Consider the following 144,179-nt stretch of genomic DNA (forward strand, 5'->3'; position numbering starts at 1 on the left):
TGGGATGGAGAACATCTTCTTGACCAAAAGGGGGAAATGAAAAGAAATGAAATAAGCTTCAGTGGCAGAGAGATTCCAAAAGGAGCCGAGAGGTCACTCTGGTGGGCACTCTTAAGCATAATATAGACAACCCTTCTTAGGTTCTAATGAATTGGGGTAGCTGGTGGTAGATACCTGAAACTATCAAACTACAACCCAGAACCCATGAATCTTGAAGACGATTGTATAAAAATGTAGCTTATGAGAGGTGACAATGGGATTGGGAAAGCCATAAGGACCACACTCCCCTTTGTCTAGTTTATGGATGGATGAGTAGAAAAATGGGGGAAGGAAACAAACAAACAAACAGACAGACAATGGCACCCAGTGTTCTTTTTTACTTTAATTGCTATTTTTCACTTTAATTATTATTCTTGTTATTTTTGTGTGTGTGGTAATGAAGGTGTCAGGGATTGATTTAGGTGATGAATGTACAACTATGTAATGGTACTGTGAACAATAAAATGTACGATTTGTTTTGTATGACTGCATGGTATGTGAATGTATCTCAATAAAATGAATATATAAAAAAATAAGTTGGTCATAAACGTTTAAGGGTTAATCTCTGAACTCTCAATTCAATTCCATTGGTCTAGATGTCTGCCCTTGTGCTAGTATCATGCTGTTTTGATTGCTGTGGCTTTGTAATAAGTTTTAAGATTGGTGACTGTGGATCCTCCAAATTTGTTCTTATTTTTCCAGATGGCTTTGGCTATTTGCCGCCCTTTACCGTTCCACATAATTTTGATGATTGGCTTTTCCATTTCTGCAAGTTACTTTTGGTAGAATTCACATCTTAACAATATTTAGTCTTCCAATCCTCGAACACAGAAGGTCTTATCATTTATTTAGATCTTTGATTTCTTTTAGAAATGTTTTGCAGTTTTCTGAGTACAAGTCCTTTACATCCTTGGTTAGATTTATTCCTAGCTATTTGATTCTTTTAGTTACTACTGTAAATGGATTTTTTTTCCTAATTTCTTCTTCCAATTGTTTATTCCAAGTGAATAGAAATACAACTGATTTTTGGATGTTGATTTTGTACCCTGCCACTTTGCTGAATTCATTTATTAGCTCTAGGAGCTTTGTTGTGGATTTTTTCAGGATTTTCTGTATATAGGATCATATCATCTGCAAATAGGGAAAGTTTTACTTCTTCCATTCCAATTTGGTTGCCTTCTGCTTCTTTTTCCTGCCTGATTGCTCTAGCTAGAACTTCCAGTACAATGTTGAATAACAGTGGAGACAGAGGGCATCCTTACCTTGTTTCTAATCTTATAGGGAAAGCTTTTCAGTCTTTCAACATTGGGTATGATGTTAGCTGTGGGTTTTTCATATATGCCTTTATCATGTTGAGGAAGTTTCCTTCTTTTCCTAGTTTTCTAAATATTTTTATCAAGAAGGCTTGCTGGATTTTGTCTCACTAAGACAGGGCTTCCTCCCATAAGCCCTCCTGGGTAGGCTGTCCTCTTGCGGATTTCACTGCATTGATTCCAGGGTCTGTGGTGGCAATGATGATGAAGAGGAGGATAGCAGGCCTAATATTCCCCTCAAACCATGAGCTTCATGAGAGCTGGCACAGAGGTGCTCAAAAGATATCTGTTGAATGAATGAATAAACGAATGGCCTTCAAAGGACAAGAAATTCATTTGTTTCTTCACTCAGTCACTTATTAGCAATAGGACCCAAAGCTTCACTGGGCCTTTAATTTTCACATCTAGCAGATGAGGCTCACAATACCTGTGTGTCCCACTTCTAACTCACAGAGATTTCTAAACTACAATGCTCTAACTCTGCCATGATGTCACAATGTTACGAGGTGGTGTAGTGGGATGTATAGTGTCCCCCAAACTCATGTCCGCCCAGAACCTCAGAATGTGGCCTTGTTTGGAAAAGAGATCTTTGCAGATGTAATTAAATTAATTAATTCAATGTGTTCTTTTAAGAGAGAGAAAAGGACACACAGAGAGACACAGGGAAAAAGGTTTTGTGAACACAGAGACATAGATTGGAGTGATACATCCACAAGCCAAGGAACACCAGGAGACAATGAAGCTGGAGGAAGAAGGGAACATTCTCCCCGAGGACTTCGGAGGAAGCAAGGCCCTGTCAACACCTTGATTTCAGATTTCTGGCTGCCCGAACAGCAAGAGAATATATTTCTGTTAAAAAAAAAAAAAAAGAGGAAGGGGTGCTGGATTTTGTCAAAAGCCATTTCTGTATCAATTGAGGGGATCATGAGGTTTTTTCCCTTAGTTCTGTTAATATGATGTATTACATGAATTGATTTTCTTATGTTGAATCACCTTTGTATAACCAGCATAAATCCCACTTGATCATAGTGTATAATTCTTATAATGTGCTGTTGGATTCAGTTTGATAGTATTTTATTGAGGATTTTTATATCTATGTTCATAAGAGATTTTGGTCTGCAATTTTCTTTTCTTGGGGTGTCTTTATCTGGCTTTGGTATGAGGGTGGATGAGGGTGATGTTGGCATGGTAAAATGAATTAGGAAGTGTTTTCTCCTCTTCAATTTTTTTGGAAGAGTTTGAGCAGGATTGGTGTTAATTCTTCTTGGAATGTTTGTTACATTCCCCTGCAACCCCATCTGGTCCTGAGCTTTTCTATTTCTTCTTGAATCAGTGTGGGTAGTTTGTGTGTTTCTAGGAATTTGTCCATTTCACCTAGGTTATCAAATATGTTGGCTTACAGTTAGTTGTTCACGGTATCCTCTTAAAAGCTTTTTATTTCTGTGAGGCCAGTAGTAACAGCCCCCTTTCCATTTCTGATTTTGTGTCCTCTCTTTGTCAATCTAGCTAAAAATTTGTCAATTTTATTGATTTTTTTGAAAGAACCAATTTTGGTTTGTGTTGAGTCTCCTCATTTTATTTTTTTTATTGTCTGTTTCCCTTATCTCCACTCTAATCTTTGTTATTTCCTTCTTTCTGCTTACCTTGGGTTTATTTTGCTTTTATTTTCCTAGTTCTCCCAGTTATGAGGTTAAGTCTCTGATTTGAGAGATGTTTTTCAGTGCCTTTTTAATGTAAATATTTAGAGCTATAAATTTCCTTTCAGCACTGCCTTTGCTGTTTTGGTATGCTGTGTTTTCCTTTTCATTAACGTCAAGATATTCCTAATTTCTTTTGTGATTTCTTCTTTGACTCATTGGTTGTTTAAGGGTATGTTGCTTAACTTCCACGTATTTGTGAATTTTGTCTTTGAATTCACTGATTCTTTCTTCTGCCAGCTCCAACCTGCTGTTGAAACCCTCCTGGGAATTTTTCATTTCAGTTATTCAGGTCTTCAAGTCCAGCAGTTTCTTCAAGGACCAGTAGTTTGGTCCTTTTCAAAATTTCTGTCTCTTTATTAATATTCTCATTGTACATTCAATGTTTTCCTCATATCCTTCAGTTCTTTCTTGTGTTTTCCTTCATCTCCTTAAGCATATAGATCTTTTTTTTTTTTTTTAAGTCTTGTCTGATATGTTCATAGTCTGGTCTTCTTCATTGATGCTTTCTGGATTTTTATCCTTTTTCTTTGGATGGGCCATCATTTCCTGCTTCTTTGTCTTGTAATCTTTTGTTACACACTGTACATTTTAATATTTTAAAGTGTGAACTCGGGGATTTAGCTCCTGAGCTATCTATTTCTTGAGTTTTTGTCTAACTAATTTTATGTCACAGATGTTTTTGAGTGCCAGGAGCAAACAAATCAATGTAAAAAAAATTATCTTTCATGACCACAAAATTGAGTTTGTGTTGGCGGATGTTCTTCTGCAGTATTCAGCCTCCATCAAGAAAGTCAGACTAAGGTGAATGCAAAGTGCAGGGGCCTCCTATCTTTTCTGGGTCTGGGTCTTGTATGGGTTTATGCTTGCTTGTGACCTTGGGAATTTGAATGTCCATTCTACTCCCTGGGAAACATACCTTCTTCCTCTCCTGGATCCTCTACCCCAGACTTAAAGCAGGTAAGCCTTTGCCCCAGGCATCCCAACTCAGAATTGTTTCTTACACAGCTTTTGGTATCTCAAGCTGCTTTTGCCCGGGCAGCAAATTCTTGCTAAGTCAGTCTTTCCCAGCTAGAAGGAGGCCAGAGAACCACAAAGGGAGTGGCTGAGGGAAGGGTCAGGAAGGGTTCCCAGAGCTTCTCCTATCTTTGAAGCTGCATTTCCTTGATTTGAAACTTGCCTGTAGCTGCAGTCTTTCAACTGTTTTCCACAGTTTTGAGGTAGGGTCTTTAAGGCTCTTTTGCTGCTTTTTCCTGAGACAGACTGGAACAATGGTCACCCTCAGAATGGGTACCCCAGTGATCTGAAGTACCTAATGAAAAGCGGTGATCAGATTCCTGACCACACATCCCCGATCTTTGGGAACTGGGTCTTTATATTTTACCCTGCCATGAGCAAGCCAAGTAAGCTGCACCAAAGGTAGGGGTTGAATCTCTCACTGCTGCTTGCTGTGGGGCTGGGGAATGGATGGCGGTAACTGCTGCCGAGAGAGTGCAGTTCATTGATAGTTACCACAGTTTACCAGCCTCTTCCTCCTGCTCTTCCCTGCAAGGTGGTGTTTCACAATAGTTGATTCCAACAGTTCCTGCCTGCTTAGTGGTTGTTCTGGTTGGAGGGACGACTTCCTGGAGCTCCCAATTCTGCCATCTTCCCCCAATCCTATCCTGGTGTTTTGTTTTGTTTTGAAATATAATGTTGTACATTGTGTATAAAAGACCAGAGAGGCTAAATATTACATTATCTCCCACCAGAGAGGGCTCTCTCTCTTTTTTGTTAGGCAGATAGGTTGTGCAGCTGATCATCCCAGTGTAATCTGAGATTGACCATGATTGGGCTGGGTTGCAATTTAAATAAGAAAATCTATGTCTGTGTCACCCTGTTCCTTGGATGTGGTCCTCATGGGCCTTTGATTAAGAGATTGTCAGGCATCCATCTCCTCAGTTCTGAAAGATTAAGGGAGATCTTGCTCTTAGTTTGAGTTCCCTACCCCAGTTCTTCCACCTCTGATCCCATACAATTTCAAAATCTGGCAGATGAATAAGAGAAGGACCATCACTGCCATGCTGTGAAACATTTCACACTGCTTTTACATGACGACAGTCTAGTTCCCCAGCTTCCCATGTACTCCTGGAACTTAGCAAATGTCCTGTTGGGAAAATCAGTCATGTGTTTGAGACCCTCTCAGGTTTCTTATTTTCCCCCTAGACTTGCATAATCAATAAAATCTTTGCTGTTTTACCCTGCTGCCTGGGCCAAGCTCAATATTCAGCCCATGTTGAGACTCAGCAAATGCCCCCAAGGGAAAAAATGGCTGGTGATCATCAGCTCAGTTCCGAACGGTCGCGCCTATCAGGAATTTTGAGTCATGTTGTCCTATTATTCACAACTCCCTGATGCTTTTAAAAATAAGACTTTTGTAATTCATCGACATTTTTATTTGTTGTGGCAGGAGCACTGACCTGCCATAAGTTATTACATCCCATGTGGAAGCTGACTTGTGCAAAGAATCTCTGAATCATATTCTCATTTTAATTGGCTACATTTTATTCTGTATAAGACTTCAATGAAATTAATAAGGTCTACAATACTGTACTATTTAAATTTCACAAAATAATAAAAAGAATAAATTAGATACAAATTTAACAAATTTTGTCTCATAAAAATATTTGTAGAAGAAAGGTACTCTGAATGGAGGTACTAATGTAGAATACAATTTTTAAGTCTTTTTGTAAGCCACTTCAAACATTTTTTGAAAACTATTTTTAAGAAAGGAAAAGGGGGGGAAGGAGGAGGGAAAAGATAATTTTTGCATAAAGCCTGAACCTCTCCCTATGCACTAACGATATGGATTAAATGCCAATAATTGACTCTGAGCATATAACCTAAAGACTGTGTGTGCATGTGATGGGGGGAGGAGGGCTGTTCTCGTCATAGTCTTATCCAAGTAACTGGAGACAGTGCTAGTGAGCCCCAGCTGATGTTTCATGTCAGTTTCTGATCAACAAACACAAGCTTCTTTGTTTTTCATGACCCCAATAAATTTCCACATGTTGATATAAGAAGCATTTAGTCTCTTTTGATGCAGTTTGTATGCATTAGCATCAAAACTGTGGCAGAATTTATCCCACCCCCCCACACAGATATTTATCATGTTAGATTACCCACATGCTGCTGCTCGTGGAACTTTGAGCTAGCTAGAAAAACAAAGTCTATTAGATAAACAACCACTGTGTTCATTGCCCTACACACTGGGTAGCTGGGAGGATTTTTAAAGAAGGAAATGCAGAATTTAATTTTTTTTTTGTTTAGGTTATTCAAAATCCAACCACACAATGCAGAAATTCCCATAACATCCATATCAGGGGTTCATCCAATTTTAGCCTGAAGTCCTGTATCTATTGTGGAATGACACCAATTGTTAGGGCAAAAAATATCCTTATGTTAAACTGAAGTCTGTTTCACTGGAACAGCATCCATTGTGACTAGGTCCACCTTATGGAGACACCTTGCCTCCATTGTCCAAATGACAGTGTTTCAAATGCCTGGCCATAATTATCACACTATCTTACCTGCTATCTTAATTCCAGCCCCCTTACCAAATATTTTCCTTTCCAGGCTAATCATCCCCGAGTCATTAAAATGTTTCTGTGGATGTGTTTAACATAGTTCTGGAAACAAACTTGGCACTCAATAAATGAAAATTTTGTTTTTATTATTGTTATCAATGCCCAATCTTTTACCACTATCTGCCCTCTGATGGAAATTTTTCCAGATCATTGATGTTACTCAAATGGTATGTAAATAAATGGTATTCATTTATTACTGATAATAATATTTCAGAGCTAATATTTTTTTAAAAGTTTACAATGTGCCAAGCACTTTTCTAAGTGTTACAGATATTCTCAATTAATACTCAACACAAAATTAAGGTACTGTTCTGGTTTCCTAAAGCTGCTGGAATGCAAAATACCAGAAATGGATTGGCTTTCATAAATGGGATTTTTAGGTTACAAATGTTCAGTTTTAGGGCCATAAAAGTGTCCAAACTAAGGCATCAACAGGAGGATAGCTTCACTGAAGAAAGGCTGATGGCATTCGGAACACCTCTGTCAGCTGGGAAAGCATGTGGTCTGACGGTCCTTTGCTCCTGGGTTTCACTGCTTTCAGCTTCTGATTCCAGTGAACTTCTCTCTAAGCATCTGTGGGTTCTCTCTTAGCACCTCTGGGGCAAACTCTGGGCTTCATCTCTTTTTTTTTTTTTTTTTTTAATAAAAGGGGGTTTATTTGGTTACACACTTACAGTCTTAAGGCCATAAAGTGTCCATCAACCAAGGGTATCTTCACTGGAGAAAGGCCATTGGCATCTGGAAAACCTCTATTAGCTGGAAGGCACTTGGCTGGTGTCTGCTTGTTCCTAGGTTGTGTTTCAAAATGGCGTTCTCCAAAATGTCTGCATCAGTTTCCAACAGCAGTCTTCAAAATGTCTGTCTCAGCTCCAGCTAGCTGTGAGCTCCTTCAGTCTGAGCTTATGTAGTGCTCACTAAACAAGGCCCATGCTGAATGGGCTGGGCCATGCCTCCAAGGAAATTATCCAATCAGAGTTATCACCTACAGTTGGGTGGGTCACATCTCCATGGACACTGAACAAATAGATTCCAACCCAGTCCACACTAATACGTCTGCCCCCTCAAGAATGCATTAAAAAATATGGCTTTTTCTGGGGGACATAAATATATAAACCGGCACACATGTATTAAGTGCCTTCTGTGTGCCAGGCTGGTCAGGTACCAAGGATACAAAGAAGGATGTGGTGGTGAGGTACTCAAGGAACTCCTCAAGGAATTTAGTGTAGGATATGTATATATAAATTGAAAACGATGGTATAGGGTGCTATCCACTGTGATCAGTCTAAATCAAGAGTACTATGGGAACAGAGAGGGAGAGAGGCCATCCTGGGGCAGACAAGAAGGTCCAGGTGACTGAGCTGAAGTCTTAAGTAAATGGATTCTGGACTTAGTCATGTAGACAATGAGGGGCCATTGGAGGGCTTGAAGCTCTTTGTTCATAATTCTCTTGTTGTACTTATTACATCAAACTGTGATTATTTGTTCCCTTGCTTTTTTTTTTTTTTTTTTTTGAAGTGGTGTGATATATTTATTTATTTTTCTTTTTCTTTTTTTTTAATCTTCATTTTATTGAGATATATTCACATACCACGCAGTCATACAAAACAAATCGTACTTTCAATTTTTACAGTACCATTACATAGTGGTACATTCATCACCCAAATCAATCCCTGACACCTTCATTAGCACACACACAAAAATAACAAGAATAATAATTAGAGTGAAAAAGAGCAATTGAAGTAAAAAAGAACACTGGGTACCTTTGTCTGTTTGTTTCCTTCCCCTATTTTTCTACTCATCCATCCATAAACTAGACAAAGTGGAGTGTGGTCCTTATGGCTTTCCCAATCCCATTGTCACCTCTCATAAGCTACATTTTTATACAACTGTCTTCGAGATTCATGGGTTCTGGGTTGTAGTTTGATAGTTTCAGGTATCCACCACCAGCTACCCCAATTCTTTAGAACCTAAAAAGGGTTGTCTAAAGTGTGCGTAAGAGTGCCCACCAGAGTGACCTCTCGGTTCCTTTTGGAATCTCTCTGCCACTGAAGCTTATTTCATTTCCTTTCACATCCCCCTTTTGGTCAAGAAGATGTTCTCCGTCCCATGATGCCAGGTCTACATTCCTCCCCGGGAGTCATATTCCACGTTGCCAGGGAGATTGACTCCCCTGGGTGTCTGATCCCACGTAGGGGGGAGGGCAGTGATTTCACCTTTCAAGTTGGCTTAGCTGGAGAGAGAGGGCCACATCTGAGCAACAAAGAGGCATTCGGGAGGAGGCTCTTAGGCACAACCATAGGGAGGCCTAGCCTCTCCTTCACAGCAACCGTCTTCCCAAGGGTAAAACCTGTGGTAGAGGGCCCAAACCATCAAACCACCAGTCCCCTATGTCTGTGGTCATGTTAGCAACCATGGAGGTGGGGTAGGCGAATACCCCTGCATTCTCCACAGGCTCCTCAAGGGGGCACTACATCTTTTTTTTTTCCTTGTTTTTCTTTTTCTTTTTTTTTTTTAACTTTCCCTTCTTTTTTAAATCAACTGTATGAAAAAAAAAGTTAAAAAGAAAACAAACATACAATAAAAGAACATTTCAAAGAGACCATAACAAGGGAGTAAGAAAAAGACAACTAACCTAAGATAACTGCTTAACTTCCAACATGTTCCTACTTTACCCCAAGAAAGTTACCTAATATAGCAACATTTCTGTGAACTTGCTCCTACTATATCCATCAGAAATTAACAGACCATAGTCATTCCTGGGCATCCCCAAAACGTTAAATAGCTTATCTGTTCTTCTTGGATTATTGTTCCCCCTTCCTTAATTGCTCTCTATTGCTAGTTCCCTTACATTCTACATTATAAGCCATTTGTTTTACATTTTTCAAAGTTCACATTAGTGGTAGCATATAATATTTCTCTTTTTGTGCCTGGCTTATTTCGCTCAGCATTATGTCTTCAAGGTTCTTCCATGTTGTCATATGTTTCATGAGATCGTTCCTTCTTACTGCTGCGTAGTATTCCGTCGTGTGTATATACCACATTTTATTTATCCACTCATCTGTTGAAGGACATTTGGGTTGTTTCCATCTCTTGGCAATTGTGAATAATGTTGCTATGAACATTGGCGTGCAGATATCTGTTCGTGTCACTGCTTTCCGATCTTCCGGGTATATACCGAGAAGTGCAATCGCTGGATCGAATGGTAGCTCTATATCTAGTTTTCTAAGGAACTGCCAGACTGACTTCCAGAGTGGCTGAACCATTATACAGTCCCACCAACAATGAATAAGAGTTCCAATTTCTCCACATCCCCTCCAGCATTTGTAGTTTCCTGTTTGTTTAATGGCAGCCATTCTAACCGGTGTTAGATGGTATCTCATTGTGGTCTTAATTTGCATCTCTCTAATAGCTAGTGAAGCTGAACATTTTTTCATGTGTTTCTTGGCCATTTGTATTTCCTCTTCAGAGAACTGTCTTTTCATATCTTTTGCCCATTTTATAATTGGGCCGTCTGTACTACTGTCATTGAGTTGTAGGATTTCTTTATATATGCAAGATATCAGTCTTTTGTCAGATACATGGTTTCCAAAAATTTTTTCCCATTGAGTTGGCTGCCTCTTTACCTTTTTGAGAAATTCCTTTGAGGTGCAGAAACTTCTAAGCTTGAGGAGTTCCCATTTATCTATTTTTTCTTTTGTTGCTTGTGCTTTGGGTGTAAAGTCTAGGAAGATGGCCGCCTAATACAAGGACTTGAAGATGTTTTCCTACATTATCTTCTAGGAGTTTTATGGTACTTTCTTTTATATTGAGATCTTTGGTCCATTTTGAGTTAATTTTTGTGTAGGGGGTGAGGTAGGGGTCCTCTTTCATTCTTTTGGATATGGATATCCAACTCTCCCAGCCCCATTTGTTGAAAAGACCATTATGACTCAGTTCAGTGACTTTGGGGGCCTTATCAAAGATCAGTCGGCCATAGATCTGAGGGTCTATCTCTGAATTCTCAATTCGCTTCCATTGATCTCTATGTCTATCTTTGTGCCAGTACCATGCTGTTTTGGCAACTGTGGCTTTATAATAAGCTTCAAAGTCAGGGAGTGTAAGTCCTCCCACTTCGTTTTTCTTTTTTAGAGTGTCTTTAGCAATTCGAGGCATCTTTCCTTTCCAAATAAATTTAATAACTAGCTTTTCCAAGTCTGCAAAGTAGGTTGTTGGAATTTTGATTGGGATTGCATTGAATCTGTAGATGAGTTTGGGTAGAATTGACATCTTACTGACATTTAGCCTTCCTATCCATGAACATGGAATATTTTTCCATCTTTTAAGGTCCCTTTCTATTTCTTTTAGTAGAGTTATGTAGTTTTCTTTGTATAGGTCTTTTACATCTTTGGTTAAGTTGATTCCTAGGTACTTGATTTTTTTAGTTGCTATTGAAAATGGTATCTTTTTCTTGAGTGTCTCTTCAGTTTGTTCATTTCTAGCATATAGAAACATTACTGACTTATGTGCATTAATCTTGTATCCCGCTACTTTGCTAAATTTGTTTATTAGCTCTAGTAGGTGTATCGTCGATTTCTCAGGGTTTTCTAGATATAAGATCATATCATCTGCAAACAATGACAGTTTTACTTCTTCTTTTCCAATTTGGATGCCTTTTATTTCTTTGTCTTGCCAGATTGCCCTGGCTAGCACTTCCAGCACAATGTTGAATAACAGTGGTGATAGCGGGCATCCTTGTCTTGTTCCTGATCTTAGAGGGAAGGCTTTCAGTCTCTCACCATTGAGTACTATGCTGGCTGTGGGTTTTTCATATATGCTCTTTATCATGTTGAGGAAGTTTGCTTCAATTCCTACCTTTTGAAGTGTTTTTATCAAAAAGGGATGTTGGATTTTGTCAAATGCTTTTTCAGCATCTATTGAGATGATCAATTGATTTTTCCCTTTTGACTTGTTAATGTGTTGTAATACATTGATTGATTTTCTTATGTTGAACCATCCTTGCATGCCTGGAATAAACCCCACTTGGTCATGGTGTATGATTTTTTTAATGTGTCTTTGGATTTGATTTGCAAGTATTTTGTTGAGGATTTTTGCATCTATATTCATTAGGGAGATTGGCCGGTAGTTTTCCTTTTTTGTAGCATCTTTGCCTGGTTTTGGTATTAGATTGATGTTAGCTTCATAAAATGAGTTAGGTAGTGTTCCATTTTCTTCAATGTTTTGAAAGAGTTTGAGTAAGATTGGTGTCAGTTCTTTCTGGAAAGTTTGGTAGAATTCCCCTGTGAAGCCATCTGGCCCTGGGCATTTATTTGTGGGAAGATTTTTGATGACTGATTGGATCTCTTTGCTTGTGATGGGTTAGTTGAGGTCTTCTATTTCTTCTCTGGTCAGTCTAGGTTGTTCATATGTTTCCAGGAATTTGTCCATTTCCTCTACATTATCCAGTTTGTTGCCATACAGTTGTTCATAGTATCCTCTTATAATTTTTTTAATTTCTTCAGGATCTGCAGTTATGTCACCTTTTTCATTCATTATTTTGTTTATATGGGTCTTCTCTCTTTTTGATTTTGTCAGTCTAGCTAGGGGCTCGTCAATCTTGTTGATCTTCTCAAAGAACCAACTTTTGGTGATATTTATCCTCTCTATTGTTTTTTTGTTCTCTATGCCATTTATTTCTGCTTTAATCCTTGTTATTTCTTTTCTTCTACTTGGTTTAGGATTGGTTTGTTGTTCATTTTCTAGCTTCTTCAGTTGATCCGTTAGTTCTTTGATTTTGGCTCTTTCTTCCTTTTTAATATATGCGTTTAGTGCTGTAAATTTCCCCCTTAGCACTGCTTTTGCTGCATCCCAGAGGTTTTGGTATGTTGTGTTCTCATTTTCATTCATCTCTATATATTTAGCAATTTCTCTTGCTATTTCTTCTTTAACCCACTGATTGTTTAGGAGTGTGTTGTTTAACCTCCAGGTATTGGTGAATTTTCTAAGTCTCTGATGGTTATTGACTTCTAATTGTATTCCATTGTGGTCAGAGAATGTGCTTTGAATAATTTCAATCTTTTTAAATTTATTGAGGCTTGTTTTATGTCCCAGCATATGATCTATTCTGGAGAAAGTTCCGTGAGCACTAGAAAAGTATGTGTATCCTGGTGATTTGGGATGTAATGTCCTGTAGATGTCTGTTAAATCTAATTCATTTATCAGATTGTTTAGGTTTTCAATTTCCTTATTGGTCTTCTGTCTGGTTGATCTATCTATAGGAGAGAGTGATGTGTTGAAGTCTCCCACAATTATTGTGGAAACATCAATTGCTTCCTTTAGTTTTGCCAGTGTTTCTCTCATGTATTTTGTGGCACCTTGATTGGGTGCATAGACATTTACGATTGTTATTTCTTCTTGCTGAATTGCCCCTTTTATTAGTATGTAGTGGCCTTCTTTGTCTCTGAAAACATCCCTGCATTTGAAGTCTATTTTATCTGAGATTAATATTGCTACAACTGCTTTCTTTTGGCTGTAGCTTGCATGAAATATTTTTTTCCATCCTTTCACTTTCAGTTTCTTTGTGTCCCTGTGTCTAAGATGAGTCTCTTGTATGCAACATATTGATGGTTCATTTTTTTTGATCCATTCTGCGAATCTATATCTTTTAATTGGGGAGTTTAATCCATTTACATTCAACGTTATAACCGTGAAGGCATTTCTTGAATCAGCCATCTTATCCTTTGGTTTATGTTTGTCATATTTTTCCCCTCTGTCTATTAATATCCTTTATTGTACCCATACCGAATCTCTTTAGTACTGAACCTTTCTCCAAGTCTCTCTGTCCTTTCTTTGTTTCTCTGTCTGTAGGGCTTCCTTGAGTATCTCCAGTAGGGCAGGTCTCTTGTTAGCAAATTCTCTCAGCATTTGTTTGTCTGTGAAAAATTTAAGCTCTCCCTCAAATTTGAAGGAGAGCTTTGCTGGATAAAGTATTCTTGGCTGGAAATTTTTCTCACTCAGAATTTTAAATATATCGTGCCACTGCCTTCTCGCCTCCATGGTGGCTGCTGAGTAGTCACTACTTAGCCTTATGCTGTTTCCTTTGTATGTGGTGAATTGCTTTTCTCTTGCTGCTTTCAGAACTTGCTCCTTCTCTTCTGTGTTTGACAGTGTGATCAGTATATGTCTCGGAGTGGGTTTATTTGGATTTATTCTATTTGGAGTTCGCTGAGCATTTATGATTTGTGTATTTATGTTGTTTAGAAGATTTGGGAAGTTTTCCCCAACAATTTCTTTGAATACTCTTCCTAGACCTTTACCCTTTTCTTCCCCTTCTGGGACACCAATGACTCTTATATTCGGACATTTCATATTATCTGTCATATCCCTGAGGTCCATTTCGATTTTTTCAATTTTTTTCCCCATTCTTTCTTTTATGCTTTCATTTTCCATTCTGTCATCTTCCAGGTCACTGATTCGTTGTTCAACTTCCTCTAGTCTTGTACTATGAGTGTCCAGAATCTTTTTAATTTCGTCAACAGTTTCTTTAATTTCCATAAGATCATCCATTTTTTTTAATTTAGTCTTGCAATGTCTTCTTTATGCTCTTCAAGGGTCTTCTTGATTTCCTTTGTATCCTGTACTAGGGTCTCATTGTTCATCTTTAGTTCTTTGAGTAGCTGCTCTAGGTGCTGTGTCTCTTCTGATCTTTTGATTTGGGTGCTTGGGCTTGGGTTATCCATATCGTCTGGTTTTTTCATATGCTTTATAATTTTCTGTTGTTTTTGGCCTCGTGGCATTTGCTGAACTTGATAGGGTTCTTTTAGGATTTGTAGACCAATTGAAGTCCTTATCTCTGATTTATCAGATCTACAGCTTCGTTGAGTACACTTTCTCTAACTAACTAGCAGGTGGCGTCCACGAGCCACTTGTTCTCCACAAGCCAGTTCTCCCCTGCTTAGCCTTTTTGGTGAGTGGTGGGGGGGTGAGTCTTGTGGGGTCCAATTGGTGTACCAAGCTTGCGTGTGTAGTTGGTGTTGCCTGCCCTGTATATGGGGTGTGTTTCTGGGCAGTCAGGGATGGGTGGTGGCTCTAACAATCAAATCTCCCTGGTGATCCTAGAGTTTTAAAGCTGCTGCAATAGTCTAATCCTTCAGTTCAGTCCTGCCACAGTTTGTCTCTGCCACTGACCCACAAGTCCTTGGTATTGGCGTATGGCTCCTGAGACTTGCAAGTGGGCCCCTCTTCCAGGCTGTGCACCCCGGGTCCTCTGTTGAGGGATGGCTGTGCTATGTCACAGGTGAGTGCCGTCCCCCCAGGGCAGTTCTGGGCTGCTGGGCTGTGTAGGGAGGCTCCCAGTCTGCTGAAATGATGGCTGAATGGGGCTTTGTTAATTCACACTGCTCTACCTTCCCAACTCTGGGACAATCAGCTGAGGTTGCAGGGAAGGCTAATGTCCACGCCCAGTTTTGTGGTGTGTGCCTGTTATTTGAAGCACTTCCGTCACACTGGGTTGTCTGGGGCAGCTCTGAGTTATGGGGCTGGCAATGGGCAGGAGTGTTTCCTGTCCACCAGGATGATGGCTGTGAGCGGACACCCCCCTTTTCTTGGGAAGTTGTGGTGTTTAGTGAATTTTCTCAGCCACTGGATTATTGCGTTTTGTCTCAGAGCTCTCTTAGTTCTGCTCTTGACTTGACCTGCCCAAATTGCAAGTCTTTGAAGCTTTCTGTATTGGGCTTCTTAGAGTAATTGTTTTAGAAAAAGAAAAAAGGATTAAAAAAAAAAAAAAAAAAGGGCCCTCCTCAGAGATCTAATGGGTTATTGAAATGCTAAGAGACAAAGCAACCAGGGCCATTAAGGAAAGGTCCACAGGGCAGAGAGATCAGCTTTTCTTCGGGATTTGCATATGCGCCTCAGGGCCTGAGCTCAGGCCTGAGCTCTGCCCTTCCCCTTTCTATGTTCACCAGAAGTCCAAAAATCCTCCGCTTTTATTTTGGAGTTTTTTGTGTTGTTTTTTTTCTCTATGCCTGTCTCCTCTCTGCTGGGCTGGCTGCTCTCAGATTCTCTGGTGTCTGGTCTCAGTCTATCTATGGTTGGAGTTTGGATCAGTAGAATGAGTTTCCGATAAGGGCTGCCACTGAAGTTCTCCCTTCTCCTTCCCGGAGCTGACAGCCCCTCCTCCCACGGGACTGAGCCTGGCAGGGAGGGGCGCGGTTCCCCTGGCCACAAAAACTTACAGATTTTGCTGATCTCAGCAGTTCCACGTTTTCATGAGTTTTGGATGAAGTATGCCCAAAGTCAGATTGCTCTGTGGTGTCCAGTCCATGCTGTTCCTGGCTTTCTACCTACTTTCCTGGAGGAGTAACTAAAACATACAGCTCACCAGTCTGCCATCTTGCCCCCTGGGCTTCATCTCTTAGCTTAGCATCTCCAAATGTCTTTCCGTCTGCATCTCTAAACACCTGGGTCTGTGTCGGCCCCTGAGCCTAAGGACTCCAGTAAACTAGTTAAGATCCCCCTTGAATGGGTGGGGTCACATCTCCATGGAAAGAATCTAATCAAAAGTTCCCACTCATAATAAATCTGGACCCACAAGATTGGATTAAAAACATGGCTTTTGTGGGGGACATAATAGATTCAAACCAGCACAGGTACTGCTATGGTAATCCCTATTTTATAGATGAGGAAACAACACTAAGAATTGTTAAGACACCCCTTCCAGGTGATACAGCTTGGGGAGAGGTAGATGGAACATAGTCCTCCACATTTTATCCCATGCCTTCTCTATGGGAGAACATATGTTACATTGCTATCCTATAATTTTTCCCTTGGTTCTTATCTAAGTTGTGGTTTTTATGAACTCTTTCCCTCTTTCTCTCTCCTCCTGGCAGTTTTATGTTAAAACTTACAGCAGAGTGATCTCATCAACATGGCAACATAAACAGCTACTGAAAACTCCTCTCCAGAGATTCAGTGAAAAAAAGGACAATTCTGAATTGTTTGGAACTCTAAAGGAAGCTATAGACTGGAGAAGGATCCTGCAAAAGCTGAATTGAAGAAAGAGAAGAAATATCAGATAGGAGTCAGACCAGCTTGTCCTCTCCCCTTCCCCTGACTTGGGCTCAGTTTGGGAAAGGCACAGAATAAGCAGAACAGAACCCTCCCACCAGGGACACTGATTTTAAAGTCTCTCACATACTCCCACTGTTTGAAGTCCCAGGGAACAGGGGAGGACATTTCAAGGCCCAGGTCAGTGAGGGACAAAGAGACTGAGAAAACATGGAGAGAGACTGTGTTTCCAGCCCCGGGTCTGAAAGCCCTTCCCCCACCCTTGAGGGAAGTATCAGCCAGTGGCCATTTTCTTGCCTTGGGGATGGCTGGGGTACTGGGTCAGCTAAGGGAGTACTTTGCCACAGGTGGAGCACCACATTGAGCCAGATTTTGGCTGGCAAAGTGAGGGCATAGCAATCATGCAGTTTCAGTTCACCTCGGTAGATGCAACCTGTGCTTGGAGACAAAGCAGCATCCGAGGACCATTAAGTTACCAAACAGCATTATCTGTCCTGAAAATGCAAGGGAATAGAAGCCCTTTTAAAAAGATGCTTCAGACCCTTCATTAGGACCACAGGAGTTGGTCTACACATCCTGCATAGAAACCAAGCCTAGTTTTGGCTGAGAGCTACAGACAACCCAACTGTCAAAGCAGGGCTTTAAAATAAATCCAGGTTTTGCTGACCAATGGAAAACAGAGAACCACTGGAAGCCAGCAGATCTATACTACCATACACAGTGAACTTGCTGGGATTTCCAGAGCCTACCTCCCATCCCTGTGGCAGGTCATAGTGGGTGCCTGATGTGGGGGGAAGACTGGGGTAGAGCCAATCTGACAACTGGCCAGCAAGAGAACCAAAGAAATATAGAGATCAAAGAAAACCAACAAGAAAACCCAAGGCAAAAGAGAGAAAACACCTCAGGAATAAACTATTCAAGAAAATCAGGTGCCTAGACAGCAAAAAAAAAAAAAAAAAAAATAATGAACCACACCAGGAAACTTGAAGATATGACCCAGTCAAAGGAACAAACTAACACCTCAACTGAGGTTCAAGAGTTGAAACAACTAATTAAAGATGTTCACAGAAATCTTCTAAATCAAATCAATGAGTTGAAAGAAAATGCAGCAAAAGAGATGAAGGATATAAAGAGGACATTGGGTGACCATAAGGAAAAATTTGAAAGCTTGAAAACACAAATGGCAGAACTTGTGGGAATAAAGGCACAATGGAAGAGATGAAAAACACAATGGAGACATACAACAGGAGACTTGGAGAGGCAGAAGAAAGGATTTCTGAACTAGAGGACAGAACATCTGAATCCTATACACAGAAAAACAGATAGGGAAAACAGTAGAAAAATATGAGCAGGGGTTCAGGAAACTGAATGACAACATGAAGTGCATGAATATACATGTTATAGGTGTCTTAGAAGGAGAAGGGAAGGGAAAAGTGGCAGAAAGAATAATAGAGGAAATAATCAATGAAAATTTCCCAACTCTTATGAAAGACATACAATTACATGTCAAAGAAGTACAGCATACCCCAAACAGAATTGATCAAAATAGATCTACTCCAAGGCACTTACTAATCAGATTGTCAAATGTCAAAGACAGAGATAATTCTGAAAGCAGCAAGAGAAAAGTAATCCGTCACATACAAGGGAAGCTCAATAAGACTAAGTGTGGATTTCTCAGTAGAAAGCACGGAGGTGAGAAGGTAGTGGTATGATATATTCAAGATACTGAAAGAGAAAAACTGCCAACCAAGAACTCTATATCTGGCAAATTTGTCCTTCAAAAATGAGGGAGAGTTTAAAATATTTACAGATAAACAGGCACTGAGAGAGTTCATGAATAGGAGACCTCCTCTATGAGAAATATTAAAGGAAGTGCTACATACAGATAGGAAAAGACAGGAGAGAGAGGTTTAAAAAGAGTAGAAATGAAGATACCAGGAGATAGAAAAAGGGTAAAGATTGGGCATTTGATGCTGAAGGAGTATAGAATGTTCAACAGGATTGATTGTATAGATCCAGAAATGGATAGCACAATATTGGTTGATGGTAGCACAATATCGTAGGTATGCTGAACAAAGATGACTGTGAATACAGTTGAAAGAGGAAGGTTAGGGGCATGTAGAACACCAGAAGGAAAGATAGAAGATAAAGACTGGGATGGTATAACTTAGTGAAACTTGGGGTGCTCAATGATTGTGATTGAATGTAAAAATACAAGAATGTTTTTACATGAGGGAGAACAAATGAATGTCAACTTTGCAAGGTGTTAAAATAGGTTGATATTTGGGGAACAATACAATCAATGCAAACTAGAATCTATAGTTAACAGTAACACTGTTAATATGCTTCCATTAATTGTAACAAAGGCAATATACCAAAGCTAAATGTCTATAAGAGGGAGATATATGTGAAGGGTATGACATTCTTGGTTTTGCTGGTGGTGTTTGACTTTTTAATTGCATTTTACTTTAATTATATTTATTCCTTTTTGCTTTTTAGGTATCTTTTTTTTTTTTTTTTTTTTTTTTTTTTTTGCCTTTTCCTCTTTCTTTGTGGAAGAAATAGAAATATCCTTATATAGATAGTGGTGGTGAATGCATAACTGGGACTAAGGTAAATAAGACTAAAGAGCAAAGAATAATACTGATGGTGTTTTGAAACTTCAAGTTCTGTGTGAGACCAAAGGAAGAGATGTTTATTAGGTGCAAAATCTATATTTTTTGTAGCATACTATATAATTTAACTTGTATGGTCAGTTTATTCAAATAACTTAATTACATGGAATGTTGAATAGACAGTGAAATCTGGTTGGTTTGTACAGGTTAGTGTGAAGCCCCAATACATCCCAGAGTAATCTGGACAGAGAAAGCACTGTGTTTGCAAAGCCCCCTTGAGGGACTGGGAGAAAACATGAAAATACTGTATTTCCCCACCTGGGGAATTAATGATATTCTCACAAGCATTGTGGTCTACCAATCTAGAAGGCCAAGCCCTTGATCTTGGGAGTTGCACTTATGAAATTTGTTACTGCAAAAGAGGGGCTAAGCCTACTTAAAGTCATGCCTAAGAGTCAGCCCCAGGGAACCTCTTTAATTTCACAAATGTTGCCTCTGTCTCTAAGCCAACTCTGCAGGTAAACTCATTGCCCTCCCCCCTAGGTGGGACATGACTCCCTGGGTGTAAATTTCCTGGCAACATGGGACATGACTCACAGGGATGAGCTTAGCCCTGGCATTGTGGGATTGAGAAAGCCTTCTTAGACCAAAAAGCAGAAGAGAAATGAAACAAAATAAAGTTTCAGTGGCTGAGAGATCTCGAATAGCATCGAGAGTTCATTCTGGAGGGTGTTCTTATGCATTACATAGATATCTCTTTCTAGTTTTTAGTATATTGGAATAGCTAGAAGGAAATACCTGAAACTGTTGAATTGCAACCCAGTACCTTGATTCTTGAAGACAGTTGTGTAACTATATAGCTTATACTGTGTGACCGTGTGATTGTGAAAACTGTGACTCCCACTCCCTTTATACAGTGTATGGACAGATGAGTAGAAAAATGGGGACAAAAAGCAAATGAATAATAGGGAGGGATAGAGGGTATGTGATGTTTTTGGTGTTCTTTTTTACGTTAACTTTTATTCTTATTCTTTTTTGTGTGTGATAATGAAAATGTTAAAAAAATGATTTGGTGATGAACACACAACTATATGATGCTACTGTGAATAGTTGATTGTACACTGTGGATGACTGTATGGCTTGTGAATATATCTCAATAAAATTGAATTATTATAAAACAAGCAAACAAACCAACAAAAAAACCTTAAAGCCATGACCACAAAGGTAAATGTGTTAGGAGACTTTTTTAAAATGATATTTAGTTATTTGGTTGACAACTTTCTTGGAACCTAACTTTTGCTAAGCACTATAAAAAGTTGTATATACTCTTTTCATTTCTCTTTTATTTGCCAATTAACATTTCAACACTTCTTTCTTATGCAAGCCCTTCCATGACTGGCTTCCGTGAAATCACCTCTCCTGTTTTCTTCCTACCACTCTAACAACTCCTCTGTTTCCTCTTCCCTCACTCTTAGTTGTTTTCCACAGGGTTTCATCCTATGTTCTTTTTTTAAAAAAAAAATTTATACTTTCTCTAGTGTAGGTATCTTCCCTTACTCCTCCCATGTAGTTAAAGATAATGATAATTCAAGAATCAGGTGCAAATGGAGGATAATAAAGGAATCCAGGAAATTTAAGCATAGTTATCACAATTTAAAACTCATACAAAAGGCCAAAGAACAGCATGGGCATGGCAGAAGGTCCATGTTTGGTAGACATTCCATAAGGATGTCTATAAGGAATTCTAGGGTAGCTTTATATATTTTAATAGGAATTTTAGGAAGAGCAAATAGAGCAGCCAGAAAAGAAGTAATAATCAGAGATATAGGAGAAAATTTTCCTCTGTTGGACAAAAACTTGAACCATCAGTTTGAAGTACAATCAGAAACTGGCCAGAAATATGTAAAGAAAACATACCTGGGCACATCCTGGTGAAATCTAGAACTCCAAGGATAAAGAGAAAAGTCTAAATGTTTCCAGACAGAAAAATGAAAGAATAAGGATCAAACTGGTATATATTTTCTCATTTGCAAGACTAAGTGCTAGAATATGGAGCCCATAACCAGCTAAGTTACTATTTACATAAGAGAGCAAAACAAAGATGAAGATATTTGCAGATATTTATGGACTCAAAACAGGTACTACATGAGTACTTTTAAAAAAAATGTACTCATGGGCATATTCTAACAGGATGAAAAATAAAGTAAGATAAGGATTTCAAAAAGAGGGGGAAATATTGGGATTCAAGATATACTGGTGAGCAAAGAAACCAGAGTAGTAAATTTCAATAATTGTTGACAATTAATATAATGTATATTTTATTGCACACATATAATGTTAATAAAATTCATTCCTAGGAGAGGATTCCTAAAACAGAAGAAAATAATGGGAAAAAAGTAATAAGGAAATAAAACTGCTGCCTAGTTCAACAAAATGAGAGGCCGAGAGAAATAAATGCATGGTAATATTTTATCTTGCTAGGAGGTGGGGATATAAATACTAACCAATTATTAATGATAGAAAAATATAGATTTGTATATATTTATTAAATATTTAATGTGTATTCATTAATAGAAAAGATTAAGTTTGAGATTTTAGCCCTGTCTTTATGGGCTTTATGGGTTTTATGACATATTGGCAGTGAGAGAAAGGACTTGGCAGTAGAAAAACTGACTTCTGGCTAACCTGTTCATGGATGTGACATTTGGTCTCTCCACCAGAAAGAAATTAAAATACTTTAGTGAGCTGGAAAGAGACCAACATGAGAATGTTAAGAGGCCAAGTTAATTGGAATAAAAGGAAACATGATAGTCCTTCTGACAAATTCTACTTGTGTTTTAAGCAATGTTTGCTTTGTGACTGTAGTTGCTATGTTCTTAGATGCATAAAGTTTTGCGATTAGTACATCTTTCAAGCAGACTGAACATACCTTTTATCATTGTGCCTTCTCTCACTAAAACCACATAAGAAGGGTAAAAGTGAGAATTAGGCATTATGCTGGAAATGTTGACACCAGGAAGACTCCGAGTATCTTGAATATTTGATATAAGTTTGAGGCTTTGGAGTCATTGCAGGGGCTCACTGTGGTGTCACCATGGAAGTTTAACCTTGATCACAAAATCATGTGACGGTAATAATAGCCCCTGAATACTGAACTTGATTCAGAAGTAATTTGGCAGAGGAGAGAGGATGGACCCCTCACCACTTTCCAAAGGAAAAGTGAAAACAATTGTTTAAAATGATAACACTGATGTTGGGAGTATGATATTTATGCTTGCTGCCAACATTAAACAACATGGTGTAAATTGAGTTTCAGGTACCCAAGTTTCCTCTCCACTCAAGGGAACAGGAATAGGAGACTTCAAAGGACCTTTACTGAAATATATGTATAGTTAGTCCATATTAGTGAGGCGTTATAATGTTTGTCTTTTCATTTCTGGAGTACTTCAACTCAAAATGCTGCTCTCAAAGTCCATTCACCTACTTGCATGTCTCACGTCTCACAACTTCATTCCTTCTTGAAGTTGCTCAATTTTCTGTTGTATGTTTACCCCACAGTTCACCATTCTGTTCATTTTTTGATGTACTCTTAGGCCACCTCCATCCATTGCAAAGCGTAAATACTGCGACCATAAACACCAGTGTAATGCTACACTGTTTAAATCTATATAATTCTTGAAATCAGGGTTTTAGCTCTCCAACTTGGTTTTCTTTTTCAAAGTTGTTTGCCTATTCTAAGTCCTTTGGAATCATATAAATTTTAGAATCAGCTACTTCTCTCTTCGAATTCAGAAAGAATTCAGTCCATCAAGGGTTTCTTGCATACAGCATTCTTTGCTACCCTCATAGAAAATTTTCATTTCATCCATGGTTTTCTTGGTGTTACCATGGAATTAAAGGCAATTCATATCTCTTTTGCATCCTTATCAAGAGAAGAAGTCTCAAAGGCCAGTATTTTCTTGATAAATATCTTCTAGTTGCCTGGCAGTCTGAAGCTGAAAGACAGATGGGACACAGGTCCAGGCCCACCAGGAGATAAGACCTTGAACAGCATACCAACCTTGGATTTCTAAAGACAGACATGTGACCAGACAAGCATTTTACATAAATGCTAAGGAAGAAGAAACATTCCTACAAAGAAGGAAGAAGGAAAAAAGAGAATATGAAGTGAGATGTTCAACTCTTGGCAACTTCATATTCTCTTCTGCGCTTGCTAAAAAAGATGAATGTAATATGGTTTAATTTTGCCAAGTGAAATAAATAAGAATTTAGGCAACCCCATTTTTATTTTTGATCCTTCTTTAGTTCCAAACAGCTTCCCAGTTTACTATGTCTACATAAAGGTCCGCAACTATTCAATGCTAATCAAGTATATGTGGAGAATGATAAGCAGGATTGTCTAATGAATGACCCTGTCAGGTCAGGTTGCCTAGAAATGAGCTAGCTGGCATGAGAACTCTTCCTCACAGTGGGAAAGGCTATGCACAATCTTACTTCCCCCAGCTTTCCTAGTGCTCCCCAGAACAGTTGGGTCCATGTTCATAGCGCTTGGCTTTGAACCCACATGTTTATTTTCATCACCAATCCCATCCCCACACCCCCACCTCAAGGCCACTCTTATTCTTCTAATGGGGATGCAAGCCCTCTACTGGAGAACTGTTCTGTGTTACATCTAGCTTGACCCCAGCCTAAGCATGCCTCCCTGCACTTGCTGTCTTTCATGCCTATGAGTGCCAGTGTTTACCTAGTGACACTTGCTGGTGTTTACCTAAATTAACTAATTTGCTAGGTGATCTTGGGAAAAATCACTTCCTTTCGTTCTGAGCCTCAGTTTCTCCATCTGCAAAATAGGCTAGAGAGTCTCAAAATCTCTTTCAACTCTGAACTTTATCAAACCCTCATTGAGTCCCTAATAATGTGTGATCATAATTATAATATAAATTGCTATCATTTATTTAGCTCCTAATATGTGTCAAAACATTCTTTCTCTTCCCCACCCCCCACTACCTTTCATCTAATAATCTCTTCAGGTCTTTGTCAGTTTGATTTTCTAGTTCAGCTGAAGCTTTCTCAAACTCCCCCTATCCTGGGTTATATGCCCCCGCTGTTCTCATAGTTTCCTGTATTTCCCAATTGCACCACATATCACACTATGCTGGAACTGTCTGTTTAATCATTGTTCTCCCCAACGGAAGTATAAGCTCCACAAGAAGAGGGAGATCAATTACTTTGTTGATCTTTAAATTGCTAGCACCTAGCATAGTGCCCGGCACATCCTGGGCACTCAATAAAGATTAGCTGTATTAATTAATTAATGCTAGGCACTGCATGTTATAGAATAGGAAAAAACTAGTCTCATGAAACAAAGATCAATGTTTCCTACAGCAGTCAAGTTCACACTTCCTTTCTGAAATGTGGCTATAAAAAGGAGCAAGAAAGCTCAAGTGAAACTGCCTCTTAACTAGAAGAGTACTGTTCTTGCTTACAGAAGATTAGACCGTGGAAGAAAATGGCTCAGCACAGCCTATGGATCCTCCTTCTTTGCCTGCAAACCTGTGAGTCCTGACCTTTGCTGACTCCCTCCTAGTTTTCCACAAAGCTTGAGAAATTTCTCTTACAGAAGACATTGAAGTGCCTTTTTGATATGTATTTTTAACAGAAACACCCTAGCTCAGTATATTCTATTCTGAAAAGGGATCCAGCTGGCTGGGGAGAGACTTAAGATCCAAACCTAAATGTTTTTCAACTTTAAACCTGGTATTTCTGAACTTTTCCTGTGTGCGATCTTTAAAGGTTTGAGACAAATCCCTCTGTTGGAGAGAGTCAGCCTTTGGTAGACCCACTCACAAAGCCCAGAAAAAGCATAGATAATTAAGAACTTTGAATAATTTAAAAGCAATTTCTCTCTGGCATTAGAATGTTATATGAGTTTTGACAGAGGTATACCTTTCCAAATTACATTTCATTGCTCTATAAGATTAGAGTGATGTATGACTCATTATTGTAAAAACCTGATCTCTATAAGTTCCTTTTTTCGAAGCATGTTCAGAGCAATTACTCTGCTTTTATCCTTCAAGATCTTTCAAAAATAAATGATGAGCTCATTATTCCTATTTTATAATAAATTAGGTCTCAAAGAAAAAGGTGGGGAACTTGGAACTAAAAACCCTGTTTTTCTCAATTATGGCTTGATGGTAAACTATAAACGACAAAACAAATATTGGTTGTTATTATAAAGAAAACTATGTAATATTAACATAGGTCTGAAAGTGTTTTGTCATTTCACATATATTATCTCATTAAATCCAAACAATTGTGCTTTTTATATAAGAATTGACTATTTTTGACATTTCTAAATCTTTGTTTCTGGTATCTTTTACCAACTCTGGAAATGCATTAATAAATTCCTGGCGTGAGTTAGAACCCAGGGAACCTAATGGGTTAGGATTTCCTTAAAAGAGAGAAGCAATGCACCTTGGTCTCTCTGGTTCCTTTGACCACTTAAAACTATGGTTCCTTTAATTTGAGCTTTGTGGAGATTGCAACCCCTTGACAGATCTAGTTTGGGGAGCCTATGTTGGTCACTGTGGCACAGAAAACAGAAAACGCATGTAGAGGGGGAAAAGAGTTGACTAGAACCTAAGTAGAAATCTAGGGCTGTCCCCAGTCTTCCAGAGAAGGGCTGGACAAGCAGACATTTAATATCACTTAATTTGCAAAGTATTCCACAATTTTTATGCCTGTATCATACTAAAACCATTGAAATGACAAGATAATATTACTAATCCCATTATGCAAAATAAAAGTAAACTAATATTCAGAGATTAAGCAATTCACTTGAAGTTTTAGAATGTGAAATTGGTAGAGCTGGAAATGGACACTAGTTCTGATTCCAAGCTTAGAGGCCTTTCTGCTCCAAGTGACCTCCTTACTCATTAACTTTTCAAATCCTTGATTTTCTTCAAAGGGCTAATACTAAATAAATGGCAGCTCTGGTAGACACTTGTCTCATTTACTGAAACTGATATCAAAGTGGTCAAATCAACCAGGAAAGTAGTAAATCATTTCCCTATTAGCTGTGTGACTCTGGGCAAGTTATATAACCTCTCTGAGCCTGTATCTTCAACTTCAAAATTGGGAAATTGTTAGTACCTATCCATTAGTGTTGTTTCAAGAATCAAAATAATGCATGTACAATACTTGAAACAATAGCTGGGATATAGTAAATGCTCTGCAAATACTAGTTCATGCCGTTGTTTTTCACACTTGCTTGAAACACAGTATTGGAAAGAGCAAGGGCTTTATTGCACAGAGATCCTGGACAGGTCTCCTCTGTTTAGGATGGTGCAAGAAACATGGGCAGGAGAAAAGGTGCTGGGAGTTTTAGCTTAGGTGTGGGCTGTCAGGACTCTGGAAAAGGAAATCAGGGATGAGATATTTATTTTGTCAGGAGCACATGAAATGGGACAGTGGGGACTTGTTTTTATAGTAAAGCCAGAAGTGTTTTCACATACTATTCATCTTTGCTGAATGCATTTGTTTGCCTCTTAAAGATTATTCCACAAACATTTCCTAAATGTGGAAATCTACCCCAAATTCCTCCTGCTGCCATTCCTGGCTGGTTATATTCAGCATTTGGCTTAGGCGTCAACACTGATTTTGTGCTCTTCCCTGGAGTTATGAGGAGTTAAAGCAGCTAAGAAGCAGTGGAGACATGACATTAGAAACCCCCTTTCTCCCCATGAAATCACTGAAATAAGAGAACTCTGAATGAACAGACTCATGACTGCTCCATGTTGGAAATATTTTCTCTAAGAATCAAGACTCACAGTCTCATGCCTTGATTTCAACTTTCTCATCGTGACTTCGGGAACATCGTGACTCTGACTCTCCTGTAATATCCCCACCAGCCACTCAGCCTCTGGGGTGAAGAACAAAAGAGTCCACCACTTTTGTTACATAAACCTTTTCCCTCTAACATGTTTTCTCTCACACTCTTTTATATCCTCCTTTTTAAAAATCCTTTCTTCAACTCCTCCTCTTGCCCCTTTTCCTATCTCCCATCAAGAATAGTAATAACCATTTATGGATCCATCACTATATGTCTGGCATTACTCTAAGTATTCTACATTCATTACTTTGATCAATCCTTGCAGTAATATCCCCTCTTTATAGATGAAAATATTGAGACAGAAAGTTGATGGTCATTTAGCCAAAAGACGTAGGAAGAAACATTTCATCTCCAGTCAGAAGAGTCCCTATAAAGAAAAGTGATGCCCCTTTTTATCTCAAGGTGATTTTTCAAGAGTCCTCTGCAAATATCACTTTACTTTTCCAGAGAGGGTCACCTCTGGGGGAGAGCTCAGCCACCAACAGCTGGGCATCCACAGGAACCATGGCTCAGGGCCAAGAGCAGAATAATGAATTATCCACTTGAAAATGCAAGGGTAATTTTGAGGACCTGAATTTTTTTCTGGGGCCCTTGATAAGCATTCTAATTTTTGTAAAAAATTACTGATCTTTAGAAAAACCCAAGCATGTTTTAAATCCAGGTTACTTTCAGAAAATCTTAGTTTATACTGAACATTATCCAAGAGCTTTGATTGTCAACTCTATCAACTCTATCAGCTGTATCAGCTTGTTTCTTGTTTCTTGTGAAAACAGCTATCCCTTCTCTCCATACCCAGGCTTAGGGTAGAATCAGAAAATCTTTCTGCCCATTATCACTTCTCATCATTTATCAGCTTATTTGGGGGAAAATGTGTCCCCAAAGATAAGAGTAACAGTCTGGCAGGAACTGACTGGATATGTCATTCATACGTTGTAAAACCATATTCAATAAAATTGATCTAATATGGAAAACAAACACGTAGGAAGTAGGATTTGAACTTTTCCAGTGTCCATAGACTTAGCCACTGAGCAATGCTCCCTCCACCCACTTTGATGATGAAGTGGAGTAAAATACTATCCCCAATATTGATGGCTATTGCATTTTAGAATTTTTCAGTGAAGAGTGGAGAGTTATTTATTCCAAGCAAGGCAGGATTTTTCAGGCAGAGGCTGGCTCTGTCTCTGTACCCACCTGTAGAGGGATGTGGCTGTTGGGAAGGCCCTTGTCAAGAGTAGAATCTTAAGTAGGCCAGCAGGGCAGAATATACAAGGAAAGAAACATCTCCACACCAGGTACCAGGGTTCGTATATTATTCACTACAGTATGATTTGGGCTAACTTGAATTAGCTTCTTCAAGACAAACAAGGGTCCAATTCAGCTTTATGTCCTGTCGGATGTAGAATACAGTTGTGGGGCATTCCAGAAGTAGACTCTTACAAGTCCAGGAGGTGAGTGGGCCCATCTGGGTATATATCCATGGATAAATAGACCCCAACCATCATCCTGGGGATCAAAGACAGGATTTCATGCCTGGGGAAGTGTTCTGGCCAGAGTCAGCCAGAAGTCCTTGTACAGAGGGGCCTTCAGGAAAAAGACAAGGCCTCTGTTCTGGAAAGAGATTTGAGCACACTACTACCACAGACATTCAGAATGGGCAGAAAAGCAGAAGCCCAGTTATAGAAATGGGGATATATTAAATTTGGGGAAAACTGGACATTAAGAAATCAACTCAAAATCTCGGTTTCCAAATAGAGGCTGGGAAACTGCATCTCTGTGATTACATGGGACTCTGAAGGGAGGGTTTAGAGAAATCCTCATCAGCGTGATCTGATGAAGAGGTCCTGGAGATCAATAGGGTGACAAATGAAGCACCAAGAGTGACTTCACAGCAAGAGTCCAAATCAGTGCTAGGCCATTTAGGCTCAAGTCTCTCCTGTTCAAGCCTTTCCTGTCTTGGACCTTGGAAAGGAATGAATCTGCAAGTTTGGAAGTAACTAGGTTCAGCTATGTGGAAGCTGAAAAAGAAAGGTATGAGCAATCAATTCAGGGGGCCATCAGTGAAGTTGTCTAGGTACCATATCCTTTGTTATACTCAATTTTTGATTGTACGCTAATAGAGGGAAGCAGTAATAAAACAATGGATGGCCTCTACCCCATATCTGTTTTGAGAATGTATGTGTATACTCATTTGTCTGTTTGTTTTCAAGAAGCTGATTCAGGTCAACCCAAATCTCAGTAAATACATTAATTAAAGGTTCCAGGAGGAAATAGTTTGCTATTGTATGGGGGTCATAGGTTCCTTTTTTTCTTAACACCCCATAACCAAAGACTTTCCGTCTGTTTGGAAAGTGACACAAAACTGGCTGTCCAACCCCTTGCTTCCTTTTTGCCGTCTACTTCCTCTACTCTATAACCAACTCTCCTTTAGGCGCCATGGTGCATCCACTTCTGGTCCCTCTCCCAGGGCTGCCATTATCAGAGTGGTTCCACTCCCACTTCCTCCCCTTCCCCAGTCCCTTATTGGAGCAACTGGATTCTACCAAGGATTTAGGGCAGGGTTTACCCTGTACATGTGCTGAATCATACAGTTGCATCAAATGGCAATTTTATAAATGACTCCACAGTCTAATTCTTACGATGGCTTTGAAACAGGTATTACAACTGAATAAGAGAGAGAACACTATCATTTGAAGCAGGCACTCGATAATTAAAGATAAAACGGAGACCCACAGTTTATGTTTATGTTGTGTTTCTCACACATAGCCTAGCCAGTGCCCGCAGGAGTAGGTAGGTTTTCAGTAGAGTTTGTTGAATGAACAAATTATTTCTATATGAAAGGAACTCATATTTACCTTTGGCCAAAGATGCCACAGTACTTTAGTGTTTCTAAGAAGATGGGAGATTCATGGACCAGAAACAAGTTTAATTTCACAGAAAGAAATGGAGATGACTGTTGATTCTCTCAGCCTCAGACCTTTTCTGTGCCTCAAACTCTCCTTCATATGTCTGACTTACTTTCCTGAATAGGTTAAATTGACTATACTTTTGAAGTATCATCAAGTCCCTGAGAAACCACCCTCAGTGCCACTCAACCTCCCTACAAAGAATTAGGCCAAGGCTCCTCTTTCTTCTGCTCCTCTGGAAAGTCCCTTTAAGAGGCTGGCTTGGCAAAGGTCTGGGAGGATCTTGATTAATTCCTTTCCTGACTTTTCCCAGTCCACAACCATCCTCTGGCTGGCAGAGTTCCCTGAAGCTACTCACTGACCCTCAGGGGTCTTGCTTGGCCATTAGTGCTGCCCCTACCTGGGTTCCTAGGATACTAAAGTTGCATTATTTCTAAGCCATATCATTTGATTCCCTGTGACTAAGATGCTGTTCTGGAGTTTATTCAAATTTTATTTTCCCTTCTGCTTTATGGAGGCAATTATGAGGAAGTTGCTCCTATGCTATCATGGATTGATCCAAGAAGTGAGAGCAGAGGCCTGTGTCTGAACCGCACACATGGCACATGGGGTACACCAGTTACAGGGGGTGGCAAAGCAGATTTTCCTCTTTGGGCCTTATGACTCCAGCCACCCCGGGGGAGAGGCATGCCCTCGAGTCCAGACAGCTGACATGACCTCAAGCCCTGTATCAGGCAGTGCCCAGATACGCCTACTTACTGACTCTGCAAAACAGTGGATAGGAGGAGAGGAGGGAAAGGTTAGCTAGTGCCAAAAAAGGAATCAGAAATGCTTATTTGAAGGATCCTAAAGATGCAAGGCGTGGCGGTGGTGTCTGTTAAGCAACAGTACAATGTTCCCCATTTCCATTCTCATTAATAGCTACATGTTGACCTTTTCTAACATTTCCCTAATATTCCTAATACCCCATTCCTTCTTTTCCCATTCTTAGTTGCCTGTGGTGTTATTTTAATCTTTGTGACAATGCTTATTTATTTTCCATATCAAATACATATAGCACTTAGTATATGCCAAGCACTGTTATAAGAGGTTTATAAATATTAATTCATTTAACCCTCGTGACACTGCTATGAGGTAAATGCTATTAGCTTGATTTTAAAATTGAGGAAATTGAGGCACAGAGAGGTGGCTAGTAACTGACAGAGCCAGGATCAAAACCTGGGTCTCAATCACTAAGTCACAGGCCTCTTATTGGGGGTGGGCAGAGCATGCTCTTCATGGCAGGACTCCCGTTGAGGTCTCTAGAGCCTTCTCCATTCCTATACATACTTCGGAGCACCCGCATGCCTTCTAATTGTCATAATTCCTCATAGTGGTGGGGAAGATCTTTTTATGTCATTTACCACCTGCAACCCTGACACCTAAGATAGGTGACTTATTTTTGGTCTTTTAGTTAGTTGGCATCAGAGCCTTGACTAGACCAGGATTTTTTTGTTTTTGTTTATTTTAATTTGAGAAGTTGTAAGCTTATAGAAAAATTAGGCAGAAAATATATATACCTACCCTCACACTCACAGTATTCCCTATTATAACACTTTGTGTTAGTGTGGTACGTTGTTAAAAATGGTGGAAGAATACTGTACTCTTAACTATAGTCCACAGTTTATATTAGAGTTCAATGTTTGTGTTGTGCAGACCTGTGGGGTTTTTTAAATTTTTTTATTCTAATAAATATATACAACCTAAATTTTCCCCTTTTAACAACATTCAAATATATAATTCAATAGCATTAATTACATTTACAATGCTGTGCTACTGTCATCAACATCCATTACCAAAATTTTTCCTTCAGCCCAAACAGAAATTCTGTACCAATTAAGCATTAACTCCCCATTCCTACCCCCATCCTGTCCCTGGTAATCTGTGTTATAGTTTCTGACTCTATGAATTTGCTTATTCTAATTATTGCATGTAACTGAGATCATGCACTATTTGTCTTTTGTGCCTGGCTTATTTCACTCAACATGATGACTTTGAGGTTAATGCATGTTGTCACATGTGTCAGAACTTCACTCCTTTTTATGGCTGAATTCTGTTCTGTTGAATGTATATACCACATTTTGTTTATCCATTCATTTGTTGATGTACACTAGGATTGCTTCCATATTTTGGCAGTTGTGAATAATGCCACTATCAACATCGGTGTGCATGTATCTGTCTTCTACCATTTTTAAAGCTGACTTTTCTTGATTCAGCACTCACCCAGTTACTGCAGACCTTCAACCATTTTCCAGAGTTTTGAGGAAGATGTCCCTGCCAGTTTTTGCTAGTTGCTCAAAGATTCTGTGGGGAAATAGCACCCTGGAAATCTTACACAGCCATTTAGGTTGACCAGAAGCCTCCTTAAACTATGTTTTTTGATCCCTACTTTAGGACATTTTTACTAACTTTGACATGGACACCCTCTGTGAGCACCTGTAGAAATTTTCTTTGCAAACCTATAAGAATATTGGGGCAGAAAGAAGTTACAGTTAAACAATTGCTCCTTCTCTTAATCAGTTTATACCCTTGAGTTACCATGTGAAGACCCAGATACTAATACCATCTTTTTTTTGCCCTGGATTCTTCTACCTTGTTTTTATATAGCTGAAAGAATATAGTTGAGTCAGTAGCAAAAAAGTATTTGTTCATTCTTTAACAAATGTTTAATAAGGATTCACTTAATAAAGTTGAGAAAACAGTAAGATCAAAATCAAAACTCTGCATTCATGGTATTCACATTCTAGCAGGGAAGTGTGGCAGTCAGTACATAAATAAGTGCATCCAACACTTTAGTAGTGATATTGTCTGTGAAGGAAAATAAAGCCAGGCAAGGCAATAGAGTATTGAGGTGGGGGCTGTTATTTAAAGTTTGGTGATGGAGAAAGCCCTCTCTTTTAAGATGATGTTAGAGCAGAGACTTAAAGAGAGGAAGTACTGAAGAGTACTGTAGTAAAGGAGAACAGCAGGTGCACAAGAACTATGGAGACTACAGCAAGGAAGGCAGAGTGGTTGGAGAAAGTGAGGGGTAGAAGGATAGAAGATGAGGGTGAAAGGGAGCCAGGGTCAGATAAAGCAAGACCTAGTAGATGATTGCAAAGTGTATGAAAAGGAGACTAGAGAGCCTCCCCAGACCAAAACCCCAAGAGTACACTGTATTTTTTCTTTTTAATAGATTCTAAGGAGAACTGTCCAACTTTAGGTCTAAATGACCTCACCATTGCATTTAATATTTAATATTTCAAAATTTCTTTGGGAGGATTGTGGGAAAATGGTAGTGTAGGAAGCTCCTTCTCCAGAACAACTATTAAACAAACAAACGGTCTGAATCAACTATTTTGAAACTCCAGAGTCCAGTAGAACACTGTGCAGTATCCAAGGAAGAACAGGAGGAAGAGGCTGGTAACTTATAGTAAAGACCAGTAAATTGCTCTCTCCATTAAGTGATTACTGGTTTTCATCCTCTGCCCTCACAGCAGGCTCACCCAGGCCCATGGTGTCACTTGCTGGTGCCAAAAACTTCAGGCAGGGTATGGGCCAATCACAGATCATGGCTTTTGATTAACAACTTCAGATTGCTAGGGCCCTGGCTCTGATTGTGGCCATTATTCCAACCCATCCCTGGCAAAGGCAGTGGAGGAGACTTAAAGACAGTCAGCTTCCTCAGAGCTGTGGAGGACAGTTGAAGGGCTGCATTTTCTGGGCAGGTCAAGAAAGCACAGCTTAGGGGAACCATGGAAGAATCTCCAGGCACCCTTCCTAGCTCCTCCATCAGACCCCTTCCCAGGGCAGTTTGGAGACAGCTGGAGCTCCCTTTGTGGGTAACTGGCCTTGTTCCAGCTGGGAAGGACTGACTTGGGAAACTCCTCTTTGGTGTGTCCCTACTCCCAGAATTTGCCCTCCAGGTAAAAGCAGCTTGAGACAATGAAAGCAGTGTAAGGAGCAGTTGAGATGGATGGCCTGTTTAAAGCCCAGCAGTGAAATACCTGGGAGGGGGAAAAGGTCTGTCTCCTGGGAGTAGAGGGGGCTTTCAAACTCCTGTAAACAGAGGACCTCCTAAGACTTAAAGTGCTGATGGAAAACAATTGCCAACCAAAAATTTTATATCCTGCCAGACTTTCTTTCAAAAATGAGAAAGAGGTTAAGAAATTCCCAGACAAACAAAAGCTGAAGGAATTCTTCACCACTAGGCCTACCCTACAAGCAATGCTAGAGGGAGCTCTTCAGACCGAAAGGAAAGGACACTAGACAGTGGTTCAAAGCAGCATAAAGAAATAAAAACCTCTGGTAAGGGTAACCACTTGGGTAATTATAAATGCTAGTACTACTGTATTGTATTTTTTGGTATGTAACTTCACGTCTTCTTATAGATGCTAAAATGCAAATGCATAAAACGTAATGATAAAACCTTTGTTTTGGGACATAAAGTGAATGAAGGTATAATTTGCAACAAGTACAAAATATGGTGGGGGAAATGTTTCCATTTGCTAAAGCTGCTGAAATGTGGTATACCAGAAATGGATTGGCTTTTACAATGGGGGTTTATTAGTTCACCAATTTACAGTTCTAAGGCCATGAAAATGTTCCATTAAAGCATTAACAGGACGATACCTTCTTGAAGAAAGGCCGATGGCGTCTGGGGTTCCTCTGTCACATGGGAAGACACATGGCTGGAGACTGCTGGTCCTCTCCCAAGTTTAGCTTCTGTTTTCATGGCTTTCTCCAAAATGTCTCTGGGCTTCTGTCTTAGCTTCTCTTGTGGGTCCTTCTTGCTTCTCCCAGTGTGTTTTCCTTCACATAATCTCTGTGCTCTCTTCAAAATGTTTCTACCTTTTATCCTCTCATAGAGGACTCTGGCAAGGGATTATGACCCACCTTGAATGGGCTGGGTCACATCTCCATGGAAAAAACCTAATCAAAATGTCCCACCTACAATAGATCTGCCTCCACAAGATTGGATTAAAAGAACAGGGTTTTCTGGGGGTACACAATATGTTTAAATCAGCACAGGGAATGGAGGGTTATAGGAACAGTGTATGTGTATGTTGTTGAAGTCAGGGTGGCATCAAATAAAATATGTGTGTTACATGTTTAGGATGTTAACTTTTAACCTTACAGTAACCACAAGGAAAATGTATGAAAAATATATCCACATAGAAATAAGAAGGAACTCAATATGATATAACACAAAAAAAATCAAATAAATATGTAAGTAGGCATTACTGGAGAATTGAGGGACCAAAAAAGGTAAAAGACTTATAAAGACTAAATAGCAAAATAATAGAAGAAATTCCTGCATTATCAGTAGTGAGTTAAAATGTAAATGGATTAAAAGTAAAATGGATTAAAGGTAAAAATTGGCAGAAGAGATAAAAAGCATGAACCAACCTTATAGTGCCTACAAGAGACTGACCTTAAATTCAAAGACATAAGTAGGTTGAAAGTGAACTACCATGCAAGTAGCAACCAAAAGACGTCTGGAGCAGCCATGCTAATATCAGAAAAATATACTTTATGTCAAAAACTGTTATAAAGGACAAAGAAGTTCACTATATACTGATAAGGAGGTCAATTCAATAAGAAGATGTAACAGTTATAAATATATATATGCAGCTAAGGTCAGAGCCCCAAAATATATGAAGAAAATACTGACAGATTTGAAGGGAGAAATAAATAGCTAAACATTAATAGTAGGAGAATTAATATACCAATTTCAATAATGGATAGAACATCTAGATGGAAGATCCATAAGGATCAATACTCTAACTAAACCTAATGGACATATATAGAACACTTCACTCAACAACAACAGAATTCTTCTTGAGTGCACATGGGTCATTCTCCAGGACAGACAAGTCTCAATAAATTAAAAAATATTGAAATCATATAATGTATCTTCTCCAACCACAATGGAATGAAGCTAGAAATCAATAACAGAGGAAAAAATTGAAAATTCAAAAATATGTGAAATTTTAAAAAAAGTTCTCTTAAACAACTAGTGGATTACAACAGAAATTACAAGGGAAATTAGGAAATGTCTTGAGGCAAATGAAAATGAACACATAACAGAACAAAACAAAGCCAGAGCTGAAAGGGAATTTTATAGCTCTAAATGTTTACATTAAAAAAGAAGAAAGACCTAACCTCAAGACTGGAAAAATTGAAAAAAGAAGAGCAAACTAAACCCAAAGTGAGCAGAAGGAAGGAAATAACAAAGATCAGAGCAGAGATAAGTGAGAAAAGTGAAATAGAGAGGGGAAAAAAATTAGAGAGAATCAACAAAACCAAAAATTGGTACTTTGAAAAAATCAGTAAAATTGACAAACCTTTGGCTAGACTCATGAAGAAAAAAGAGAGAGAACATAAAAGACTAAAATCAGAAATGAAAAATGTTACATTACTACTGATCCCACTGAAATAAAAATGACTGTAAGGATACCATGAACAACTGTAGGCCAACAAATTAGATAACCTAAATAGAATGGACAAATTCCTAGAAACACATAACTTAACTTCACTGACTCAAGAAGAAATAGAAGATCACAACAAACCAATAACTAGTAAAGAGACTGAATCAGTCATCCAAAACCTCTCAAGAAAGAAAACCCAGGATTTGAAAGTTTCACAGGGGAATTTTACCAAACATTCCAAGAAGAATTAACACCAAACCTGCTTAAACTCTTCCAAAAAATTGAAGAGCAGGGGAACAGTCCCTAATTCATTCTTTGAGGCCAACTTTATCCTCATACCAAAGCCAGATAAAGATACCACCAGAAAAGAAAATTACAGAACAATTTCTCTTTTGAATATAGATGCAAAAATTCTCAACAAAATAATGGCAAATTAAGTCCAACAGCACATTAGAAGAATTATATGCCATGATCAAGTGGGATTTATCCCAGGTATGCAAGGGTGGTTCAACACAAGAAAATCAATTAATGTACTATACCACATTAACACAATGAAGGAAAAAAATCATATGATCATCTCAGTTGACTCAGAAAAGGCATTTGACAAAATCCTTAGAAAGCTAGTAAGAGAAGGAAACATCCTCAACATGATAAAGGGCATATATGAAAAGCCCACAGCTTTTCATATATGTTGAAATACTGAAAGCTTTCCCTCTAAGATCAGGAAGAAGACAAGGACGCACACTGTTACCACTGTTATTCAGCATTGTACTGGAAGTTCTAGTCAGAGTAATTATGCAGGAAAAAGACATGAAAGGCAAATTGGAAAGGAAGAAGTAAAACTTTCCTTATTTGCAGATGACCGATCCTATATATTGAAAAATCCTAAAAAAATCCACAACAAACTCCTAGAGCTAATAAATGGATTCAGCAAAGTGGCAGGTACAAGATCAACACCCAAAAATCAGTATTGTTTTTATGCACTTGCAATGAACAACTGGAGAAGAAATCAAGAAAAAGTTCTATTTAAAATAGCAATTACAGGAATCAAGTACCTAAGAATAAATCTAACCAAGGATGTAAAGTACACATACACAGAAAACTACAAAACATTGCTAAAAGAAATCAAAGAAGACTCAAATAAATGGAAGCACATTCCATGTTCATGGATTGGAAGACTAAATATTGTTAAGATGTCAATTCTATCCAAAGTGATTTACAGATTCAACACAATCCCAATCAAAATTCCAACAACTTCTTTGTAGAATTGGAAAAACCTGTCATCAAATTTATATGGAAGGGCAAGTTCCCTTGAATAGCCAAAGCCATCTTGAAAAAGAACAAAGCTGGAATATTCATACTTCCTGATACCACAACTTACTACAAATCCACAGTAATCAAAATAACATGGTACTAGAACAAGAATAGACACATAGACCAATAGAACTGAGAGCTCAGAAATCAACCCTCACATTTATGGCCACCTGATTTTTGACAAGGGGGCAAAGACAACTTAATTGAGAGAGAATAATCTCTTCAACAAAAGTTTCAGGGAAAACCGGATCTCCTTTAACAAAAGAATGAATGTGGACCACCTCCCTCAATGTAAGAATCAGAACTATCAAACTCCTAGGAGGAAATGTAGGAAAGCACCTTTAGGACCTAGGTGAAGTAATGGTTTCTTAGACTTTACACCCAAAGCCCAAGAAGCAAAAGAAAAAGTATTAAATGGAACTTCATCAAAAACTTTTGTGCTTCAGAGGACTTTATCATGAAAGTAAAACAACAACCTTCACAATGGGAGAAAATATTTGGAAATCACATATCTAATAAGGATTTAATATCCAGAATATATAAAGAAATCCTTCAACTCAACAACAAAAAGACAAACAACCCAATTAAAAAATGGGCAAAAGACTTGGGCACTTCTCCAATGAAGATATACAAATGGCCAAAAAAGCACATGAAAAAATGCTCAACATCATGAGCCGTCAGGGAAATGCAAATCAAAACTACAATGAGATATCATTTCATACCCACTAGAATGGCTACTTTATTTTTTTAAAAAAAAGGAAAATTACAAGTGCTGGAAAAGATGTGGAAGAATAAGAACACTCATTCATTGCTGATGGGAATGTAAAATGGTGCAGCAGCTGTTGAAGACCATTTGGAAGTTCCTTGTAAAGTTAAGTATAAAATTACCATATGACTTGCCAATCCCAATTCTATGTATATACTCAAAAGAACTGAAACCAGATATTTGCACACCGATGTTCATAGCAGCATTATTCACAATTGCCAAAAGATAGAAGCAACGCAAATGTTATAAAAGTGTGCTTCAATCAATTGTAACAAATTTACCACCCCAATGCAAGGTGTTAATAATAGAGTGTTTTATGGGAATCTTGTATTTTATGCATGATTGTATTGTAAACCCACAACTTCACTAATAAATAAATAGCCATAATATATATACGTTTTTAAATATCCTTGGGTTCCACCCAACACTTCTTTAGTGAGTTTCTCTCCCCTCAGCCCTGAAGAATTTGTCTATACCAATTATGTTCCTCCTACTCCATCAATATTTCTAACCCAGATAAAGCTATTGTTTACTTTCAAATATCTTTCTTTTCCTCCAGTCAGTGATTGATGCCAGCTGCTTAATCATGAAATGTTCGTTTGTAAATGCACCCATACTTGGGGGATCATCTAGGGAACACAGAGGTTATAATTCCATTCATGGAGTCAGGAAAGGCACCCCAGCCTAAAACAAGAAGGTGTGGGGTATACCTCCAATGAACAGCCTGCTCACGGTGTTCCCTATCCACGTTGGCATCATTCTGCCCCTTGGATCCTGGGTTCATAGCTATGTAAGGGTCAAAGGCAATAGATTTTCCCCATCCAAACCACATCCCAGGGATCCAGACTTTGTTTTACCTGGAAGTGTTGCCTTCCCTACCCACTGCCCACTGTATGGTCTGGCATATGGAAATCAGGAAATCACAGTCATTGGACACACCTCTTCTTCATTGGGCTCCCAAGGCCTGCAACCCTTGGGTCCTTTTCATCCATCTCTTGTTGACTTCCTATGGTGTTCCTAATAGGAGCATTTCTCAAAACTTTTTATATTCATTAAAATAATAACTGTCTATATGTGCCAGTCATGGTGATAAGTGCTTTATCTTCAAAATTACATTTAATAATTATCCATGTTTCAGAGATGAAGAACCTGAGGATCAGAGAGTTTCAATAATTTGCTCAAAATAACATGGCCAATTCAAATTTACCTGGATTCAAAACCTGTGCCCCTAACGTGTATACTTCCTATCCAGTCTCATCTTGCCTGCTCTACTCTCAGCAGATGGTCTCACCTTTACATTACTGAAGAGATGAAGGCCATCAAGCATGACCTTCTTCCATTCTTCCCTCTCTATTATAAATGTTCACTATAGATCACGCATCTCTTATGCACCCTCACAACAATTCCATGAAGCAGACATTATTTTATCCCATCTTGTAGTAATGTAAGATAAGTAAATGTCAGGGTTAAAATGGGAACACAGGCCCACCTGTCTCAAACCTGTGTTTCCTCCACCTTACGAGGCAGCCTCACTTCTATCCCCTCTATCCTCACCAACAGCAACACCTCAAAATACCTTTGTCCTCTCGCTCATCCTTTTCTTTTTCCCTTCCGCTTCAGATTAAACCCTCTGTTTGAAAACCTATACCTTCCCCAGCTCAACCTTCCACCTTTTATTCCACATGAAGCATTTGTGGCATGCGTATCCTGCACTGTACTGGGTGCTGGGGATTTGAAGGCAAGGTCCCTGACTCAAAGAGTTCTCAGTGTCCAGAAAGAGCTATTATAGCTTCCTAAATGGTCTCTCTATCCTTAGCCTCTCTTCTCTTATTCTTCCTACACATCAGTACCATATTACCATGACCCTAAAGCATCATCTTAATCTTCGTCCTCCAAAACTTTACTAGCTCCCCCTCTGCCTATGGTGTGAACCTCAAAAAAAAAAAAAAAAAAAAGCATGTCCCAAATCTAAACCCAATTATTTTATGTCCCACCTTTGTCTCTCTATACTGTGTTATGTAATTCTATAGTCATCTAATCTACATCACAAATTCTCCTGCCTCTAAACTTTTATTAGGGACTGAGACACTTTTTCTTTCCCTTCCCATCTGGTAAAATCCTATTCACCCTTCAATATCCTCCTCAAATTCTACTTTCTTCAAGAAGTTTCTCTAATCACTGCAGTTCAACGTAATCTCTTCATTATGTGAATTCCTGTTCCAATTACTGTGTCTACCATTCAGTAGAATTTACCATTTACTACTTCATATTGCAAAGGACAGTCAGTACGTGTCTGTGCACATCTTATTTCCCTAACTGGATATTAAATTCCTAAAATAAGGAGGGAACCTGTCTCAGTCATAGAGTAAGATAGTGCATGTCATGGCGAGTCCTCAAGACATTTTTCTACCACAAGTTCTCCCTGAAATTGGCATTTCCTAAGGTCCCTTCCAGTGCAAACGTAATGTCTGAGTCCCTTCAGCACTGAGAAAAATAAATATTGGAATTGATCGATGTGGAGATTCTTTTTTTCAAATTCTGAAGTCCTTTATGAGCAGAATAAAGTTCACAAGAGTATGTAAAATCATTCCTCCAGGATTTATGTGAATTAAGCTTTAAAAGTGGCTCTTTATACCTGCTCTACTACATCCCTGGAATCATCATAAAGGATGGACTAGGAAAGCCCTAAAGGGAATTTGTCAAATTTAGGATGATGAAAGTGATGAAGAGGATGGTCCTCACCCTCACCACCATTAGCCTCAAAAATAACTAACATTTATTTTGCCTTGATGATTAACAAAGCACTTTGACTTATATTACATCACTTGACGCTTACTAAATAGACTGGGCAAGTATCATTATTATTTCCATTTTATGGGTGAAGAGACTGACTCAGTAAGGTTTTACGATTTTCAGAAGGTTGCTCAGCTGATAAATGGAAATATCAGCACCCACGTTTTCCTCCTCACCATCTTTCCACTACATTCACTGAGAAAATAAAACAGTCGTCAGCTAGAGTGTTTGAATGTGGCAGAGTCCTCACGTCATGCCTGTACAAACTTTTCACCTTTTTTCAGCAAGCGCAGGCTCCTCAGCAACACCTCCACAACAGGATTTCCCTCAGCTTCACCTACCTACCTACCCTGTCTTGCCTAAGCTCAGGTTTGCTTTGCTATGGAAGATAAGAGGCACTTCAAAAACTGCTCTACTTCAAAAACCATGTGTGGCTGCCTAATGCTAAGAAGTCTCAGCCCTAGCAAATTGCCCACACACTTCCTGGGGTTTGATGAGAAACCCTACCAGAATTACAAGTACGGAGAGCCCATGTCCGACCCATTTCCTATCACCTAACCTGAATCCCAAGAGTAGGCTGGAAATTAGGGGCTAGGACTCGACTTAAAAAAAACCTTCAGAGACATGTAAGATCTGGGACCACGGCTGGCTAAACCAAGCACAGGGCTCTTCAGAGCTTGGGATCCTGTGTGACTGTGCAGGTTGCATGCCCATTAAGCCAGCCCTGTCTGGGACATCCAGGGACTCAGGCTGGGACACGCCAGGTGCCCCTCTCCCAGACCCTGTCAGCCCAGCATAACAGTTTATCTGGGGAGAATTAATGTTCAAGGAGATGGATTTTGGCAAACTATGACTCCTGACCCCTGAAGGTGGCATTAGCTCTCCTGTTCTAGTGGTTTGTTCCAGTGGCCCTTACCCCTTAGTGGTCATCGTGTTGTATTATCTTTGGCTTGCATACATGTCATCTTCTCTAGGCTCTGAGCTCTTCTGGGGCTGCAACCACATTTCCCCAACACAGCAGCTGGCACTTAGTTGGCGTTTAATAAATGTGGACGAGTGTCCCTGGTCTCCCCCACCCACACAGGGTGCTGTTCCATCCCCTTCTGTGTTTAGCCCACCCCAACTAAATTGTAAGGCTTTGCCTTGGAAATTCCCCAGAGGGAGAATCTCAGCTGCTCTGAAAGAAAACACAGATTTATCTTAACAGCCCCTGGGGTCCTAGTTAATGAGCTGAAAGGGCAAAGGTGGCCAGGGTGAGACAACACCATCAGGTTAAGAAATTGGTTTTCTAATTTTAAAACAATCTTGTATTCCTGGGACAAGCCCATTTTGGACCTTGGTTCAGTCAGGATCTAATCAGGAGAGAGAGAATTTGTAAAGAATTAAAAACTAGGTATTGGAGAACTGAAAAGACAAAAAGGTAACATGAAGGTGGTAACTGCAGGAAGCAGCTACCATCCCTAGAACTGCAGGAACAAAGGGAAAATGTTAGAATTATTAGAACTTAGAAGCTTAGAGGAGGGCCCTCACAAAGCCAAAACAAAGATCTCTGTTGAGGGGGTACTCAGCTGGTACTGGTGCCTGAGGAGCTCAGGGGAGGGGCCCTGTGGAGCTGGGACCCAGGCTTCTGAGGGGGGCTCCAGCCAGCTGATACTGGTGTATCTAAGGGGGTGCAAGGACACAGGTTCTGGGAGGACCAGGAGACCGCAAACCATAATCATGAGCTGCTACTGGAATAAGCTCTCTGCTGGGAGAAAGGTGCATTTCTGGGGTGACATTGACAGATACAGGAACACAAACAGGAAATGTCACTTCTTTCCCCTCCAGCCTTGCAGTCTTCCTTCAGTTCCATCTATTGACAGAGACTAACGGGCCAACTGTCAAAGGAGAAATGTAGTTTGCAGAGTCCCAGACCCAGCATCACAAAGCAGAAAATGAAACATGTGTTTTAAACAGAAAAATTGTGCATGTATCTGCATGTTTTATCAATTATTGAAAATAAGTTAAAATTTGTCACTGTAATTGTAGTTCTGTAAATTTTTGCTTTAAATATTTTGAGGCTATGTTATTAAATACATACTCATTAAGACTTCTTACCTCTTCTGGATTAATTAAATCTTTTATCAATATGGTAAACCAGGAAGCAATTTTTTTTCATATATTCTGTATTTGGGTGGCTATATTTGCTTTAGGACTTTGCATCTATCTTCATAAGTGAGGTTTTCGTTCCCTATAGTGTACTTTTGGGGATTTGTTATTAAGGTTACAGTAATCTCATAAAACAAATTGGGAAATTCTCTGGAAGAGTTTGTGTGAGATTAGTGATATACAGTTTTTTTTTACCATTTTTTAGAACCTGCTGGTGAAGCTATTTGAGTATGGACAAATTTCTGCCTAGGACAAATTTTATTATGGATAAAAGTTTATTATTTGCTGTGGTAGTATTTGGGGTTTTGTTTATTCTAGATTATATTTTGGAAAGTATATTTTTTTCTAAAACTTTGTCCATCATATCAAATTTTTAAATTTATTGCCATAAAGTTGTTTGAACTTCCCCTATTTACCTTTTTTGATGTTTTCAGCATTATTTGTCCCTCCTAAAATTATCATGTGTGCCTTCTTTCCTTTTCTTGATAAAGCTCTCTAGGTGTTACTCAATTATATTAACTCTTTCAAAGAAATAGTTTGCTTTGTTGATCTTCTCTATTGTATATTTGTTTTCCAACTTACTCATTTCTGCTTTTTCTATTTCCTTCCCTCTGTTTTTTTTTCTGTTCTTTTTCTAACTTGTTGAAACACATGCTTATCTCATTAATTTTCAGTCATTTTTTTTTCTGTAATATGCATGTAAGACTATAAGTTTCCATCTAAATACTACTTATGTCCCACAGATTTAGTTATGAGATACTTTCCTTAGCAAAATATTTTTTAATTTCCATTATGATTTCTTCTTTGACTCATGGGTTATTTATACACGTTTCTTGATTAGCAAATATTTGGAAATTTCTAGTTATCTTTTGTTATTGGTTTCTAGCATAATTACCTTGTGATCATCAAAATAATTTATATGGTAGCTAACTTTGAAATTTGTTGCCACTAAGAAACCATTACACAAAGATTTTTTGGAAAAAAAATTCTACAGTTGTGTCTAGTGTTCTATTTATGTCCATTGTGTCAAATGTACAGTTGTTTTATAGATCTCTATTTGGGGGATTTTAGGGGTGTATGCATCTGCTTGTTTTATCAGTTATTGAAAACAAGTTAAAATTTGTCATCACTGTGATTGTGGATTTATCCTACCACTATCTCCCATAGTTACAATTGAGAAATCAACTGTTAGTTCATCTGTAGCTCATTTGAAATTAATCTGTGTTCTTTCCCTAACTGCTTTAAAATATTGTTTTTGTGTTTGGTGTTCTAGAGTTTCAGTATGCTGTACTTAGGTGTGGAAATTTTTATTTATCCTGCTTGAGATTTATTGGAGTTTCTTGAATTTTGGAATTGGCTCCTATCATCTGTTCTAGAAAATTTTAAGTCATTGTCTCTTCAAATATTGCCTCTGCACTAGTCTATCTCTTCTTTTCTCTTGGAACTCCAATTAGATGTTTGTTTTACTACTCATTCTATACTGCACATTTCTTAAATTATTTTATGTTTTCCAATTCTCTATCTCTCCTAATTAATTTTGAATAATTTTTTCTGCTCTACCTTCTAGTTTACTAATTCTCTCTTCAGCTATGTCTAAATGGCTGTTAAATCCATCTGATGATTTTTAATTTCAATTTTTTATTTTTTGATATATAAAAATGCTATAAATGCTGGGTAATTTTTGTGATTTCCTGTTCTTTGGATATATTTTGAAACTTTTTTCTTTAAATATATTAAAATAGCTGTTTACAATAAGTGTCTGATAATTTCATTTTCCAAAGACTTTGCAGATCTGTTTCTACTATCTATTGTTTCACTGATTCTTGTTTGTGGTGCCTTATTTTTTTGTGTTCTGTTAACTTTTGTTGGGAGCTACTATGCAAGTTATTTGTGGGAATTTTGTAAAGCCTGGACTGAAGGTTTCATCCTCCAGAGAAGACTTGTGTTTGCTTCTTCCAGGAATCCAGGGGTATGGCCATTCCAGAATCACATTAAATTAAATTCATGAATTGAGGTTTTTAAACAAAGACGGCATGAATTGGACTACAAATTCATAATGAGAGTGTGATTTTGGTTACAACTTCTCAAATATCGATTGCTCCTTCCTTAGTTTTGTTTAACATCAAAGTGACTTTCTTTGCAGTTCCCTGAGGTGGAAGATAATTTCCTACCCTAAAGGCATAACACTTTGGGTCCTGGCTCTATGGGTACTTAATAGAGCACATAATAGATTTCCCATCTGGGGAAGGCCAAGGGTTTTTGTTTCTCTCCTTCACTTCCATAAGCACTCAAAACAGGAGGTCAAGTTCACCAGCTTAGAAAATGCCCTCAGGGGAGAAGTGACTTTATTGTTCCACTTATTTCACTGGGTTCTCATTTTCACATAGATTTTAGTCTGGGAAATCCTCACTACCTTTTCAGTTCTTTGATGTTTGTGAAAAGATTGATTTTCATATTTTATCATGCATTTAAGTTGTTTTCAGTGGAATGGCTAGGTTCAAATAACCTAGCCATCCATATAAACAGATAAAAGAAGTCCAAATATCAAATGAGTATTTTTTCAGGTCTTGTTTTTTGGCACCTCTCTGCTATACATGACACCACCTTCCTCCTTCTTGAAACTCTTACCCCTCTGAATTTTTGGATATCACAATCCCTTTATTTCCTTTGTATCTGCTCATTCTTCCTTTTATTATTTCTTCAAGGCACTGTGTTCTGATGTCCCTCCTTTAAAGGGTGATGTTCCCTAAGGTTCTGTTCTTGGCCCACTGCTCTTATCACTTCATATATTATCAACAGACCATCTCATTCATTCTCTATGTTATTGATTCCCAAGTCAGTTTCTTCAGTCATTCTTCTCCTCCCAGCTTTAAACTCATTTAACTAATCACATGGTGGATATATATATATATATATATATATATATATATATATATATATCCTACAAGTACCTCAAACTTAATGTGTTTCAAATCAGCTCATCTTTCCCACTGACCTGCTCTCATGCTTGACTCTTTATCTCAGTTGGTAGTACTTTCACATTCCCAGTATCCCAAGTTAGAAATTAGGAAATTAACATTGAGTCTTCTGTCTTCCTTAACATTTCCGAATGCACTTACACATACCCACTGGACATTCACTAAGTCCTGATTATTTTACCTCTTACATGTTTTGAGTTCATTGCCTTTTCCTGGTTCTGTTATTTAGTTATGGCTTTCATCTATTCTTAAGTGTATTACTGCACTAAAACTCACTCTATTCCATCATTCATTGATTCAATATTATTAAGATTGTCCTCTGGGCCAAATGCTACAGTAAACACCAGTGATACAGCAATGAGCAATGCTATGCCCTCACAGACTGTTATGAAGTGCCATGCACCCTCTCACCTCAGGACCTCTGCACATGCTGTTCTATCTGGAAAACTATCTCCCCAGACTTTGCCTGATTAACTCAAATTCATCCTTCAGATTTTACTGGGAAGCATTCTCTGGATTTCCAGAACATATCAAATCCTCATGCTATTCTCTCTCAAAGAACCATGGTACTTACATTTATTTGTGTGGTTATCTGATCAACATTGGTCTCCTCCTTTAACTGTAAAGTTCCAAGGAGCAGGAACTGTATCTGTTTTTACTCACCATTGTATCCCCAGCTCCTTGCATCATGTTTAAAATATGTGCAATATATATCTGCATTATAAATTAAATTAATAAATACTTCTATAGTATCTGGAACAAAGCTGACCCTGGATAAATACATACATTTATGTATAAACATGTGAATGAATTAATAAACTTTTCTTACCTTAGAAATTGTTCCAAGAGAGTCTAGGCAACATAAGGGAATTCCACTTATTAATTCATTCCAAAAATATCTATTAAGCACTCATTAAGTGTTAGGTACTTTTCTAGAGACTGGAGATATAGCAGTGAACAAAAAAACTCCAAAAAATAAAAATCACCAACTTGCATTCTCTGCCTATATCTTCCAGGTATAGAAGCACAAATGTAACTTGCTTTTTGCAAAGGCCACAGTAAAAGACAAAACAAGTACCTGGGAGTCCAGGAGCCCATACATCCGAAGCTCTGGTTCCAGCTCTACCACCACTTGGCAGTATGACCTTGGGAAAAACACTTAATATCTTGTACCTCATGAGGTTTATATCTTTATCTCTCAAATCACTTCCAGCTTTCAGAGTCTCACATCTGGAAAGACAGGGAACTCTAAAAATGTGCAACAATCAGGTGGCCAAAGTTGTGTCTATTTGTGTCTTTAGGGCTGGAAGCAACTGGAGGAGATGCTGACTTTCTCATGGTGAATGGGATTCTGGGGGAGTCGGTCACCTTCCCTGTAAGTATCCGAGAACCACAGCAAGTTATCAACATTGCCTGGACTTCCAAAACATCTGTTGCCTTTGTAACACCAGCAGACTCAGGAAGAGCACCCACAGTTGCTGTGACCCACGAGAATTATTTTGGTCGATTAAATGTCTCAGCCAATAACTACAACCTGGTAATCACCAGTCTGAGAATGGAAGATGCAGGTGTCTACCAAGCAAACATAAATTTACAAACCTCTGCCTCCACTGCTGCTACCACCACCAAGAACTACAAGCTTCGAGTCTACCGTAAGTTGTGGGAAAACAGAGAGCTTTGTTTTGGTGGGTTTTTTTTTTTTTTCTTTGCAAATCTTCTATTTAAAGAGCACCAATGTTTCTAACCATTGGGTTCCTAAATCTTTTTACTGTCATCAATATGTATAAACAGAATGTGGCATTATTTTAGTCCTGGCCTTGCCAATTCTTAGATATGTAACCTTTCTTTGGCATTTTGTTCCCTGGGCCTTGTTTCCTTTTTCTGTGCAATGGGAATAATCACATTACACATTTCCCAGAGTTGTTGTGAAGATCAAGTGAGATAATATATGCAAAGTGCTTAAAAATTTTTTTATTTTGAAATAATTATAGATTCACATGAAGGTATATATAAATGTACATGGAAGTCACATGCACCTTTCACCCAGCTTCTCTCAATGCTAACACCTTGCGTATCTATAGTACAATATCAAAACCACATTGATTGACACTGGTACAATCTACAGAGCTATTTAGATTTCACATTTACTCATTTGTATGTGTGTACAGATCTGTGCAATTTAATCACATGTGTAGCTGTGACCACTCCTACAATCCAGATTCTTCACTAAACCATCACGGAAAAATTCCCTCATGCTGCCCCTTTATGGCCACAGCCATCCCATCCCCCACCATCCCTAACCCAGGCAGCCACTGATCTGTTCTCCATCTCTGTTATTTCACAAATGTTTTCTAAATGAAAATAAGTGGAATCATGTAGTATATATCCTTTTGAGATGGACTTTTTATAACTAGCATGATTTCCTTGAGATTCATGAGTTATTTGTATATCAATAATCCATTCCTTTCTATTGCTAAATAGTATCCCATGGAATGGATGTCCTACAGATCATTTACCCATTTATATATTGAGGAACATTTTGGTTGTTTCCAATTTTGGGGCTGCTACAAATAAAGCTGCTATGAATATTCATGTACAAGATTCTGCATGAGATAAATTTTCATTTTTCTGGGATAAATGCCCAAGAATGCAGTCCTATGTTAAGTCATTTTTAGTTTTATAAGGAACTGCCAAATATTTTCTAGAGTGGCTGTACCATTTTACATTCTCAAAAGCAATGCATGAGTGATCCAGTTTCTCGGCATCCTCAGTACTCGGTATTATCTCTATTTTAGTGAGATCATTCTGATAAGTATGTAGAGATATCTCATTTAGATTTTAATTTGCATTTGTCTAATAGCTAGTGCAAAGTAATTTTTAAGGTAAAATATTAGAAACATTTATTATCATTATAATTGCCAATATTCACTGGGAGATATGGGTGGTGTGTTATGCAATGCCACTTAAAGTGTGGTCTGTAGGCACACAGCATCAACTGGGAGTTTGTTGGAAATGTAAATTCTCAGGCTCCATCCCTGACCTTTGGGAGTAAAGCCCAGCAATCTGTCTTAACACTCTATCTGTATTATTCCTATGTGTGCTAATGTTTTACAAGCATTAGTATAGAGCTGTGCTGTTCACTATGTTAGCCACGAGCCATATGTGGCTCTGAGGACTTGAAATATGGCTAGTCCAATCTGAGATGTGCTGCAAGAGTAAAATACACACAGATTTCAAAGTCAGCATACACACAAACATAAAATATCTTATTAATAATTTGTATATTGTTTAAATTTTTAATGATATTTTGGATATATTGGGTTAAATAAAATATATTATTGAAATTAGTGTCATTTGTTTCTTTTCTCTTTTTTGATGTGGCTATTAGAAAATTTCAAGTTACATACGTAACTCACATTATATTTCTTTTGGGTAGCACAAGTCTCTAGCATAGAGAGCACTTGGGCATGTCTCAAGGATCTCACTGTCCATCTTCCCCAAAGCAGAAAAATAGATAACTGTGGTTAATTCACATTGTGATAGATACAATTCAGGCATATGGTTCATACACTAAAATGTAAGTTCTTTAAGGGCAAGAACTTTGTATATTCAGTTCATCATTGTATCCCCAGCACTTACAGTGTCAGGCCTATAGTGGGTGTTCTAAAAATATTTGTTGAGTGAAAGAAAGAATGAATCATAATATTCCCAGATCCTAACACATGCCTAACAACTACAAGTGCTGGATTAATATAGGATACTTGAATCAGGCTGTATCTGGATGAAAGGCATGGTATTAAGAACATTAGCATTGAAATCAGACAGACTTTTTGCCAGCCAGCTGCGTGACCTTGGGCAAGTTGTTTATCCTCTCTGGGCCCAAGTTCCCTCATCTGTAGAATGGAGACGGTCATAATAGGTGGAATTAAAAGAGATAATGTTGGTTGAGAACCTAGTACAGTGCATGCCTTAAAATAGATGCTCAATAACTAGCAGTCATCACTAATTATTTTTACCAAGAGAAAATGCTTTTAACACGAACACTAGACATTTGGGCACAAAAATGCAAGAGATAAGCAGAAAACATTATTCTATCGATAATAACATCTCAACTAAGAACACAGAAATTAAGTTATTAAGGAATGTTAGGAGGAAAAACAATCTTTAAAGTCATATTTGATTGACTCTGTTAGGGAAAACATTTGTTTGGCTCTGTTCACAGTTCCATCATGTCTATTTTCTTTGTAAGTTCAGCTTCAGTAGTATCCAATTCTCAAGCAATTTTCACTTGAGCAAGAGATGGATTCAGCATTAAATCTAAATAGGACTCCAGTTTTTTCTTCAAAGGTATTGTCTGTCATTTTAGTTCTGCCAGTTTCTCTGCCAGTGCTACCAGTGGCTGATGAGACAGAGAGGCATCCATGCCTCTGGCTGAAAGTTCTCCTCTGAAGCCTTGATTCCAAATCTGAAATCCTCTGATTTTGCTTTTAGGAAGTCCATGTTCTGAAGACAACTGTCAACTTTGGCCCTTTCTGTAGAGAGATGCAGCTCTGTCTTCCCGAGGTTCTCTTGTAGACATTTTTCTAATACTAAAGTTGCAGCTAGGCTTTTTTCAAGTTCTGTCCATTCAAGCTTGGTTTCTTCATTTTTGGATTTGGTACAAAAAAGATCAAGGGTCAAATCATTCACTGCAGGGATAAAACTAGCTAGTGACATATTCTTTGCCATTGCACTGTCAACCAAAGCATTCAGCATGAGAGAGATTGGCAGGGGCAAATTTCACAGTCTCCATGAGAAGGTCTTGAAGATGTTTGACTTCTGATTCATATTTGCTTGCTTTCTGTTTCAAGTCCTCTATCACCAGGAAGACATCTCTATCCCAGGACTTGTTGCATTCTGAAAGGTGATATAAAATCTCTGTGGTCTGTGGATTCACCTCATATTGTGGAATAGGGTGATCTCCAAATATTTTTTTCAACCAGGCAGCCACCTGTGCTTCTTTCTCCTGGGGTGCCTCCATATCTGCAGCTCCATTACTAATTTTTAAATTATTAGTGGCTTTAAAAATTCTATCTATGAAGGACTTCCTAGAGGAAGAAGGCTCTGAGTTGGGCTTGAGTGTCTTAGTCAAAGAACCATATCCAAGTGTGGACACTTCAGGAAATATTTGACTCATTCAAGGACTTTGGTTGATAAAGTAAAGAAATATTCAATTTTAGGATATTTGCTTTCATCTCCTTATATGTTTAGTTTTGGCCACTCAACCTTAGGGAGGTGTCATACCATCTGTAATAGAGCAAACTACAGTATATTCTTACAGAGAGTCATACGGTTCATAGAACAAAATCTGAACCTTGTAAGTGGTTAGGTGAGAAGTTAAAGAGAAGGGAACTAACATTCATATGTGTCTAGCATTCTACTACCCAATTAAAAAAAAATATAAAGACCACATATATATTTAGACAATATATGCATAAACAGAGCAAAAAGTTATACAGTGAAAACTAGTTACCTCTTTTCTGAGGAAATCACTGCTACCAGTTTATTTTTTTTAATCTCTTTCCATAGATAATTGATGTACATACAAACATAGATGATAGTGAGATAGATATAAAGAGATGGATATTAGACTGATCTTTATATATGATAACTCCTTCAATCCTGAAAAAAACCTTGGGAGGAAATTGTTTCCTTATGTTATTAAAGAGGAAACTGAAATCCAGTAAAAGGGGACTTCCTGCTCCAACATTCTACAGTTAAAAAGTGGTGGAGTCTGCATTCCAAACCAGGTCCCCAAAAGGCTTCCATGCTTTTTGGCTTGGGAGGATGAAGAGCTGTCAGCCACAGTGCTGACTCTTGCCCTGTAACTTTTTTGCTCTCTTCCTGCCGAGTAAAATGAGACGGAAATCCTATTCTTCACTGCTATCCCCCATCTCAACACCCAACAAAAAGGAAAAAAAAAGTATTTATAGAAAGAGGTAAATACCAAACAGTGATAGAGACATTCTTATAAAGAAAATTGCTAAAGAAAAATATATGCACATATATATGTCCATACACACATACACAATTTGGTTCATTTTTCACAAATCCATATCTCTACCAGTCACTGTTATAGCTAATCATTTCATGAATGATAATAAAATAGCCAACACTCTTCATTGCAAATTCCTTTTAATCAATCAATTCTCACCAAAGACTTTCACTGATTTCTTTTTAATTTAATTTTACTGAGATTGTTCACATACCATACGATAATCCAAAGATCGAAAGTGCACAATCAATTGCCCATGGTACCATCATACAGCTGTGCATCCATCACCAAAATTAATTTTTTTTCAATTTTTGGAACATTTTCAGAAAAGAAATAAAGGCAAAAAAAGAAAACTCAAATCCTCCCATACCCCTAACCACCCCCCTCTCCATTATTGACTCATAGTATTGGTATAGTACATTTGTCACTGTTGATGAAAGAATGTTAAAATGCTAGTAACTGTAGTACATAGTTTGCAAAAGGTATATTTTTTTCCCTATAGACCCCTCTATTACTTACTTCTAGTTGTAGTCTCATACATTTGTTCTAGTACATGAAAGAGGTTTCTAATATTTGCACAGTTAATCATGGACATGGTCCGCCACAAGATTCACTATTTTATATTTCCCATCTTTTAACCTCCAATTTTCCTTCTGCTTACATATGTGTAAGCTTCCCCTTTCCACCACATTCACACACCATACATCATAGTTATGTGCTACCATCACCTCTGTCCATTTCCAAACACTTACGTTCAACCTCGTTGAACATTCTGCTCATAATAAGCAACTGCTCCCCATTCTTTAGCCTCATTCTATATCCTGGTAACTTATATTTCATGATTATGAGTTTACATATTATAATAAGTTCATATCAGTGAGACCATGCAATATTTGTCCTTATGTGTTTGACTTATTTCACTCAATATAGTGCCCTCGAGGTTCCTTCATCAATCTGTCTTTGTTTTTTTTTTAAGAAGGTTTTGTTCACCCACCCTACTTTCTGTCCTAAGTAATCAATGGTTCCCTATATAGTCACATATTTATGTATTCACCATCATCACCACTATCTATACAAGGACATCCCCGTTTCTTACGCAAAGAAAGATGAAGAGTCAAAGAAGGTAGAGAGACAAAAGAAAAAGAAAAAGAAAAAAAAAACATGACAGCTAAAAAGCAACAAAAGGAAACATAGAATTAAAGTAGAATAAAAGAGTCAGACAACATCACCAATGCCAAGAGTCCCATACCCCTTCCTTATGTCCCTCTCTTACAGGCATTTAGCTTTGGTGTATTGCCTTTGTTACATTAAAGGAAGCATAATACAATATTCTGTTAACTATAGTCTCTAGCTTGCAGACTGTATTTTTCCCCAATACCACCCCATTTTTAACACCTTGCAAGGTTGACATTCATTTATTCTCCCTCATGTAAAAAACATATTTGTACATTTTATCACAATTGCTGAGCACTCCAGGTTTCACTGAGTTATACAGTCCCAGTCTTTATCTTTCCTCTTTCCTTCTGGTGTCCCACATGCTCCTAACTGTCCTCTTTCAACCATACTCACAGTCATCTTTGTTCAGTGTACTTACATTGCTGTTATGATCACCCAAAATTGTGTTCCAAACCTCTCACTCCTGTCTTTTCCTATCTGTCTGTAGTGCTCCCTTTAGTATTTCCTGTAGCACAGGTATCTTGTTCACAAACTCTCTCATTGTCTGGTTGTCAGAGAATATTTTAAACTCTCTTTCATATTTGAAAGACAGTTTTGCCAGATATAGGATTCCTGGTTTGTGGTTTTTCTCTTTCAGTGTCTTAAATATATCATAATACTTCCTTCTTGCCTCCGTGGTTTCTACTGAGAAATCCACATATAGTCTTATCAAGCTTCCTTTGTGTGTGATGGATCGCTTTTCTCTTGCTGCTTTCAGGATTCTCTGTCTTTGATGTTTGATAATCTGATTATTAAGTGTCTTGGTGTAAGTCTATTCAGATCTCTTCTGTTTGGGGTATGCTGCACTTCTTGGATCTGCAATTTTATGTCTTTCATAAGAGATGGGAAATTTTCATTGATTATTTCCTCTATTATTGCTTCTTCCCTTTTTCCCTTCCTTTCTCCTTCTGGGACCCCATGACACATACATTCCTGCTTTTCATGTTGTCATTCAATTCCTGGAGCTGTTGCTCATATTTTCCCACTCTTTTCTCTATCTGTTCTTTTGTGTGTAGGCTTTTAGGTGTCTTGTTCTCCAGTTCCTGAGTGTTTTCTTCTGCCTCTTGAGATCTACTGTTGTATGTCTCCACTGTGTTTTTCATCTCCTGTGTTGTGCCTTTCATTTCCATAGATTCTGCCGGTTGTTTTTTCAAACTTTTGATTTCAAGCTTATGTTTGCCCAGTGTTTTCTTTATAGCCTTCATCTTTTTTGCTATATCTTCCCCAAACTTGTTGATTTGGTTTTTTATTTGATTTAGGACATTTCTTTGAAAATCTTTAATAGATTGTTTCATTAAAGTGAAATAATATCTCAACTGTGTCTTGATTGAGGTAGAAGTTTGTTCCTTAGACTGGGCCATATCTTTATTTTTGTTTAGTGTAGGTTGTAGTTTTCTGTTGTCTAGGCATCTGGTTTCCTTGGTTATCCCAATCAGATTTTCCCAGACCAGAACGGGTTCAGATCTCAAAATGGGGTTATGTTCAGTTTCAAGTCTCCCTGTGGGTGTGTCTTAGAGATTGACAGACTTTCCTGTGAGGTCTCTACCCGCTGTGCTTTTCCTAACCTGCCCAGGAGGTGGTGCCTGTCAGCCTGTCACTCCTGACTGGTATAAGGAGGTGTGGCCCATTTGGTTTCTGTTTTTGCTTTTCTTCCCCCAGGTTCTGGGGTCTGGTTCTGAAGGGAAGACGAGTAGTAGAGCTGGGCCCCACCTCCTTACTCTTAGGGAAGATACACTCCCTAGGGAGTTAGCATCTGCATTTGAATTGTTGTCTCTCTGAATCTGTTATCTCCACCCCTGTCTGGTCAGAGCACTGCAAACTGAAAATGGCTGAGGATTTCTCCACTGAGCCCCTCAGGTTAAGAGAAAGAAAAGGGGACAGAAAGCCTCCTTTTAGAGTTAGTACACAGCACCCCAGTTTCACCCATCAGCTAGAGGTAACAACTGGTCTTCTGGGCTCCCCCTTCTGGGACAGATAAGTCTTCTGGCTCTTTAAGTTCAGTTGTCACTAAAAGCCTTTGTCTGATTGTTAGGGGTTTGTAGCTTGTATTCAGCAGTCCACATCTGTTAATTAAAACCCTGGTTGGAGCTGAGCTGAGCTATATTTGCTTGCTTAGAGAGTGCTGCTTTCTACCACAGCGAGAGTTTGCATGTCATAGGGGGAGGGGGCTCCTGGTGCAGTTTTGCAATTTTTTCCTTACAGATTTTATGCTGTGATCTCAGGCATTCCTCCCAATCCAGGTTGGTGTACAATGTGTGGACAGTCACGGTTGTCCCCAGCAGTTATTCCAAATTATTTACTAGCTGTTCCTGGGTGTTTATTAGTTGTTCCAGGGGACTAACTAACTTCCACTCCTCCCTATACCATCATCTTGCCCCCCCCCCATCATCATCTTCTGATTTTTGCCTTTCATTTATATCCCTGTGGATATAAAAAAGAGTTTACATAAAAGTAACATGAAAGTATAGTTTGGATATGAATCTTGGCTGATATTTTCATTTAAGTTAATTATATGAAAAAAGTTATTTAACAATGATGTATATATAAGAATGACATTCATCAATGATATGAGTGACTTTGCTAAATTGGATAATATTTTTTGAATAGTGAAAGAATATTTCTTCAATTTTGTGCATGTGTTATTCCGACATGACTCACTTTTAAATTTTCTCCATTGCTTTCTTAAGTTTAGAGTGACAATCAATAAAACAGCATATCAAGCTACACTTTGTGGCATTTGCCAATTATTGTGGTGTAAATACTCCTACCATGGCTTATGCAAAGTTGAGGAAACATGCCTTGTAGTACACCATTACAAAGTACAGAGACAGTAGATGTAAATAACCTCAAGAGCATAGATTTTGAATGTGGTTAAAAGAAGAAATTTTTGGTTGTATATATGCTACTAGAATAAGAATTTTAAAAAAACAACCAAACCATAGGACTGCACAACACAGTGAACCATAATGTAAACCATGGACTATAGTTAATAGTACAATTACAGTAATGTTCTTTCATCTTTATAACAAGTGTACCACACTAATGCTAAGCGTTAATAATAGGGTGGTATACGGAAGTCTGAATTTTATGCATGATTTTTCTGTAAACCTACAATTTCCTAATAAAAATTAAAATTTAAAAAAAATTGAAAGTTTACAAAAAAGTAACATGTTAAAAATAATTCATGTTTATTACCTTTATTTTAATATCATTATGATGTTGTATTTAAAATGATCTTGCAGGTTTCTTGGAAATTTAACAGTCAGCTCTGGCAAGCTATTACAAGTCAATTCTGGCTCTTCATTGGCTTGTCATTTCCTCACAGGTCGTCTGGGGAAGCCAAAAATTACACAGAATTTAATGACGTCTGTGAACAACACCTGTAATGTCACACTGACATGCTCGGCAGAAAAGGAAGAAAAGGATGTGACATACAGTTGGAGTCCCCTGGGAGAAGATAGTAATCTCCTTAGAGTCTTCCAGACCCCTGAGGACCAAGAGCTAATTTATACTTGCACAGCCTGGAACCCTGTCAGCAACAACTCCAACTCTATCTCTTCTCGGCAGCTCTGTGCAGGTAACCAGCTCTGTCTAGGTCCCTCGGGGCTTCAGAAATCACTCTGAAGAGCCGTAAGGCTTGAATGTGGGCCTCATTCTCTGCAGAAATGTGCCACCCTTGTGCCACATGCTTAGAGGCCCGCTGAGAAAGAGCCCGAAGCCTTCTGAGAGATGTCAAGCATTTCAGGGTGTTCTGGGGCAGCCCTGTTCAACCCTCCGATTCAGAGTTTCTAATCCTGACTTTGAGAGCAGAAATTGCAGCTTCCCTAGGAGCTTTGGCACTTCCCTAGGAGCTTTTACACTCCCCTAGAGGGCACCTGATTTCAACAGTACCCCTGAGTGTGGACAAGCCTGCCCAGCCTCTCGGGTCTATTTGGTGCATCTTCTATTTCCAGACGTCACAATGGGCCATCGTACTCGCCACCCTGGGTTGCTAATTGTCCTGGCTGTGCTCTTGCTGATTCTTCTCATTCTATCTTCAGTGCTTTTGTTCCATTTTTACAAGAGAAGACCAGGTAGGATTTTCTCGGAAGGTAAAATGTGGAAATTCCCCTTCCTTCTTCCTGGGACTGAAGACATTTATCTAAGGTGGTGTGGAGAGGTTCTTTGTTCCAGGGAATCAGTCCTTATGCAACCCCCAGCCCACCGCCTTGCCACCTCCCAGAGTGATGGCCACCTCCCTGCACGACATTACCCTGAATAGTCTCCAGAATCTGTTCCTAGGATCACCAGTATGCTGGGCCCAGAACTCGGGTTTCTATTTTAACTCTGTCATTAACAATCTGTGCTTCACTGGACATGTGTCTTCATCTCTCACACTCAGTGTGTTCACATGTGAAATGTGGTTTGAACTACAGGGTCTTCAGGGTCACTTCCAATTCTAACATATTCTGACTATGACCTTTGAAGAGTCATTGAGATACATGTAGTAATATTGCATTCCATGATCATCACTAGATCACTTGGGTCCCCCTGGATCCTTCTGTAATTATACCATTCTTAATTTGGAAAACCTGGCCTTGAGCCCCTAGGGGATCATTACAGCCTCTTGTGTCCCCTACCCCCATATCCACCCAAGCTCTTTTCCCACCAATCCCAATTTAAATCATGGCTGTACAAAGGCTCTACCTCTGCTTCCACGTTCCTGACTCTCTTTGTTTCTGATTCCTCAGGTTCCTTCTTGGACACCTTCAGTAAGAGCCCTGGTATGTTCTCAGCCATAATGTTCCCTGGATGACAATTGGGATGGATGGAGAGATCACAGCTTGGTAGTCAAGACTAAGCATGTGCTTCACAGTCAGTCTAGGGTGATGGTCCCAGTTTGACCATTTATCAGCTGTGGGATCTTGGGCCAGTTATTTTATCACTGTCTCAGTTTTCTCAGTTTTAAAAAATGCACCATAATAATGTTTGCTGCACATACTTATTAAGTGGATTAAATGGATTATATTGATTAAATGGGTTATACGGACCACACATATAAAATACTTGGCCCAGTGCCTGGTACATAATAAGTACTCAATAAATGTTAGCTGCTCTACTTATACTTGAAGGGCCTGGGCATGGCACAGAAGGAGGCATTCTAGGGGAAGAGGGTTTGTGATATGACTGTAACTCAAATGGCCTTATAATGGTGAGAAATCACACAACCTGTTTAGGCCATGGATGAGAGGCAGGGTCCCTCAGAGAGACACCTGTCTTCAGTCCCTTTCAACCTCCCATGGAAAAAGAAGGGCTCTCCTTTGCACCTGCAAATAAGGTAAGGGAGGGTCTTCAGTCTGGATTACCGATCTAGTCTGGGCAGGGCCTAGGGCAGGACTAAATTCTACAACATTGGAACCCTGTGATATTGCTCAGCTCCCTGGACCTGTTATTTGTGGCTATGTTAAGATTCCCTGGAATATGAAGGTCCAAAATTCTAGTTGGCTCCTTTCAACTTGCACCTAAAATATTCCACTTCAGTTCCAAAGAAAAGGAGTACATGGCAATGAAAGCCTCTACTTTCCCATAAATTCTTGAAAGTAGAGCCTTATCTCTCATCTATTTGCTTCTCTGAAGCCTCACACAGAACTCAGAACATAATAAAATAATAAATGTTTACTGACTATATGAATCAATCCATCAAGCAATAAATGTGTGTGGAGGATCCACTCTATGCTTAACCTTGAGATGGTAACAGTAAGGTATGCACTAGGAGAATACAACACAGTATATAACTAGAGACAATCAATCTAGTTGAGAAACTAAGACACTCACATAAAGAGTTTGCAAGTTGTGCAAAGCAATCAGTGCTACGTGCCAGAGATGCTAAGTGCAGTGGGACCCCACCAGCATGGAAGAACCACCTTTGGCTGCCCACACAGAGGCTATTTTGGACTCCAGAGCAGAAGAGAATTCCCATTGAGGTCTGCATGAGGCCAGAGCCAGGGACCTCCTCTCCCACAAACAGTCCCTAGAAAAGGGAGAGGCAGTCAAAGCACCAAGAAGGATAAGGCCCCTGGATGTGGGCAGCAGGGCAAGATATAAGAACAGCACTAAGACTCAGTCTAGATAAGGTCAAGCCAGACTACCTGGTAGGAGATAAAGATAGATCACTGCAGCATGGTGTGCTGGAAAAACTTCTGGATTCAGAATCAAGAAACCTGGGGAGTCATTTAGCCTCTTAGGGCCTTTATGTCTTCAACTTAGAGCATTGGAATGGATAATCTCTAAAAATTCATCCACCTTTCACACATCTGGCTTTCTTGTGAAACAGATGCCGACTCAAAGAAAATAGTATATGAATACATCACAGTTTCCAGAGCCACCCAGCCAGCAGAGACAAGAATCTATGATGAAATCTCCCAGCCCAAGGTGAGCTAGTGCTCTTCATGGACCACTCGTCCCGGAGAGAAGTCACGGGCAGCCACTGAGCTCTGCTTGCTGCTGCTTAGCCAGCAGCCCTGGCCCAGACAGAGTCTGGATGGTCCAACCAGAAAATACCGTGCCAGGGAAATGATGCCCTGAGCCTTCTATGAGGACAGAAATGAGGTCAATCGTCACCCAGTGACGGCCTCCAGGGGATAACGCCCAGATGCTCCCACCTGGGGCCCTGGATCCAGGTTAGATGAGTTATGACTGGGACTGAAACAGCCCCTATGGGGGCCAAAAACAAGGGAGCCCTGGTGGGAGGTGAGGGCTGTTTTGTGGCCTCTGACATGTGAGCAGTTTGTAAAGGGTGCTAGGGGGCCCAGTACAGACCCAGAGGACCCCTCAAACTTGGCTTTGTGATCTGGTAGCAGCAGCAGCTTGCTTTCCTCTGACTCAGAGACATTCTGTCCTGCACTCCCTCCTCCTACCTGCCTTCTCTCTGCCTTCCCCACCCTCACTTCCACCCTGGATCTGGCTTCTACAATGTATCACCTGGACTGATTGGACAGATGATACAGAGCACAGGGGCAGCTAAGATCTTGACCAAGCAATATTCAGTCTGAACCACCCAGACCCCTCCCCTCAGCTCCTGAAGTTTTTGCCCCAAGGCCTTGCCCAGCTGCTACTTACTCCCTCTCTGCCCAGCTGCCCCCCCCCCCCCCCATTCCATGACCCTGATTCCCTCCGAAACTGGATGGAGCCAGAGCTGAGGCTGGGAGGGGAGGCAGTCTAGTAAAACAGTGGGGCAGGGGGGAGATTGATAGGCAGGGGCAAAAGTGGGAAGTGGGAATTGTAAGATCTTGGCTCCTTCACTTAGGGGAAGATGGGTGTTTTACAGGTACTTCCCTCCAAGGAGGAGCCAATGAATGTGGTTTATTCTGTGGTGCAGTACTCTGAGAAGGTAAATCCATTTTGCCTTTTTATCCTTGTTGTCCTATTTGTTCCACGTATTTCAGTACAGCCCATCCATCCTAGGGGCAGCTGTTTCTCTGGGACTCTTCTCTATACTTCTCAGGCGTGGCTGCCTAGGGCTTGGTCTGCAGGTCCTTCCATCCTTGCACCGAGTCCTGTAACCTGGGCCCATGGCCATCCACAAATTGGCCTGTGTGGGATGCTGATCCTTCCCTTCAAGTGCAGGAGTCCCTGGGCCTCTGAACTATAGTGTGGGAACCTGGCTGTTATGACATTCTGGGCTGCTACTGGCTCAGAGTGTGAAATTTAGAAACAGGAGCCTCTCTTGGGGCAGACACAGCCCCATGCCAGGTGCACAGATTGGCAAGGGGAACTCAGGCTGACTTTCTGTCCCCTTGTGCTCCCCCAGCAGCTCTTTCACAGTACATAACCTACACAACCATTTGTAGTGATCTAGTGACACAATTCCTATGCCTCCATTTCTCCTGGAATTTGCAAAGATGGAATATAAACCAAACCTTGCCCTGTGACAGGACTTTAAGTTTTGAGGATCTGGTGAGGGGTCATCACTGTCTGAGTGCCTTTGCTTCTGTTCAGTCAGAAGGCTACTTTTGGGGTCTCCTAGTGAATCAAACTTTCTGTAAGTGTTCCCTTTTTAATAGCCAAACTACCAGACAGAAAGCTAATAATGAAAGATAAACTTGAAACCAGGAGAGAAAGGGAAAATAATATCAAATGAAGGGTGCGAGGTAACACTGGGAAATCGGAATGGGTTGCAAATGGGTTCTTGAGTAAGAATTAAGAGCTAATTCTATAAGGCAACAGGAAGAACATCCAGTTGCTGGGCAGGAAGGGAGGTGCCACTTCATTTGTATGGAGGGCTTGAAGCTTAGTTCACTTGAATCTAAAGATATTCCAAATGCCCTGGAGAACCAGACAGAAGGGCCTTTGCTCTCTCTGTGATCAGGAGAAGGAAGAAGGGAAATGGAAAAGGGGAGGAGTGAGGGAAGAAGTGGAGGAGGAATTGGGGAAGGAGGAGCAAGAAGTGAGGTGTGAGGTGCCCAGCATGTTTGAGCCAGGATCTGAAGGAGAGCGGGAGAAAGAAGCGTAACCTGGCTTTTCAGCTGACTCCACAGGGAAGGAGATAAAATTGGAAAGGGCTACTAGTTTTGAGAAATTAATCAAGAGGTCTTGGATTAAGACATCTCAAAGTAAATTGTTATAGACAAGTGGGATGACTATTAATCAGTCAGTATGTAATTTAAACCCTGGGACTCATCAAGCCTGCGGGAAGGTTGTTTGCAGCACTGTAAATAATCAGAGCACATGAGATTTACCCGGGACTCACCACTACATACAGGCAAAGGTGGAGTTACTGGAGAACAGAAGGAACGAGGGCTCAAGTAGGAGCAGAGAAGGCAGGTAGCCTGAGCCTGGATTCTGCCTGAAGCCTATAAGCAAAAGCAATGCCCAATAACCCCCTCCCCTCCACTCCTCCAATTTCTTAGAGCAGAAAGGATTTTTGAAATGGATTGCCCAGTGCTCCCAAACAGGGTGGCTAGAGCAGAGGTGCAAGACTCCACAGAGGACAAGGCCCTGCTACCTCCAACTTCCCCAGCACGAGGGAAATCTAAGGTATCCCACTGGGCCATTTGCTTAGTTCCTCTTCCCAGCAGCACATTTCAGTTAACATGTCCTCATATCTCTCACTCCTGCATAGACGGGGAAGACCAGCACACCTGCCAGCAAGCCTCTTGGGACTTCAAGCTATGAAATTGTGATCTAGGTGGGCGTTCATGAGTAACATTCTCCCTCCGGAAATGAGTTACAACCATCGCTACTGGCAGGTGCCTTGGACCCAGACTCTCTCTGCCCAGATCTTACCAGGAGATTGCAAATCCCCGCAACCTATCATGCAAGCAAAGCAGGAAACCCTCTATCACTGGGCATGGCTCAGGCCTAAATAGACAAATGGACACAGACCTTTTCTGAAATGGTTCCCTCTGGATGAATGACAAGGCAGGTTCCCTAGCACATGCTTCCCAGCCTTCTCCCTTCACTGCACATGTAGAAAATAATAATATTGTTATAGTGCACTGGGACAAATGATCCTGATTGTTCAAGTCTGGAGGCTGCACGTGGCCGGAGCCTTCACATGACTGGAGGTGACAATCCTGCCCAGCAACCCCATAGACGGAGGTGATCATATATTGCACACCTGTAATAAGCTGTGGCACACCAGCTGGGAAGCTCTGTGCACACTCAATATATGTGAGCATCCCCGATATCTTGTCTCCATGAGAACACACAGCTCTTTGAGCTGATTAGGAAAAGAAACCCATTCCTTGAGGCTGATGCAGCCCCTCACCTGAGTGCATGGCTTGGTGAGCAGAATGGAGGCTGCATTTTAGCCCCTGCCCATCCCTTTGCTCAGAAAGTTTTGTGCAGGCTACAACTGGTCAACCAGCCTAATATACCCGATGGGGCTGTTTGGGAGGCTTTCAGAGTTGTGGATCTTAGTTGGGCAGAGACGCTCTCCAAATGGGGGGTTAGAAAGTATCCCTTTCTATAGGGACTGGATGGGCACTTTTATTTGGGCTCTACTTCAAAGGCCTAGTAGGGCTTTCTTTCTGGCCAATGCCTTCTTCCAAACAACCTCAGCAAAAAGAAACAGCCAAATCCAGTACCCCCACACTCCATAAGGAACTGACCAGCACTGCAGGGCACTTCTGGCACTTCAGAGGAACCAGGAATAACCCAACCAGCAAAGCAGAGTCATTCTTCAGAGCAAACTTGGGAAATGATGAAACTACCGGGGTTCATGCCAGTTCCTAAGGCTCAGCCCAGAGAGCATGAGATTCAAGCAGAGGTTGAGTACCCCCACCCTTACAACCCCCTCCCCACCCAAATGCACAGCCAGACAGCTTTTGCAGGCATTAACTCCCCTCTGCCAGCACTGGGAGCTCTAGCACAGCTGAAGATCATTTGAGGAATGGTTTCCCTTATGGGTTAGCAAACATAACCAGCTAAATCCCCATTACAATCCCAGGAGGGCGGAAATAAGCTGCATTTAGGCTGAATGAAAGTATCAATCCCAGTGAATGGGTGCATAGAACCATCCAGCACTGTCTACCACTATCACTGTCTTAGGGGTTGCAAGGCCCCAAACTACAAGATGTTTACCCTAAAGGTGCTTCCAGTCTAGCTGAGGAAGCAATTCTGGCACAGGCACTACAATTAAATCCCAAACTCCATGCTGCAAAGAGAGGCATGAGCTGAAGCAGTCAGAGAAGACCTTCTGGGGGGAGAGGGGGGAGGCAGGGCTGAAGGTGGGCGGTAAAGGATGGATGAGGAAGGCCAAGGGCATCCAAGTGACAGAAGCATAAAAATCTAGCAGAGGCCTGGGTCTGTGTGCTGCGTTCAGGGCAGCCACGGAATACGTGGCCCTACTCAGATATGTCAGGAGGGCTCACAGTCCTCACCTATGCCCGGCATGTGCCCCCGCTGGAATGTACACCCCTCACCCCCGTCCACTTATGCTCAGCTCAAATGTCGCCTCCTCTTTGAAGTGTTTCCTGGTATCAACAGTCAAAATTAATCACGGTTCTGTTTGCATTCCTGTTTGTTTGTTTGCTTTCATTCCTTATATTCTCTAACCCATTTCATTCTGCGTTACAGTATGAATAATTATTTGATTCCCTCACTATGCTGTAAATTACCTGATGGCAAAATCCATGACATATTCATAGCTTTACTTACCTCAGTATCCACCACCATCTAACACAGTGCCTTGTATGCTGTATGTGTGTGAGCAATATTTTGAATAGAATTGAAAGTGACCAGCCAACCATAAAATAGAAGGTATTTATTGGAAATGGAAATAGATGGAAGACAATAAGCGCAGTAGAGTCAAATTAAGGAAAGCATTAGCTATCAGGATTCAAACTTCAGAATCTGTTCCCATGAAAGGGTATACTGGAGAAGACTTCCAGAGTTAGACCAACTAAGAGGTCAGCTGCAGCAATGAGCCCAGTGTAAGTGGTGAGAAGCGGTCACCTGGGGAGGGATGTGAAGAAAGGAACAAAGAGACTTGCACATAAAGGATAGAAAAGTTCCAAAGTGACACTGAGCAGGCTGAGTTTCTCCTAATATAAAAGCACTCCACATCCCGTAGATGAGTTGAAAGATCACTCCTGAACATCCTCATTCTCTAACCTGCCCCTGCCTCTGTCTGGTGTGCTCACTCAGTTGAATTCCTAGTGTCCTGAGGCCCAAGTGTGTAGCACACACACACACAAGCGTTCCCATGGTCCTCAAGAGAGCAGACCTGAAGTCAAGCCAGTGCACAGGAATTCTTAAGTTGGCCTTGAGGGCTCAGGACCCAACCTCCTGTTCTTATCTGTCACTACCCCTTCTCTATGGAACTTCTATTTATGAAGACCCGAGCTACCCACACCACTCCCTGGGCCCCAGTTCTCAGATTCTCCTTCTGTAAAATGAGTGTTATCTTATTTCCCCTTTCACAGCTTTCCAGATGAATTAGACTGTGACCAACAGGTCCATAAAATCAAAGTATTCTTTCAATGAAACAGGATCTTGAATCAGACCAAGATGTTCCAGTTTTTAAAATGGGAAACGAAATTGAAATCTCAGGGGCAGTGCCCTCTAGTGGACAGAGCCAGTAACCAGGACAGTTCCTCAGCCCACAGGTCCCCTGGGCTTCAGACAAGTCATTTAACCTCCCAGTGCTTCCGCAGGGGGAACTGAGAAAATGAGACGTATTGCAGCTCCTGTCCCTCAAAAGAAGAAAGTGAGGCTGGTTTAAAATACGACTTTTTAAAAGCCCGAAGGAGCCTCTCTGATCTGGGCTGTGTCTACAGAGGGTATGTCTTAGGTTTCACCTGTAGAAAAGAAATGGCAGGGCTGTATTTTCTTCCAGATCCATTGCATTTCTTCTGTTTAACTTTCCCCCTGAATTTCCCTTGATTTGTGAGATTTTCTCAGGAAAGTGACGATCTCTACTGGTTGTAAAATGAAGCTAAAGGCCATAGAGGGAAGCATACACACACACGGGCACTGATGCTAGCATGCCTGGATCTGACTTCTACTTTGTTAGTTATGTGACGTTAGACAAGTTACTTTGATCTCTCTTTGCCTCAGATTTTCCATGTGTAAAATGGGGTTAATATTAGTTCCTACCTCGTAGGGTTGATGTGAGGATTAAACGAGGTGTTACCATAAGTGTATGCCTGCACATCATATGGCCCTCCGTCAGTGCTACCTTCATCACTATATAAGCTGAAACCTTCAGGAGATGCTTATCCAAATGTACAAAATAAGCTTCTTGCAACAGAAATGCTGCTGATATTATATTAAAGTAATGTCGCATACCAAACTTCAACTCTCAGTCCTGCTAAACACAGATATAGCTTATTATATGCAATGTTTGTCTCCCTCATTTCGCTTACCACACCACACTCTGATTACCTGATACTATTCCTGTCTCCCCAACTAGATTGAAACAGCAGTCTGAATAATAATAAAATTGAAATGGAGAACTCCTTGAGGGCAAGGAGCCTGTAGAAATTAAGGACTTTGCATGCCAAATACTATGCTAAATGCTTTGTACATTATTGTCAATACTCACAACAACTGTATATGGTAGAAATTAATTCTTCTAGTCTATGTCAAGAATAAGGGGATAAATCTCTTACTTCGCAAATCTAGGATGTTGATAAGATAGAATTTGAACTCAAGACTTCTTGTCACCAAGGGCTGTGCACCTGACCTCTGCAGTGCTGCCTCCCTTGACTTGCTTGGATTCCCAGCACTTGGCACTTTGCTCCAGGTGTGGAGCACACACCCGCACTTTGATGGACACATAAGTAGGTCACAAATATTTAATTGAATGGAAGGTGCATATAATAATATTTATAGGCACTAAAAGCAACCCAGAGCAAATCCATTCATATTTTAATCCTGTTGTTATCTGGGTAACCACTCAACTTTCTGTGAGAAATATCCATTAAATAAGCTTGGATAAAGCTCTCTGTCTGGATTTTAGGTAAGACAGCTTCATAGCAAACAAGGGGTGCATGTCATAAGAATTCCTGATGAGTTGTTACAAAATGAGAGAAACACAGGGTAAATTTCCACTATTGATATCACAGAAATAACAGGAGCAGAAGAAGAGGTATGAATCGGGGAAATTCTCCATAGTCTTTTTGATGTGTACATTTAGATTTTATTGGGCCCTGTCCAAGGGTGAAGAGCACTTGACGGTTGTTCAAAACATATCAAGGTGTTAATATATTTGACAAAGGGCCATTAGGAAGAGTCCTGAACTCTGATTTGAGGAAACAAAATAAAATAATGATTAGCGTGTTCTAGAGACATGCAGACTTTGAAAAGTTGACTTTGAGAATTCATAAAAGAACAGAAGTAACCCATCTTTGGATGATAATTATTACCCCTTGCTGGTCAAGTCATGGCTCATTGTCCAGACAGTTCTGAAGAGCCCTACACAAATCTCCAGGTTTTGACTGCACCAGCTCTGTGACCTAAAAATGACCATATCTTTGCAAATGAGAAATAGAGATTTTTTTCATATGATCTTTTTGGAGGCAAACAGTCACATAAGTTTTCTGTAAGGGAATTTATAAAACATGTAAATCTCAACCATTTCATTTATAACCTGTATTTCCAACTGTTGATAGGCCATTTCTGTGTGGACATCAGAAGTCACCTCAAACTTGATGTGCCCAAAAATGAACTCATGGGTCTCTCCCTGACCTCCCACAACTTACTTTCCTTCTTGTTTCCCCATGCAAGTTAATAACTCATCATAATAGCAATAGCTGACATTTATCATGTGCTTACTATATTCCATTCCCTGTCCTAATGTTTTACATATGCTAACACTTAAAACCCATGAGAAACATTAAAACTTATCCACTCTTTGGAATAGGTACAATCATCCTCCATTTTATGTATTAAAAAACATTTTACATATTAAGAAGTAAGAGTCACAGAAAGGCTAAGCAACTCATCTAAGTAAGTGGAAAAGTCAGGATTCAACCCCAGGCCTTCCAACTCCAGGGCCTGTGTGTACCTGCTCTTCTGCACTGCCCCACTACTCAGCAGCTACCCAAGGCAGAAAGCTGTTTTATCCTTGACTCCTCTCTCTTTCTTATGTGTCATCCCAACTACCCCTACATCTAATCAGTCATTAGGTCCTGTCAATTCCTGTTCCTCTGTAGGGTTCCTCTCAACCACATTCTCTCAATGTGTCTAATATTAAAGACATTCTTGCTCTCCATGATCACTTCCTTAGGTCGTTCCTTTATTGCATGTTACCTGTGCTGCTAGCACACAAAGAGCAGTCTCTTAAAAACATGGATATTATCACTTCATTCCACTGCTGAAAAGCTTTTCCTGCAGGACCAGATTCCCGAGCAATAGGACCCATCAGATTTCCAGGCCCCTCTATCACAGGTTGGTGAACCCACCAAATCCTTTCCCAGCAAAGCCTTTGTCCATGTTATGTCGTCTGCCTGGAATGCCCTTCTCTCTCTCACGTCCAGTTCTTTTGTACTTGAAGCCTCAGATCAAGTGTCCCCTCTGTGTAGCTTTCCAAAACCTCCCACCCAAAGCTAAATACATAGCTCACTCTTAAACTCCTATAGAATTTAGTGCATTAAGTGCACAGTAGTAGCAACTTATTACATTGTAAGATACAACTATGTAGCTGCGGTATTTTCTTAAGTAATTCCCCTACTGGTCAATGAATTGTTTTGTGGTCAGGTACTTTTCTTTGTGTTCCCAGTGCCTGATAAACCTCACATCCTTAAAACTGTTTCTTGAATGAGTAAATTAATATGAACATGAAGATTACATTCACTAGTAGTGAATGCTGCTGCACCTATTTCGAAGCCAGGTGTCATGTTTGTAACAGGATATCTCATCCTCTCTGCCTTTACAAATTTCCTATAATAAAGTATTGCCCATATAGTTTTACCTTGTAAGCACCTAAGAAATGGAACTACAGGCTCCATTTCAGCAGGTAAACACAATAAATATTATTTGATAACACATATTGTTTTTGCGTTTTGCTTTGTTTTGTTGGTCAAGAAAAGAAGCAACAACAAAGGAAATAGTCAGCATGAGAAAGGCTCTGTGCAGTCTGAAAACCCAGTCCCTGAGTAGACATAAAGATTCCATCAAATTGAGGGTAAGAAGACAGAGGAGGGGAGGAAAGGGAGTCTGACATGAGCCCATGGCCCTGGGAGAGAACTGAGATGCTACAGAGAGGGAGGAAGAACGCTGGAGGCCATGGGAAACAGAGTGGAGCAGAGGCAATGGCTAGAGACAGAGAAGGGAGCTCTGCCTGGATTGTCCTGGGGAGAAGGACAGTGGGCGCTGAACTCACATGCTATGGGGTCCATCCCCCCGCACAAGACTATCAGTTCCTCCAAGGCAGAGCTTCGCCTTATTCATCCTTCATTCGCAGTACTCTGTCACAGGAGCCAAAGTCTGATAGAGCTTAATAAATATTTGTTGAACTGAACTGAGATTGGGGGCCAGAATATTGGGAGAAGAAAAAGGGCACTGGAAACAAATTTCAGAGTCTGGGTCTTGGAAATGGGAGAGTAGGGATTACCTGGTCACTCACAGTGCCATTTGGAGGAAAGGATAAAAGAACTGGATAAAAGAACTTTTAAATGAGAAGAATGAGGCTGTGGGTGCCTAAGAACCATGGGTGCAAGGTCTCGGGATGTTTTAAGAGGTGTTAGATGTAGCAAATAGAAGTTACTTCTTTTGCTCCCGGCTTATCAAAGAGGCCCCAGGTCCTCTGTTCTGAGCCACTCTTTGCAGATGTGCTTGGTCTCCAGCTCCCCCAGCCACAGGTCTTCATCCTTTTCTTGACTGAAATCGAACTGCTACCTGGAGAATTTCAGAGCCCCTGTGTAGAGACGCTATAAATGGATACAGCTACCATTTGAGAAGATGACCACATTTATTTTATTTCCATACTAGTTTAATAGTCACAAAAATTTTGGTGGTGTTTTTCCAGTGCCCTCTGAGATCCTGGCACATTTCATTTAATTTAATCTACACATTTTCCCCAGGACTTTCCCTCTTCCTGAAATGCTTTACCTCCCCCTCCTTACCCTCACTACCTCCAATACACCTGCCCCTAGTAAATGCCCACTCATCCACCTGGGGTCAGTTCAAATATCCCTTCCCATTGGAAACTCCCCTTGAGCCTCCAGACCATGTCTGGAGCCCCCATTTTTCTCTCATTGTCCTACATCTCTGTCCTTCACAGCAATTTTCAAATTTTATCTTTAACTATTTTTCCCCTGTGACTATTTGATTAATATCTCTCTTTCTCTGCTAGATTGTGAGCTTCATCAGGACACAAACCCTGTCTGATTTTGCTCATTACTTGTATCTATAGTGCCTGACCCTGTGCAAATTGCAGAGGAAGCCCACAATGTATAAATTTTATTAATATAGATGCAAAAGTTTGTTCAGCCTTTAACTGCCTTACCTGGGATCTGACAATCTTCTGGCACATGTCTCAATGACAAAACGAAACATCATTCTATCTACTCCTAAGTAAAAACCTTTAATATTTTATAGAACCCTTGCTTGGAAATACAGTAGAAAATATTATTGATGTTACCCCCTGTGCAGAAAAGAGCTGACAGCAGGCTTGAGACTGTTATTTTTTGAAAGGCATGCTTACACAATTAGCCCTTAGCTGGTGTTTGGGAACTTGAATTTTAGGAGGTTTCCCACCATTCCCTGATGAAAGTGTTTCACTGTGCCTACACTATTTGTTGAAACAGTTTGATTTATGCTGAATGCCTTCCTTCCTCTGGGAATATAGAATTTTGGTATTTGCTAGGCAAAGGGTGCCTATGTGACTCATCCCTAAAAAAATCCCTGGACTTCTAGGCTCAGGCAAGTTTCCCTGGTAGATAATATTTCACACATGCTGTCACAACACATTGCTGAAGGAATTAATCATTTTCTGCATGACTCTACTGGGAGACGACTCTTGGGGCTTGCACTTGCTTTCTTTTGGACTTTGTCTCATACATGAGTTTTCCCTTTGCTGATTTTGCTTTGTATCCATTCACTGTAATAAATCATAACTGAAGGTATGAGTATCTGCAGGAATCTGGAGCCCTTCTAGCAAATCATTGATCTTGGGGGTGTCTTGAAAACCCCTGGCACACCTCCTGAATGTTTCTACTATCTAAGAAGAGAAGATACTCTCTTCTTTCATCCACCACTAGCTACACTAGTCTAAGCTACCATCATCTCTTACCTGGGCAATAGCACTTAACCTCCTGCAGTCACACTTGCCAAGTACAATCCATTCTTTACACTACAGTCAGAGTTATCTTTCCAAAACATAAGTATGGATAATTTGCCCTAATGTCTAATGTCATCTGGTGGCATGGCATATATATATATATTTCATAAGTTGAAAGATTTTAAGTAGAAGAACAATCAGAGAAAAAAATGGGAAAGATATTCAGTGATCCAATTCTCAAAAATACACCAAGGCCTAGATAGTCTCTTATGGACTAGTTCTACCACCTTTAGTGAAAGGATAATTCTCATGTAATTTTAGTGACTTCAAAGAATAGAATTGGAAAGCCTCTCAATTCATTGAGCACTATTAATGTAACAGTGATTCCCCAACCAGATGAAGATGAATCCTAAAAAGAAAAACATAGACCAGGGGACAGCAAACTATGACTGTGGATCATATGTAACCCATTGCCTATTTTTTTATGGTCTATGGAATAACAATGGCTTTCACATTTTAAATGGTTGAAAAAATCAAAAGAATATTTTGTGACATGAAAAAATTAAATTAAATTCAAAATTCAATGTCCATAAATAAAGTTTTATTTGAAAACAAGTAACCCTCATTCATTTATGTATTGACTGTGAAAGCTTACACACTACAACAGCAGAGTTGAGTAGTTGCAATGGAGACTGCATGGCCCACACAGCCTAACTATTCACTATCTAGAAAAAGTTTGTCAACTCCTAATATAGATCAACCTTACTTATAAACATAAATGTTAAAAATCTTAATTTAAATTTTAGCAAGTTGAAACAAGCAATGCATTCAAAGAAAAAAATGCAAACAAGTAGGGTTTATCTCCACAATGCAAGGATAATTTCTCTTTAAGAAATCTTCTATTATAATTGATTGTTTAAATGAACTTAAAGGAGAAAAAAATCATGATTGATTCGAAAAATATGTTTGATAAAATCCAACTCCTATGACTGATTTAATAATATTTTTAAAATCTTAGCAAGCTAAAAATAGATGTCTCAGTCTATGTCCGTTCAGAAAAACTGAAACCATGATAGATATTGCAAATCCAAGAAATTTAATATAGAAAATGGTTACAAAAGTGATGGAAGGACTTGAGGAATAAGACAGGGAAGATAAGGTTAACCAGCAATTAGTAATTCCAAGAAGGTGTTACCACTCCTAGGGAAAATTTGCCTTTGGAACCACTGCTGCCAACTTGTAAGAGGCCATGAGTCTACGCTCCCACTGCAGCAGCCACAGTCAGAGACAGAAACCACAAATATCACACTGCCAAGGCTTATAGAATGCTTGCTGCAACTGAGTTGCTGGACCAAGAACCTGTTGTTCCATTCATCTGCAACTATTGCTGCCACTACTGGAGACACCACCAGAAACCAAGAATTAAGAACAAACATCATTTCTACCTTCCTCTCACTTTCCAGTCTTTCACCAGTACCTCCTAACCAGAAGCTATCTGGAAAAAGAGAAGATAAATGTAGTTCATGGGTTTCCAACCCTGCGACAAACAGAGAAGAGCACAAAAGGAAGAGAAGAGAGCAGACAGCAAATAGGCTCAGGTTAAACTTTTGCAACTTGAAACAGTATATGTACTAAATATTTAACAGAAACTTTAGAAAACTCCCATTAAAGATAGCAATAAAACTCCCATTAAAGAGAGCACTGCTACTGATTAGCTTGTATTGCGATCCTAGCCAGTAAACTGAGTCAAGCAAAATATATAATCAGAAAACTAAGAATAGAAGGAAACTTTCTCAGTATGATAAAGGGCATGTATGAAAAACCCTCAGCTAACATATTCAATGTTGAGAGACCGAAAACTTTCCCCCTAAGATCAGGAACAAGACAAGGATGCCACTGTCACCACTGCTATTTAAAATTGTGCTGGAAGTTCTAAGAAGAGTAATTAGGCAAGAAAAAGAGGTAAAAGACATCCAAATTAGAAAAAGAAGAAGTAAAACTATCTCTATTCACAGATGACATGATCCTTATATAGAAAATCCCAAAGAATCCACAAGAAAACTAACAGAGTTAATCAAAAAATTCAGCAAAGTTACAGGGTACAAGATTAACATGTGAAAATCAGTTGTGGTTCTATACACCAGCAATGAAAAATCCAAAAAGGAAATTAAGAAAACGATTCCATTTACCGTAGCATCCAAAAGAATGAAATACTTAGGACTAAATTTAACCAAGGAGGTGAAAAACTTGTATGCAGAAAACAAGTTCTGCTGGAAGAAATGAAAGAACACTTAAATAAATGGCAAGACTTCCTGTGTTCATGAAATGGGATGCTTAATGTTGTTAAGATGTCAACACTACCCAAAGTGAACAGATGCACTGTAATCCCTATCAAAATTCCAGCAACACTTTCTGCAGAAATGGAAAAGCTGAACCTTAAACTCATATAGAACTTAAAAAGGCTCCAAATAGCAAAAACCATGTGACAAAGAAAAACAAAGTTGGAGGTTTCACACTTCCCAATTTCAAAACTTACTGCAAAGCTGCAGTAATCAAAACAGTGTGGTACTGACATAAAGATAATATATAGATTAATGGAATAAATTGAGAGTCCAGAAATGAACCCACATATCCTAGGCCGATTTTTATATCATTTTTTTTGTAGAATATAACAAATATACATGGAAGTGATAACTTTTTAAGTGCCATTTAACAAGCAGTTAGAGAGCAAATTTCAAAGAAAATTGTGGGTTATAATTCCACAGTTTCAGCTATTTCCTTATTGTGAAATATAACATATGTACAAAAAAGTGATAGCTTTCAAATTACAATTTAACAAGTAGCCATAGAACAAATTTCAAAGGATGCTATAGGTTACAGTTCTACCAATTCAGATCTTTCCTTCTAGCTATACTAATACCCTAGCAACCAAGAAAAAGAAAATTATATAGAGATTCAGTATTCATAATACTTTGTAAAATTCCATCCTGTCTGTTGCTACCCCTTCCTCTAGTTTAATCACTTTCCTGATCTTCAGGGATGTCTAGGCAGTGACCACCCTAACTTTTTCATGTTGAAAAGGGTTGTTGATTTTATAAGAAAAGGGGACACATCCGGTTGATGTTCTTGAAGAGGCTATTGCATCTAGGTTTTGGAACTTGGCCAGCATTGGAGTTCTCTGAAGGATTTAAGTTTCTGAAGAACTTAGTGAATAAAATTTTTATAGAGTCTCAGATAGGGATCCAAGTATTCTTTAAGGTTTTGGGGACTGCTGTTGTCTTGGGCTTACCATACTGTGATCACTTGGCATATCTAGGTGAAGCTGACATAGGAGTAACCTCCAGGATAGCCTCTTGACTCTATTTGAATTCTCTTAGCCACTGAAACCTTATTTTGTTGCCTTTCTTTTCCTCCTTTGGGTCAAAAAGGCATTCTCAATCCCTCGATGCCAGGGTCAGGCTCATTCCTGGAATCCATGTTCCACATTGCCAGGAAGACTCATTCATCTGGGGGGTCCTGTCCCACATGGGGGGGGGGGGTGATGAATTTATTTGCAGAGTTAGGCTTAGAGAGAGAAAGTCAACATTTGACTTCAGAACTCTGAAGGAAGGTATAGATTGGAGAAGGATCCCACAAATGCTGAATCAAAGAAAGAGAAAAATATCAGATAGAAAACTTTGATCCCAGACCAGCTGGTCCTCTCCCTTTCCCATCATTCAGTCCCACACAGCCCAGGAAATGCACAGGAGCAGCAGCCGGGATCCCTCCCACATCCCACTGGGGACACAGACTATAAAATCTCTCACAGGAATGAGGCAGATCCCCACCTATATCCAGACACAGAGACCCAAGAACACAGAGACCCACATCAGGAGTTAAGCCATGGAGGAGGGCGCAATACAAAAGGGCAGCAAGATAGCTTCTTAGATCTTACACCCAAAGCACAAGCAATAAATAAATAAATAAATGGGAACTCCTCAAAACCAAATGCTTCTGTGCTTCAGAGGACTTTGTCAAAAAGGTGAAGAGGCAGCCAACTCAATGGGAGAGAATATTTGATAACATTTATCTGATAAAGGTTTGATATTTAGTAAATATAAAGAAATCCCACAACTCAACAATGAAGGACAAAAACCCAATTATAAAATGAGCAAAAGATATGAATAGATATTTTTCCAAAGAGGAAATACAAATGGCTGAAAAGTGCATGAAAAGATTTCATCTTGACTAACTATTAGGGAAATGCAAATCAAAACCACAACGAGATATCATCTCACACTTACTAGAATGATTGCTGTTAAACAAATGGAAACTACAAATGTTGGAGAAGATGTGGAGAAATAGGAACACTTATTCATTGCTGGTGGGAATGTAAAATGGTACAGCCACTGTGGAAGACAGTTTGGCAGTTCCTCAGAAAACAAAATATTGAGTTGCCCCATGACCCAGCAATTCTGCAACTCAGTATATACTCAGAAGATTTGAAAGCAGGGACATGAACAAACATTTGTACACCAATATTCATAGTGGCATTATTCATGATTGCCAAAAGATGGAAACAATCCAAGGGTCCACCAACAGATAAGTGGATAAACAAAATGTTTTATATGATGGAATATTATGCAGCAGTAAGAAGGAATGAAGTCCTGAAGCATGTGACAACATGAATGAACCTTGAGTACATAATGATGAGTGAAATAAGCCAGATATAAAAGGACAGATATTGTATGGTTTCACTAATATGAATTAACCAGAACATATAAACTCAGAGTCTTAAAATGTAGAATATGAGGTACATAGAGATAGACAGAAGCTAGAGAAGGGGAAGTGGTTACTTCATATGTACAGAATTGTTAATGAAGTTGAAGCCTAACTATTGGGGAATGGATAGAGATGATGGTAACTCATTATTGGAATTATAAGTAATAATGCCATATTGTAGGTGAATTTGATTGGAAGTGGTTGTTTAAAGTCATGAACATCACTGATTAACAATACAAATATAAATAAGTTCTTGCATGAACTACTACAAATGTAAAAAAAAAACTAATAGAGGAGTATATGTGAAAAAAAACATAGCTATTGCAAATTATGGACTATAGTTAACAGTAATACTTTAATATTCTTTCATCAACTGTAACAAATTTACTACACCAATACTATGGATCAACAATAGGGGATAAAGGGTGTGGGAGGATTCGGGATTTATTTTTTTATTATTTCTGTTCTGAAGTAAAGAAAATGTTCTAAAATTGATCTTGGGGGTATATGCACAACTAAGTGATGATACCATGAGCCAGTGATTATACATGTCCAGGTTTTAACAAAAGTTTACAAAACATATGAAACAACAGGAAGTGATGACCCAGGCAAAGTAGAAGATTAAAGTGTTAGAAACCATCAGCAAGGAAGGACAGACCTGGGACATACAAAAGACTTTTTAAAAATGTCTAAATATACTCAGAAAGCTAAAGGAAAACATGAACAAGGAACTCAAGGAAAGCAGGAAAATAATAAATGAACACAAATGGATCAATAGAGAGATGGAAATTATGAAAAGGAACCTAACAGAGTTGAGTACCACAGTAACAGAAACTAAAAATTCTCTAGAGCAGTTCAGCAGCAGATTGGAGCTAGGTGAAGAAAGTATCAGTGAACCTGAAGATAAGATAATTGAAATTATCCATTTCAAGTAGCAGAAAGAAGAAAGAATGCAGCAAAGGGGACAGAGCCTGAGGAACCTGTGGGACACCATCAAGCATATCAGTATACACTTTGCAGAAGTCCCAGAAGTGAAAGAAATACAGAAAGGAGCAGAGAGAATATTCAAGAAAATAATGACTGAAAACTTGCCAAATATAATGAAAGACAGGAATATATTCATTTAAGATGCTCAATGAAACCCAGTAAGTAGAAACCCAAATAGATCCATGCCACAGCATAATTAGACTGTCAAATAAAAAAGATGGAGAATTCTGAAAGCCACAAGAGAGAAGCAATATGTTGCATAAGGGGAGTGTCAATAAGATTGAGTGCCAATTTCTCATTGGAAACCATGGAGGCAAGAAGACTGTGGGAAGATGTTGCCGGGGGCGATGCAGAAATTAAGATTAGAGACAAAAATACCACTTGGAGACTGGGAGCAGCGGACACACCACCTGTTGGGTGAGTGTGTCTGTCCCATTCCCAAGACCCTTATTTATTATGCTTTTAGGGTAGAGAAATGCTTTACTGTGCACATAGACATTTTCTCAAGGTTGTTTACATCTGTCTGCAAAATGGGTCTTATCTTATTCTCAGGGACAATAACAGAAAAACAGTTCCCCAGCTGCATTCTCACATCCATGCATACTTTAACGAGGCGTGCCTTGATAGTGTTCCATCTCAGCAGGGGCCTAGTGTTTCAGGCCCCCACCTCAAGTATGCGGGAAGGAGAGGAGAAACTTCAGGCTCTGTTTTCCGCATGTCCCCCTTTTTGTTTTTGTTTTTGCAGACATGATAGCTGGGATTGTAGATTTCTCAGTTAAATCAGAGACTGCTTGTCTCGTGCACCAGAGGACTAGACATAAACATAAAAGACAAATTAATATTATAAAGACACTTTTTAACATTTTACTACTTAAGCTTTTAACCCATGTTAAAGGATTTAGCTGTTGTATTTTATCAGCAATGCTCTGAAAGATTTTAGATGAGGATAAAACTTGGAGATTTGCTTGTTGAATTGCGTGAACATCAGTTTGTAACTGGGAAATATCAATAGATAAATTTTTATGATGTCCCATTAAATGTTTTTTAATTTTATTCCAGCTTACTGCCGAAGAATTACATTCATGTGGAGTTATGCAAAAAGTGATTATATTTCAATCACGTTAATTGTATTCTATGCCTTAGATTTTCTATTTCTTCTCCAAGTAAGAGAACAGCATTTTTTAAGTCAACCAGACATTGGTTAACTTCTTCATCAATTTTCAGCTGTTCTCCCCAGGCTTTACTAGCTTTTTCATGCCATGTTTGTACAAAGTGTGCCATCTGTACTGACTGATGAAGCGCGGTGCCAGATACCGCAGCAGCAGTGGTTACTGCTATTAAACCTATAATAAATGCAATTAATATACCTAGAAATCTTTTTAATCTATGTAACACTTTATTTAATAATGTTAATAGTATATGCATATCAGGAGATGATTCCCAGGGCCTTTCCTAAGTTGCTGGTATCTAGAGGCCCTTTCATTTTTGTAAGATAATTAAGGTAAGATTGCTGTTACTTAAGGTTCTATTTGCATAAGAATATAATGCACAAGTGGCATTAGCATTACAAGAAACCTCCTTAGAACTCATGTTAAGAGAGAGATTACCTATCCAAAATACATATGGGTCTCTAACACAGGCTTGCACACCAGAGTGTTTGAACTCAGTAAATTTTAAAGTGTAATTATTTTTATGGGAATATGTTCCATTCCATATTTTAATATGCTGTAGAGCCATTGGAATCTTCCAAATAGATATTTGAGGGGCAAAATTATTTTAAAAAGGCCATGGTGGGACCATTTCCATACCATGCCATAGTATAGGTTTTCTGGCTTCTGTTTGCATGCTATCAGTATCATTTAGAAGGGTTGCCAAATTATGCGTATGAATTTTCCATCTTAACTGTTCATGTGCTGAGCAGGACTCGTTTTGGCCACTGCAGTTCTGTACTGTGAACCCCTTAGGGGACCAGTTAGCTACAATTCCTTAGGAACCATTAAGCAGTAGTACACCATTAGTCCCTTGACAATTTTCCCAATGTATTCTCATTAAGTCTGGAGACCACTACTTTGGTGCTTGGTAGACAGGATGCTGTGGAGTTCCATCATTTATACTACTATTATGTTGGTATGCAAAACTTTGACCTATTAACAAATATAACATAGAATGAGAGACAATTCCATGCTTTGGAATTATTGAAAGCCATGCTTGTTGCTCAAAAGACAAACATTCTTTCCCATGTCTCAAACATAGCAGTAAATGTAAGAAGGCCAAAGTAGAATTATACTGAGTGCCTTCCTCTTTAGGATGTTTTGGTAGCCTGTCATCTTCTGGGCCAGGAAGCCAGGCTGTATCATTGAGATAAATAAGGGGCTGGATCATTCCATTCCACAGGCCGTAATAGAGGAGGATTGGGGATATATGCCCAATAAGTATAATTACGAGCATGGGCAGCTACTAAAGGAAGCATACTTGCAGTAGTAGTTACAATAGCAAATAAAGCTATCACCAGATTAGAGGGGGTGAACAGCCAGTGCTTTTGCCATACCAGCCGTTCAGCCTGTTGGCACAAATTTTTAATTTGTACCTATGTAGGAGGAAAAGCCTCAGTGGTGGCCGGTGTCAGTCCGATGTGAGTTGTTTTCAGTGAGAGGCCCTCCATCTGCATCACCGGAGGTTCTATGTCCCACATGAAATTTCTCTTTTTCCCACTCATGGTACAGTTTCAAGTGTCATGCGGGCACCCAAATAGGAGTCTGATCTTCACCTGGAGAGACACAAGCAAAACCTTGCCCCCATATTAACAATTTTCCTATTGTCCACTGCCCTGTCACAGGGTCCTTCCACCACACAGGAGTGTTAGGTTGGGAGCCATTCAAGAATCCACACAACACAGGGAGTCAAAGTTTAAGTATAAAGTTTAAGATTTATTAGAGGAAGAAAGCAGGTGGGAGCCAGCAAAAAAGAAGAAAAAAGATAATGGCTCCTGCTCTCTGAGAGCAGCATTTTTTAAAGAAAAAAGGAACCCACGTTGGGTAGGGTGTCTGCTGTGATGTTCTGTGCCTCGATTGGGTGAGTGCTTATCTAGTTTTGGGCTGATTGGTTGGTAGAATTCTGAGACAATATTCTTTTTAGGAAAGCAGCTGCATTATCTAACTGGGGAGAGCAGGCCTTTTTGGTTGTTTATTTTATGGATATATCTGACCTTGCCTTACTTGCCTTTGAGGAGCTACTGTGGCTGGGATGGCCTTGAACAGCCTTGAACAGCCTTCATTCCTTAGTTTATGGGGCACCTGTTTTCTGTGAGATAAGCTGCGGGGCCCCTGGGTTAGAAACTCCTTCTACACATTAGTTTCTTCTTCTGGGATCTAACAAGGAGGACTTTAAGTAAAAATATATTTGGATGTAGTAGGAGGGCTGAAGAAATATCTTTCCTCAGGAGTGCCATCAAATTTTTCATAAAAATTTAAATAATTCAAGGTAAACAAAACACAGGAGAGATGGACCACAGGGGTGATTTTATCCATCCTCTCATCTCCCCCTTTTTGTTTTTATAAATATTTTTTTAATGTTGTGCTACAAAATGTAAAGTTGATAAGGTTTGGAACAGCATTTAAGTGCATTCTATTTAGATCATTGGAAATGACTTTTTACAAAATGAATTTTATTTTTAAATTAAGATCTTAATAATTTTACTGTAGTGACATAATAAATCACTGATAATTTATAGAATAATTGTTAAACTGTAGTTGATTACACTAGTAGGTTGAAGAAATTCAGTGTTTCAGTAGGTACCCTAACTCAACTCTTTATTTTGCAAACCATTGTTTTGTTATTAGAATAACAGAAAGAATGTGAAATAGTTGAGGAAATTTATTTCTATTGCTCACTGTGGTTATACAAAGAATAAAGAAGCAAATCTTTTATATTTTCCAATTTTATACTTTGTTTACTGAATTACAAAGTTTTTGATGTATTTATGATTATAAATTATATATTAAGTTCTTAAATGAATGCTCTCAAATATAACTGTGCACTTTGATATTAATTGCAGTTTAAATTTACAATATTAAATCTATAATTTCACCAAGTAGGAGAAATATGAGCACAATACATCAATAAGAATTTTTAGAGATGAGGATATTGCAAGTGAATTAAATTTAATTTAGATAAATGGACTTAGTTTGGTAAAATTACTTACAAAAAGGAAAGTAAGTTAAGTGTTTTTAAAAGCAAAGAAGCTATTAAAAATACCATGAATTATATTCCCCTATATTTTTCTAAGTACTGCTATCATTGGAGCATGATTGACATTGTATATATATATACACATATATATATATATAAATTATAGAAGTAATAAATTTTAAGTGCTTGATTTAACTCTTTATAATTTAAAAGATAACTAAGTAAAGTGGTTATATTTTCCCAGGCTTTATTTCGACAGTATACTTATGGGAGTATATTTATACAATTTTTAAAAATAGTTTCCACTTTACTTACATAATTACTTTAATGATTCAATACGTTTTAAAATATATTTTAAAATATATTTTAAGTGTCTATTATGTGCAGACAGATATAATTAAATATAATATGTTCTCAGTGAAATCCATTTATAAATATTTAAAAGTAGTAAAATTCAGAGAGATACATTATATTAGTTAAGAGTAGGACAACAGGCAGATCCATAATATAATACTATTATATTATATTATATTATACTATAATCCATAATATAATCAAATAGATTTGATTGTGGCAAATCTTATTTAATGACAAGCAAGTTATGAGTGAGAAAATATTCCCTTTATATATGTATATTTTTAATGAGAGAATAAATAAGTTAAATAAAATGGCCATTTGAATTGGGCACTGCTGGGAGGAACCCCTTTTTATGAAGTATTTTTTATAAGACAAACAAAACACAAACACACACACACACATACACTTGGCTTGCAGGGGCTTTCTGAGAAAATGGAATAATTGAATGCATGTGACAAAATTGCAGAGAAGTTATTTTGACAAAACCAGTTTTTTGCCTTTTACATCGATTACTCAGGAAAACATTTTTGTAACCTTTTCCTAAGAAACAATACCTTAATAATCTAAGGAAACTTCTAATAAAAGCATATTTTTAAAAAAATATTTCATATTAAAAGTTACCAAAACGATTTTGGAAATTGTTTTTAAGCAAACATTTTACAACATACAATTATTATGATGAGAAGCAGGATAGGAGAAGCAGGAAGAGAGTGGCTAGGTTGATAGTAAAACAGCAGGAGCATATTTTGTGAATTATTAGGCACATACCCACAATATTGAATATTAATTATGGCTTTAGGTGGTGGTTAGAATATTAAGAGCTATTTTGTTTTACAAAACCACTTTTTTTCTTTAAGTTGTGAGGTTCTATTGTTAAGCAGTTATCACTAGTTTTTACCATTTTTTAACTTTGACAACAGAAATAATTTTTTCCACAAACCTTTTACAGCTTTCTGTATCCATTCCTTAACCTTGACTACAAAAACAAATTTTTCACTTCACAAACTTTTTGCATCTTCCTGTATTCATTCAGGCTTCATTCTACATTCTTAAACAATCAGTTATTTAGAGCAAAGCTACTTTCTCTTTCCCTCTAATTAGAAAAACATTCTTTATACTCTTTATACAACATATTATTACCATTAAAATCAAACTTGGTAGAACACTGCTAGACATTTAAAACACTTTAGTTAATACATTCTGAAACAGCAATAAACAATCTTTTGGCAGGGATTAATGGACTGTATAGGTGTTACATTGCTCCATAACAGGACGCCAAGAATTGTTAGGAATAGGAATTTGTTTTTTGTGTTGCTCATCCTGCAAAGGCAGAGGAGGTGGAGGTGGCCAATTTTCCTCCTCTCCAATTACATCCTTTTTTTCAGACTCCTCAGGGGGAGCCGTGGGCTAAACGGATGATTGAAGGGGACATAGGGCAGTACAAACTAGCCCCCAGGTCATTAAGGTTGAGATCGATATTTTGCTTTCTAATTTCTGTTTCTTTTTAAGGATGTAGCTGATTAGTTTTCAAAATTCCAAATCTAAAGTGCCTTGTTGAATAGAAGATAAGTGCCTTGTTGAATAGAAGATAGCTGGGGGTTTTTGTTCCTGGTGCAGGTGGGGGAGCAGGAGGAGGCCGTGGAAGCTCCTCAAATTGAGGAGGATGATGGAGAGCGTGGCTTAAGGGGGAGAGAATCCTTACCCTCTGGGTCTGCTGGATTATTATCATTATTCTTCTCCTCATTTTCCATCGGGAGAGGCTTTAAAACTGACTTAATCAAGGTCCAAGTGGACCAAATAGTGACTGGCAAAGGGACACTCTGTATATGCAATTTTTTTTAACTCTTTACCTGCCTTACCCCAATCACTAGATTCCAGGGAGCCAAGAGAGGGAAACCAAGAGTAATACTTTTCTACAATTTGCAAGAGCTCTAGAATATGAGATTCATTAGCCTTAGCACTGCCAGCTTTTAAGAGCTGATGGAGGAGATAGACATAGGGTAGATACTTGGTTGTGCTGTCTCCATTCCCCATAGTAACCCTGCTTTAACAAAATGCTCAGGAGTCTTCTTACCTAGAGAAGTAGTGAGGCCTCTGCTCCACCCGAGTTCCTGCACCGATATCACACACCTTAGTCTACTAAACGAGCCTTCCCCGGAACGGAGCGGACCAGCCACTTTGAGATTCCGGCCCCTCGTTGGGCGCCACTTGTTGCCGGGGGTGATGCAGAAATTAAGATTAGAGACAAAAATATCTCTTGGAGACTGGGAGCATGAGACACACTGCCTGTCGGGTGAGTGTGTCTGTCCCGTTCCCAAGACCCTTATTTATTATGCCTTTAGGGTAGAGAAATGCTTTACTGTGCACGTAGACATTTTCTCAAGGTTGTTTACATCTGTCTGCAAAATGGGTCTTATCTTATTCTCAAGGACAATAACAGAAAAACAGTTCCCCAGCTGCAGCCTCACATACACGCATACTTTAACGAGGCGTGCCTTGTTAGTGTTCCATCTCAGCAGGGGCCTAGTGCTCCAGGCCCCCACCTCAAGTATGCGGGAAGGAGAGGAGAAACTTCAGGCTCTGTTTTCCACAGGAAGACATATTTAAAGTGCTCAAAGAAAGAAATTGCCACACAAGAATTCCATATCTGGAAAAACTCTCTTTCAAAAATGAGGGAGCGATTAAGACTTTCCTAAGTAAACAAAAACTGAGAAAATTCATAACCACTATATAGGCCCTACAATAGGTGGTAAAGAGAGCTCTGCTGGTTGAAAGGAAGGGACAATATACATAAAACTGAAGCCATATAAAGATAATAAAGATCTCCAGCATGAATAATGACATGGGTAAAATAAATGCCAGTACTTGTTTTTAGTTTGTAACTCCATTTTTTACTTCCTACAGAATCTAAAATGCAAATGCATAAAATGTAACAATAAATTAGTGGGTTTGGACTCATACTGTATAAACATGTAATCTGTGATAAGAACTACATTAAAGTGGAGACATGGAAGGATAAAGGACAATAGTTTGCATATAATATTGAAATCAATTTGGTACCAAAGCAAACAAGATTGTTACATATTTAGGGGAGTATATTTAAGCCCCATGGTCAATACAAAGGAAACATCAAGGGATATGCAAGCTTATGGAGAAAGAAATAAGAGTACAGGCTGCTAGGGGCAGGGAGCAGGGGGAGTGGGGAACTAATGCATAATGGGTGTAGGGTTTCTGTTTGGGGAGATGGGAAAGTGTTAGTAATGGAAACTGGTAATGGTACCACAATATTATGAATGGGTTTAATCCCATTGAATGGTATGCTTGGGAGTGATTTAGATGGGAAAGTTTGTGTTGTATATATGTTCCCACAATTAGAGAGAGAGCGAGAGAGAAGGGAGGGAGGGACGGAGGGAAGAAGGAAGGGAGGAGGTAAGAAAGAAAGAACTACTAAAGGGACAATGGCAATTAAATGCAATACATGATCCTGGATGGGATCTAGCAATGGAGGAGAAAAGGCTCAAAGGGACATTATTGGAACATGTGAAAAAATTGGCATATAGATTGTAAGTTTTATATCAACACCAAATTGCTTGAACTTGATAACAGTGCTTAAGATGGTTACTTAGGGAATATCCTTGTTCTTAGGAAATGTAAAAGTCAATATTAAGTGTTCAAGGAACATGATGTATACAACCTACATTCAAATGCTCAGAAAATGGATCAATGATAGATGATAGATAGATAGATAGATAGATAGATAGACAGACAGATGGCAAAAGTTAAATTTAGTAAATCTGGGTATCTGGGAGGGTATGTATGTTGGAGTTCTCTGTATGGAGTTTGCATTATTTTTGTAATTGTCCTGTAAGTTCAAATGTATTTCAAAATAAAAAAATTTAAAAAGGAAGAAATATATGAATATTATATTAAAATCAATGTAAAATACATAGATAAAAGTAAAAATTCCAATTCACAGAACACACCTAAGATTTTTGCACTTTACTCAGAAAAAAAGCAATAATCACAACACAAAGTTACGCTTATTAGGGTGGGAGGAGAGGCCAGGGTGAGGGAAGGGGAAGTCTTACCATCTGAGAGGAAGTGGGAGGGATGTTCAATTTATGACAGCTTATGATGAAGTTTCCTGCCTTGAAATCTTCAGAACCAGTCTTCACTGCTGAGAACATGATGTGGCTGCTCCATTCTCTCATGCTTGTCTTCTGCCTTGGCCCAGGTAAATGTCTAACCCAGACCCATCTGATTATTGTGTCTCCCAGGTTTTGTGCAACTTGCTCAAAGTCACCTCTGTGCAGCTGTCTGTCCATCCGTCTGTCTGCCAAGGGACTGTGTTGGGTTCAACAGTGGTACCTGACAAACTGCTGCCTCCTCTCCACCTTGAACGCAAAAGGCCTGGGATGATTCAGAGTTAACAACTTCAGCTGTGACTGCATTTAAGAGGATTATTTGCTGGGGCATGGGAAATGAGTTTTTGTAAGACAAGACTGGAATTTATGACGAGCAGTTTGTGGTATAAAGAATACTAAGACTAGGAAAATGAGTCCTGATACCAGTTTTAGCTACTCTCTTGCTGTGTAAGGACAGGTAGGTTACTTACCCTTCCTAAGCCTCATTATCCTCATCTGAAACACTGAAAATCTACGAGTCAATTTAGGCAAAAATTCTGGGTCCCAACCAAAACATGAGAAATAGTGCTTTCACCTTTTGCTAAATGCAAAATAAATAGGTCTCCAGCTCCCTGTTGCTTTGATGCAAATCAGGCACTAGCCCAACAATGTTTTAATGTTTTATATGGCAGTGAGAAAGGAATTAGCCGATTCAGGCTGCTCCCTGCTCTCTGCTGTCTGTTATTTGGAGAACACATAGGTTCACATCATGTTTGGGGAACTACAGGTGGATCACATGGGCTGATGTGTAGGATGCAGGCAAAAGACAAGACAGGAAAGCTAGCCCAGTGCTAGCAGAGGGTAAATGACAATATAGCTAACATTCACTGGGTGCTGATTCTGTGCTTTCTTTACAATGCATTATGTACATAAGCCTCATTACAATGCTGAGTTTGTATTATTTTTTATCCCCATTTTAAAATAAGGAACTGAGGCTAAGATGCCTAAATTTCCTTAGCCAACATTTGGCAGAGGTGACAAGCTCTTGAAATAGTTCTGAAAAACAATGACAACAAACACAGCAGCAGCACAACAGAAAAAGAGTGACAAAAGCATGAGACTATAGATGTAGAATTGCCTGGATTGATTGGCAATGGGAATAAGGATATGAGGATTCATTAGCTCATTAGGTAAATATTCAATGAACACCTGTTGGATGCCTGGTGCTGTTCCAGTTCCCGGGGATACATCATGACCAAAGCAGACAAAAATCCACGCCTTCAGAAATTAACATTTTAGCAAGAGAGCAAATCATAAACAAGATAAGTAAAGTAGTATATTGGATAGTGATAAATAATAAAGAGGTAAAAAAAAAATAAGCAATTTTAAGGGATATGGGGGAAGAGGGGAGAATGAGAGGGTAGGCAGTGAAATTTCAGACTAGCTAGCCAAGGATGACAAAGTTGAGAGGGAGAAGTAGTCAAGGGAAGGAGAGTTCAATTTTGAACCTACTGATTTTAAGACATCACTGTGATATCCATCAGGAGACTTCCTGAAGACATGGAAATTTAGGACTGGAGAAAGTTCCCTGGGGACTACTATTCTGCTTTTTGTCTCCACAGATTTACCTATTCTGGATATTCTATTTCATATAAATGGAATCATACAATATGTGGTCTTTTGTGTCCAGCTTCTTTCACTTAGCATAATGTTTTCAAGTTTCATCCACAGTGCAGCATGTATCAGAACTTCATTCCTTTTTATGGCTGAACAATATTCCATTGTACAGATATACCACATTATGTTTATCCATTTATCCATTGATGGACATTTGGGGTGTTTCCACCTTTTGGCTATTGTGAATAGAGCTGCTAATGGACATTCATGGACAAGTATTTCTTAGAATACCTGTTTTCAATTCTTTTGAGTATATACCTAGGAGTGGGGTTGCTGGATTATATGGTAATTCTACACTTAACTTTTTGAGTTAACATCAAACATCAAACTGTTTTCCAAGCTGCTGCACCATTTTCCATTCCTACCATCAATGTATGAGGGTTTCAATTTCTCCACATCCTGCCACTGTTTATTTTCCTTTTTTAAAAAAGAAATATCCATCATGGTATGTATGAAGTGGTATATTTTTGTAATTTGGATTTGCATTTCCCCAATGACTAATGATGTTGAGCATCTTTGCCTGTGCTTACCAGTCATTTGTTTGTCTTCTTTGGAGAAATATGTACTCATGCCCTTTGCCAATTTTTAAATTGGGTTATTTTTCTTTATATTGTTGAGTTGTCATGGTTTTAAGAAAATATATTCCAAATATTAAACCCTTATCAGATATATGATTTGAAACTATTTGCTCCCATTATGGAGGCTGTTTTCTCACTTTCTTGATAATGTCCTTTGATGCAAAAAAATTTTAATTTTGATGAAATCCAGTTTATCTATTTTTTCAGCTGTTGCTTGTGCTTTTGGTATCATATCTAACAATCCATTGCCAAATCCAAGGATATAAAGATTTACTCCAAACTCTTATTCATTGTTGGTGGGACTGTATAATGGTTCAGCCACTCTGGAAGACAGTCTGGCAGTTCCTTAGAAAACTAGATATAGAGTTACCCTTCAATCCAGCAATTGCACTTCTCAGTATATACCCAGAAGATCTGAAAGCAGTGACGCGAACAGATGTCTGTATGCCAATGTTTATAGTAGCATTATTCACAATTGCCAAGAGATGGAAACAACCCAAATGTCCTTCAACAGATGAGTGGATAAATAAAATGTGGTATATACACACGATGGAATACTACGCGGCAGTAAGAAGGAACGATCTCGTGAAACATATGACAACTTGGATGAACCTTGAACACATAGTGCTGAGCAAAATAAGCCAGGCACAAAAAGGGAAATATTATCTGCTACCACTAATGTGAACATTGCTGGGGGAGAATGCAGGGGTGTTGGTCTTCCCCACCTTGATGGTTGCTGATGTGCTCACAGACATTGGGGACTGGTGGTTTGATGGGCTGAGCCCTCAATCACGGGACTTGGCCTTGGGAAGATTGTTACTGCAAAGGAGAGGCTAAGACTGCTTATAATTGTGCCTAAGAGTCTCCTCCTGAATGCCTCTTCGTTGCTCAGATGTGGCCCTCTCTCTCTAGCTAAGCCAACTTGAAGGTGAAATCACTGCCCTCCCCCCTATGTGGGATCTGACACCCAGGGGTGTAAATACCCCTGGCAATGTGGAATATGACTCCTGGGGAGGAATCTGGACCCAGCATCATGGGATGGAGAATGTCTTGTTGACCAAAAGGGGGATGTGAAATGAAAAGAAATAAGTTTCAGTGGCAGAGAGATTCCAAAAGGAGCCGAGAGGTCACTCTGGTGGGCACTCTTACACACAATATAGATAACCCTTTTTAGGTTCTAATGAATTGGAATAGCTAGCAGTAAATACCTGAAACTATCAAACCACAACCCAGAACCCTTGAATCTTGAAGATGATTGTATAAAAAAGGTAGCTTATGAGGGGTGACAATGTGATTGGGAAAGCCATGTGGATCACACTCCCCTTTGTCCAGAGTATGGATGGATGAGTAGAAAAACAGGGGCAAAACAAAAACAAAAACAAAACAACAACAAAAAAAAACCCACCCAGTGTTCTTTTTTTACTTTAATTGTTCTTTTCCCTTTAATTTTTATTCTTATTACTTTTGTGTGTGTGGTAATGAAAATGTTCAAAAATTAAATTTGGTGATGGATGCACAACTATATGGTGGTGCTGTGAACAATTGATTATATGCTTTGTATGACTGTGTGGTATGTGAATATATCTCAAAAAATTGAATTATTAAAAAAAGATTAACTTCAATGTTTTTTTCCTAAGATTTTTACAGTTTTAGCTCTTATATTTGGGATTTTGATCCTTTTTGAGTTAATTTTTGTATATGGTATGAGGTAGGCTCTAACTTCATTCTTTTGCATATGGATATCCTGTTGTCCCAGCACCATGTGTTAAGGAGACTATTCTTTCCCTCATTGAATGGTTTTGGCAACTATGTCAAAAATCAACTGGCCTTAGATGTGTGGCTTCACTTCTGGGCTCTCAATTCTATTCCTTTAGCCTGTATGTATATCCTTATGCCGGTAGCACACTGTTTTGATTATTGTGGTTTTTTTAATAGGAAGTGTGAGACCTCCGACTTTGTTTTTCTTTTACAAGATTGTTTTGGCTATTCAGGGCCTCTTGAAATTCCACATGAATTTGAGGACTGGCTTTTCCATTTATGCAGAAAAGGCTGCTGGAATTTTGATAGGGGTTTCATTGAATCTGCATATTGCTTAGGTAGTAGTGACATCTTACCTATATTAAGTGTTCCAATCCATAAACACAGGACGTCTTGCCATTTTAAGTCTTCTTTAATTTCTTTCAGCAGTGTTTTGTTGTTTTCTTCACATAAGTCTTTCACCTCCTTGGTTAAATTTAGTCCTAGAAGTTCATTCTTTTAGATTCTATTGTAAATGAAATTGTTTTTCTTAATTTCCTTTCCAGATAATTCATTGATTGTATGTAGAAATACAACTAACTCATTTGTTGATCTTTTATCCTGCAACTTTACTGAATTTGCTTATTAGCTCTGATTGTTGTTACGTGGAGTTTTATGATTTTCTTTATATAAGATTATATTTTCTGTGAATAGGGATGATTTATCTTCTTCCTTTCCAATTTGTAATCCTTTTATTTTTTTTTCTTACTTAATTTCCCTGGCTAGATCTTCCTGTACACTGTTGGGTAGAAGTGGCACAAGAGGACATTCCTGTCTTATTTCTAACTTTAAGGGAAAAGCTTTCAGTTTTCACCACTGCGTATGATGTTAACTGTAGGTTTTTTCATAACTGCCATTTAATCAAGTCAAGGAAGCACACTCCTATTTTTAGTTCATAAGAGTTTTTATCATGTATTTTGTCAAATGCTTTTTCTGCATCAATTGAGATGATCATTTGAGTTATTTTTCCTTAATTCTATTGATGTGGTATATTACAAAGACTGATTTTCATATATTGAGCCACCCGTTCATCCATGGGATAAATCCCTCTTGGCCATGGTGTATGATCCCTTTAAAATGCTGCTGGATTCAGTTTGTTAGTATTTTATTGAAGACTTTTTCATCTATATTCATAGGGGATATTGGTCTGTAGTTTGCTTTTCTGTGATGTCTTTGTCTGACTTTGGTATCTGGGCAATGCTGGCCTCATGGAGTGAGTTATAAAATGTTCTCTCCTTTTCTGTTTTTGGAAGAGTTTGAGAAGGATTGGTGTTCATTCTTTAAGTGACTGGTAGAATATACCAGTGTTGCCATCTTGTTCTGGTAGGTGTTTGATTACTGATTCAGTCTCTTTAATTGTTTATAGATCCATTCAAATTTTTATTTCTTGTTGAGTCAATATGATAGTTTTCTAGGAATTTTTCTTTCCAGGAATTTGTCCATTTCATCTAAGTTATCTATTTTGTTGATGTACAGTTCTTCATAGTATTCTTTTATTTTGGTAACATCAGTAGTAATGTCCCCACTGTCATTTCTCATTTTATTAATTTGAGCCTTTTCTTAGCTAAAGGTTTGTGAATTGTGTGATTTCAAAAAGCTGCCTTTTGGTTTTGTTGATTTTCTCTATTGTTTTTCTATTCACGATTTCATTTATCTCTGCTCTAATCTTTATTATTTATTTACTCATGCTGGGTTTAGTTTGCTCTTCTTTTCCTATTAATTTGAGATCTTCGTTCTTTTTTAATATAGGCATTTCTACCTATAAATTTCCCTCTGAGTACTGCTTTTGCTACATCCTATAAGTTTTCGTATGTTGTTTTGTTTTTGTTCATTGCGAAGTATTTTTCATTTCTTTTGTGATTTCTTGTTTGACCATGGGTTATTTGAAAATGTATTGTTTAACTACCACATACATGTGAATTTTCCGGCTTTCCTTCTGTTCTTGATTTCTAGTTCCATTCTATTGTGTACAGAGAAGATATTTTGTATGAATTCAACCTTTCAAAACTTATTAGGATTTGTTTTGTAGCTTAACATGTGATCTATCCTGGAGAATGTTCCATGCACTCTTGAGAAAAATGGGTATTCCACTGTGTTGGGTTAGAGTGTTCTATTTGGTTCTGTTAGGTCTAGCTGGTTTATAGTGTTGTTCAAGTCCTCTATTTTCTTATTGATCTTCTGTCTAGCTGTTCTATCCTTTACTGAAGTGAGGTGTTGAAGTCTCCACCTATCGTTGTAGAGCTATGTATTTCTCAATTTACTTCTGTCGATTTTTTGCATATAATGTCCTTTTCTGCCTTTTGTAACAGTAACTTAAAGCCTATTTTGTCTGATATTAGTATAGCCACTTGACTCTCATTTGGTCACTATTTGCACGTAATATCTTCTTCCATCCTTTCACTTTCAACCTATTTTTAAATTGGATCAAAGTTGAGTATTTTATAGATATCATATAGTTGGATCATGATTTTTATTGTCAATTCTGCAAAAATCTACCTTTTAATTGGAGGTTTTGATACATTTACATCAAAAGTAATTAATGATAAAAAACTTTTTAAAAAAAACACACAAAGATGGATTTCTGAATAAAAAATTTTAAAAAAACAAAAAACATACAAGGGTGGATTTCTGAATAAAATTTAAAAAACAACAACAAAAAACACACAAAAGTAATTAATGATAAAGAAGGATTAATTCCGCCCTTTTGTTAGTTTTTCTATATATCATATATTTTTTGTTCTTCAGTTCCTCCACTACTGCGTTCTTTAGTGTTTAATTAATTTTTCTGGAATGCATCATTTTGGTTCCTTTCTTATTTCCTTTTCTGTATATTTTTTAGCTGTTTTCTTAGTGGTTATCCTGGTGATTACAACCAACCTCTTAACTTATAACAATCTATTTTGAACCAAAACAGCCTGAGCTGCAATAGTTTACAAAAACTCTGTACCTATACAGCTCAGCCCCTCCTCTTTTGTGATAATGTTGTCACAAAGTACTTCTTAAAATATTGTGTGCCCAATAATATAGATTTATATTATTGTTTTATGCATTTGTCTTTTAAATCATATAGAAAAAAAAGAGGAGTTACAAATCAAAAATATAATAATGCTGGATTTTGTATTTATCTATGTAGTTACCTTTATTTCTTTGTATGCCTTTGAGTTAGTGATAATATGTTCTTTCATTTTTGCCTGAAGAACGCCCTTTAGCATTTCTTGTAGGGCCAGTCTAGTAGCAATGAATTCCTCTTCTTTTGTTTATCTGGGAATATCTTAATTTCTCCTTCATTTTTGAAGGATATTTTTTTTACCAAATATAGAAATCTTCATTGACATTTTTTTTTTGCTTTCAGCATTTTAAATATGTAATCCCACTGCAATCTGGCCTCCATGGTTTCTCATGTGAAGTCACTGTTAATCTTATTGAGGATCCTTAAACATGACGAGTCACCTTTCTCTTGCTGCCTTCGAGAATCTGACTTTGTTATTCAATAGTTTGATTATAATGCATCCCAATGTGGATCTTTTTGGTTTTTTTTAAATCCTTCTTGGAGTTCATTGAGCTTTTTTGGATGTATAGATTCATGTCTTTTATCAGATTTGGAAGTTTTTGGCCATTATTTCTTCAAATATTCTTTGTTCTTTCTTCCCCTTTCTCCCTCTCCTCTCCTTCTGGAACTTCCATTAATGTATATGTTGATTCACTTGATGGTGTACCACAGATCTCTTAAGCTCTATCTACTTTTCTTCATTCTCTTTGCTTTCTGCTCCTCAGACTGAATAATTTCAATTGAACTATCTTTAAGTTTACTGATTCTTTCTTCTGCCTGCTCAAATTTACTCTACTGAGTTTTTCATTTAGTTATTATACTTTTCAGCTCTAGAATTTCTGTTTGGTTCCTTTTTATAATGTCTATCCCTTTATTAATGTTCTCTATTTGTTGAGACCTTTAATTATTTGTCTATTATTACCATTAGCAATTTGAGCATATTTAAGACAGTTGATTTAAAGTCTCTGTCTAGTAAGTCCATTGTCTGTTAATTTCTCCTGTGACTGGGTGATACTTTTTTGTTTATTTGCATGCTATGTAATTTTTGTTGTTGAAAACTGGACATTTTAAATATTATCATATAACTCTGGAAGTCAGGTTCTTCCCCTTTATCAGGATATGTTTGTTCGTTTGTTTATTTATTTATTTATTTATTTATTCATTTATTTATTTATTGCTTGCTCTGGGCCATAGGATTTCTTCCTTTAGTGGCTTTTCTAAATGATTTAGTAAAGACTGCATTCTTTATCATGTATGGCCTCTGGAGTCTCTTCCTTTAGTTTCAACCAGTTAGTGTTTTAACAGAGATTTCCTTAAATGCCTGGAGAAAATTAAACCTCTCCTAGTCTTGGAAGAATGGCTCTGTGTTGTAGCACTCTTCAACACTTGGCCAGGCTGTTTACCACTTAGCCTTCACTTCCTACTTAAAGATCACTTACTGAGCATAAAGATCAGTTAAAAGTGAAAGCTTAGGGTCTTCTAAGTTCTTTTCTGAACATGTGTTCTGACTTGCATATGCCACTCTAAATTCCTCAGTATATTAAATACTTTTCAATGCCCTAATTCTCCAAAGAATCTTTCTCCACAGCTTTTTCTCCCAGGCCTTTGGCATGTCTATTGTTTGACTCAACTGTAATCTTTTGCATCAGGTAGCAGTGGGTTGTTCATTTGCCTTTCAATGTGTTCAAGGAATGCCCTCTGTGCAACCATATTTCCACCCTGAGAGAGTTCAAGTAAGGAAAATTAACAGCAAGTGCCTTGCAGTCCCAGCCAGGTCAAGACACACAAATACAAATCTTTAAGACAAGATGTGCTCTGAAACCTCCAGAACAAGGAACAAAGCTCCCATACTGGAACACAGGCTGCCATATTCAAGACTGCTGCCAAATCAGAGGTGTGAGAGATCAAGGGCAAGTAATAAAATTGCAAATACTCTACTACCATTTTAAGTTTCCTCTTTTTTTAATGCAATTTTATTGAAATATATTCACATACCATATAGTCATCCAAAGTGTACAATCCATTTTTCACGGTATCATCATATTGTTGTACATTCTTCACCACAGTTTTTGAACATTTTCATTACTCAAAAAAACAAGCCAATAAAAAGAATAAAAATAAAAATAAAAGTAATAAAGAACACCCAAAACATCTCGTACCCCACCACCAACCCCCGTTATTCATTTACTTTTGTCCCCATTTTTCAACTCATCTGTCCATACACTGGATAAAGGGATTGTGAGCCACAACATTTTCACAATCACATGGTCACACCATATAAGCTATAGAGTTATATGATCATCTTCAAGAATCAAGAATACTGGGTTGCAGTTCAACAGTTATTTCCTTCTAGCTATTTTAATACACTAAGAACGGAAAAGGGATATCTTTAAAATGCATAAGAATAATCTCCAGAATGACCTCTTGACTCCATCTGAAATCTCTCAGCCACTGAAACTTTATTTTGTTTCATTTCTCTTCCCCCTTTTGGTCCAGAAGTCTTTCTCAATCCATGATACTGGCTCCAGACTCATCCCCAAGTTGCCTCTTTTTAATTCAACATTTGCTTGGTTGCAGTGAACCTTAGACAATCTTCCAAAGTTCCAAAAAAATTTATCCTGACCATTTTTGCTCATTTTCCCAGTGTTTCTATATAGGGACACTCCCTTGCAGCCACCTACTCTGCCACTTTCATGGACATTATCCTTAGATTTTTGGCTAGTGATTTCAACAAAGCAATCACTATGCTCCTGAAATCCCTCATCCCTTTGATGGTATGTCTGCTTCACCATGCCCCTTGCTGGTACTGTGTAATCCTCAGCATCTTTTCTCTGTTCCTGTGCTACACAAGCTGAGCATCTTTGGAGAAAGTCACAAAACTGTACTGACTCAACTAATGACGCCTGCCAGCTAACCATGGAAAAGTACTCCTCACTGCTCTTATACTCATTTATTGAACACTTATACTCATTTATTGAACACTAACTAATATCCCCACAGTGCCTGTTACATTTCTCATGCAAACTCCTCTTGGTCCCTATCAGATCTATTTCTCTGAGAACAAAATTGAGGTCAACCAACATGAAGCATCTCAACCTTTCCCCCTTTTACCTCCAAATCTCTTAAGATCTTTATCCTCATTCTTTTGGTCTCTAAGAAAGAGGGGACCCACTTCTATCCAAGAATAACTGCTCCACTTGTGCTCTAAGCCCCACTCTAACCACATCCTCAGAAATGACACTCCTTATTTAAAACAGTCCTTTTACTGTATCTTTAGTCTTTCCCTCTCCTTCAGTTGATTCCTTCCCTTTACTCAAATTTATTCAGTACTTTATCACCCTAAAGAATAACTTCCCACAATATTATACCCCATGTTTTTCTTCCCTTCGTTAGTAAATCTCTTGAGAAATTAGCCCCTACTTACTGCTCTTAGTACCTTACCACCCACTCACTTCTCACCTCTCAAAATCTGATTTCTACCCTCCCCACAACTGAAACTGCTATTTTAGAAGTTACCAACTGTTTTCATTTCCTTGGCTGCTCAAGCAAATATCATGCAACGGGTTAGCTTAAACAATGGTAGTTTATTAGCTCTATGAGATCTACTTCTCTGAGAAAAAAAATTGAGGCCAACCAATGTGAAGCATCTCAACCTCTCCCCTTTTATCTCCAAATCTCTTGAAATCTTCATACTCATTTTTGAAGCTAGGAAAAAGTCCATAACCAGGGCATCACCAAAGTGATGCTTCCTTCCTGAAGACTAGTGTTCTGGGGCTGGCTGCCAGTGATTCTTGGTTCTGGCCCCCTCTGTCACATGCCAATGCACATGGGGCCTCTCCTGGCTTCTCCTTTCTCTTCCAGGTTCTGTTGACCTTCAGCTTCTTGCTTCCCATTGCTTTCTCCCTCTGTCTGAATTTCATTCTGCTTATAAAGGACTCTAGTAGTAGGACTAAGACCCATCCTGACTGAGTTAGGTCATACTTTAACTGAAGGAATCCAATTACAAAGTCCTGCCTACCTGGGTTCATACCCACAGGAATGGATTAGGTTTAAGACCATGTTTTTCTGGGGTACATACAGCTCCAAACCACCTGTCTCCCAACTGTCAAGATGCAGAACCTTTTTCTCTTTGTGAAAATAATCATTCCAAAAAAAGTTTGAAATATTTCCCTTAATATAATTATTATTTCCATTTTATTTTTAATTTAGCATTGAGCAATGCAGTATGAATCAAAAAGTACTAGGTAAGATATTATAATGTTGCTGTCACTTTACTTTCTTTCCAAGCACCTAAAAATTAGATCCTGTGAAGAACTGATAATTTTACAAAGGAATAATAAATCAATGTGAAAATTTACCTACAAGTTGTAACCTAACTATTAAACCTGCTATCTTGTCATCCAGAGGCCTCAAAAGATTAGCAATCTTAGGATCCTCATTTCCAGCTCTTCATATACTTAGTGTCAACTGACTCATTGCTTTTTTCTTTATTTTTTTTATATTCATTTTATTGAGATATATTCACATACCACGCAGTCATACAAAACAAATCACACATTCGATTGCTCACAGTACCATTACATAGTTGTACATTCATCACCTAAATCAATCCCTGACACCTTCATTAGCACACACACAAAAATAAGAAGAAGAATAATTAGAGTGAAAAAGAGCAATTGAAGTAAAAAAGAACACTGGGTACCTTTGTCTGTTTGTTTCCTTCCCCTATTTTTCTACACATCCATCCATAAACTAGACAAAGTGGAGTGTGGTCCTTATGGCTTTCCCAATCCCCTTGTCACCCCTCATAAGCTACATTTTTATACAACTGTCTTCGAGATTCATGGGTTCTGGGTTGTAGTTTGATAGTTTCAGGTATCCACCACCAGCTACCCCAATTCTTTAGAACCTAAAAAGGGTTGTCTAAAGTGTGCATAAGAGTGCCCACCAGAGTGACCTTTCGGCTCCTTTTGGAGTCTCTCTGCCACTGAAGCTTATTTCATTTCCTTTCACATCCCCCTTTTGGTCAAGAAGATGTTCTCCGTCCCACGATGCCGGGTCTAGATTCCTCCCCAGGAGTCATACTCCACGTTGCCAGGGAGATTCACTCCCCTGGGTGTCTGATCCCACGTAGCAGGGAGGGCAGTGATTTCACCTTTCAAGTTGGCTTAGCTGGAGAGAGAGGGCCACATCTGAGCAACAAAGAGGCATTCGGGAGGAGGCTCTTAGGCACAATTATAGGGAGGCCTAGCCTCTCCTTTGCAGCAACACTGACTCATTGCTTTTTGTATACTTTCATGCCTCCCTGCCTTGTTCACACTCTGCCCACCTCCCAAGATGCCCTTGTCCTCTTTAAACACCTGTTCTTCCTTAAAGGCCCAATTCATGTTGCCTCCTCTCTGTGGCTTTCTCTGATGCACCTTCTTGATGTCTGTGTTTGCATTTTCTCAATAATCTTTATTATGTTGTAAGGTAATCATTTGTTGACATGCTGGCCTCCACATCTGGGCTCTGATCTCCTCAAAGGGAATATCTAAGGCTTGTGCTTGGCACATAGCAGGTACTCAGTAAATGCTTGCTAAATTGCTCAGAGTAGTATATGCTCATTCCCTACTGGAGAATATTCTAACCTGGTATTTTCTTAGGTCCAGAAAAGTGGCCCAATTCAGCTATTTTAGCGTAGTACGTAGCAAGCTACCACCTCCCCTTGTCAAGACAGGTCTGAACAGAGCTACTCATGGACTGGGTTGTAGGACATCCTCTAAATCTACAGATAGGGCAGCTTTTGCTCTTTCATTTAGTCCTTCACTCTGACCTTGTTTCATGTTGAGCCAGCTATAGCTCTTTTTCATATAGATGGGCTTCAGCCAATCCCCCAGCTTAGAAACCCCAAAGTTTTCTTTGAATTATCTCTCTTTCAAGAATCACCTCAGTCCTACTTTCTGCTTTCCTTCTTAAAACATTATTTTACACTCCCTTCTCCCCATGTCAAAAAAAAATGCTCCATATTTATTAATACCCTCCCAAATAAAACCCCAATTCTTTATGCAGTCATTCAAGACATTCCACATTCTAATTCCAATCTATTTAGCATCCATTGGTTTCTCTGGGCCAGGTCCTGGAGGAATGAAGAAATAAGACATTATTCATGCCACAAAGCACACAGTTCAGTGGGTGAAAGAAACACGTAAACATATATACCTCAAATGCCACTGGCTCTCTACCCCACAGAGGATGGACAGGACCTCAGCACCACCTCAAGCTCCAAGTGGTCCCCAGTGATTTATGAGGGTCCCCAAAGGGATGCTTCCCACAGTCCCACAAAGCAATCTGCAAGCCCATCCACTATGGGGCATCCTCCCAATTCTTAGCCTCTTCTTCTAGTTCCAGTCCTCCAGCAGAGCCACTTGGATGGGACCCACATGCCCTACCTATCCCAAGAAAATGAATATCCATGCCAAGGATGCTCCCAATACATCACTAGGGCCACAAAACAGCTCTGCTTGTACCCAAGTCTCTTAGCTGGTCTTTTGAATGTCTCAGTAACTTTGTTTTCCTAAAAAAAGTTTACTCTAGTAACATATATACAACCTAAAATGTCCCACTTTAACCACATTCAAATATATAATTCAGCTATGTTAATTACATTCATAATATTGCACTACCATTACTACCATGTATTACCAAAATTTATACATCATCTCAGACAGAAACTCTGTACCAATTAAACATTAGCTCCCCATTCCCTATGCCTCCCCAGCCCCTGGTAATTTGTATTCTAGTTTCTGACTCTATGAACTTGCTTATTCCAATTATTTCATATTAGTGAAATCATACAATATTTGTACTTTTGTGTCTGGCTTATTTCATTCAACATGCTGTCATCAAGGTTCATCCATATTATAGAATGTATCAGAACTTCATCCCTTTTTATGGCTAAATAGTATTCCATTTTGTGTGTATCTACCGCATTTTTTAAATCCATTCATCAGTTGATGGACACTTGGGTTGCTTCCATTTTTGGCAATTGTGAATAACACCACTATGAACATCAGTGTTCAAATATCTGTTAAGAGTCGCTGCTTTCAATTATTTTGGCTATAAAGCTAGAAGTAGGGTAGCCAGGTGTTTCGGTTTGCTAAAGCTGGCAAATGCAATATACCAGAAATGGACTGGCTTTTATGATGGGGGTTTATTCATTCACAAATTTACAGCTTCGAGGCAATGAAAGCGTCCCCATTAAGGCATCAAGAGTAAGATACCTTCGCTGAAGAAAGGCCGATGGCATCTGGGGGTTCTTCTGTCACACGGGAAGACACATAGCCAAAGTCTACTGAAACTTCTCTCCCACATTTAGCTTCTGGTTTCAGTGGCTTTCTCCAATAAGTCCCTGGGCTTCTGTCTTACCTTCTCTCTTAGCTTCTCCTGGGGGCAAACTCTGGATTACATATCTTAGCTTCTGTCTAAACTGTCTCCCTCAGCTTCTCTGAGTTCCTGTTTCTGTTAGCGCTCTTAAAGGACTCCAGTAAAGAATTAAAACCCACCTTGAATGGGTGGGGTCACACTCCATGGAAACAATCTAATCAAAAGGTCCCACCCACAATAGGTCTGCCTCCGCAAGATTGAATTCATTTATCTAGTTTTTCTTTTGTTGCTTGTACTTTCTTAAGTTCTTTGTCTATGTTTCCCTTTAGCTCTTTGAGTATGTTTAGGACCATTTTAAAAAAAATCTTGGTCTGGTATGTCCCAGGTCTGGTCTCCCTAGTTGATGGTTTCTAATGCTTTAATCTTCACCTTTGTCTGGGCCATCACTTACCGTTGCTTTGAATGTTTTATAATCTTTTGTTGAAACTGGACATTTTGATATTTCAATGTGTTATTGCTGAAATTTTGATTATGTCATCTGTTCCTTAAGTTTGTATCCAGCTAGTGTTATGATCAAGTTTCCCTTAAATGCCAGGAGTTAACAAAAAAAGGAGGAAAAAGAGAAAATAGCTTTGTGGGTCTTTGCAGTTTGACCTGTTCAAGTGCTCTCCTTCAGAGTTTTTCCATAAAATGGGTTTTAAGAGAATAGCTCCATACCAAAGTGTAGGGGTCTCCTTGATTCTTTCTGCCCATGATTCTTTGTCTGGGGCTACATGTGTTGCCCTAGGAATTCCCCCATTAACATGGTTACAAATGTCCCCTCTTCCCGGGAAACATCTTCCTCATAATTAAGAGCAGTGCATGTCCTACAGCCAAAATCCCTTGCCCCAGGCAGCATGATTTGACTGCTTCCCACAGTGTCATTCAGTAGGAGAGCTCCCTGAGCTCCCTTCTACATGCAGGGCAAGTTATGGGATGTTGAGTGCCTTAGACCACCACCATACAGATTGGGACAGACATGCATGCTCTTTCTGGAGCTGGAACTGGGGATCCACACTGGGAGCATAGACTGGCTCCATGCCAAACCGATTAGGGGTGGGGAAGGAGTCAGTTGGGATGCCAAGAGATCCCACTGTTTTTCAGAAGCATTTTGAAATGCACTCACCCTGCATTTGAGGCTGAAGAAAATGTCCAAATCAAGGCATCATCAGGTGACACTTTCTTCTCAAAGACTGACTGCCAGTGATCCTTGGCTCCTCTGCCACATGGCAAGGCACATGCTGGTCTCTCCCTTCTCTTCCAGTTTTTGTTGCTTTCAGCTTCTTGCTTCCATGGTTTCTCTCTCTCTTTGTCTGGATTACACTCTCTCATAAAGGACTCCAGTAAAATGATTAAGACTCACCTTACCTTGCCTTAACTGAAGTAACCTCATCAAAATGACCTGCTTACAATAGGTTCACACCCACAGGAATGGATTAGCTTTAAGAACATGATTTTGGGGGGATATGTATAGTTTTAAACCACCACAGCATCTCACTCTGCCATCTTGATCGGGGTAGGGCCCAGGCTCAGTACCATACTGTTTTGATACCTGTAGCTTTGTAATAATTTTTTAAAGCAGGAAGTGTGAGTCCTCTGACTTGTTCTTCTTTTTACAGATAATTTTGGCTATTTGGGGCTCCTTACCCTTCCACATAAATTTGATGATTACTTTTCCATTTCTGCAAAGAAGACTATTGAAATTTTGATTGAGATTTCACTAAATCTTTAAATTGCTTTGAGTAGAATTAACATCATAACAATATTTTGTCTTCAAACCCATGAACATGAAACATCCCTCCTTTTATTCAGGTCTTCTTTGATTTATTTTGGTTATGTTTTGAGGTTTTTCATGTATAAGTACATTACATCCTTGGTTAAATTTATTCCTACATATTTAATTCTTTTAGTTGCTATTGTAGATGAAATTTTTTCTTAATTTCCTCTTCAGATTATTCATTAATTGTGTATAGAAACACTACTAATTTTTGCATGTTGATCTTGTATCTGTGAGTTTGTTGAATTAGTTTACTAACTCTAGTAGCTTTGTTGTAGTTTTCAGGATATTCTATACATAGGGTCTGTCATCTGAAAATAGGGAAAGTTTTACTTCTTCCTTTCAAATTTGCCATTTACTTACTTTTCTTGCCTAATGCTTCAGGCTAAAACTTCCAATACAATGTTGAATAACAGTAGTGACAGAGGGCATCCTTGTCTATTTTCTGATCTTAGAGGGAAAGCTTTCAGTCTTTCACCATTGAGTACAATGTTAGCTGTGGGTTTTTCATAAATGCCCTTTAGCATGTTGAGGAAGTTTCCTTCTATTCTAGTTTTCTAAGTGTTTTTACCAAGAAGAGGTGCTGTATTCTGTTAAATGCCTTTCTGAAATCAATTGAGATGATTCTATTTATTTCCTTCATTCTATTAATGTGGTTTATTACATTAATTGATTTTCCTATATTAAACCCCTCTAATTCCTGGAATAAAGCCCACTTGATTGTGGTGTATAATTTGTTTAATGTGCTGTTCAACTCAGTTTGCTAGTATTTGCTTGAGGATTTTTGCATCCATATTCATAAGAAAGTTCATTCGTCTCTAATTTCCTTTCTTGTAGTATCTTTACCTGGCTTTGATATAAGGGTGAGATTAGCCTCATAGAATGACTTAAGGAGTATTCCCTCCTCTTCAATTTTTTAGAAGAGTTTGAGCAGGATTGGTGTTATTTCTTGGAACATCTGATAAAGTTTTCCTGTGACCCTGTCTGGTCCTGGGCTTTTCTTTGTTGGGAGAATTTTTATGACTGTTTCAATCTCTTTACTAGTTATTAGTTTGTTGGAAACTCCTATTTCTTCTTGAGTCAGTGTAGGTAGCTTGTGTGTTTCTAGGAATTTGTCCATTTCATCTAGGTTACCTAAGTTGGTCTACAGTTGTTCACAGTATCCTCATAATCATTATTTCTCTAGAGCAATTAGTAATGTACACTATTTCATTTTTAACTTTAGTTATTTGCATTCTCTTTCACTTTTTTGGTCAGTCTAGCTGAAGCTTTGTTGATTTCATTGGTATTGTCAAAGAATCAACTTTTGGTTTCATTGATTCTCTCTATTGATTTTTTTATTCTCTATTTTATTTATTGTCACTAATCTTTTTATTTCCTTCCTTCTGCTTGCTTTGGTTTTAGCTTGCTCTTCTTTTTCTAGACCTTCCAGTTGTGAAGTTAGTTTTCTGATTTGAGATCTTATTTTCTGATGTAAGCATTTAGAGTTTTAAATTTCCTCCTTGGTACCATGTTTGCTCCATCCCATAAGTTTTGGTGTACTGTGTTTTAATTTTCATTTGCCCCAAGATAGTTCCTAATTTCCTTGTAATTTTTTCTTTGCCACATTGGTTTTTAAAGAGTGCATTATTTAATTTCCACACATTTGTGAATTTTCCATTTATCCCTCTGTTACTGATTTTTATGTTCATTTCATTGTGGTCAAAGAGATATACAGTATCATTTCATATTTTTTTTAATTTATTGAGAACTTGTTTTGTGACCTAACATATGGTCTATCTTGGAGAATGACCAATTTGCACTTGAGAAGAATGTGTATTCTGTTGTACTGGGTAAACAGATGTATCTCTATTAGGTCTAGCTGTTCTGTAGTATCATTAAAATCTTTTATTTCTTTATTGATTTTCTGTCCAGATTTTCTGTCCATTATTGAAAGTGCTGTTTTGAAGTAACCTTCTATTATTGAAAAACAGTCTATTTCTCCCTTCAAATTTGTTAATATTTGCTTCATATATTTAGGAGCTCCACCACCATTAGGTGCATATATATTTATAATTGTTATGTCTTCTTATTGAATTGACCCCTTTATCAATATATAGTTATCTTCTTTGTCCCTTATAAAGAATCTGTTACTTAAAGTCTACCTTACGTGATATTAGTATAGCTGCTCCAGCTCTCTTTTGGTGACTATTTACATGGTATATATTTTTCCATCCTTTCACTTTCAACCTACTTGTGCCTTTGAATTTAAGGTGAGTCTCTTGAATGCAGCCTATATTTGGGTCTTGCTTTCTTTATTCTGCCAATCTCTGCTTTTTGACTGGAGAGTTTAATCCATTTATGTTTAAAGTAACTACTGATAATGCACAACTTTTTTATGCTATTTTGCCATTTGGTCTTTTTAAGTCTTATGCCTTTTTTCTCTCAATTCTTCCATTAATGCCGACTTTCATATTTATTTTATTTTTCCATAGCGTGCCATTTTGAGTGCATTATTTCTCTCTGCATATATTTTTTTCATGTATTTTCTTTGTGATTATCATGAGACTAAAATTTAACATCCTCAATCTATAACAATTACATTTGATTTGATTCCAATTAACTTCAACAGCATACACATACACTGTTCACACACCCTCCTGTCTCCTCACCTTTTTGTTGTACTTATTACAAATTATATTCTTCATACATTGTATGTCCAAAACCATAGATTTATCATTACTTTTTTGCATTTGCAATTTAGAATCTGTAAGAAGTCAAAAATTGGGTCACATAAAAGAAAATATAATACAAATAGTACCGGCATTTATAATTACCCATATGGTTACCTTCACCAGGGTTCTTCATTTCTTTATATCACTTCAATCCACTATCTAGTATCCTTTCCTTTCAGACAGAAGAACTCCCTTTATCATTGCTTGTAGGGCAGATAAGGTGGTTTTGGACTTCCTCAACTTTTGTTTATCAGAGAATGTCTTAATATCTCCCACATTTTTGAAATATAATCTTGCTGGATATAAAATTATTGGTTAGCAATTGTTTTTTTCAGCACTTTAAATATTTTGTCCCACTGCCTTGTTGCCTCCCTGGCAACAAGGATAAGAAATTACACAATCTCATTAGGGCTTGCTTATATATGTAACACATTGCTTTTCTCTTGCAGCTTTCAGAATGTTCTCCCTGTCCTTGGCTCTGTTTCTGCTCTGTTTCTGCACATGGTTCTTTTCCAGTTTATCCTGTTTGGGGTTCACTGTGCTTCTTGAATGTTCATATCCATGCCTTTATCCATGCCATTATTCCTTTGAATATTCTTTCTGCTCCTTTCTCATTTTCCAATCTCTGGGAATCCCATAATGTGTATATTGGTACACTTGATGGTGCACTATAGATCTCGTAGGCTCCATGCACTTTTTAACATTCTTTTTCTTTATGATCCTCAAGGAATCATTTTGATCGCCTTGTCTTCAAATTCACTGATTCTTTCTTCTGCCTGCTATCAGCTGTTGAAACCATCTAGGGGATTTTTCATTTCGTTTATTGTGGCCTTCAACACCAGTGTTTCTGTTTGGTTCCTTTTTAAAATTTCTATCTCTTTATTGAGATTCTCATATTGTTCATTCATTGTTTTCCTCATAACCTTTAGTTCTTTCTCTGTGTTTTCCTTGATGTCCTTGAGCATAACAAGGATCATTTTTTAAAAAATTCTTTGTCCTGTATGTCCAAAATCTGATTTTGTTGATAATTTCTGGATTTTCATCTTTTTCATTTGGATAGGCCATGTTCTTGTTTGCTAATGCTGCCATTTCACAAAACACCAGAAATGGATTGGCTTTTATAAAGGAGTTTATCTGGTTACAAAGTTACAGTCTGAAGGTCATTAAGTGTCGAAGGTAAGGCATCAACAATTGGGTACCTTCACTGGAGGATGGCCAATGGCATCTGGAAAACCTCTGTTAGCTGGGAAGGCATGTGGCTGGCATCTACTTGCTCCCAGGTTGTGTTTCAAAATGGTGTTCTCCAAAACATCAGTGTCAGCTTCCAACAGCTGACTTCAAAATGTGTCTCTCAGCGGCAGCTAGCAGTGAGCTCCTTCTGTCTGAGCTTTTATAGGGCTCCAGTGAACTAATCAAGGCCCATGCCAAATGGGTGGGGTCACACCTCCATGGAAATTACCTAATCAGAGCTATCACCTACAGTTGGGTGGGTCACATCTCCATGGAAACAACCTAATACAAAGGTTCCAATTAATCAACACTAATACATCTGCCCCCACAAAATTGCATCAAAGAACATGGCTTTTTCTGCAGGACATAATATATACAAACTGGTACAGGCCATTTCCTGTTTCTTTGTTTGTCTTTTAATTTTTCTGCACACTGTACATTTTAATATTTTAAAGTGTTATCTCTAGGATTTCATTCCTGAGCTGTCTGTTCCTTACATTTGTATCCTGATCATGATATGACAGAGATTTCCTTGAGTGCCAAGAGCTAACAAAAACAGACAAAACCAAGGCAAAAAGAAAACCCCAACTTTCTCAAGCTTTGCAATTTGGTCCCACCATGCTGGTGCTCTTCTTCAGAGTTTAGCCCTCCTATCAAGAAGGTCAGCTTGAGGAGAGTGTAAAATGCTGGGTCCTCTCCACCCTTTCTGCCCTGTGTCTTGTCCTGGGCTTGCACTCATGGCCTTAGGAGTTCCCGTTTACAGGAATTCAAATGCCCCCTCTACTTCCTTTGAAATAAACCTTTTCCCCCTCTGGGTGCTCTATTGTATGACTTACAGCAGGTAATCCTTTGCCTCATGCCTCTTTGAATTAATTGTTTTGTTTCTTACACTGTATTAGCTGTCGGCAACCTGCTTCTGCCTGCAGGGCAATTTCTGGGAGGACAAACAGAGACAAATTTCCTAGTTCAGTTTTTCAGGTTGCCTCCTCATAGAGTCTTCTACTCCCTCCAGCACTGGGCCAGGGACGCACAATGTAAGTGTGGGCTGGCTCTACACTGCTCCTGGATGGGGTTGGCAGAAGGCCAGGAAGGGCACTACATACTTCTGCTACCATTCTTAAAGCTGTGTAATCTTATCGGCCCTGGCCAAATTATTGCAACCACTTAATTGTTATCTGGAGTTTGGGGGAAGATGGCTCTGCCAGTTTTGCCAGTTGTTCAAAGATTCTGTGGGGGAATGCACCCTGAAATGTCTTATGTCACCACATTGGTCCCATTTCAGTAACTTCTGATCTTCACCTTCCCTATTCTTCATGACTCAAAACCTGTTTTTCTTTTTATACCTTCAAGGAACTATTCCTATCATCCCCTCTATCCTCTGTTCATTCTCCTCACCCTCTACCACAAACTTCCTTCTCCTCCTTCTGTACCAAACCAAATCCCCACGAATATAATCAGAGGCAATATTTGCACTCAGCCTTGTATGATAAGTAGGAGCTCACCAGGTAGAAAATACGAGGAAGGGCATTTCAGGCAGCAGTGACAGTGGTGCAAAGGAAGAGCAAGACACTCTGGAGGAATTACAAATAATTGAGCAATGAAGAAGTTCTTGTTTTCATTCAAAACCCTGCTACAATGTCATCTCCTCTGTAAAACCTTCCTGACTATCCCCGTCTCTTCTCCGTTCATCAGTCTCACTGTTGGGTTCCCACAGACATTTGAACATGCCTCTATCAATTCAATACTTGTTAAGCTAGAAACCATGCTAAATGCTAGAAATACAGAGATAGTAAACATAATTCCTGCCTTCAAGATTTCATAAGAAACAGGAAGAAGTAGATGATATTGAGTGCACAGGGTACAATAGTGATGCAAGGGCAGTGAGGAGGGGAGACCCCTGCCTCGGTCAACACTTAACTCACTGCAGCAAAACTACTCATTTACCTGTCTTGATCCTCTACCAGATGATGAATCCAGAGGACCAACAATATCTTATTCATATTTGTATTCCTAGCCTCCAGTACAGAAACTGGTACATTAAAGAGTTCTAATAAATATTGTCTGAATGCCAGGATTGCTTAGGTTTTACCCACTGAATTAGCATAAAACTGAGAATAAATGACTTGTTAAATAAGCTAATAGTTGCAATTCATAAAAACAAAGTTTCTTAAAGGAGTGTGCTGGGCAAGGGAGAAATAGTTCCTTGAAGGTCCTAGAGCCACAGGGTATGAAAGACTCCTCATGAAGAGGAATCTGGCCTTCCCATCCTGGACAGAGAACCTCCAGGACAAGGGATGGAGACGTGTCAATTCATTCAACAGATATTCATTGGATGCCTACTATGTGCCGGCACAATTCAAAAGCATTCATGGAAGTAAACAAGACAGACAAAATCTCTGCCTTCTGGTGGAAGGGAGAGAGAATAAATAAGACCAATATATAAATTATAAAGTATGCTAGAAGAAAAATAAATTCAATGGCAGCTGGGCGCATGGGGTGAGGAAGGAATGGTCACAGAAGGCATCCCTGAGAGGGAATGTTTTTGTTAAAGACCTTAAGGAGAGGAAGGAGTGAGTCACATAGATACCTGGGAGAAGTTCATTCCAGGCAGAGGAAATTCCAAGTGCAAAAGCTCTGGCCTGTTCAAGGAATGGAATTGGAGTAAAGTGAACAAGGGGAAGAGTTATAGGAAAGAGTTCAGAAAGATAAAAATGATCAGATAACTTAGGTCCTTTGAGGTCATTGCCATGATTCAGTTTTGTTTTGTTTTGTTGTTGCATTGTTTTAACTTCTTTTTTTTTTAACTGAACTGTAACATACAAACAGAAAACTGTACAAATCCTAAGTGTCAATTCAATGAATTTTCATAAAATGAATACATTTGTGCAGCCAGGCACAGGCCAAGAAATTAAACGTTACCAGCACCCCAGAATCCTCCCCCCTCATCCCCTTTCCTACTCACTACCCCTTCCTCTTCCTCAAAGACAACCACCATCCTGGCCTTAAACAACATAGATTAGTTTTGCCTGTTTTTTAACTTAAACAAAGGGACTCATACCATTCTATTCTTTTTGCATTTGGATTTTTTTTGCTAAACATTTTGCTTGTTATATTCACCTATGTGGTTTTGAAAGAGAAGAGACGTCAGGATGACAAGTAACAGCAAGTTTAAATGCTGGTGGGAAAGGTGTAGTACAGAGGGGAATTTAGTGATGGTGTCATCCACATGCCTGGAATCCAAAAATTAAGGAAAGAGAGAGAAAAGTGTAAGTAGACATTTCCTCCCCGACCCAGCTCTTCTCCTGAGAAATAAGAGATCTTGAGAAAGTTGGGATCATAGTTACCTATCTAGTGATTTACTCAAACATTTCCAGAGTTGCTACTAAATGTCAGGCACAGTGCTGATTAAGGCAAGGTCAATTAGACAGACAAGTCTATCTTGCATGTTGTAGAATGCTACAACATGACATCATGGGTGCTAAGAATTTGGCAAAAGATGCAAAGAAAGCATCTTCTTTAAAGAATCATTGTAACCATTTCACTCCCCCCCCCAAAGATTCTTGGCTCTGAGATTGGCTTACAACAATGTGGCCATTATATGTTACTTTGTAATTATATTTATTAGTTTTATATTTATCGGCTTTGTCTCATCAACAGCTAGACTATCATCTGTTTGAGAGCAGAAAACATATCTTCTGCTATCATGAAAAAGCACAACTGGTTGGAGGCAGAAGATCTGGGTTTGAATCCTGCCTCTGCTACTCTTCAGCTGTGTGACCCGGGAAAAATTAGCATTTAACCTCCCTGTGTCTCAGTTCCCTTATCTATAACTGAAGATAATACTATGCATCATAACTGCCTCACAGGATTGTTGTTAGCAGCAAATAAAATAATGTATAGGAGAGAGGTGTGCATGCTGGAAATCCCTGTTACTAGTCACTTAATATGTTGGACACACAATAGATAAATTAGTAAATGTTGGGCTTTAATTACACTTCATCAGCAAAGACTTGCAGTTGTTGGTGTTTGTGCCAGCAAGTTGATGTAGTTCCTTGTCTCCCTCCATCTCATGCCCAGAGAACTTGGAGAACTAGTATGGCCAGTAACCAAGGAGTGATCAGCTAGTGTGGGAAGGGAGAACAAGCCAGGATCATCTGGAACAACTGCCCATTAATCAAGAGTGCCAGACAGTTTGTTGGGGATGGAGCCTCTGGGATTATGCATTTCAACACTTTTCCTAACTCTTTCTCTTGCCATGATATCTCTGGATTTCAGTATCAGAGACTCTAATAGAATAGCAGAGTATCGGGGAGAGAGCGAGTGGAAGGCAGGGAGTTGTAGCAGTTACTCTTCTGTGTTTTCAGGGAATGCAGGTTCACAAAGCAGTTCAACCCCATTGATGATGAACGGGATTCTGGGGGAGACAGTAACTCTTCCCCTGAAGTCTCCTGAAGGAGAGGAAATCAAGTACATCACCTGGCTCTACAATGGAATGTCTATTGCCTTCATAAAGCCAAGTGAAACAGGAAGTCCGCTAATCGAGGTGACTGATCCTAAACGAAGAGAGCGACTGACCTTCACCCCGTCCTACTCCTTGCAGCTCAGCAACCTGACAATGGCAGACACAGGATTTTATGGTGCCCAGATAACCTCAAAAAGCTCTACAACTGTATCCTATTACACTCTGAGGATCTTCAGTGAGTCAAAATGTGGGGTTTAATTATGAATGGACTAAAAAACTATGTATTTCAATCCTAGGTGACTACAAGTGTGCACTACATCCTGGTGATAAAGAATATAGCATTCGGAGTTAAAGTCCAGCAGAAAAGCAACTCAATGACATCACACAACCAGTTAGCAACAGAGCTGAAATAAAACCTAAGTGTTGTGACTCCTAGCCCAGAATCACCTCACTCCCCCCTCATCCAGTAAAATAATCCCTTTCAACCAGAAAAGTAGCAGAAGCAACGGGAGTAACATATTTGCATTGCTTGTGTCTGCTCATTTATTCCTCACGAAAGGTCCATGAGGTACACACCATCCTTACCTGAGGGACAGAGAGGTTAAGTAACTTGCTTACAGTCACAGCATAGTAAGGGGTAGAGTTAGGACCTGAACTCATGAACTCTGGCTCCAGAGGCTTCCCACATAACCACATAACAACCCTACCACAGTACCTCACTCTACACAAAGGCTAGTCTGACCTGATGGAGTGGTCAGTGTGCTGACAAGGAAGTGCTTTGTAAGCATGAGCTATTAAATAGAAAGTGTCTTTTCCGTCAAGGTTATTTAGCTTCTAACAATATTTTCCCCCAGATATCTCGTGTTGGGCAATAGTCCAAACTGCCTTCCCAAGAGCATGAAAATATCCTCAACATAAAGTTATAGAAGCTATAATGAGAAAAGTTATGCATAAATATGAGAAAAAAGTATTTCTAGTAACCGGTGTTGATCAGAGATGCTATGAATGACCTCAGAATGAATACTTAGGAGAACTATTTCACAGGTGATTTGAGCAATAAATTGAGTAATCAGACTAGATAAATTTAAAGGCCCCTGAGATTCAGTAATTCTTATTCACTAACCCATAGTGTCTAAAATTCACTCAGAGTTCTTTGAGTACCCTTTAAAAAGTGTTGTTAAAATAAAATGTCTCCACAAATAGGTTATATGTTAACCTTTAGGATCACTTGAATAATTGGCAGTTATACCCTGTTAGCTTAGTCAAAGTCAGGTCTCTGAAAGAACAGGACACAGAACAGGTAAAGGTGATGGGAAGAATGGAAATCAGGGAGAGCTAACGGAAGAGTCCAACCAAAGTGGAGCAAAATCACTCTGGGATAGCATATTAGTTTCCTGAGGCTGCTGTAACAAACTATCACAAACTGGGTGGCTTAAAACAACAGAAATGTATTCTCTCACAGATTTGGAAGCCAGAAGTCTGAAATCAAGGTGTTGGCCGGGCTGCACTCCTTTTAGAAACTCTAGGGGAGAACCTGTTCTTTACCTCTTCTAGCTTTTGGTGTCTGCCAGCATTCTTTGGCATTCCTTGGCCACATCAGTCCAATTGCTGCCTCTAGGGTCACATCGTCTCCTCCTCTCCTGTCTAGCACAAATCTCCCTCTGCCTTTCTCTTATAAGGACACTTGTCACTGGCTTTAGGGCCCATCCGGACAGTCCAGGATGATCTCATCTCAAGATCAGAGATGAAATAGGGAGCCACATCACATCAGGTGCCAAGAGCCATCATATGGACTTTGGCTTCCATTCTCAATGAGATTGAGGGCCACCAGAGGACTTTGTAGAAAAGTGATATGACTTGACTTCCATGTTTAAAGGATCCCTCTTGCTTCTCTGTTGAGAACAGACTGTCATGACAAGGGTGCATGCCAATGGACCAATTAAAAGGCTATGGCAAAAACCCAAGCCAAAGATGATTATGTCTTGGACCAGAGTGGTAGTCGTGGAGGCAATGAGAGGTGGTTGGATTCTGGATATATTTTGAAGGTAAAGCCGCCCAAATTTCCTGGTCTGGGGGTATAATATAAAGAGGTGAGTGAAGGATGACTTCAAGGCTCTTGGCCCGAGTGACTGGAAGGGTACAGTTGTCATCAACTAAGGTGGAGAAGGCTGCAGTTGGGCAGGTTTGGGAGAGATAAACAGGAGTCCTCCAAGCATGTTTAGTTTTATACATGCATTAGATAGCCAATGGAAATATCGAGTAGACAGTTGTACATTAATTCAGTGGAAAAAGGTCACGTCATAGATTGAGGTCAGCCGTGGATGTGGGATGAAGGAGAGGTGGCATGCAAGCCAAATATTTGCCATCCCTGTGCTAGGCACTGCCTCATTTAATCTTCATAATTACCTAAGAAGTAGGTATTATTGTCCAGTTTTACAGATGAGGAAACTAAGGCTCGGAGACATTAAGAATTTGTCCATGGTAACATACCCAGTAAATGGCAAAGCCATGATTGTAACCCAGGTCTTCCTGACTCTAAATCCAACACTCTTCCCATTACCTGAAAGCTCCATTCCAGCAATGTTCCAGTCCTCCTACTCAGCTAACAGGCTTAAAGCATTACTCAGACCCTTCTAAGCAGATAAAGTCATCTTGTTCTTTGTTAGGTAACCTTTACTTCAACCCTCAAGCCAAAACTAAGCCGGTGGCCTTTTCTGTCTTGCTCCTGTGTCCCTATTGGTTCATAGCTACTGACATCTTACCAGGCAATATTTTTTGGTCTCTGCTCACAGAAATTTTGGCAGCACAGGTCTTCTGAAATGTCTGAATACACTGCACTTCTTTGCTTCCCTGAACTGGTCTGCTTGCTCTCCCAGTTTCTTCACTTCTTCTTTCTCTAGTTCTTTGGTTCTCAACATTTCCCTTTCTGTCTTGCTGGTCTTCCATATCAGGGTCTCTTTCTTATCATCAGAGTCAGCATTAGGAACAAGGACCAGGATTCACATGGATTTTTGGGAAATGTGATTCCCTAAAGAAGTGAAGCTTCCATCTTCCACCGTAGTTAGGGAATTCTGATAAGGAATTCTGAGAGGTAACAGGGCTCTTGCACAGGCTCTTCTGGTTTCTGGGGCTGACCTTCAGCTTCATCTTCCAAGCTGCCTCTACACAAGGGGCAGTGAACAAGGGCCAGAAGGGACCCCAGGAATATTCTAAGAAAACTGAGGCCAGAAAGGTGAAGTGACAGGCCCCAAATTATCCAACTAGTCTCTCCCTTCCCACTTCTCTCACTGACTGCTCAGTGTCATACTAATGTCCTTCATGATTTGGTTGCTGCAAACTTTGCTCCTATCAATTAGGCAAGAGAAGCAGAGTCATTTACAGAGTATAAAGACCATAACACCCAGCAGAGTGTTAGGCAGAATACAGCAACACTGAGGTGAAGGGTATTTTTCACAGGGGGCTGGGCCAAGCCATTTGCCCTTAATCCAGATCTCTTCTCTACATATAGGACGACTGAGGAAACTACAAATTGACAATCACTATGTACACTTTGGGAACGGGACCTGTGAGATCCATCTGACCTGCTCTGTGGAGAATACAAATGACTCTGTCTCCTTCACCTGGCATCACTTAGGAAAGCAAATATCACCATCCAGGGAACTAAACATCACCATCTCCTTGAACCCTAAGAATTCCAGTGAACATAACTACACCTGCATGGCTGAGAACCCTGTCAGCAATTTAATCATCTCTGTCTCTGACCAGATGTACTGCAAAGATAACAGTATGCATCAGGTCCCTCTGGGAGCAGCTGCAGGGTGTGGCATCATGCCATGTGCTTCCTGAAACAGTGTCCCAGTGGGAGGAAGCCAAACCCTCCTGGGAGAGAACTCCCTGGATCTCTGCGCCTCTCACTGCCCCTGGAGGCCTCTTCTCTCCTCCTCCCAAACCCTCCCCATCCCGCCCACTCAGAGCTCAGGACAAAGACCTTGGGAAGGCAGGATGGCTTCCTCCCCTTGACTCTATCACACCCAATCTGTACTGCCCACCACGCAGGACTCCCATTGCCCGGAGCCCCAGAGCCCCCGGGTATAGATGAACCCACCCCTCTCCCAATGGAGGCCTAGAAGAGGCTCAGCACAAGCTCTGCAAAAAAATACTCTGGGCCTCACCTGATATGTCTCACATGCCACTTCTTTTTTCTCCTTTCAGGTTTTTCTAAAGAGAAAAATCAACAGTTGCATATCATATGGATTATGACTGTGGTTCCTGTGATATGTATTATGTGTTGGCTTCTTTGGAAGAAAAGAAAAGGCAGGTTTTCTGTATTCCTACCTGTCTCTTCAGGGTTCCAGGAATTCACAGTCTGGGGCCTCTGGGCCCATGGATCTCTTGTGGAAGACAGGTGAAGGGAGGGAGGACACAAACCCCACCTTGGCTATTCCACTGCCATGACCCCTGGGATATGACATACACCTGCTAAGATCCTGATGGAGGTGTCCTGTGGGGAAATCCGGGACCCAGCCTCAGGGCCTCGCTGCCCTTCCTTTCCAGGTTCCAAGAAGAGCCTTCTCCCCCTCCCACCACATCCTCTAGTGAGATATCCATGGGGTGGGGGTGAAAGGCCTTTCTCAACTGCAGTCGCATATGTCGATTTCCTGGTTTTATTTTTCAGGTGTCTTTCATTTCTCTACTCAGCAAGCCCAGTGTCCTGGTGAGCTTCCAGACTCTTAACTCCCAATTATAAAACAGATAGGAGGAACTGAATGGAGGAGGAAGGGGGCTGGCCAGAAGGCTGGTGAATGAGAGAGGTGGGGTTCAGAATGTCATTACTCAGGCAGACCACATAGTGCCGGGGAGAGGATGTGTGAGAATGTCTGTCCCCTGTGGGACCCTCAGGGCCCTCACAAGCATGCAAATCAGTCACTTGCACAGCTTCTCTGAGTGGGAGCAAGGTCAGTCTCCACCTTGCTGATGGAGAAACTAAGTGCCAGTGAAAGGGCTTGTGCTCACTATTACCATCTGGCAAGGCCTGGGCATCAAAGTCCCAAAACCAAACTGCCTGACTCCATCACTACTGCTCAGCCAGGATTTGGTCATTGGATACACTCAGTCAAAAGTAAAAGTATGATGTAGAGACACGAACACAGGCTCTGGATTCAGCCTGGCTTTGAATCTGATTCCATGGGTGAAAGATATATCATGCTATGTATAGAGGAAAGACATGAAATTTGGAGTCAGAAGACATGAATTTAAGTTCCTGCCTGATCATTTCCTGTGTAACTTTACACAAGAACTTTCTGAGCCTCCCATTTCTCATTTCTAAAATGTGTAGTGATCAAATCTACCTTCAAGGGTCTCTGGAAATTTTAATAAGCTCATAGGTGTGAAATAATCTGGCCCCTGAATATTAGCCAGTGGGGTGCCTCTAGCTATTGTGTAGGCAGTGCTGTTGGTCCCAGGGGCTTTCTGACCCACACATGAAGCCTAACAGAGAGACTCTGAAGCTTTAGGATACCCCAAGCCTGCCCCCCAAGAGATGAGGTCAGAACTAGGCCACAAGCCCGGGAAAGTTCAGAGTCAACCAGGAACTCCAAAGACTGTCAAAAATGAATGAGCCCTATAGAAGGGCAGTGTCTCAAGCAACTTCCTTACAGCAAGGCCCTAGGGGAGCAGCCCCCAGAGTTCTCCTGCCACTGACTGTGCCTTCCTGTGTTAACAGCAGAGCCCCCGAGGACCATGGAGTATGCTTCAGTGTCTCCAGGGAACACTCTGTATGCTCAGGTTTATCACCCAAAGAAGGTGAGTTCTTTGGGGTTTTGTACTCCATTGTGGTCATTATTTTCATAGTCATTATTCACAAACTTGTCTCCACAACCACCTGACTTATCCAAGTGATATACACCAGTGAGGGGAAGAGAAGGCTGCAGGGGCTGCAAAGTTTTATGTGGGACCATCCTAGCCCCCCACTGCTCTCACCCCTAATGGAATGTTTACTTATACCCGGCTTTACACCTTTCTCTAACTGTTTAGTGCGTAAGTCTTTTCCCTTCAGCTCAATTACAAGCTGCTTGAAAGTGCAAATTATGTCTTCTCCTCTCTTCCCCTATATCTTTAGCTTGATGCTTAGTAAATACTTGCTGAATGGATCACAGTTCCATTAAGTTTATGAGTTCTGTAGAAGGGGCTTCTCCTGGATATGAGAAAAATAGGAGAGCTCAAAAAAATTCAGACTCCAAGAGGGAAAGAGAGGCAAAATTTTGCAGCCTCTCCACATAGAGGACCCTTTAAATCCATGAGCAGCCCTCAATCCTTCTCTCCCCTCTAGCAACCTGACAGGATCACCTTGTCAAGCATCAGCAACTCTGTCATGCATCAGCAACTCCCCACCACCCCACAGTAAAGCACCTGTGGATGGCACATTTCCAAATAGCACTTTACATCCTAGGAGGCCAATTTCTGAAAAATAAGCCAAAAAGTTAGCATTCTCTGACTGATGGAGGCAAAGGTCTAGCTAGAAATCTTGGATTCCTCAAGCAGATCTCTCCTCATGCTGCCTGTCACTGGTATTTGTAAAGAAGGCTCCTTGAAGAGAAGGCACCAGAAGGGGTCATCTCACTTGTTCAGACATCTCTACTACCTTTCTGATTTCCTCTTGAAGACAAGATGAATGAATCCCAAACAAACCAGGAGACGAATCCCCAACAAATTCGTTAACCTTTTCTTTAGCCAAAAAAATTGTTCTTCAGAGAGTCTTAGAGGTCTTGACATACTCTAAATATTCTTTAATTAAAGTGTCAAATACCATAGGCTGGGTTTTTTGTTTGTTTGTTTGTTTTTTGTGGGAGTGGGGTGGGTGGGGTGGGGTGGAGGCTTCTGCTGTTATTGCTACAAAGTATATTCCAGGCAGAGTCATTCCTGAGGTTGGGTGTCCCTATTCCCATACTTCTCCATGCTTGGAGACCACTGGGGAGACCAATGACATGGCAACCAGGCAGCTAGAATTTCAGGGACAAAACAGAGCAGGTAATACCTCTACTTATTGCTAGCAGAGATCTGAGGCCAAAGATATAATATAATAACTGTCTGGCATAAAGTTAGTTCTTTAAAGTGGAGAAAGAACAAGGACAAAAATTCCTCCTTCCCTTCACACACACATGCTACCAAGGATGTCCTTTTGCCCCTCTCTGGTTCTCAAGCCCCAGTGGTTTGTTGGAGTGTTGAACTTCTGTTTGGAGCTCAGGAAATGCCTTGAAACCTTTGCTGGTCTGAGAGCAGGTAGTGCTTGGACTCCAAATCCTCTTGCTGAATATCCCCGGCCTTCCTCTCCAAGAATTTTGATGTCTTCCCTCTTTTGTCATACTGCCTTCCTATATGCATGAGTATCTCTTTGCCACTCTATGTGGGAACCAAATGGGCATAATTATTTTCACAGAAAACCAAAATCCCAAAGACTATGAAAAAGAATGAATCAACCACAATTTACTCCACTGTTCAGCATTGCAAAGAGGTAAGCCTATAATTGCCTCCATGTTCTTATATTCTTACCACTCTCCCTAGACCTATTGACTTTGCATGAAAAGTAAAAGTTAAAGGGCCACTTTTCAGATGCATAAATACCCGCAGGAAACAAAGTCTCAGGACATCACCAAAACATATCCAAGAAGTTATCTCATATTAGGATCACAATGCATAACTGAGTTTCTAGTCTGTTTCTTTTTAATTTAATCCTGTCTTAATGCTATCAGTACCTCTACTTTCTGCCTGTTAGCACTCTATAGACCTCTCTCTGTAGCTGACACTCCAGAATCTACTAACCTACTTCATTTTCCTCTTTATCTCTTTAGAGTAAATCCATTTCTTCCAGGGCAACTGCCCTTGACAACATCATCTAAGTTGCTGAAATTCCTCAGAGGAAATCAGGAGTGATATATTTCCTAATCCGTGGAAGAGATCAAAAAGCAGGAAGCTTGGTTTTCTGCCAGGCAACAGAATCTGGATATCTGGGATCATCACTTCCAGTCCTTCAGACTCGAACCTGCCAATCTAATTCAAACACTTAAAGAGTAACATCATTTCCAGCATGTAATCCAAATGACAATTTCCAATCCACACTGGGCCAAAACGTGCTTCAAATAACACACCTGCATATTGACTTTCTCCTTGGTACTAAGCAAATGGAGTTATGGTTGACAGAGGGATTATAATTTGAAAGACAAAAAATTCTCTTCTTTTAGAAAGCAGCAAGATTGCCTCAATGGGAGAGAGTACAGTGTGTCAGTTACATGTGTAGTCTCTGGAACTGGATGGATCCAGACTCATATCCTCGTACACCATTTATCAAACATATATCCTGGGACAAGTTACCTAACCTCTCAGAACTCTGGTCTCCTCAACTGAAAAAGGAGGACAACAGTAAAACATTGGCCACATCGCTCAAGCCAGGAACCTAAGTCATTCTTGACTCCAGCTTCTCCATCACCAGGCCCTTTGGATTCTACCTCTAAAACATATCTTGGACCTATTCATTTCTCTCCAACTCCTCATCCATCATGTTATATCCAACCATCACCAACCCTAACCTGGAATTCTACAATAACTTTCAAACTGCTCTCCCCACTTTGCTCTTGTTGCCCTCTAATCCATCCTCCTCAAAACCACAAGAGGAATATTTTTTGATGTAAATCAAATCCTTCACCTGTCTGCTTAAAACCTTTCAAGGTTTCCCACTGCACTCAAAATGAAATCCAGCCTCCATGGTCCTGCAAGCACTGTCTCATTTCCAGCCTTGCCTGGCATCACTCTCTCCCCGCTGTCTGTACCTAGCCTCCTTGCTCTACTTTCAGCTCCTCTCCTAGAGAAAAGAGTTCTCCATGTTAGGGTTATTCACACCTGCCTCAAGGCCCTTCCTCTGCCTGGCTGGCTCCTTGTTCTTCAGGTCTCGCCCTAAATGTCACCTTCTAAGAGAGACCTTCCCCGAGCACTTGCTCTCAGGTGGTTCTCCTATTATTCTGTCACACCTTCCATGCCTTCTACCACATGTACTGAATATTTATTTTTGTTTATTTATTTAATATCTATTTCTGTCAATATACTGTAAGCTCTTTGGGGGCAGGCACCATGATTGTTTTGTGCTAGCACCTAGCACAGTAACTAGTACATAGCAAATGTTCAGTAAACATTTTTAAAATAAATAAATGAACATGCCGTGGGGTTTTTGTGAGAATTACAAAAGATAAATTTATCTGAAGCCCTTAGCATAGTGCCTAGCACCTAAAATAGCTCAATAAATGTTAAGCATCCTTCTTGTTGTTACTTTGGTAATATTATTATTAAATTACATTCTCCTGAACTCACAGTCGTCTCACAAACCTTCAACACAGTAAGAAACGAGACAGGGCATGCTGTCTGCTTACCTCCCCTCCACATCCATTCCTGCCTTCTTTCTGCTCAAGTTTTCAAATTCCATTCTTCTACTCCATATGAGGAATATTGCTCCTCTAACCTTGGGAAGAATTCTCCGATTTGTGTGTGAGTGTGCATGTGTATGTGTGTGTAGATGTGTGTGTAGATTTGAGGTATTTTATTATAATGTATGTTTTAGTGTATTTTTTTCTGATCACAAAAATAATAAATACATGCTCATTATAAATACTTTAAACACTACACACTAATTTTAAACACTAAAAATCCCCTAAACTTTCCAAGATAACTACCATTAACCATTTCAATATTAATATAATAACTTTTTTGCCAAAATGAAAACCTTTATTTTTGCTTAACAATAACTCTTAAACAGCTTTCCAGTGTCAGAACACACACACAGATCTACTCCATTATTTTTATTTTTTATTAATTTTATCATTTGCCTGCATATATTTTTAAAAGCCAAAAAAGCACTTTAAAATGTATGTAGCAACCAACTGCAGTTTCTTATTTTATATTCTCCGCTCCCATACTTCTCTCCCCATCCACAAATCAGCCACTCCCCCCCACACACACAAAACCACGTATTATCTGTTCATTGACTTCCTATTAAGTTTGCTTAGTCTCATTATTTCTCTCCCCCATCCTCCCAATATTAATACTTCTCAATTTTGGTTAAATACATATTCAATGCTTTCGCCATTATGAGCATGTAAAATGCTGTTTGTTACTGAGGCCAGAAGTGACTTTGATTACCTTCTTTTCTTATACAACTTTTTGTTTTTCTTAGAGTTAATAATGGCCTCATTTTCCCTTTGCTTTGTTTTCTGACTATCTTCTCACACCCCTCCATTTGCTCTGTAAAAATGATTTTCAATATTATTTTCCACTTGGTTAAATCTGTTTAAAAAAAGTCATCAGCTTCATTTTCCTCTAGAGACATCCCTCCTGGGGCACCTCCTCCTGTTTGATCCTGAGCTGGTTGCCTTTATGCCCAGTGCACAGGAACTGTTTGGGGACTTCCTTTTCTCATCTCCTCTATGAGATACCCTGACTTTTGTATCCCATGACTTTCTCTACATATCTCTGAGTTGTTTAGTTACAGCAATAGTGTATGATCTTTTGGTTTTAAACCAAATTCTTCTAAATTTTAAATCAATTTTTTAAAATTAAATGCAACATTTTAAATAGCATGGCTGTTGGAGAGAGCCCATGTGGTGGTAACTACGTGACAGAAACCACCTCTCAAGGCGTCAAGATTAAATGGGAAGGTGGAGGAGGGTTGGAATGGGAAAGAACTAAAATGATGTCTGTGAATAATAGACAAGGAAAACAAAATTCACCAAACACTGGCTATTAATTACATTATCAGTCAGTGGGACTAGGCAGAACAGAGAGAACTTAATCAGGAAAAAATGAAAGACTTCCAGGAAGAGTCAGGCAGGCTTCAAAGAAAAGAAAGGAGGGAGGGTTACTGTCATGTTGGTGCAAGATGGGCTAAAGCTCAGGGGAATTCCCTGGAGCAAGTAATAAAGTGCTTTCCTTATCAAGGAGATCAAGAAAAACAAAATAAGACTCTCAAGGTCCTCCACAGGAGAAGAAGGTTTAATCCATGAAGCCAGGGCAGATAGAGAAATGCTTTCAACATTTAGGATGAGCGTAACCGGAAAGAAAGATGGGGCTATGTCCTGGAAGAGAATGCTAGTTCATCTGGAGCAGTAAATTTGCCAAAGTCTACCCTGAGTCTAGACAGCATTGAGGAGGATCACTACTAAAACAAGAATGAGGAAGATGTCTTTGGATATCTGAAAAGAGAATAAAGAAAGAGCTTGTAAGTAAACAAAGCCTACATTTCACTATAGACCAGGTAATAAAATGCAGACTTCTTGAGCAGCCCCTAGTCACACCCACTGGGCAGTCTCAAACCTTTAGCATGGCCAACAAGGCCCCTATTTACATCTGCAATTCTTTCACAGCATCCCAGCCACACTGGTTGTCATTCATTTCCTAGGATAATCCAAACTCCTTCCTTCTTCTGTGCTTTTGCAAACACAGTTACTATCTCTCTAGAACACCTTCTATACACACACACACAGCACTCTAGCTAATTCTTATTCATCCTTCCAAACACAGCTTTTACGTCACTACTCCAGAGAAGCCTTCATTGATGTACTCATCCTCACCCCCAGCAAGGTTGGATCTCTCTTTACATGATCTTGTAGTACCCTGTAGTTTTCCAATAATTTATAAAAATTGTAATTTTATAAGTATTTATGTGATTTTATATTCTATAAGTATATATAAATATTTGTGTGTGTGTATGTGTGTGTATCTACTGGATTCTAAATTCCAAGAGAAAAGGGACTGTCTCCAGAATCTCACATGACACCTAGACCATCAAAGTAGACACACAATAAACACTTGTTGAATGGTTGAACAATAGAGAGGATGTAAGTTTAGTGGATGGGGGTGGAGGAAACTAGAATAAGGACCAGAGTATAGAATGGATGACATTAAGATTATTAGAATGCCACCAATGTGCATGAGTGATGGGAATACCAGAAGGGGTTCCTTCTCTACAGAAAGTTCTGCTCCTAAAAGAAGTCAAACCAAGATAACAAAGCCCAAACTTCCTCATCACAATGGCCTGTAGGTCTCTGAAAGCTCTACTTGAAATTACTCCTCTTCCTTCCACTCCCTCTATACACTTTAACTGCTCATTACAATCATCTGGGGAACTATTAAAACTAGACAATGGCAGAGCCCAGCCTCCAGAGATACTGATTTTATTGGGCTAGGCTGAGGCTCAGGTAGCAGTATTTTTAACTCCACAGGTGATTACAGTCTTCTTACTAGGAGAAACATTAATTTTCACAGGTAGATCACATTAGTCTTCAAGAGGAAATTAATCTTCTCAGTGAGGTTCTGTGTTTATCTTCAGATGCTCTAAAAGAAAATTGATCACATCATTATGGATTTAAGAAACTGAACTAGAGTTAAAATATTCCCCATCTTTTCCCCACTCCCATCTACAGGGCCATTGCTCAGCCCTCTTACCTCCCCCAGAGCTGGCGGATATGGAGCCAGGAGAAAACAATTCAAGTCTGGTGAATGCTTGAGGCAGCAAAATTTGCTAGATAAAATTCTATGGGGAAGGATTGTGGATTTTGAGGAAGGGGGCCCAGGGCCACCAGATGGGAGCTCTTGTGAGGTGGAGAGTTAAGAATTAAAGAATGAGGGAAGTATTTCCTTGGCATACTTTTAAGACCTAAACAGGAAGTCACAAACTGGCAGCTGAGACCAGGATCCTACCTACGGTTTGGGCCCTCCCCTTCCACTCCACCCCACCCCCAGTGATTTTTTTTTAAATTACTAGCATAGAAAAATTGAAGCAATTCACCTGGAGGTCCCATAATCACCTTAAATCCCACCTTTTCTGTCTCTATTCATTTTTGTAGACTTAATATGATTAAGGCTCCTAATGACCCAAGGGAAGGAGAACACCCTTATCAAAGTTTCTTCTTAGGATCTAATAACAATCCAAATTATAGTGTGAATTAATGGCCATTTAAGACAAAGGTTAAAGTAACCTGAACCTCTGACTCTTTAGCACAGAGACTTTCAAGAGAGGGAGCGTATGGGAAAGGAACCTACCTAAGAGAGAGGACAGAAGGTGTAGTTTGAAAGGCATAGTCAATATTATAATTTTATATTTAGAAAGCAAAAAGTACCTATTAAACAATTAATCCTATGAATGACTCCTTTATTAGATAGCTTTTATTTAATTATTCATTAATTTAATAAACATTTAACTGCCCACTGTGTGCCGGGTAGTGAACTACACACTAGGTATGTGACCTTGAACAAGATATATATGGCCTCAGTCCTCATGGATGATGGGGATAAAAGACAATAAGTAAATATACAATAAATTTAAATGGTGAACACAAAAATGATTACATGCTGTGATGAGTGCTATGAAGGAGACCTTTGAGATAGAGACAGGGTCTTTCAACAAGTCAAGCGTGTGGCATCTCCGGGTCTTTACATTTGCCGCTCTCTCTCGATGGAGTGCTCTTCCCCCAGGACTCTGTACGGGTAGCTTCTTCTCATCATTCAGATACATGCTAACATCTCATCTCAGTGAGGCCTTCCCTGATAATCTTACCTAAAATTGCTCCCTGCTTCCCCATCCCATTCATTCTGTTCTGTTATCCTACTTCATTTTTTTCATAGCACTGAACACTATCTGAAAATATATTATTTATTTTAATATGGGTTTCTTGCTGGCTCCTCCTCTGGATTGAAACTTCATTGAAAATGTGGATTTTGTCTTTTTTCTTCACTGCAGAATCCTTAGCACCCAGTAGGGTACCTGGTACAAAATAGACACTCTAAATATTTGATAAATGAATGAAGGAACAATCAGAGGTTAACAAGGGAGAAGATTGCCTAGACAGTGTGATAGGAAAACTGCTCCGAGATAATGACTTTTGTGTTTTGGTTTTATAAAAAAGAAAAAATTACAAACATAAACTGTAACAAAAACGTCTTATCTGGTGTGGATACACAAAAAATATAGAGTGATTCTCAACCTAGAACATGTCTTCTTTTGGGGTCACACATAACTGACTTTGGGGATGGTTCATCAATGTAGACAATATATCATGTTGACATTCTTCTACATGCCTTTCTGTGCTATAGAAACAGAACATCTAATCAACTGTAGTTCCTAGAATTCTGTGACGCTAGGAGCACATGCTTCTGTGTTTTTCTCCAGGGACTTTTTGTTGTGCAGCTATAGGTTTAAAGGAGGCTGAGTTTGGGTTAATCAGTGTTGACACTGCAGAAATAGAATTCATGTTTCAGAAATAGAATTCGCAGGAACTGGTGACAACTGCATGTGGAAGATGAGGAAGAGGAACATGACTATAATGACTCAATTATTTTTGTCTTAGCAATTGACCGTAATTCAAAAATGAAGAGAAGGAAGTCTGGAGAAGAAGATAACTAATTCAGCCTTGAATCAATTTTAGCTGCCTGAAGAACACCCAAAGGCTATTCAATGAGCAGTCAGAAATATGGGACTGAAACAAAGGAGCACAGTTGGGGCTGGAGATAGGGATTGGGGAGCCATGTGCAGTTGGGGGGTAGATGAAGCCATGAGATTGGTGAGATTACCCAGGGAGTATGCGTCTAGTGAGAAGAAGAGAGGACATGTAGGGAGCCCTGAACGGGAGTATTCAACAGAAGACAAAAGGAATTGACAGTGGGTCTTAAGGTCACAAAAATTCAAGAAAAAAAAAAGTTCAAGAAAGAGGAAGTGAGGACAAATTCTTCAGAAAACTTAAGATAAGATTTTGGTAAATAGGAAGTCATGCATGGCCAAAAGATGAGCAATTTTAGCTTTGAACATCATGACACTAAACTGTACCACTACTCCTTTTGCAGTCATCTTCCACCCTCAAGTTGCACCCTCCCCCACCCAATTCCTTGAATATTTAGTTCCTGGCTGACTCTTACATTCTTCAACACTACTCTTTTCATATTCCTGGTGATTTCAATATCCACGCAGATTATCCTTCCATTACCCTAGCTTTTCAGCTCCTTGACCTCTCCTCCGCGATCTTCATCTCCGTCACTTTCAACCTTTCGCTGCTATTGTCATACACTGGTCCTGTCATTACCAAAAACTACTGATCCCTGTATAATCTTAATTTCAAGCATCTCTTTCTGATCACCACCTTCTGTCTTTCCATTTCACTTCTTCTAATACTCCAACTCCAACAATCCTTTAACTTCACCCCCTGGATCTACAGTCCATTGATCCAACCAACTTTCATTATCCTTTATGCCCCTCATGCCATAACTTTTCTTGTTACTTAGCTTAAATTCCATAGTCAGTCATTATCACCACTCCTCCTTATATACCTTTGGTTCCCTTATTCCACTCTTGGCTGTACTTGCCTGGCAAAAATGTTGATACTGATTAAATCAGACTCTTCAGCTCTTTTATGCCTGAATTTTTACAACTAAAGGTAGCTGGAGAAAAGCATACAACTATTCCAATAGTCTCACTTAAATTTATGATCCCTAACTTCAAGGAGGCCCTTCATGCTTCTAGGCAATTATACTGTATTTCCCTAGTTCAATCTCTCATTCTCCTAGACAACTAAGAGATGAGGCCAGAGAAGTAATGGAGAGGCACCAACATTCCAATACTTCTTCATCCATCCTCACTCTCAGCTTCCTTATTGAAAGAATAGAAGCCATCTGAAGAGTATTTCCATATGCTCCCACTTTAACATCTACCTACCTACCTACATCAGTGCCCTACTCTAATTTCTCTCCTGTTACTATTGATGAATGAACTGTGCTTCTAGCAAAGGACAACTCCTCTACTTGTGCACCAGAACTCATCTCCTCTCATCTACTCAAGGACATCACTCCAGCAATTCATTCCCCTCTCTCCCTGTTTTAACAAATTCCCTTTCTACTGGAACTTTCTAATCAGGTTACAAATGTGTTGTTATTTCTCCCATCTAAAACACAAAACAAAACAAAACTCCCTTGGGCCCACTTCTCTCTCCAGTTACTGCACTATTTCTCTCCTTTCTTTTATAGCAAAATTCATATTTCTCTCTTCCCACTCTCTTGACCTGTTGAAAGAATAATCATCTTACTTGACCTATCAGCAACATTTGATATGGTGAATCCCTCCTTCCTTCTTGAAACATTTTCTTCAATCATCTTCCAGGACACTTAACTGTCCAGATTTTCTTCCCATCTTACTGGTCACCCCTCTTTTGTCTCCTTTGCTTGTCCTTTCTCATTTTCCCTACCTTTTAACATTAGATGGCTTCAGGGGTCAGTTCTTAGAAATTTTCTCTTTTTGTGTATTTTCCTTTCAATGATGAACCCATCTAGCCTCATAAATTTGAATACCTTCTAAAGGTTGATGACTCCCAAATTTGTATTTCTAGTTCCATTTAACCACTAAGCTCTATTCTTTATCCAACTGCCTCAAGACATATCACATGAATGTCTGTCTAAAAGGCATCTCATATTTAACTGATCCAACCCTGAGCTCCCAATCTTCCCCCAACTTGCTTCTTTCATAGTTTTCCCCCATCTCAATAAATTGCAATTCCATTCATTCAGTTATTTAGGCCAAAAAATCTTTAAGTCTTCCCTTTTCTCAGACCTTACATCCAACCTGTCATCATATGCTTTTGGCTCTCCATTTTAAATAGATTCATAGTCAGCTACTAATACCCTGGTCCAGATCAGCATCATTTAATTTACTGATAGTCTCCTAATCAGTTTCCCTGCTTCTTCTCTTGCTCTTTTGAATCTGTCCTCAACACAATATGATCCTTTTAAAACATCAGTCAGAGCATATCACACCTCTGCTGAAACCCCTCTGATGGCTTTCCATCTCACTTCCAGAAGTCAGGGTAATTTAAATTACCTATAAGGTCTTCCATGATCTGACACCACCACCCCATTACTTCTCTAACCTTATTACTTATTAATTTTCTCTTCACTCCTTCATCTCCAACCATATTGGCCTCCCTGCTATTCATTTAACATGCCAAACACCCTCCCATATTAGAGACTTCTCAGTTGCTGTTTCTACTGCTTAGAATGCTATTCTCTCTGACTTCCACATGGCTCACTCCCTCACTTTCTTCTGGTCTTTGCTCATTTATCACCTTCTAAGGTCTGAACAAAACAACATGGCTAGAGCTGGAGATAAAGATTTGTGAACCATGCTAGGTGTGGCAACTGAAGCCATGTATTGGTGAGATCACCCAAGCACTCTGTGTATAATGAAAAGAAAAATGATCCTATACAGAGCCCTGTTTAACATCCACTGAGGAAAGACTCCCAATAGAAGAAGAAAAAGGAAATGACAGAGAGGAAGAAGAACCAGAAAATCCTGGTGTCACAAAATTCAAAGAGAGGGGACTTCCAAGAAATAAGAAATGTGTAAAATCTGCAGGAAACTTAAGTAATATAAGGGTTTGATGAGAAAGAAGTCATCAGGAACCTTAGCAAGGACCATTTCATTGACATAATGGGGGTTGAAACTGGTAAACAATGAGTTGAGAAATGATTAGAAGATATGGAAGTAGAGTCTAAAATTGGAGATTATTCTTTTTGAGAAGCTTGGTTGAGCATGGAAGGAGAAAAATTAGGTGTTAACTAGGAAGTGAATACAGGTGCAGAAGAAGGAAGGTTTTTGTTATTTTAAGATTTCTTTTTGTCTTTTAGGAAGAGAGATGCTTGAGTGTTTTTATAGGCTAAAAAGACAGGTGGTAACAGAGGAAGAAGTAAAAGATTCATTAGAGGAAAGGGATAATTGGTGTAACAAAGTCCTGAAAACAGGATTCAATAACGTCCAGCATATATTTATGGTGCACCACTACATGCTAGTCATGATGCCAGGCAGTGGGATATGATAGTAAGTAAAATAAAGATCAGGTAGCTTGTAGCATAATGGTTGTGAATGAGGTTAAGACCACAAATACAGATTCTAATCCTGAAACTGAAGAGAAACTGAAAGAAAGGAGGAAAGGATTGATTATAGGAAAATGAGGGACTTCATATTTGATGCCCTCAATTTTCTGAGCAAAGCAAGAGACTGCAATCTCTTAAGAGAATATGAGAAGGGGGGTTAAGGAAAGTAGTATGGGTTAAAGATTTGCAATCATAATTAAAAGGAATAGCAGAGGAAGCTGATCAAACTCAAATAAAAAGAACTAACAGCTCTGAATTCCTAAATGATATTAAACTAATATATAGAAGTTCCATTCTGTACAATTCTGTGATTTTTATTCAATAACACTCAACCACTCAAATATAAAATGACTTGTAGAAGTAGCCCAGGGTTGGTGGTTTGTATGGCAGGTGAAGAGGTAAGATACAGTACTGGAATCCAGAGACTAATCCAAGTTGTTGACTTGGGTTTATCCATTTCCAACTCCTCTTTCCTTTACCTACCTCTATGATAGAGATAGTAAATGTTAAACACTTTATTTCCCCACCTCCCTGCAGCAGGGGAGGCCATGTGACATACTTCTAGCAAATGAGACATAACCGTAGGTCTACTCATGCTGCTTCTTCCATATCTTCCTTCTGACTACACTAATCATGACACCTAGCAGTCATTGGTCAACATTTAGGCAACATAGAGAAAGACAAAGTCAACATTCTAAGGGTGGCAGAGCTGAAATATAGAAAGAATTTGGGCTCATGATGGTATTATGGAGCTGCTGCATCAGCTCTAGACTGCCCTATCCCCAGCTTCTTATTATGTGATCCAAATAAACCCTTATGTAGGTGAGACATGGTTTTTGTGTTTTCTGGTAATTTGCAACTCAATGCATTCATAACTGAAACAGAGGTACAGGCTAGGTAAGTCTATTAGTAATGATGCTTTGGGTTGAAAGAAACAAAAATAGAATAATTTAGTATAAGAAAAAAAGATTGGAGAGGATTTATTGGCTCATATAACTGGAAAGTCTAAGAGATAGAACTGACTTCAGGTCCCAAAGGATCAATGGTTGAAACAATGCCATAGAGATGCTATGACACTCTGTCTCTCAGTTCCACTTGCCACTGCATGACTTACTTCTCTCCTATCTCTCTCCATCTTACCATATACATATCAATCCCCAATAAGAAATGCTAAGTCAACCTGGGTCAGGAGCCCACACCTATGGTGGAAGTGGTTTGGCCACATGACCAATAGCTCCACCAACATCATGTAGAGTGGTGGAAGAACAATTCACACACACATACAAAAAAAATAGATATTTAGCATACAGAAAAGCAATAGGTATCGCCTACAGTAGAAAAACAAAGTGAGGTCAGAAAAGAGACTAATTAACTGGGAGAAAATGAGTGGGTCATTGGACTAGAGGTATTGATGAGGTCTAAAATTTGTGTGGAGAAAGTACACACAACATAGAAGAATAGGAATTTGTGGTCAAAGTTGAGATATAGAAATTCAGTATTTCAAAATGGTGGAGCAGTTCTAGTTGATATTTGGCAAGGGCTAGTTTGTAGGTATAGAAGAGAGTGTTAAAAACAAAGATCAAAGTCAAGAAGATCAAGGTTATCAGGGCTAAATTTTCATCTTTAAGACCTTAACATAGTAGAACAATTAATGTACTAGTATTAGTTATATATTGCTATGTAACATATTACCTCCAAAATTTAGCAGTTTTAAACAACAAACATTTATTAGCTCACACAGTTTCAGGACTAGCATAGCTAAGCAGCTCTGGCTCAAGGTCTCATGATGTTACAGTCAAGATGCTGACCAGGACTGCAATAAGCTGAAGGCTGGAGGTTCTGCTTCCAAGCTCAGTCACATGGTTGTTGGCAGGCCCCAGATCCTCACTAGCTATTAGCCAGAGACTTCAGTTCCTGGCCATGTGGACTCACCATTAGCTGTCTGAGTGTCCTCATGACACTGCAGCTAGCTTCCCAAAGAGTGAATTATCCAAAAGAAAAAGAGAGAAAATAATAACATCTCCAGTGCCTTTAATAACCAAATCTTGAAAGTAGCATATTCCATCACTTCTGCTATATTCTATTGGTCAAACAGAACAAACTTGTTACCATGTGAAAACGGACTACACAAGGGTATGAATATCAGGAGGTCATGATTGGAGGCCATCATGGAGGGTAGCCATGTCAGTAATGTAGCCATATTTAATTCAAAATAAAAACACTACTAGCTTCTGAACATAGCAATATGGGGTATGAGATGATATAAACCTCCTCCTATACTACACCTACAAGTTTGAAATAAGGTATAAGAAACATTATTTTAGGTGCATGGCTGAGCTCAGAAGAAATAGAGTAAAATTCTGTGATGACAGAAACAAAGAAGGAACTGAAATTAATATGATAGCATATGCTTTGGCCTAGGTCCAGTTCTTGCAGAGCACAGGCAGGAGCTGTAGCAAGACTGAAAAACACACCAAGCACAGAAGAAGACATGGGTTTATTGGGCCTGATGAACAGGGGAAGTTTTCTGGTGACAGCCAGCTGGATGTTTAGCACTCTGCAAAGGGAAAGAAATGCACAAGGCCATATATGATTTCAGAACAAAGACATTCCATTTAGTATGAGGACATCAGGTCTCTAGTATAATCATTAAAGGGCCTAAGACCTGATGTTTTACTAAGGTTAGTGTTTAAGACAACAATACACTCGGTGCTGTTTTTTGTTTTTTGTTTTTTTTTTAACATTCGTAATTACATTTTCCCCCCTCTGGTGATTGTTTACTATCTTGACCTTTGTCCTTGGCTAGAGCAGGTCTGTTACAGGCTTTTAGGAGGGGCCGGGGCATCAGGCCACCACAACATATGAGCTGAAGTTGCAGCTGCCCTGGGTAAGGTCTTAAGAACAGGAAATGAGGCCTTGATACCATTCAAGGTGGAGAGATAAACTTGAGAACCCTACATAAAGCTAAAACCATTGAATGGCTGCAATATCTGATAGATTAGGGAGGGGGTCCCATCAACCCAAATTAGTTGATGACAAAGAAACTTGTCATACTGCCTGGGTTGTGAGTAGATAAAACCTCTTTTGAGAAATGAAAATGCAAAACCATGGGTCTCATCTCAGAGATGACTTAGGGTTCAAATTTACACTACCTACATGGCCTTGGAATCCTCAAATCAAGAAATTAACATTGAAGTTGGTCTTGGTTTGTAATATCTTTCTGGAGCTCCTAGAAGAAGCAAACACATGCTTAGAAGGGATAGTCCCACAATCCATTCTCACATGGGAAAAACAAAACTGCAAAAGATGAGTGCAGATAAAATAATTCAAAATACGTAAGGGAAAATTCATTATAATTAAAGTCAGCATATGTAAAACAAATAAACAAACAAACAAAAAATATCAGGAGAATTAGAGCCTTTAAGCACTTAAAATAATAGATTGACAACCTGAACTAGAATATTAATTATTGATGTTTAAAACTATTAAAAAACATAAAGATTCCTCAACAAAGCTACTAGAACTGATAAATGATTTTTAGCAAAGTGGCAGGTTACAAGATCAACATGCAAAAAACTGTGTTTCTTATAAACTACCAACAAATAAGATGATGAGGAAACGAAGAAAAATTCCATTTACAAAGCAACTTAAAGAATCAAATATCCAGGAATAAATTTAACCAAGGATGTTAAGGACTACTACATGTAAAACTACAAAACATTGCTGAAAGAAATCAAAGGAAGACCTAAATAAATGGAAGGATATTCCATGTTCATCAGTTGGAGGACTAAATATTTTTAAGATGTCAATTCTACCCAAAATGATTTACACGTTCAACAGAATCCCAATCAAAATTCCAACAGCCTTCTTCGCAGAAATGGAAAGCCAATCATCAAATTTATATGGAAGGGTAAAGGGCCCTAAATAGCCAAAAACATCTTGAGAAAGAAGAATGAAGTTGGAAGGCTCACATATCCAATTATAAAAATTATTACAAAGCCACAGTAATCAAAACAGCATGGTACTGGTTCAAGACAGACATAGACTGATGGAATCAAGTTTAGAGTTCAGAAATAAACCCTCACATCTATGGCCAATTGATTTTTTTAAATTCATTTTTATTGAGATATATTCACATACCATACAATCATCCATGGTGTACAATCAACTATTCACAGTATCACATATAGTCATGCATTCATCACCCCAATCTATTTATGAACATTTTCCTTATACCAGAAAGAATCAGAATCAGAATAAAAAATAAAAATAAAAAAAGAACACCCAAATCACCCCCCATCCCACCCTATTTTTCATTTATGTTTTGTCTCCATTTTTCTACTCATCCATCCATACACTGGATAAAGAGAGTGCAATCCACAAGGTTTTCACAGTCACACTGTCACCCCTTGTAAGCCACATTGTTATACAATCATCTTCAAGAGTCAAGGCTACTGTATTGGAGTCTGGTAGTTTCAGGTATTTACTTCTAGCTAGCCAATTGATTTTTGGCAAGGGTGCCAAGTCCACTCAATGGGGAAAGAATAGTCTCTCAATAAATGGTGCTCAGATAACTGGGTATCCTTATGCAAAAGAATGAAGGTGGACCCCTACCTCAGAAAATACAAAACAACTAAAAACAAATTAATGTAAGAACCTAAATATAAGAACCAAAACTACAAAAATCCTAGAAGAAAACACAAGGAAGCATCTTTAGGATCTTCTGTAGGCAATGATTTCATATACTTTACACCAAAAGTATGAGCACCAATTTAAAAATGGATAAATGGGATTTCATCAAAACTTAAAACTTTAATGCATCAAAAGATTTGATCATGAAAGCAAAAATTCAATCTACAGAATGGGAAAAAATATTTAGACACCACATATCTGATAAATGTTTAATATCCAGACTATATAAAGAAATCCTACAACTCCACAAAAACAAAAAAACAAATTAAAAATGAACAAAAGACCTGAAAAGACATTTCTCCAAAGAAGATGAACAAGTGGCCCATAAGCATATGAAATGGTGCTCAATGTCATTAGCTATTAGGGAAATGAAAATGTCTATAGCAAACAGTCTTTAAAAAAATTTTTTTTTAAATTAATTATCTAAGCTTCAATGCAAATATTTAGAAATAGAACAGAGTTTATTTATTTATTTTGGTAAACAGGGTTTACCAAAGAAAGTAGTAGAACACCATAAGCAGAAATTATAATATTAGAAATTGCTGAAATAGAAAAAAATTTCAACAAAATTAAAAACACCTTTTTTTAAAAGACTAATAAAATAGATCAATTTTAAGCAGAGCGTAGTTTAGGAAATAAACAATATTAGAAATGAAAAAGGAGGACATAAATACAGTCATGATATTTTCAAAGTACATTATATAATATGTGGTCAGCAGATTTTGAAAATTTAATTGAAATAGACAAATTCTTTTTTAAAAATATAAACTCACCAAAACTGAAAAAGATGATATGAAAAATCTGAATTAGCTCTAGAACCATTAAAGAAATAGAATTAATAGCTAAAAGTCTACCAATAGAAAGAAAATCAGGCCCAGGCCCAGATGGCTTTTTGGATTGTTTGTACCAAATTTTTGTGGAAAAATAATCCCACCTCTTACAAACGGATTCAAAGAAAAGAAAATAAAGGAAAACTCCAAAATTCATTTTACCAGGCAAGAATAACATTGACAACAAATGAACAAGAACAGCAAAAGAAAGAAAAATTATATTTCCTTTTAACTTTTAAACACTGAACTACAAACTATAAATAAAACATTACAAAACTGAACCCAAATAATGTATTTAAAAATATTACATCATGACCAATGTTTATCTCAGGCATGCAAAGATGTTTAAAATGAGAAAATCTTTTAATGTAAATTCCTTGCTTTATAACTTTAAATTAAACATCTCAATAGATGCAGAAAAAAGCATTTGATAACATTTAACACCCATTCATGGTTAAAACAAAAACAAAAGCAAGCCTCTTGGCAAACTCAGAATAGAAATGGACATCCTTAAATCTGATGAACCTGGTGATGTTTCAGAACCATGAGTGCTTCCTAATACTGCCCCCATTTATAATTTTTCTAGAGGTGCTGACAGGGAAAATAAAACCAGTTTTTTAAAAATATAAAAATTGGAAAGAAAGAAAAAAAGTAACTATTTATAAGTAATACTATTGTCCACATAGAAAAATCTAAGGGAATTGGCAGAAAACACTATTAAAATTAATAAGAGAGTTCAGTGGGAATTGCAGGGTAGAAAGATTAATATACAAAAATCAGTAGCATTAGTTAATTCAGCATACAAAAATTTAAAACTGTATGTTTTTAAAAGATGCCATTTACATTAGTAACTAATTTACCTTAGTAACTAAAGTTGTAAGGCATCTAGAAATAAATCTAACAAAATATGGGCAAAACCTTTATTAAGAAAATTATAAAACTTAATTGTATGAAAAAATAGAAAACTGAAATAAATGGATGGGTAAATCATGTTCATGGATAGGAAGACTCAATATAGTAAACATAAACATTTCCCCCAGATTAGTCTTTAAGTTCCATACAATTCAAGGCAAAAAGTCAAAGCCCAGTAGCGTTTTTCATGGAATTTGACAAACCGATCCTAAAATCCATGTAAAAGAAAAAATGGCCAAAAAGAGCCAAGAGAATTTTGAGAAGGAGAAAGATAAGGAGGAAGATGAGAGAGGACTCACACCACCAAATACCAAGAACTACTAAAAATCTATAGATGCATGATTGTTCTGTAAACATCTCTTCTCTAATAAAACCTTTTTAATTAAAAAAATCTATAAAAAGTGCAGAAGTGTGATATTAACAAATGTATCAGTAGGACAGAATAGAAAGTCTAGAAACAGAACCATGCATATGTAGAAGTGTGGTATATAACAGAGGTGACAATGCAAATCTGTGGTGGTAAATGAACTATTCTATAAATAGGGCTTGGGTAATTGCAATCAATTGCTATCCTTAAATTTTAAAAAAAAGATTAAATTAAATCCTACCTCTTACCCCATACACAAAAATAAATTTTAAATGGATTACACCAATACAGGAAAAAATAAAATTGCAATAATTTTAGAAAAAAGCATAGGACAATTTATGTCAATGAGGTAGAGTAGGATATCTTAAATAAATCACAAAAAAAAGCACAAGCCATATATATATTTAACTGAGGGAGTAATGAATTTAGCTGAGGGGAGGGAAACAAGTATTTCATTTTGGAAATAGGTCATTTGGAATGCCTATTAACATCCAGGTGGAAATGTTCAGTAGGTAGTTGGATATGAGTCCGGTGCTCAAATGAGAGAACCAGGATGGTTTATTGTCAACTTATATCTGGGAGTCACATTTAAAGGCAGGAGACTAAATAAGATCATCTAGAGTGAATATAGATTGAAAAGAAAAGACAAGGGCAGACAGCTACCTCTGGAAGAGGAAGATAGTACAAAGGAGTCTGCAAGGAGTAGCCAGGAGATAGAAGGGAATTCACTTATGTGCCAGGCACCATGCCAATATTGTATATGAATTAAATTTAATCCTCACAACAACTCTATGGTGTAGACACTATTTTTGTTTCCATTTTACAGATGAGGAAGTTGAGACTTACTTGCCTAAGTTCCCATTGGAGTAAAAGACAGAGTCAAGACTAAAATCCAGGTCTAAAACTAAAGTCTACCCTCTTATCTACTACACCATGGAAAGTGGGTTCAAAGTCTAACATATTGACCATTAGTTTACAGGGTAATCTGATAAACAGCCCAGGAAATGAGAAACCATTACAATTAGAATGTTATGGAATAACTTAGGGGTAAAGTGATAAGGAGTTAACCAGGAAAATAAAAATGAAAGGACAGAGCACCATCACATAGGAAACATTGACAGAACTTTAAAACTGATGGCACATGAGAAATAAAGAATTATTCAAAGATGACTCCAAGCTCTTATGCTTGGGTCTTATGCTTCAGAAATAGAAACTTGGTAGTGTGGAGAGGGAGTTAGCTTGGAAGAATTTGAGTCTGGCTGGAAATATGTTGAGAGTGAGGTGAAAGCAGAACGTTAGGTAGAAAAGTGTAGCCAGAGGCATAAACTTCTTGCTAATATTCAAACAACTTCCACAAATTAGGAATGTAGCTGCAGATGGTTTTTTAAAACTCAAATGCAAAATTAGATAGTAAATCTACATCTATCCAACATCCTCAAGGAACAAAGTGATTTTCATCAGTGATTTTTTTTCAGATAACTGAAGTTTATCTCTTCAAGTAACTTCTTTCTGTTGGAAACATTTTTGATGGAAATCTACCTAGAAAGTGTTATTAGTCTCTTCCTTCTTAAATAGATTATACTAAATATTATTTTACCATTTCTTAATAGGTTATGTTCATCATTATAGCTATTAATTACTGTACTTTATTAAGTTTTCCTATAGTCTCCTACTCTATCAGAGAATAATAGTTATTTCTTTTGTCATGGAGCCTGCCTCTGATAACCTCATTACCCTCTAACTGCTGTTTCATTTTTGCTATAGTCTGAGGAACACAATTATCATTGATTCTGTATGAATTGACAAGGAGTTTGCCTACAGAGCTTTAAGACAAAGTAAAAAGTTCTCAAAGCAGCAAGAGAGAAGCAATTCACCATATACAAGGGAAACCACATAAAACTAAGTACTGACTACTCAGCAGGAACCATGGAGGCAAGAAGGCAGTGGTATCACATATTTAAGATTCTGAAAGACAAAAATTGTCAGCTAAGAATTCTTTACCCAGCAAAGCTCTCCTTCAAAATTGAGAGAGAGCTTAAAATTTTCACAGACAAACAAATGCTGAGAGAATTGTTAACAAGAGGCCTGCCCTGCAAGAAATATGAAAGGGAGTTCTACCAGCTGAGAAAAAAAAGGAGAGAGAGGTCTAGAGATGGGCACAGAACTGATGAGTATTAGTAAGGCAAACCTAAGGGAAAAAAAGAGAGGAGGGGGAATAGGCCTGACAAATAAAAACCAAAAGATAAGATGACTGATTCAAGAACTGCCTTTGCAGTAATAACACTGAATGCAAATGGATTAAACTCCCCAATTATAAGATATAGATTGGCAGAATGGATTAAAAAGTATGATCCTTCAATATGCTGTTTACAAGAGACTCATCTTAGACCCCATTACACAATAAGATTGAAAATGAAAGGATGGAAAAAATATTCCACACAAGCTGTAGATAAAAGAAAGCAGGGGTAGCAATACTATTGTCATACTAAATAGACTTTAAATGCAAAGATGTCATGAGAGACAAAGAAGGACACTATATATTAATAAAAGGGACAACTTACCAAGAAGAAATAACAATCATAAATGCTTATGCACCCAATCAAGTAGCTCCAAAGTAAATGAGACAAACATTGTAAAAACTGAAGGAAGCAATAGATGTTTCTACAATAATAGTGGGAGACTTCAATACACCACTCTTTTCTGTAGATGAAACAACCAGACAGAGGACCAATAAAACAAAATTGAGAGCCTAAACAATGTGATAAATGAATTAGACTAAATAGACATATATAGAGTGTTACATCCCAAATTACCAGTGTTTACATACCTCAATAGCACTCACAGAACATTCTCCAGGATAGATCTTATGCTGGGACACAAAACAAGCCTCAATAAATTTAAAAAGATTGAAATTATTCATAGCACATCATCTGACCATAATGGAATGCAACTAGGAGTCAATAACCACCAAAGAACCAGAATACTCACAAATATGTGGTGGTTAAACAACACACTCCTAGAAAATCAGTGGGTCAAAGAAGAAATTGCAAGAGAAATTTCTAAATGTCTAGAGAGGAATGAAAATGAGAACACAACATATCAAAACCTATAAGATGCAGCAAAGGTGGTTCTGAGGGGGAAATTTATAGCTCTAAATGCATACATTAAAAAGGAAGAAAGAGCAAAAATCAAAGACCTAACTAAACAACTGAAAAAGCTAGAGAATGATCAGCAAACTAACCCTACAGCAAGTAGAAGAAAAGAAATAACAAGGATTAGTGGAGAAATAAATGATGAGGAGAAAAAAAAAAAGCAATAGAGAGAATCAATAAAAACAAAAGTTGGTTTTTTGAGAAGATCATCAAGATTGACAAACCTGTAGCTAGACTAATAAATTAAAAAAGGGAGAAGATGCAAATAAATGAAATCAGAAATGAAAGGGGGGATATTGTGGATCCTGAAGAAATTTAAAAAATCATAAGAGGATACTATGAACAACTGTATGCCAACAAACTAGACAATGTAGAGGAAATGGATAATTTCCTGAAAACATATGAATGGCCTAGACTGACCCAAGAAGAAATAGAAGACCTCAACAAATCAATCACAAGTAAAGAGATCCAATCAGTCATCAAAAAGCTTCCTACAAATAAAAGCCCAGGGACAGATGGCTTCACAGGGGTATTTTACCAAACTTTTCAAAAAGAACTGATACCATCCCTGCTCAAACTGTTTGAAAAAACTGAAGAAAAAGAAACACTAACTAACTCATTTTATGAAGCTAACATCACTCTAATACCAAAACCAGATAAAGATATTACAAGAAAGGAAAATTAAAGACCAATCTCCCTAATGAACATAGAAGCAAAAATTCTCAACAAAATACTTGCAAATTGAATCCAAAGGCACATTAAAAGAATTATACACAATGACCAAGTGAGCCTCATTCCAGGAATGCAAGGGTCATTCAACATAAGAAAATAAATCAATGTAATACAACACATTAACAAATCAAAAGGGAAAAATCAAATGATCATCTCAACGGATGCTGAAAAAGCATTTGACAAAATTCAGCAATCTTTTTTTGATAAAATCACTTCAAAAGGTAGGAATTGAAGGAAACTTCATCAATATGATAAAGGGAATATATGAAAAAACCCACAGCCAGAAGAGTGCTCAATGGTGAGGGACTGAAAGCCTTCCCTCTAAGATCAGGAATGAGACAAGAATGTGTGCTGTCACCACTATTATTCAACTTTGTGCTAGAAGTTCTTGCCAGAGCAATCTGACAAGACAAAGAAACAAGAGGTTTTTAAATTGGAAAGAAAGAAGCAAAACTGTCATTATTTGCATATGATATGATTGTATACTTGGAAAATCCTGAGAAATTGATGACAAAGCTACTTGAGCTAATAAACAAATTCAGCAAAGTGGTGAGATACAAGATTAATGCATGGAAGTCAGTAATGTTCTTATACACTAGTAATGACCTAACAGAAGAGACACTCAAGAAAAAAATTCCATTCACAATAGCAACCAAAAAATTCAAGTACCTAGAAATAAACTTAACAAAGGCTGTAAAAGACCTCTACACAGAAAATTACAAAAATTTCCTAAAAGAAATTTTAAAAAGGACCTAAAAAGATGGAAAGATATTCTGTGTTTGTGGATAGGAAGGCTAAAAGTCATTAAGATGTCAATGCTACCTAAGCTGATCTACAGATTCAATGCAATTCCATCAAAATTCCAACAACCTAGGGGGTGGGGCAAGATGGTGGAGGGGTGAGGTGTGGAATTTAGTTTCTCCTCTAGGGCAGCTGGTAATTAGTCAGGAACTGTATGAAACAGCATTCTCAGGGTCTCTAGTGACTAGTCATACATCGTACACTAGCCTGGAGCAAGTGGAACAGCTGAGGTTGAAGTGAAATTTGTAAGTTTCCCTGACAAGGGGTCTGGTTCCCCTTCCCACCCAGACCCCATAGACTGTCTCACAGCTGGCTCTCTGAATGGAAAAAGACCAATCTGCCTGGAGCAAGAAGGAGGGCTCAACCCAGCCTCAACTGCAGAATTAATTAACAAATTATTTAATTAACTATTGGAGTTGGGGCTGTCCAGGGTGTTAGAGAAGGGCTAGGCTCCAGGAAGGGGGGGGGGCACATAGAAGCAGGCACCAATTCTGGGACTCCAAAAAGACTTGGTGTTTTTTTTTTCTTTCTTTCTTTTTCTCTTTTCCCTACATCTTGTCAACTTACTTCTATTGCTATCTGACTCCTTATTTTTTTACATTTAAATAGCCCCCTGGCAAGGGAAGAATTACAGCTGTTGGAGGAACCTACAACTGGCTCTCTGAAAGGAAAAAACAATCTGCTGGGAGCTACAAGGAGGGCTCAACCCAGCCTCAACTGCAGAACTAATTAACAAATTAATTAATTAACTTTTGGAGTAAGGGTGTCTGGGGAGTTAGAGAAGGGCTAGGCTCTGGGAAGGGGCAGCACATAGAAGCAGGCACCCATTCCACAGCTCCAAAAAGGCTTGGGTTTTTTTCCTACATTTTGCCACTTTTATTGCTCTGTAACTCCTTAACTTTTTACATTTCAATAGCCCCCTGGCAATGGAGGAATTAAAGCTGTTGGAAAGTAACTATCCAGGTGAAAGAGACAATACCCTAAAGAACACATTTTAAAATAATCCATACTGACATTGGAGAAGGGTCTCAAAAATGGATTTTTTTTTTCATTTTTTTCTTTTTCTTTTTTCCTTTTTCTTTTTTTCCTTCTTTCTTTTTAAAATAACTATTCTGAAGAGGCGGGGCAAGATGGCAGACTGGTGAGCTGTATGTTTTAGTTACTCCTCCAGGAAAGTAGGTAGAAAGCCAGGAACTGCGTGGACTGGACACCACAGAGCAATCTGACTTTGGGCATACTTCATACAACACTCATGAAAACGTGGAACTGCTGAGATCAGCGAAATCTGTAAGTTTTTGCGGCCAGGGGACCCGCGCCCCTCCCTGCCAGGCTCAGTCCCGTGGGAGGAGGGGCTGTCAGCTCCGGGAAGGAGAAGGGAGAACTGCACTGGCAGCCCTTATCGGAATCTCATTCTACTGATCCAAACTCCAACCATAGATAGACTGAGACCAGACACCAGAGAATCTGAGAGCAGCCAGCCCAGCAGAGAGGAGACAGGCATAGAAAAAAAACAACACAAAAAACTCCAAAATAAAAGCGGAGGATTTTTGGAGTTCTGGTGAACATACAAAGGGGAAGGGCCCTGAGGCGCATATGCAAATCCCAAAGAAAAGCTGATCTCTCTGCCCTGTGGACCTTTCCCTAATGGCCCTGGTTGCTTTGTCTCTTAGCATTTCAATAACCCATTAGATCTCTGAGGAGGGCCCTTTTTTTTTTTTTTTTAATCCCTTTTTCTTTTTCTAAAACAATTACTCTAAGAAGCCCAATACAGAAAGCTTCAAAGACTTGCAATTTGGGCAGGTCAAGTCAAGAGCAGAACTAGGAGAGCTCTGAGACAAAACGCAATAATCCAGTGACTGAGAAAATTCACTAAACACCACAACTTCCCAAGAAAAGGGGGGTGTCCATTCACAGCCATCATCCTGGTGGACAGGAAACACTCCTGCCCATCGCCAGCCCCATAGCCCAGAGCTGCCCCAGACAACCCAGTGTGACGGAAGTGCTTCAAATAACAGGCACACACCACAAAACTGGGCGTGGACATTAGCCTTCCCTGCAATCTCAGCTGATTGTCCCAGAGTTGGGAAGGTGGAGCAGTGTGAATTAACAAAGCCCCATTCAGCCATTATTTCAGTAGACTGGGAGCCTTCCTACACAGCCCAGCAGCCCAGAACTGCCCTGGGGGGACGGCACTCACCTGTGACATAGCACAGTCATCCCTCAACAGAGGACCAGAGGGTACACGGCCTGGAAGAGGGGCCCACTTGCAAGTCTCAGGAGCCATACGCCAATACCAAGGACTTGTGGGTCAGTGGCAGAGACAAACTGTGGCAGGACTGAACTGAAGGATTAGACTATTGCAGCAGCTTTAAAACTCTAGGATCAACAGGGAGATTTGATTGTTACAGCCATCCCCCCCTCCCTGACTGCCCAGAAACACGCCCCATATACAGGGCAGGCAACACCAACTACACACGCAAGCTTGGTACACGAATCGGACCCCACAAGACTCACTCCCCCACTCACCAAAAAGGCTAAGCAGGGGAGAACTGGCTTGTGGAGAACAGGTGGCTCGTGGACGCCACCTGCTGGTTAGTTAGAGAAAGTGTACTCCACGAAGCTGTAGATCTTATAAATCAGAGATAAGGACTTCAATTGGTCTACAAATCCTAAAAGAACCCTATCAAGTTCAGCAAATGCCATGAGGCCAAAAACAACAGAAAATTAGAAAGCATATGAAAAAACCAGACGATATGGATAACCCAAGCCCAAGCACCCAAATCAAAAGACCAGAAGAGACACAGCACCTAGAGCAGCTACTCAAAGAACTAAAGATGAACAATGAGACCATAGTACGGGAGACAAAGGAAATCAAGAAGACCCTAGAAGAGCATAAAAAAGACATTGCAAGACTAAATAAAAAATGGATGATCTTATGGAAATTAAAGAAACTGTTGACCAAATTAAAAAGATTCTGGACACTCATAGTACAAGACTAGAGGAAGTTGAACAACGAATCAGTGACCTGCAAGATGACAGAATGGAAAATGAAAGCATAAAAGAAAGAATGGGGAAAAAAATTGAAAAAATCGAAATGGACCTCAGGGATATGATAGATAATATGAAACGTCCAAATATAAGACTCATTGGTGTCCCAGAAGGGGAAGAAAAGGGTAAAGGTCTAGGAAGAGTATTCAAAGAAATTGTTGGGGAAAACTTCCCAAATCTTCTAAACAACATAAATACACAAATCATAAATGCTCAGCGAACCCCAAATAGAATAAATCCAAATAAACACACTCTGAGACATATACTGATCACACTGTCAAACACAGAAGAGAAGGAGCAAGTTCTGAAAGCAGCAAGAGAAAAGCAATTCACCACATACAAAGGAAACAGCATAAGACTAAGTAGTGACTACTCAGCAGCCACCATGGAAGCAAGAAGGCAGTGGCACGATATATTTAAAATTCTGAGTGAGAAAAATTTCCAGCCAAGAATACTTTATCCAGCAAAGCTCTCCTTCAAATTTGAGGGAGAGCTTAAATTTTTCACAGACAAACAAATGCTGAGAGAATTTGCTAACAAGAGACCTGCCCTACTGGAGATACTCAAGGAAGCCCTACAGACAGAGAAACAAAGAAAGGACAGAGAGACTTGGAGAAAGGTTCAGTACTAAAGAGATTCGGTATGGGTACAATAAAGGATATTAATAGACAGAGGGGAAAAATATGACAAACATAAACCAAAGGATAAGATGGCTGATTCAAGAAATGCCTTCACGGTTATAACGTTGAATGTAAATGGATTAAACTCCCCAATTAAAAGATATAGATTCGCAGAATGGATCAAAAAAAATGAACCATCAATATGTTGCATACAAGAGACTCATCTTAGACACAGGGACACAAAGAAACTGAAAGTGAAAGGATGGAAAAAAATATTTCATGCAAGCTACAGCCACAAGAAAGCAGTTGTAGCAATATTAATCTCAGATAAAATAGACTTCAAATGCAGGGATGTTTTGAGAGACAAAGAAGGCCACTACATACTAATAAAAGGGGCAATTCAGCAAGAAGAAATAACAATCGTAAATGTCTATGCACCCAA

At 38.9% G+C, this 144,179-nt stretch overlaps 2 protein-coding genes and 1 pseudogene across 7 annotated transcripts; 2 read left to right on the plus strand and 1 right to left on the minus strand.

Annotated features, from left to right (window-relative positions):
• The first annotated feature begins 24,605 nt into the window (after positions 1–24,605).
• On the plus strand, positions 24,606–110,567 carry CD84 (CD84 molecule). 4 transcript variants are annotated; one of them, XM_037825570.1, is made up of 9 exons: positions 24,606–24,886; positions 47,875–48,225; positions 57,148–57,399; positions 57,776–57,895; positions 58,553–58,585; positions 60,136–60,233; positions 61,129–61,191; positions 85,985–86,056; positions 110,537–110,567. In XM_037825570.1, the coding sequence occupies exons 1-8, from the start codon at positions 24,841–24,843 to the stop codon at positions 86,009–86,011; spliced, it is 990 nt and encodes a 329-aa protein (XP_037681498.1). In that variant the 5' UTR covers positions 24,606–24,840; the 3' UTR covers positions 86,012–86,056; positions 110,537–110,567. The 4 variants fall into 4 exon arrangements, with proteins under 4 accessions (XP_037681498.1, XP_037681496.1, XP_037681497.1 ...); XM_037825568.1 differs by lacking the exons at positions 85,985–86,056; positions 110,537–110,567 and adding an exon at positions 86,100–87,681; XM_037825569.1 differs by lacking the exons at positions 85,985–86,056; positions 110,537–110,567 and adding an exon at positions 62,923–69,295.
• On the minus strand, positions 50,790–51,593 carry LOC119526467 (annotated as a pseudogene).
• On the plus strand, positions 85,985–120,312 carry SLAMF6 (SLAM family member 6). 3 transcript variants are annotated; one of them, XM_037825572.1, is made up of 8 exons: positions 85,985–86,056; positions 110,537–110,869; positions 114,143–114,418; positions 114,847–115,039; positions 115,310–115,348; positions 116,357–116,436; positions 118,070–118,144; positions 118,482–120,312. In XM_037825572.1, the coding sequence occupies exons 1-7, from the start codon at positions 86,008–86,010 to the stop codon at positions 118,102–118,104; spliced, it is 1,005 nt and encodes a 334-aa protein (XP_037681500.1). In that variant the 5' UTR covers positions 85,985–86,007; the 3' UTR covers positions 118,105–118,144; positions 118,482–120,312. The 3 variants fall into 3 exon arrangements, with proteins under 3 accessions (XP_037681500.1, XP_037681502.1, XP_037681501.1); XM_037825574.1 differs by having other exon boundaries at positions 114,847–114,948; positions 116,360–116,436; positions 118,482–120,310; XM_037825573.1 differs by having other exon boundaries at positions 114,847–114,948; positions 118,482–120,309.
• Positions 120,313–144,179: the final 23,867 nt, after the last annotated feature.

The sequence above is a fragment of the Choloepus didactylus genome, chromosome 2 (assembly GCF_015220235.1).
Source record: "Choloepus didactylus isolate mChoDid1 chromosome 2, mChoDid1.pri, whole genome shotgun sequence".
NCBI lineage: Eukaryota > Metazoa > Chordata > Mammalia > Pilosa > Megalonychidae > Choloepus > Choloepus didactylus.

Excerpts from the sequence above, each read along its gene's own strand:
- CD84 (XM_037825568.1), top strand. The coding sequence starts at position 24,841 with ATGGCTCAGCACAGCCTATGGATCCTCCTTCTTTGCCTGCAAACCT. Across the intron at positions 24,887-47,874 it reads CCTTCTTTGCCTGCAAACCT|GGCTGGAAGCAACTGGAGGA; the intron begins GTGAGTCCTGAC and ends TTGTGTCTTTAG. Across the intron at positions 61,192-86,099 it reads TGGTGCAGTACTCTGAGAAG|GTTTTGTGCAACTTGCTCAA; the intron begins GTAAATCCATTT and ends TGTGTCTCCCAG.
- SLAMF6 (XM_037825572.1), top strand. The coding sequence starts at position 86,008 with ATGATGTGGCTGCTCCATTCTCTCATGCTTGTCTTCTGCCTTGGCCCA. Across the intron at positions 86,057-110,536 it reads TGTCTTCTGCCTTGGCCCAG|GGAATGCAGGTTCACAAAGC; the intron begins GTAAATGTCTAA and ends CTGTGTTTTCAG. Across the intron at positions 115,349-116,356 it reads TCAGCAAGCCCAGTGTCCTG|CAGAGCCCCCGAGGACCATG; the intron begins GTGAGCTTCCAG and ends CTGTGTTAACAG.